At 42.0% G+C, this 117,435-nt stretch overlaps 3 protein-coding genes across 3 annotated transcripts; all 3 read right to left on the bottom strand.

Annotated features, from left to right (window-relative positions):
* Nucleotides 1-5,558: 5,558 nt before the first annotated feature.
* LOC131080242 (ovostatin-like) lies at nt 5,559-30,691 on the bottom strand. Its single transcript, XM_058018406.1, has 36 exons — nt 30,612-30,691; nt 29,923-30,106; nt 29,428-29,584; nt 28,234-28,286; nt 27,322-27,342; nt 26,107-26,275; nt 25,468-25,552; nt 24,540-24,651; nt 24,070-24,184; nt 23,757-23,866; nt 22,456-22,614; nt 21,857-22,084; nt 21,477-21,534; nt 20,862-21,007; nt 19,605-19,754; nt 18,870-19,040; nt 18,365-18,497; nt 17,648-17,744; nt 16,916-17,144; nt 16,225-16,348; nt 15,776-15,894; nt 15,279-15,330; nt 14,418-14,501; nt 13,380-13,556; nt 12,800-12,881; nt 12,228-12,384; nt 11,738-11,812; nt 10,585-10,750; nt 10,109-10,329; nt 9,324-9,539; nt 8,796-8,920; nt 8,529-8,619; nt 7,932-8,000; nt 6,893-6,998; nt 6,479-6,552; nt 5,559-5,756 (listed from the first exon to the last, which is right to left on the bottom strand). The coding sequence occupies exons 1-36, from the start codon at nt 30,674-30,676 to the stop codon at nt 5,739-5,741; spliced, it is 4,398 nt and encodes a 1,465-aa protein (XP_057874389.1). The 5' UTR covers nt 30,677-30,691; the 3' UTR covers nt 5,559-5,738.
* An 8,619-nt stretch (nt 30,692-39,310) lies between these two features.
* Nucleotides 39,311-68,416, bottom strand: LOC131080243 (ovostatin-like). Its single transcript, XM_058018407.1, has 36 exons — nt 68,352-68,416; nt 66,617-66,800; nt 65,797-65,953; nt 64,974-65,026; nt 64,480-64,500; nt 63,547-63,715; nt 62,816-62,900; nt 61,978-62,095; nt 61,245-61,365; nt 60,907-61,016; nt 59,895-60,053; nt 58,922-59,146; nt 58,652-58,709; nt 57,543-57,688; nt 57,016-57,159; nt 56,218-56,388; nt 55,542-55,662; nt 54,397-54,487; nt 53,514-53,742; nt 53,181-53,307; nt 52,437-52,558; nt 51,731-51,782; nt 51,282-51,365; nt 50,137-50,313; nt 49,564-49,645; nt 48,530-48,686; nt 47,996-48,070; nt 46,564-46,729; nt 45,741-45,961; nt 44,461-44,676; nt 44,208-44,332; nt 43,929-44,019; nt 41,459-41,530; nt 40,788-40,890; nt 39,928-40,002; nt 39,311-39,502 (listed from the first exon to the last, which is right to left on the bottom strand). The coding sequence occupies exons 1-35, from the start codon at nt 68,414-68,416 to the stop codon at nt 39,950-39,952; spliced, it is 4,350 nt and encodes a 1,449-aa protein (XP_057874390.1). The 3' UTR covers nt 39,311-39,502; nt 39,928-39,949.
* A 30,413-nt stretch (nt 68,417-98,829) lies between these two features.
* Nucleotides 98,830-109,062, bottom strand: LRRC32 (leucine rich repeat containing 32). The gene is made up of 3 exons (XM_058018421.1): nt 108,761-109,062; nt 105,315-105,405; nt 98,830-100,770 (listed from the first exon to the last, which is right to left on the bottom strand). The coding sequence occupies exons 2-3, from the start codon at nt 105,399-105,401 to the stop codon at nt 98,830-98,832; spliced, it is 2,028 nt and encodes a 675-aa protein (XP_057874404.1). The 5' UTR covers nt 105,402-105,405; nt 108,761-109,062.
* Nucleotides 109,063-117,435: the final 8,373 nt, after the last annotated feature.

The raw sequence follows: 117,435 nt of genomic DNA, 5'->3' as shown, positions 1-117,435 counted from the left end.
CCATAAAACAGCTTCATCAGCTAAACTTCAAATGAAACTGGAAATGTCAGAATGAATAAAGATTATCCACTTTAGTTGCTTGTTGAATAATTTAACCTGAGAGAAGGGCCTGACAGCAGATGAACTGCCTTTCCCAGACGTGGACAGCTGGGCTGTCAAATATAACTCATATTTCTGAGGTGTCATACGAACAAATGACTAAATTCAGGCATGGCAAAACCATCAATGAATTATTTTCATTTTAATGCACTTTGTAGATTAAATTGCAAACCAGATTGGTAGCTGAATTTTATAAATGGTCCTGTGACCATATTTTCCGTGATGTGAGGTGGCCATCTGTAGGGTAAGCCAAATACAAGGTATTTAGAGGTTTTCTGTCTTTCTCAGCTGTGTTATAACAAACATCCACAGTACATATAAATTTGGTCTTGCCTTAGAAGAAATTTATACTGTATGCTGTAAAAAAGGCTATAAACAAGGTTGTTTACCCTGAGGCATGAGAAATCCAGTGTGTGTCTGTTTGATACACAGCACACACAGAGTAGGATAAATTGCTGAAATCCCATTATAAAATCCATCTAAGGGAACTAGTGAACACTCTCTAATAATTTAAAAACCTGTAAACAGGAAACTGCTTGCATGTTAGCAGATATTTTTGGATATTGCAGAGAATTGAAGATAATCCCTGATGCAGTAACAAATGACAAGCTGTTTTAATTTATACTTTTGTACTACTCAGAATTTTGTCAAGGAGGGGAGTAGAAAAAGCCAAAACATTTACAAATGTGTCTCTGACCAGCACTCAGGTCAATCAATTATGCTTTTTTTTGAGTCATATGACTCTTCAGACAAAAATTTACCATATAAAAAGATATATTAAATGCATATAGACTTTCTGTTTAGCTTTGACTGTAAAGTTAGTGTCTGGACTACCTCTCTCCTCAGGTACAGGCATCTCATGAAGGTTCTTCTGCTGGCCCTGAGGTTATGTCCAAGTCAGGTTGAACAGTGTTTGAGCCAGGCTTTCCTCAGAGATGCACAGTGGCGGGAGCAAAGGTAAACAGGCCAAGATTCATACAGAGAAACAGTGAGCATGTGAAAGGAAAAAAATTGTTTCTCCCAAGGGCTATGTAACAACAGAACAGGTACCCACAGGTGCCATGAGACACCCATCCCCAGAGACCATCCACACTTCATAGCACAGGGCCATGAGCAGAAGTGCCAGTGAAGAGAAAACCCCTGATATTCATAATCACCATGGTGACATGATGCAAGGCCATTGAGCTCTCTCTGTGCTACAGCTAAGCCAGATGTTTGGTACCAACACATGAGTCCTTTCCCAGCGCAGACAGGAGCTGGGGCTCAGCTGGTGTGTCTGTGCAGGATTTTGAGATAGAGGATGCTGTAGGAAAACCAAATGAAGTCCTAGTGGAGCATGAGGCAAGGCAATCAGATATTGTCACGTTTAATCCTTTCCCCTGCACCTCTGCTTTGTTCTGTTCCAACTTGTTAGGCAGGGCAGAGCTGACATTTCAGTCAGAGGAAGGTGTGTGAGTAGTGTAACACAGCTGGAGAACAAACCATTTATCAGGGAACTTTTCAACACAGTGTCCGGCTACAGATCCTGTCCTGGGAACAGGACAAGACCTCTCCTAAGCAGCCATGGGCTCTGAAGGGAGAGCCAGCTGTGCATCCCACAGTCAGTGCACAGGACTTCCCAGATGTGCTTCACCTTGGCACACACCTTGGGGACACACCTTGCCTTGAGAGCAAGGATAGAAGGGGAACTGCTGAGACCTAGAGCTTTTCACTTCTAGAGAAGTGAATTAGAAAACATCTGGTACAGTTATGCAATTGCTTCCAGTAATAAACCAGCCTTAACCTCCCTATGGGCAGTGAGTCAAAGGGTAGGAGGCTGAAAAAATGTGTGAGGTTAGCACTTTAGCAGCATGCACAGAGCCCTGTCATAGCCAGTGGTGATTTTTATTCCCTTCACCTTTGACTGCCTTGTTCATCTGTCTCCCTTCCCTCTCAAACAGGACTTTTTAAATCTCCCAGCTGACAGGTTATATACACACAGTGTGACAACATGGGGTCCCGCTGAAATCATGTTCTTAAGGGAGATCCTGGTTTGCCCAGTAGGAACAGTGGTGTGCCAGAAAGGAGATCAGTGTGCTGAGCTGCAGGAGTATCAGAAAGGGAAGAGTGAGACATTCCCTAGTAAGAGGTTATTAGGTCCTGTATTCAATGTAATGCCTTGCTTTTAGGATTTTCTTGACCCTCAAAAAGTGATCCTTTACTAGGTCAAGCAGAAAGAAGCTTTCTCTTACTGTGAGCTATGGGACTAGCTTAGACTGAGTTGCTTTTCCACTCGAAAATCCTTGAGGAAACTTTTCATTGTTGCTCTGAATAAAAAAATTCAAATGTATGAGTGATGTGCCTCAGGAAGTCCTTCTCTGACATTTGGTGTTGCACAGCCAGTGGTGCCAGACGTGTGCCCACACTTCTGTGTCACCTGGCTGATGAATCAGATGGTGGGGGTCACATCAGTTCAGACAAAGCCCTACGTCCCTAAGTGTCCACCAGGCACAAATGAACTCAACAAAGAAATAATCAGAGAACAAAGCTGAGTTGCTTCCTCAGAGCAATTTGATATTGTCATTTGTTGGCTGAAGGGTGTTCTGACACATTTCTGGCCTTCTATGATCATTGAATTGGTTGGTCATTACTCATATTCCATATTTGACACAGGTGCTGAGAAGAAGATCTGAACATCTAAATCATACAGGTGAGATCTTGCTGTACCATTGTCTAATAGTTTGGCACTGTTGCTGTGACACTGTGGGGATCACAGAGGATTTGAGTCAAAAGATGGAGCAACCAAACTCCCAGAACTGAAGACTCCTTTGTCTGACCCTAGCTAAGCATTTGAGGGGCCTAAGCAAGAGAATGCTTCTACACCAGAGCTTATTTTTCTGGAGAGACCCATTTTTCCTCTAGATTTTGCATCCTGCTGCCTGCATTGTGGATGCCACTCATCTTCTACTGTAAAAGCATTTATGTTCACTTTTCAAAGAAGGTATGGTCGTTAGATTTCTTCTTCTTAACTAGGCTATAACATCAGCCTTTTGCAGATCCTTGAGTGTGGACTCCACATGGGCAGCAAATCAATTCCCACGGCAAAAATAAACTCTACAAAGAATTACTTAACACATAAAAGGGAAGTAAGCTTGACAGAGCACTTCAGTCAAAGACACTATGACGTGATTATACTTTGTCAATTCTTTTTATCAATAAAAATTGCATTTCAGAATAGCTTTTAGTGTACTTCTAGCAGAGCCATGCATGGACCCATAAGACATCCAGAGCAGGTGAAAGGACAGTGGCAGACACTCACAGTGAAGCTGGGAGTTTCCCACTTATTGTAGTGTTCCTGACCCAGTGCAATATCCTTCACAACAGTTTCACCTTTTTAAAATTGGTATGTGCGATACCAAGCACAGAAAGCCAGTGCATGTGCTTTGAGTTGGCAGCAGTATGGTACCTCGTAGCAGCTCTTGGGCCAGTGAGCCTGATTTTGTCACATTTGGGCAACACAGTTTGCTTAGTCTGTATGTCTAAAAAATTACAGTAATTCTACCCTCTGAGGCCTGGAACACTCCCCAGATCCCTGGCACCTCAGGATTATCAGATGAGAGAAGAAGAAGTGACATTCAGGCTGGTGGGTGTCCCTGGCTTGTTCAGCCCACAATTAATATACTTGCTTCAGTTTCAGGTGTGTGGCACAAAACCTAGAGCTGAAACATGACACCAAGGTTCCAGACATCTTGGAGGTGTTGGAATGTGTTTTAAAAATATTGCTGTTCCCTGTGGGAATGGAAGCCAGTGAGACATGATCTAGATGTAAAAATGTGGAGGCAGAGTATGAGCATGGGATATTTATTAGATCTGACTGCAATGAGCAATTATATGTTTGAGTTGAAGGATAAAATTGGGCAACAAACATTACATTTTCAGTATGCAAAGGAAGAGAGTGCAGTGGGAAATGAACATTTCATGTTTTAATAGGCAGGTTTGACCTAAGAGGAAGATAAGATTTCAAAAGTATGATAAAAATGCACTTTATTTTTTTTCCCCAGGACCTTGTTTCTTCCCAGGAAACTATGTTCAGCAGAACAGAATAACATATTTGGCCAGACCTGAAGGGATTTTTATGAGTTCCATGTGAAATGCTGAAGCCTTAACTTAATTGGCCTTACATTCCTCAGGAAGGTATACACCCTGTATCCACATCCACTCAGTCTGCTCTCCTTTTCAACCTTGTTACCATAACTATTGATTTCTCTTGCTTTAGTCCAGCCTGATGCTCATGTAAATCAAGTCAGTTGCTACAATCTGGGCTGTGTCAGGAATGCAAAATTCACAGCCTTTCTTGCTTTCCTCCTTTTCCTCCTACTGCCAGTGATGTTTTAATTTTGACATTCTGCATGCAGATCAGAAATGTACCCAAAGCTATTTCATGTCCCACAAATTTCTTGTCTGTGGAACTTAAGAAAGTGGCTTTTTATAACATCAGTATCATGCATATCCCGCATGGCAAGCCCTGTGGAGTACTAAAACTCAAATTTTTTAGTGCAGAGAGAAAAAAAAATGTTTTGGGGAGAGGAATATCCTCCATTGGCCTGATGATTAATTTTCACCGGAAAAAAAATGCTAGGCCGCACGCAGCCATTAGCAAATCTCTTGGTGGAATGGATCCTGTCGAAACACATCCTAGCACTGTTAGCCCTCGGCACCTGAGCAGTTTGCACTTAAATTCCTGCTGGGCCCTGTGGCAGTGGTTCCCGTTGTGCACCTGCTGCATCCCTGGTGCTGGGATGTGCGGAGCGGAGCGCGAACTGAGGCCCTGGAGGCCTGTGGGATGGGCGAGAGCACGGCTGCTGCCCCCCTGTTTCTTCCCCCAGCCCTCCCGATGCTGCTCTGCTAGTGTGTTAGCGTTTGCAGGAACCACCACGGCTCCAAGCTCGATGAAGGAGGGGATGAGCAGAGGGGCAGGAACACGGGGAGGGTCGCTGCTGGTGGCTCCTACCATGATGCATCCTGGATTGGTTTGGACAAGCTCTGGCCAGACTTGGAGGGCCCGGCAGGGTGAGATGGAGGATGTGGGTCCAGGCACTCACAGGTCTGGACTGCAAGCTGTTCCTTTCCTCACCTGTCTCTGGTGAGCACAATGCAGTCACTCCATGATGTTCTCACCTAAACCCTTACTCTTATGCCAGAGGGCAAAGGCAGTGCTGTCACAGGCCTGGGGAAAGGTGAGGGAGGGGCTGTCCAGCAGCCATGAGCAGTGGGTGCCATCTCTGCATATGGGGGGACTGAACACCCTGTGTATTGCAGGAGTGGCCAGGGGTTATCAGCTGTAGCTGAGGGACGAGGCAGAGTGCTGCACGCAAGACAAGTGTGTTCCTCTCCTCATCCTCCCCCAGCCAGCAGTCATGGCATGTGGGCTATCATCAAAATGCCTCCTCTGTGACACTGAAAAAAAGCCAATGCCCACTGTAAAAGGGAGGTTTATTGGTGGAAAGATATACATGATTATGCTACAGAGCTGGAGAGATGCGCTGTGAAAGGAAACAGAGTCAGACACTAGCTCAATCAACATCACGGAGTCCCACTGTGATGCAATGGCTTTTTCCAGGACTTCATGACAGAAGAAAATAAGATTCTTGACCACTTGTTCAACATTTATGATGCTCCTGCAGGTGAAAATCCAAAAGAAAATAACCTCAGTGAGAACCAAGAGTTGCAGGTTATGAAACACAGACATTTTTTTCAAGATACAGGGTAGTCAATTCTTTCTGTGTGAAACAGACAAAAGCTGGACCAAGGTCTTGCAGCAAGCTGTGCCTGGACTCCTGAGAAACTGCTCATGAGAGAGCAGCCAGCAGAACTGCTGTGCTGAGCAGGATGCAGACCTGACCTCCTCTACATCCCAGCAGCATCATCCTCTGACTAGTGAATACACTGCCTGCATGATTCATGCCACCTGGTGTTCTCCTCAGATAAATGTATTTACTGTCCCAGAAAATGTTTCTGTTAGTCCATGTGGAAAACCTTGCTTGGGTCTGGGAAGCATAGGCTCCAGAGGGAAGACTTTTGAGGATGGTCATAGGTAAATGGTTCTTTGGTACGTATCTGTGCTTTTGGGGAAGCTTTGAAGGTATTTCCCGGTCTTTCCATTATTCTGCACTTTGGCTTTCATTCTAGATGCTAAGCTCTTCCCATGAACAGCAGCGTGGTCCCCACTTAGATTCCACTGGTTCATGGGACAGGACCTGGCCACTGTCTCTGCTTTCTGAGAAGCCTTAAGGAGACTTCATTTATTTGAGAATGGTTCCTGTTCTACTCATTCTGCTGTTGCTGCTTTATAGTTCACTTTCTTATCTGCCTGTTGGGTTATTTTCTGGCTTTCACTTACCTTTTTGAATCCACAGTCCGTTTCTGCAACAACCTCTTTGCAAGGTGATGAGTATTGAGCAACAGCATACTCTCCTGGAGAAGAAGAATAGAAACATTCTTGTTACCCTGGAGAACCCTTCTTGTGCCTTTTCCTGGACATAACCTATGCATGCTTAAACTGGAGATCCTTGAAATATCCTTTATTCTGGTGCATGTATTTTCATAACTTTCTAGTCATGCCTACTGATCACCTTGGGCATGAGACCAAGGTGAATAAAGTGAAATGAGTCTCTCCCCTGGCCCCAGATTCAGGTGCTGATGGAGTCCAGAGGAGTGCTGTTTGCAGCAGGGCTGGTTCTGGCTGTCCCTTAAGGCACGCTGTTTCTGCTGTCCCTGTCCCCACTCTTCACGCTGGTTAAAATCAAAGCCATACCTGTTTCATAGTAGTCATAGATCTGCACATGTGCTGGCTTGGGGTGGGTCACTACAAAGTCCTGCTCAACCGAGAAAGTGATTTCCTTCCTTTTCTTCTGTGAGAGCTGGGATGGAAGGTCAGAGATCACATCAGTCTTTTTTTTTGTACAGCACCATCCAGAGCAGACAAGGGTGGTAACTGACAGGCTGCTTATTCCAAATCCCACTGATGCCACACCCACAGATATGGGACAGCCATTATCCAAACACGCTTGGAGAGTCCAAAGTGAAACTGAACTGAAAAGTTAATAGATTTTTCTGTGCTGCTTGTATCACCTGATTCTGTAATTATTGCATATCCTGTTGCCAGAGGTGGGAAAAATGTCCAAAAGGACTGAGTTTAATTTTCCAGGACCTCGCAACAGTCAGGATAATAAAATTTGGTATTCCAATTCCTCCCATTTCAGACATGGACATTATGTGCCACCAAGAAACTGGGAATCAATTTACAGAGTCCGTCACTGGGGTATTGGCTTCTGTTAGTTCTACAGTGCCCTGAGTAAATTATTTGCTAAGCAAATTCTGATTCAGGGATTAAATTACAAGCAGAATTTTGCAATGATCTAGTGTAAGAGAATCAAAGAAGATCTTTCCAGAGGAGAATGAAAGCAGTGTTTCACGTCCTGTTGGAAAGACCAAGGTTTATAAGAAGCCTACCAAAGAGGCATAAACACAAGAGAACTACTTTTCTGGTGTTTATCTGCTTTTTACTGAAATAAGAAAGAATTTTGTTTAATTTCAATGTGCTAATTTTTTTTTAAATGAACATTTTTGATTTTGTAGTTGCTGGCAGGACAGCTGTCAGTTTGAAGCTCTTTGGAAGGTTGGAAAGTTACATGCAGTTTGGGAAGTAAGCAGCTTAGTGATAACAGTAGAAGACTGTTGAGGAAGAGAACATGATAAATGCACCATATAGGGGATATCCATATTGTGGTTATACCTATTACATGCTGTTTCCATCCTTTGTGAAAATCAAATCAACAGTGACCAGAACTTACATTTTGCAGATAAAGGAGGACGTGATTTTTCTTGTTTTCTACTTGCATCACTGTTTGACTGCCAATGAGCTTTGAATCAAGAAAATGGAGATAAATATATTTGTAAAACATTACAAAACAAGTGCTGCCTCAGACCCTACTGCTGCATTGGTATTCATTCTTCTCCTAGTCAAGTTTCAAGGGTTGGTAGTTGACTTTTAGAGTCCAAATAGAGTCCAATAGATTGAAAGGATGGACAAAAACCTACCACTTGACTTAGCGGGGGGTATGAGCTCTTTCCAAATGCACAAGTCGCTGCAATTCACTTGTGGAATTCTGCCTGACTCTGGTGCGATCTGCATTTCAGAGCTAGTCTGAGAGGTTTCCCACCATTTCCCGACCTGGGCAGTGCCCAGTTGTGGCTGCCAGCTGCTCGGGCTTGACCTGAAACCCTTCCTAGTTTTAAATACAGGAGGGTCAGTGTGTTTGAAGCTCCCTGGAGGGCATTCCCTCCACCCAGGAATGAACAGTGCAGCCATGCAAACACCTCACAGCGTCTGTGGCTGAATGGCTCTTAACTATGCCTCTGGTAATTTAGCCTTACTTCTCTAAGTTTACCTTATCCAGGGATGACTTAACAGGAACAAAGCCAGAGAGCATCTTCACATCAATGATGAGCATGTTGGAGCTGCTGCGTTTCCCCGTGTAGCTGAAACAACAGAGGGCCCTGTCAGGGTCTTTGAGGACTCTGTGTCTAACAGGCTGATACCAGCAGCATATCGATCAGCCTGTGGTTCTTGACTTCATCAGCAGCAGTGAAAACACACGGCAATGTTCTCTGTGTGCCTTGTCATCTGTGCAGCTGGTTTGCTGGTGGCACATTACCTGCTTACGAGGACAATATCAAATTTTGCTGGTCTGTCCTGCGGGCAGGAAGCATTTGATGTCTGTACTGAAAGCAGAAATCCAGAGGACCCCTCTGGAAGGTGAATGTTGTATCTCAATGCTGTCTGGAAGAGGAAAAAACCCTTTTGTTCAAGAATGCCAAAGTTTTTTTTGCATTCCAAAAAAACAGACTTAGTGAAGTTATCTGGCAATGTTACACTTGGTTTTATATGGAAGATGCTTGCTTATATCAATGATGAACACGTGACTTCTGCTCTTTAACAATGAAGGTGCTTGTACCCAGAGTCACCTCCCAGAAAGAAGCCAGATATTGATCAGAAAGGACTCTTTTTCATGCCAGGACTCCCCAGGACTCAGAGATGTGGGATGGAAAAAAGAGTGTTTAAATGGTTTAGGGAAATCAAACAATTGGGAAAAATAAAGAGGAGTCAGATAGAAAATCATCAAAAGAATGATTATCTTGTATGCAAAATATGAGACACAATGAAGAAGAAAGCAGACATTTACTTGCATAAATACACATCCAGTGCCATTCATTGTCAGGCTGTATTTCCCAGGGACCTCTGGAAGGGGAGTCTGTTGCACCAGGAGCCTGTTCTGATTGTTGACAAAAAATACCTTCTCAAATGGCTTTTGGGAAGTGATCTTGACTCCATTTTGTGAAGCAGAACTGTAGGTGGCCTCTCCATAAGCAGCGAGTGCTTGAAGAGCAATGACTGTGTCCTGAAGAAAAAGAAATAATAAAAGACAATTGGCTACACAGTGTGACCAGTGCAGAGGAGATCAAAGTCACTGTTGCAATACCCATCACACTTGCTTCTTCCTGAATTAGTGTATAATTCCAGGGTTCCTGTACAAAAGGAGCCATTTCATTCTCTCATGTATGCTTTAGGGCAGGAGAATCTCTCTCCTGACACAAGGGTCTCAGAACATAAAATCTGAGAAGCAGAGTGCACTTCTAGAGTTTTTCATAGTGGGGAAGTCTGTGTTTTCTGGGGAGCTACACACAACTCATGGGTCATCTGACAGATGGGACTTGGTGTTTTCTAGGCTCATCCCCTACACAAATATCTATTTATTGCTAGTCAAATTACTCTTGTAGGGTTTCAAACTTTCTATAGTTAAGAAGAGGGGGGGAAAAAGTATTTTGGTCTCCTAATATGAAGGTTTGGTTTCTCTCAGACAGCAATTAGAAAAGAGAAACAGAACTAGGTAGTCAGAGCCCTGCTGGAACCCTAAAACAGTGCCCCAATTCCTAGGACTAGCTGTGGAGTGGAAGGTAGTTTTTGCACCTGGGTAGAAGAGAAACCTCCATAGGGATTCTGCTGCCTGATGATCCACTGCACAATCCCTGAGGCCTTGGTGAGATCCTCTTTATTCCGGTTGGGTTTGTAGAGCAATGCCAACAACACGTAACTGGTGATCTCAACATCAGCCGAAGGGGCATGGTCAAGGAAGGAGGGAGATTTGTCTGATGGAGGCCTCTGCTCCTGCTCCCAGTGCTGTGAGCCATCTGAATAAATGAAGAGAGGAACCGCAACTGATTACAGGTGCCACTGCTCTGTACTGCCTTGGAGTCTCACTGCGTCTGGGCCTCTTCCTCAGAAGGACTCCCTGCACATCAATGAATGCACTGCAGATTAAGTCCACAGATCATTCATGTGGTTTGGCTCATGTGCCCACTCTCTCAATATTGCCAAGGTTACACCATCAGTAAGATCTGTTCCATCTTCCCATTTCCCAAATTCCCCAAGTGACCGAAACTCACCAACTTCCTTTGCTGATTTCTGTAACTCTTCAAGGAATGATTCACATTTTTCTGACTTGCCAGCTAAGCAGAAAGCATAGGCCATGAGTGCCTGGGTGTAAACTTCACTGATATTCTTCTCAGATGCAGTCTCCAGACAAAAAAAGGCATTTCGGATTACAGGGTACTTAAAAACAAAAAAGCATATGAGTTTAATTCAGGATAGTAGTCTTCACCTGCTCAAAAATTTATTTTCTTTAAACTTGTTCCTCATCCTGTCACTATCACAGCAATGAGAGTGGGACTTGAGCTTGTATAATGACTTCAGGAAAGAGAATACAGAATTATTCAAGGAGAGATTTCACAGGAAGCATCAAACAAATCAAGTAGCTTTTAATGGTGTTCTTGACAAGGTTGGTCCATAGATTTCACAGATAATTCCTTCTGTTTACCTCCATGATAATTATTTGCTCTGAATTTCTATAGTCAAGAGTTTGTTGTCTTGAACAAATCTAACTTAGTGGTTTCTATCCTCACTGACTTTGGTGTAACTTTAATTCTGCAATGTTGTACTAGGTTTACACCCACAAAAAATTTACAGTTTGACTCCATGTCTCCAGAAAGGATATGAAAAATTGGAGGCTAACTCATGTATTGAAGTCTAACATCTCCTCTCTAGTCACCTTTGTACTGCAAAATTTTGAAAAGGACAGATCAGCTTTTGCTCTGATGGACATTTGTTTTTCCAGGATACCTTTTAGTTCCATTTGTAGATTTTATAGATTTACCTGCAACAACTTACTTTCTTGACTGGGCTGTCTTTGAAGCTAAGCCAAGGTGTGTGGATTACTACCTGTCATGTGTAGGTCTCTACCTATCAAGTCTTTTTATTGGAAACTAAAGGATGTCACTAAATGTTTTGTGACTGGCAAATAGAAGGTGTAATCCCACAGAGGTATGTACAGTTTCTGCTCAAAGACTGGTGGTTTAAGAGATGTAGAGATGGAGATTTTCTCTGTCACAGCAACCAGTGCAGATACAGAGCATGGTCCCCTACTCTGGGAGCTCTCTCCCTCACTTTCTCTCTCTTACTACCTAGACAATTTAGCAGGTGCTGGACCCAAGGCAACAGCTGGGGACCAGTTCCATCTGAGTATCAGATAAGTCTCCTTACCGAGCTGGAGTGCCCAGCTTCCAGCATGGCAATGGTGGTGTAGGCAGAAAGCGACAGCTCGTCATCTACTCCTCCCTGGAAACAACATGGAGAGAGGAATAATCTGTAAATGCCACAGATGAGAGCCTTTCAATATTAATTGCCATGTCCCAGCTGAGAGAGTATGGACAGTTCTACAGGCAGCCTGAAGGGAAAGAGAGCAGTCACATAGCTCTTGAATAGCTCACAAATCCAGGGAAGCCTTTTCTTATTAAGTCCAAAAACATCACTCCTTCAAGCTTACACTCCTGTAACCCTATCTCAGGTGCACATAACATGTAAAGCAGGTGTACAAAAGCTGACTGAGCTGAAAATACTCATTATAAGATGTGGAGAATTAGCCCTTGGAAGAAGACAGGTATTTCGAGCAATTTATAGTTTTTGGCAGTAATAGGAGAACATATTCTTAATGAAAAAGTATAAATTTGACCAAGTAGTAATTCTCTGCTACCTTCAAGGCATTGTTGAAGAGTGTGCCAGCACTCCGGAAACATCCATCTAGCTTCTGTTTGCTGGACAGCCACAGCAGGGTTTGAGACTGGACACGGTCATCAATGTAGATGAAGCGACCAGCTTGTGCAAATGATCTGTACACAAAGGCAGTGAGCCTGCAAGGGAAGGATGGAGATGTGAGATGAGCACTGGAAGAAACAGAAGAAATCAGCCCTCCTGTTCATGCTCCTGAGAGAGAGAATAGTTAGATGAGTGGTAGCTAGATGGGACATGGGGAGAATGTCCAGCACACTCTGTGGCTGCTCCTGTCTACAGAGCACCACAGTGCAATGGCTTTCATTGGAGACAGCAGGAGTGTGAATCAGAAAGTCAGCTGGGTCTTTAGGGATCAACTTCTTCTCATGCACCTGGCCTGGCAGAGGATGGAGAGACATTTCCTTTAGTACTTCCCAATGCCCAGTCCTAGACAGCTCTGTACATCTGATTCAGCCAGTAAAGCTGCCTCTTACCTGCACCATGATAATTGAATGTAAATTCATCTCTGAGCCAATTCTGCCCCCAGTCACTTACCAAGTGTTCCCTTCCCTATCTCTGGTGCCAAAGATGCTGTAGGACCCATCATGACGTTTGTATGACAGCTGCTTCTGGTAGCCTGCAAGAACATGGAAAAGGAAGTGATCTTGGATGTAAAATCAAAACCCTATTTTGTTTGCTGACATATTTGTCTGGGAAAGAATGGAAAGGCAATGTATATCTAACAAGCAGAAGGGGAGCTCTGAGGGAATGGAAGTATGGAACATCTTGTCTGGCAGAAACACTGAGAGAATAGGCAGGGCTCTATCAGCTCAATGCTCCAAATAAGCATACAGGATCAGGATACATGTTGTGCCTGAGTGGGAAAAGAGAAGGGGATTGGAAGACAAAACCTCAAAGGAAAAACATTGGCAGTTGAATGTCAGCAAAAAGACATAAGATAAGAAGATAAAGGAAAGTAAAAAACATCTTGTTCAGGGCAAATCCTTGGGTCTCTGGGCTGTGCTGCAGCTGTGATGCCACCTGCCAGGGTAGACATGCTGCTGCTGCTGCTGCTGCTCACAGGCCCTCAGCAGGAATCTCAGCACACGTTGTAAGGGAACCACAAAGCTCTCACCGCTCATTAAGTATCCAGTGGCCTTGGATCTGACGTCCCTGCTCAGCTGCCCTGTCCTGTTCAGATAGTCCAGGACATAGATGTTGGGGGCAAACAGGACCATGTTCTGCTCCCCACAGCCAAAGGGCATCTGGAGGAGCTGGTGCAGGTTCTGCATGGCAGTGCCCATGATGTCACCTGGGGAAGAGGAGATGAGAGAGGGGGATCAGCACAACTCGTGGTCACTCAAATTACCAGTAATTTCCATTTCATAGGCAGAGTCATAAAAATCTATCAGGGGTTGGGAGGCTTCCAAAGAGAACTTTGTTCTGCTTTGCAGTCAACAAAGAATCCTTTCCCTGCCTCTCCTTGCATAGTCTAAATTGCCCTTACCAGAAACACTCCTTGTTCAGGTGCCACTTCAAGCAGATACTTCTTGCTGGAAATTAAGGGAACTTACAGGAAACTTCTGTTACCAGAGGATGGAAGGGAATAGCCAGAGCTAATTATTGCAAGCATTTATTGCAAAATTAACAGCTAATGCTGCAAAGGGACATTGATAATGTAGATGTATCACAGACCACCTCTTAGTTGTTATTTCTAGGAAAGGTAGCACAGACCCAGCAAGGGATTTCTGGAAAGAGCTTCTAAAAGTCACTAAGCAAGGATTTTATGGCTAGGGAGTCGTGTAACCAAATCCATATTCTGAACAGACTGAATAGATTCTACTAGCATCTCTGATTTGTAGGTGAGTGTGTAGAAAAACACCATACTGGTATGAATCTGGCTGAGGTCATAAGTCAGAACTGTGCTGCTGCTTCAGAGAAAGACTTTCAAAGGCACTAAATTTAAACAGAATAGTGAAGAGTGATGCAACTGGTATTTAAACTTCATCTTGCTGATGCAAAGCATTGCTGGACAAGAAGAGAATCAGTCTCTTTTCTCAAAAGTTTCCCACACTAGAGTGGAAACTCACATTTTGAATCTTGAAAGAGCTTTCATGTTGTGTTGATATATATATATATTTTTATTTTTTTTTATTATTAAATATATATTTACCAACAATAGAAAAGGAGGCTCTGGCTGATCCTTCCAAAACATTTGTAGGTAGCTCTAGAGATATGTCTTGAATCACTGCATCATCTGTGGAGAAAAATATTTGTCATTTGTAGAGGAATACTAATTATAACAGTGAAACATTCCTGTTACAAATTGCACAGTACAAAATTGCACACAAGTGACAGCAATAAAGTGAAACTCACAGCATTCACCAAGAACACGAAGAGAGAAGGGGACATAGCAAAACTGAAATTGTGAATAAAAGATCAAGTGGCCAGGTCACTGTCATTGCTCAATAGAAACCAGTGAAACAGGGTAAGGTTGGTGATCACAGGTTGTGTTACCTGTGACCCTTGGGAATTCATTCAGTGACACTATTGGTAAAGCAGATTTTTTACCTCTTTTAGGCCAGTCAGGAAACCTTAGGAGCTGTTTGCCATCAGCACTGAGATGGTGTGGGAAGGAACATTACATTCCCTCTCCCATTCCCACCAGAGGTGGAAAGCTGTAAGATACAGGTATCCATGGAATAGAGGACAGCACTCAACATGAGTGAAAGAAACACTGGACATAATTTGCACAGAAAGGTCATCTCCCTTTGAGAGCTTCATAACAGCCTTTCTGCAACACCTGGGCACATCTGGGCAAGGCACAGATGCTGCCTCAGTGATATGCACCAGACCACACAAGAATTTGGTAGCAGGGAACATGTTTTTCACTCATATTACACTCATATTAGCTGTCATATGGACAGATCTGGGAAAAAGGAAAGGGAAACCATCAACAAACACTGCAGGAAAGAGTGCAGACTCCAAACTTCCTTTAAGTTCTTCTCATAACAGTGGTATATAAGACCCTTACCTTCTGTACAAATTAAGGAGTTTTGAGTCTTTTCCCTTCTGATTCCTTCAGGCTGCAAGGAGATGGAAAGAAAAGACACTTGCAGTGGATGAGACAAAAGCATGCAGAAGAGATTCAGGGTCAACATGCCACCCCCTTCCCCAACCTCCTATATCACAGAACAAGTGGATTGAAGCAACAGTTTACAAGTTCATGGATGATGTGGCTGCTCCTAAAAGGGAGATCACATCAGATGGAGCACCTCATTTCCAGTTTCTCCTCTGCATGAGGGAGACATGTCAACACCCACTGATCCTCAGGGAAGAGGACATCAGATAGGAGTGGACTTGGTCATAGATTGAACAGCCAGACCCTGTCCCAGACAAATGAAGGTGGAGCAATACCAGGAGTTCTTTAGAGAACCTGAAAAACTTTTCCTTGCTTTTGGTACTTCCAGTGTGTTTTAGTTTCCTTGGGAAAAGGAATGCAGGACAAACAGTAAGGGCTGCCGGCAGTACCTCAACCAGCAGTGTTCTGATCTGGGTGTCCCTGTAGGCAATACTGATGTTCCTGGGAGCTTTGTCTCCACAAGCTTCATCATCCTTGGTCTCTGCAGTAATGCTGAACACCACATTACCTTAAATAGCAGCAAAAAAAGGAAAGAAATGGACCTCTGCCATGCAGGATGATGAACAAAGTAAGACATTTCATCTGATTAATAAGATGAAGAAGTTCAACATAATGCATGGTCAGTCACTCTAGGTGAGACATATGGGAAGAGAACTGATCTCTAAAAATGGCAATGATAAAGACACTGAAGCTGTGGAGAAGCTTTTTAATCCAGAGAACTGGGAAGAACAGTGGTAGGCCAAGCTCTCTGGGTTGGAAAAGCATTAAGTTTTTTCAGGTAAGATATAAACTAGTATCAATCTTGGAACATAAAACTAAGTAGATTCAAAACACTTACCAATTTCTTTGGGGAAAATATTCCAGACATAGGTCCTTCTTTGCTTGGCACATACACATCCATCATCCTCTGGGGAGATGAGTTTGGCTTGATAATCAAGGGAATCTGACAGTGAGACATTAATCTGAGAACAGAAAGAGTAATGCAATGGGATTAAGGTTTTGTGCCATATTGCAAATGGTGCTTTATTGTCAGAGGAGGTGAGACACTCTCTGCTTATATATGGAGTTAAGTGTAGGGCAGATTTAAAGCCTTGGATGATGATGATGTTTGATTAATCATCCATCAGATGTAACCTGAACAGTTTTCCCTCTTGATTCTCTCAATAGTCTCACTGTTAACACAGGATGTTAAGCATCCTATGCACACCTGATTCTTAAGGAAAAGTCCCCAGTGAAACCATTGATGGCTTGCATATCTGTGGATGGTGAATGTGCAAAGCACTTGCTTCCTTTCTCTATGGATCTTGATATACAGCTGCCTTACAGATCTGGCCTAGTACAGCTCACAAGATCTCCCTTTGCTCTGTACTGTTTGTTCTGAGAGGGCAAATCCAGTCAGGATAATCTGTTGTCAGCTAGAATGAGCAGTACCTCAGTCAAGAGCAGGTCCAGCCACCTGCACCAATCATTTTGCTGCAGCTTCTTTTGGAGATGGGATAAGGTCTAGGAATGTGGGCAGAAGTACACACCTTGATGCAGTGGTCAAGGTAGTTGAAGACAGTGGCTCTAAGCAGGAAATCCTCTCCTCGTATGATAGAGTATGGCAAGGTCAAGTCAACAAAGAAAGGCTGCAAGGCTGTCAGGGTGGCAGGCACAGACATGCCAAATCCAGCCAACCCTTCCACACAGAAAGCACTGGCTTTCCATTTGGTGATGGTGTCAGGGATGGTGTATGAGATGCTGGCTTTTCCAGTAGAGCTGGTGGGAATGGAGAAAGGATGAAAGCTTCAGAAACAGTAAATTTCAGATAACTTGCTTCTCAGTATATGCAACAAGTTTTGAGGACCAGAACTACCCCTCTTCTGTCTGCAGAAATCCTACATACAATCCCTGGAATTTATCACTAAAATTTGAGAAATTTTTAACCATTTAAATGTTCCTCTGCCCATCATATCCTTGAGTTTGGAAGGACAACTCAGAATTTTTGTTCTGTAAATCTGTATTTTAAATAAACATGTCCTTCTGAGGAAGGGAATATGACTCATGGTATATACATTGTGGCAACAGATGTCTTTAGGGACATCTTTGGAATTAGACCGTGGAAAAGAGAAGGGCAGATGGGCAGCTGATGACTGAAAAATGAGGTCTTCTGGGCCAAAAAGGAAAAAGAGTTGGCAAGGGATTGACACCTTGCAGGACATCAGAGAACATAATTAGTAATTCCTAAAGCACGGCAAAGATATGAAAGAAGCAGTACTCACTTAATTGGAACTATATCCCAAATCCAAGCTTCAGGAAAGAATTCCCGAATAGTCTCAAGGATGAGTGCCCTCTCTCGTTCCTCCCTAGCAGCTTCAGCTGGTAAGAGATAATGAGAATTTAGTAAAGCCTGGTTCATATAATGGAGATGCCCAGAAAGGACAGGTTTGAATGTGCATGGGCCAGTATGAAGGACAGTAAGTGTTTTACCATTACCTTCTGACTGAGAATATATAATATTCTTATATACACATATAGCCACACCAATATTATTAAATGCTGCTAATATATCCCTCAGTTAGGTATAACCTGGCGTCAAAGGAAAAAGAAAACATTGCTTGAAGTGTTGTGGTCTCTCATGAGCATGAGACCTAGGGCTAGAACTCAGAACACTTGACTCTTAGCTCTGATTACTGTTCACATATTCTCACAGTCTTTTCCAACTAGCTCTGGTCAGAAGGGAATCGATGTCAAGTGTTAGTTTTGTGTGACACTGCCAATTGCCAACAATTCCCATGATGAAACTGGAGATGAATCAGAAGTGTAGACCTGAAAGACTCTTTTGGGCATAGGCCATTAGCTTTAGCTCTCTCATTCAATGCCAGGACTATATTTAATATAAAAACCAAAGTGGTTAATGAGTACTGTCCATGTGTGTGTAACAAGAATACCTCCTCCTTTAGGAGAAAGGTAAATCTCTTTCCTGTCCTCTGTGTTACCTGATGATTTGATGTGGTGTGCAGAAGCCACGTGCCCTGCATTCACTATGAATGGTTGACGCCTTACAGTCTCACCAGTGCACACAACTGGCTGTCGAACCTTTGAGTTCGTAAAAAATTTAATTCCCATATCCTGTAAAAAACACATTTTAGTGTTAGCCGTAACCACTTTGTAGCTGAGATTTGTTCCATTCTTCCCTCTTTCCCATTGCTGTGTTTCCAGCACAGAGGTGCCCAGAGACACATTGGGAGCTTTGTGTGTGCTGGAAAATCACAGCAGGCACCAGAATCAATTGAGAATAGAGATCTAAGAGGAGAGTTTGTTGTGTATGAGTTTTACTAATATTTTACTAATATAAAAATATATTTTACTAATAGTTTTTACTAATAATTTACTAATATAAAGATGTATTTTACTAATATAAAAATATTCTGTTTGCAGAATCTAACACTACATAAGCAGCAACTCACTAAAGCATATTTAAGTAATGTACAGGACATTTACCCTGAGGAATTGATACACATCTGGGCCTAATCCAGACATTACAGGTGTGTAATACAAGCCTTTGTGAAAGATGTGGTCAGATGAGACACAGGGCTCTTTGGAATCTTCTTCTAGATTGAACCCGTGGAAGACGTAGCCTTGAAAGTCTTGTAGGGGATGCAGGCTGTAAACCTGTGAGGTGTAAGGAAACAGGAACTGTGAGCATGTATACATCAACCTTACCTGCACCATCAAATACTGCAAATTGCCAAAACTGAGATGATAACCTGTGTGAAACCATGCCTGTTTCCTGGACTGAGAAACGGCTGAATGGCTGGGATCAGAGGGCAGGGATCAGTGGCACAAAGTCTAGCTGGAGGCCAGCAACCAGTGATGTACCACGGGGTACTCCAGTACTGGATCTAATCTTGCTCAACATCTTCCTTGATGATCTGGATGTTGCAGCAAGGGTCTACCCTCAGCAAGTTTGCTGATGGCACAGAACTGGGAGTAGTGGCAGATATGCTGGAGGGTTGTGCTGCCAGAGACCAGTCACGGGTTAAACTAAATCCCAGATGAAAGAGGACTTGCAGTCCACAGGAAACAAAATCTGATTATTGCCTACTAAAGATGGCTTATGACCAGCACGTACCAGAAGCTGTAAAACTCTAACTCAGTCTAATGATTTCAAGTGGAGAGACACTGTAATGGAGGAGGAAGAAGCAATGGGAAGAGACAAGGCATTTGGCAGCTTACCATTTCCATGGACAGCTCTTTCTCTGGCTTCAGGAGCAGCACACTCTGATCCACTGCCCTCACAGCACAGAAGGAGTTGGCAGCAGCTTCAATGACCAGGCTGACATTGGAAGCTGGGTGCAGATGCTTTTCAGAGAATTCCAAGTGGACCTGAAATTCATCAAACAGACATTGGCATGGCTGACCGATGCTGCTGGGGCTGCTCTGACTGTGTGTGTGAGTGGAGGGCAAGAAGGACTTTCTGTTAAAGTGGAAGGATTTTCTGTTAAAGCACAGAAGATCTGCCTGGAGAAGAATGTCTGGTCTCCGCTGTAGCTGTTGGCCAGGCCTCTGTTATAACAGGGACTTAAGCAATAAGTATATTTAGATTCTTGTGATATTAGGCAATAAGCATATTTAGATTCTTTAAATGAAGCCTACCTCAAGTGATTTAAAACAAAGTGTGATTCTTTTGCTGTCATTATCAAATCAAATGGAAAATTATTATGACTTGACTACATACACTAATCCCTACCTTGAGAAAATCATGTTTTTCTTAGGTCCATGGCCCATGTTAGCAATGTATAAAACAGATTTTGAATCTATTTGGAACAAAATCTGTTTCACATTTGTTTTAGATAAGTGGAAAAAAATAGGAGGGACAATTAGAAACATTTTGTTTCATTTCACTTGGTTTGTCCTGTTCTACAGTTTCATGCATTTTAGCTTTTAGGAGCTAAAGATTAGAAAAAATATTACTGGTGAAATCTGAGTTTATAATGATGAATAAAAATGTACCATAAAAAAAAAAAAGAGGAAGAAATACTTAAACCCCAGACTACTATTTTGGCTTTCTTTTCTGTGTGTATTTAGTTCTGCTGAACCTAAATTGAATTTTTCAAAAAAGAGTAAAAAATTAGATTGAATGATGAAGTGGGATTAGTCTAAAGTGTGTTCACTATGTTGAAGAATAGAAAGTCTAAAAACAGAACTGAACACTAGTAGAGTTAAGAGTGTCATGAATAATTTGGGATTTATGTGGGTCTCCTGAAAAGTTTTTAATGTTAAAGGAAGATATGTCTTCTGGCAATAAGCTCAGGAGGTAGTGGTAGAGGAAAGATATAAGGCCAAAGAGAAAAGAGAAAAATAAAAGGAGTAATGTAGAGAGAAGGAGAAGGAGACAAGAAACAAAACTGGAAATCTCTTGTGAATGTCTACACAAAGAATTTGTATTTATCTGGCAGCAGGTAAGGCTTGCTATATCTTAGTGCCTCTCACCTTGTGTTTGAAACACTTCTCAACTGGCAATGGAACACTGTCTGCCACCAGCTCCTTGTCAGGGTGTAAGGTGTACACCAGCAACCGAAGGACTGGAGCCATTTTCTCACTGACCACAAGGGGAATGGTGAATGTGCCATTCTGGCCTGTCAGAAGAAATAAAGGCATCAATAAGGAAGGAATATCAAAGATTTACTGTAATAGTAGCTAAACTCAACAGGTCTGTAACTTTACCAGTCAGTGGAGCAATCTGAATATGATAAACTGAACAATTTTCCAGGAGGTGATGGGCCTGGATTTAATCCAGGTGGTCTCAGATTTATTGCAGATTTGAACACCATATTCAGATAGGACCCTAGAGCAGACACTCTGCATTCCCTATGTCATCCTTTGGGAAGATCTTTGGAGAACACTATTTGACTAACATAAAATTCAGTAATTGCTGGACTAAACCTGACTTTATGGTGATCTTAGTGGTAGTGCTACTGTCATGCACACAAGCATGGGTGGAGAGAGATGCGGCCCTTCCTGTTGCTGCTGTATTCAACCATCTGGGTGTTTGGTTGTTTCTTTGTTTGTTTTAATGCAAAAATATAGATTGGCAACTTAACTTACCAGCTTGGACATTAACTTTAATTTCCCCTGTAAGGACAATCTTGCCTTTTGCCATGCCCTGTGCAGAGAATATCAAGACATGTATGGGTTGGCAGAAGTTGGAGGGAGAAAGCAGCAATCAGGTTCATTATGCGTGGACAGGACAATCTACAATGAGATGATCTCAAATACTTAAACATAAGCCTTAGGGCATGCTGAATATTCCCACTGCTGCTGCTGGGGACCTTGTTGCTGGTCACAAAGCAGAAGCAAAAGGAAGGGAAAAGGGGGACAGAGAATGCCATGAAGATGACTCACTGCTGTAATTTCCTGTGGATGGATCGCCAGAGAGCTGACCAGCAAAGCCCTTTCAGCAAACCAACCCACAACCTCATACTCACCACATAGTAGAAGTTCATGGTGCTGATTCTCTTGTATCCTTCTGTGTTTAAGACATAGTGCACAGTGATCACCCTCTTCTGCCCACATTTCAGGTCTTTCCACACGGGCTCAATCCTCACAAAACTGCCAGTCCAAGAGTAGAAGCGCTGGACGGAGAGAGACGCTTCTGGGTAGTAAGGCTCTATCCAGCCTTCATAGTGGCAGTGGTCACTGGTTTTATAAACTGCCTGAACAGGAGAGGGAGTGGGGAATAAAAGGAAAACAAACACATGTCACTAGGGAAGTTGTCATCACATTCTGACATCAGAATGATTAGTTCACATAATGCATATAGATAAGAACTGCATCTAAAGCAAAACTGGTGAGGAAAGAACAGCCTTGCAGCAAGCCATTGCATTCAAGCCATTGTATTGCAAGAACTCAGATGCTTTCCTCACTCCTCTTATAGTAGTTTTTGAGAGCTGTACACAATGAAGAAAGATGAAGAAAGCATATTTTTATTACCAGAATTAAAACCTAATTCCATCCTTTTTTTTTGGTTCAGTTTGAGAGCAGCCATCTCTCTCTTTGTCTTTATTTAGCCTTGTTTTGTACTCACTTTCAGACTGATCTCGGGATCAAGCATTTCGGATGTGTCAATGCTAAACTGAGCAACACCATTATGATCCGTGGTGAAGTTGTCTGTATTCCTGTTATTGACATATAGCTGAATGACCTCATTGGAAATTGGAGAGTTGTCTTTGTCAACCAGCTTGATCTGTAAAAGGGAATGTGAAACATGTTGAATGTTTTTCTGTATGTAGGTACTGATATTTTGCACTCCTTTGCTCTCCAAACAGCAGAATTACTTTTTTGTCTTCCTTCAAAGCCATACTTGATGACTGAAATTTCTGTCTTTGCTTTTTGGCAACTATCTGAGCTACCTTATGAGGTTTGGAGCAGGAGCTTCCTCAGCATCTGCCACACCACTGATAATGTCCTCTTGTGGAGCAAGAACTTTAATGAATCATCTCTTTCCTGATCAGTCCCTTCTGACTATACATTTCCAGTTTGAAATATATATTTTCATTTCTCCCTTTCTTTTTTTCCTTCCTTACTCTTGAGAGTCTGCTGCTGCTATTTGCAGTGTGTGAAAACCTTTTCTCCACATCTTTGCTTTAAACATTTTTCTGATTCTGTCTACACTGTCTCTGCTGTTTATGTGTTAAACAAGTAACAGATCACATTAAGTAAATTCTATGTTGCTAGAAGTGAGTATTAATTTTGATTTTTTTAAAGAAAAAGAACAGAGTGGGAATGCGAAGCAAATAAGAAAGTTATATAGACTTTACAGAGGGGAAAAGCCCCACCTTTGAAAGACAATTTCGTCTCCTTTCAGTGTTACTGGTCCCCTTTATTTTTTTCCTCATTGGCAAAAAATGAACCGAAGGAGAGAGATTTATCCCTATCCTTTAAACAACTGACAGAGTTATGTGGGTATTGTCATGAAACAAAATAATGAAAAACCTTTCTGAGACAGAAACTCTTGTTATTTCCTTGATTTTTTGTGTGCTTTAAATTCCTTTCCCTCTTTCTTCCCTCATCCACCAGTGCTTCTGTTCATGTCTGGCTGGCATGTGATGGTCAGATCTGAAGGGAGAGGCAGTGATTTATAGCAAGCTTAAAATGCAAGATAGAGAAATGCTAGCTAATGAATTGTTCTGATTTCAAGTGTTTCTGGCAGAATCAGACTCAGAATGAACTAATAGTCTTCATCATTCAGAATTACCAGTAGGGCATTGTATGTAAGGAAAAGGACTGGGGAGAACAAACAAACAGTCCCCTAGATGTTGCCATCATTGTTGTTATGTGATTGCCTCTCAATCATCTTCAGCACAAGCCCTCCAAGCTCTTGCTTACCTGTCCAAAGTAAGGAATTCCTCTTCTGAAGTGGCGATCCATGTTCTCAAACTGTATGGTGCTCACCACCCGAGTTATGGAAATAACCTGAGCAGCTGTAAATTGCAGGCCTGGAAGACATGCCCAGAGTCAGGAGAAGATGCACTTTGTCCTGCACAGAGCATCTGCAGAGTTTGCCTGGAGATGGTCACTGTGCTTGCAAAAACAACCCTCCTTAGGGGGACATTCTGGTACTCAGCAAGCAGAGGCTATCTCCTATTCTCCTTCTTGACCACACCACTTTTGCTGTTTCTGCCTGCCTGGAAGGGATTACCTGTTCCTTTCTCTGTCACAGTGGCTTTCACGTCAAGGTTCCTCATGTAACCAGTGCGATGTAACTCAAAGATGTTGGAGCTGAAGACATGAGAGAGGCAACCATCTGTCTCCAGCTGGACAGGGAAGAAAACAAATCCTGTTGTCAAGGATCATAGCTTGCAAAGGGTGTTGATAATATACAGGATCCTTCTTTAGTGAGTGAAGCCTTTCCCAGTACTTTCAACATGATTTATACATGTTTATGGGAAACTGAGTCATGAAAAAGAAGCATGTCAATCCTTCAGGCCTGCAGGAGGCCAAGAAGAGAAATGAGGTGCCCCGAACTCCTAGCTAGTCATACAACAGAGAGATGAGTAGGGTGAAGAGAAGCATGAAAGAGAGAAAGCAAAGCGTGATGAGCAAAGGGAGAGAAACAAGAACAGAGAAGAGAGGAAAAGCATGAAGAGGAATAATAATTATGTGTCATACATTTTTGGTAAATGATTGACAAACTGGGCTTTTCTTGCACCTCCCGTATGAATCAAAATCCCTGCACACACTGAGCTTGACTTTCCCTTCAATAGGCTGGCCATAGGTGTACCTAGGGGAAGAGGAAATATGATCTGATGAGGTCTGTGAGCTAATGCTTGAAAAACAATCTTAAGCTAATGTGTGCAGGAATAGATTCAGGACAGCAGTGAGCTGGGAAGCCAGAGCATGGAATAGTTTCACAGGTTTTTCCTAACTCTCCTGCTTTAACAAAATAGAAAATACAACTCAGAAATCAAAATTAGTTATTTTTCACACCTAAACCTATGAAACAAAGCTACACTTTGAATGCAAAAACAAAACATAATGAACAGATGTGGCTACTGACCAAATTAAGACTGTTGTCTCCAATCTTCAGCTTAAACTGGAGTTCCAGGCTCACTGAAATCAAAGCAAAAGTCCTCATATCTGCTAGAGGATCGGGATTTCAACTCTGGATTCCAAATTACAAGATCTTGGTGTTGGTGGAAGCAAGGTCCTTCTGAAGCACCAAGCTTGGAGGGGGAGTTAGACAGCGGGAGCCATAAGATCCCTGCTAGAATTTAATGCTACTCTGCTTTATGAAGGTTTCCCTCTGAAGTGGGTTATTGGGAGTGGACACATCCTACTTTACCAGGGAACACCTCAAAAGATTTACCTACCTTGTACAACACCATGTGGAACCAAACACTTATACAATAAAATGACATGAGCAGACAAATAAATGAAAGCTCCAAAGACCAAGTCAACCCTCAACGACCAAGTCAACCCTCTTCTGGGGCCCTACATATTTTGGCTTCTTCTCTAAGCCCTCTTGGGTCTTTACCCAGTCCTTGGGAATTTCTTCCACTTTGTCATATTTCCTGACAACTCTGCACTTGGTACTTACAACCCACAGACTTTCACCGTGAACTCCGAATCCAGGACTGTGAGGCTTTCTGGTGCCGTGACTGTGACATCAAACTTGGGCAGCACTAGGATAAAGACCAAAACCAAAAAACTCAACACTGGCATATTGTAGATTTGCAGACCCTCACAAGATGAAAGCTAAAACAAGGATATCTCTTCTTGTTAGAAATAGAGGGAATGGGATATCAGAACCCAGGTGGCAAAATTATTAAGAACTGGCCTGATCTGCAAAGGCTTACTGAAGCATTTCTGCAACAATTTGAAGAGAAGACAGGACTTCTGAAACAAATGCTGTGATGTCTAGATGCCTTGCAGAGTTTTGGCAAAGAAAGATCATGGATATAGCTGGGAAAAATTTAGTTTGTCTCATTGAAATTTGCAATCAATGTGCTGATTTCTTGTGCAGATTATTTTGCTGGCTAATTGTGTGACAAATTGTAAATTTTTCTTGGGGTTTTTTTACTGTTCTCTTTCTTTTTTAATCTCCCCAGTTCTTAATGACAATTGAAGCTGCATTTGCCAGGAAGCCGTTTGATGTTTTAGCAGTCGAGAAGGTTGCTGGATATGGGCTCATCTCTGATAATATTTCCTACTGAATAAAAAAAAGGATGGCATTTACCATATTCCTCCACATGGAATGAGTGGTTTGTTCTATCTCCTGACTTCTTTGATACAATAATTTTGTAGTTCCCCAGGATAGGCTCTTCAGTGAGTGGGAATTCCAGCTGAATAATGTTCATCTCTGACTTCACATTTTGCCACTGCAAGATCCTGTTGCCCCTTGGATCCTGAAGAAAAAAAGAATACAGACTCAGGGTTTTTTTCCTTGGAAATCTTTTGCTACTAGCTCACAAAACCAGCAGCAGAGAAGAAAACAGAGCAGGTTGCTTTAATGTACTGGAGAAGCTGCTTAGTGCACATGCATCGAGTTAAATTGAGTCTTTGTACTCTGATTATTCGTGTTATTATTAATGTTGTTAGAGTCTCATCTATTGTTCCCAATTTAGGCATTCTCTGCCAGCCTACTTATTAGTCTCAATCATCAGGGAAAGTTGCACAATACTGCTCTTTCCTGCTCTTTAGTATATGTTGCTCTAGATTTGTGTCAAGAGGGGAGAGAAAGAAAATCTTCTTTGTGCTTTCCCTTCAGCCAAGTTTATCCCACACAAATCTTGGCCTTTAGCAACCCCAGCTTTTTTTTTCAGCTGCCAGAAGAAGGAAGGAAACCTTTCTTCAGCATTCACTGGGGTGGCATTTTCCTCTCAGTATATGTTATGCTAGCTAGATTAAAGAAAACTCATTCACACCATTTCCTTGGCTCTTTACAGCCATGGCTGGAAGAAAAACATGTGGAGGGCTCAAAAGATGTATGTTCTCACTGCAAAGAAAATAAAGTCCCCTGACTTCACAGTGTAACACGAAAACTTGCAAGTATGCTGTCTAGACTTGAACTGCAATTCTTTTAAAAATCCCCAGAAAATGCCACGAAAGTACTGACATAGTTAGTAGCTGTATTCACAACATATATTTGTTCATAGTTTTTAGCAGCACTAGAGTTTTGAAAATACATACCCCAAAATAAGTTGAGCAAACTGGGGGAAGGGGAGAAGAATCAAAGGCAGACACAAGAACACTACAAATTTTGACTGCTGGAATGATTATAGGTGTGCTCTCCATGTCAAGCTCAGAGCATCCTTGTTTTAAGGAGTTTTTGTTAATTTCTGCTGTTGTACTGAGCAGCGAGGTTTGTCTGTGTATGGACACATTCAGTATAGGACATTCATATGAGGACATCTGCCCAGAGTAATCCAGTACAAAGACAAAAATTTCTTACCTGAATTGCAATCAAGGGGTACTGAAAGAAGAAAAAACAGAATGGAAGAAGATATTAGGTGGCTGATCAAACACAAATTGTTTTTCCTCAGGAAAAGAATATATACTTGTGAGAAGTATATAACAATATTCAGTATAACACCATTCATCAGAGGTCCTTATCTCCTATTTTAATCAGTTTAACAGCAATTTTACTTCAATAAGAAGCTTGCATAAAGGAGAGAGATGAAATGAGAATGGTAGGACAGTTTCTGATCATACTGGTTTTAGTGTAATCTCAGTGTGTATGAGTGAGCAGAGCTATAGAGCTGCACACAAACCATGATTTGGGCTTCTTATTAGCACCAGCTCTTTTGCTACCACTGTGCTGTCTCCTGCATTACAAGTGCAGGAAAGGAGGCCAGTGAAGACCCTTCCAGTAATTTCCTTATGATTATGAGCATGAAGAGGGACTGCTGGCAGTGGTAATAATGCCTCTGAGGAGATAAATAATTGTGGCAGCAATTTCTCTTTCATTTCCCTCATTTCTAAAACAGGCAAAATGCCAGGTGGATGATTTACTGATGCCTGCAAGCAACATTTGCTGAACTGTAAGAGCAGGAGACTGAACGGTGGCCTTTCTGGTCAGAGCTAAGATAATGTCTGTGGGAACAAAGTGGAGGGGGTTTGAGCCTCTTTCCCAGCGATAACAGAAGGTGTTGTGTCAGGAATTCAAACTGCTGCACACTTGCCTTCTTCCCTGTGACTCTAATGAAAGGCTGGATTACACCGTGTGCTCAGGAAATCAGGTTAATTCTTTGGCATTTAGTCTCTGCAACATCCCTTTTTATCCACAGCAATCCTCTATCTAAAATTTGAGAAGAAGTAGTCTCCCAGCAACTTTAAATACAGGGGAATATTACTGGTCACTCACCTTCTCCTGAACAGGTTTAAAATTTAAATCCAGGGCAACAACACGAAACCTCACTGGAAAAGCAAGAAACAGGGTGTTAGCATTGACCATAGTTTGTGTGGCTAAGCATGATGTTTTGCTTTCATTAGTACTCCCAGTTTCAAAGATCTTCCAACAGTCCTGCTTGCACAGGATGCACATAATAAAATGCATCTGAAGGTAGAAGAGCCCTACACAGACTTTGATTAAAGGTGTTTTCCCTAGCATCAAGTTCACGTACTCTTTCATAAAAGTTTCCTTTAATGTTAGTAATGAAAAGTTTACTTTCATGAAAGTTTAACCTCACAGAAAGGAATGACTGAACAAATAAGAACTGTATTACCTTTTCATAATTTGGTTTTGTCTGCTGCTTGCCCCAGCTCAACACCAAGCCATTTGACCAATAAACAACCCATATTGCACACCTTTGTGGCATGAAATTCCAACTGGTAAGCTTTTCTTCGATCTATGTAGATAGAACAGATCTGAATTAAAGCAAAACTAATCTAGTCTAATGGCTGCATGTGACTAATCTCTGGGAATAAGTCTTCTTCTCTGGTTTCCTATTGTGTGTGCTAGAAACCTTAAAGCCTAGAAATTGATACAGGAATGGATCTAGAATAATGCAGCTCTGCTTAATGGCTATGTGTGAAGCATGGATAGGGGGATAACATAAGTGCAGGAATGCAACTCTGCAAGAAAATAAAACTCTAATAAAAATCTAGAGTCCAAACATATCAGAGGCCAGAAGGTAAATAGCATGATTTTGTCTTTAACAACTTATAATTAATTTTAAAGTAACAGATTTCACTCTTGTTGTTTAGGCTATTTTGATGCTGACCAGCACCACAGAGGGAAGCATTGTTTTATGCCAGGTATTGATCTAATCACCTCTACCCACTCTCCTGGCCTGTCATCAGTAATGAAAGAGCAGCAGTGATAGTTTCTGTCACCTGGGAGGAAGGGACAAATGAAATAAAAGAGATGATGGGATGACAGTCTCCTGACATCCTGAAGATGACTCCCTAATCTCCACAGCAAATACTGTAATAGTTTTAACAGGAACTCTGAAGAAACTGCCCAGAATGTAGCTCAGCCTGGAAAACACCAGACAGAGAAATTCTGTCTGAGGAAATTGCCTCCTTAGGCCATGTTATATACAGAGTGGACATTCACCAGTCTGTCCTGGTTTGTAGATGGGTTTGTCTGTCTGCACAAAGACGATGCTGTCCGTGTTCCAGATCATCACTGACCGCCTTTCCTCTAGGCTGACAGTGCTGCCCTTGGCAGAGAAGGAAATGAAAGCCAGGGGTGCAGAGTGGGCAGGAGGAATCTGTGAAGAAAGAAGGAACATGGGGACGTCGTTAGTCTTGAAGTAATTTGCTCCAGAACCTGTTGAACAGCAATACTTGTGACCTCGGCTCCTACAACAAGACACAATCTCACTTCAACCAACTTCATCACCTTTATGGGCTTTTTCTTATTACTTATGTCTACAAAAAATGCTTCCTTTTCTGTTAGTATGATAATCTCCTATGCTTCCTTTTTCCTTTAACAAGTCTTATTTCTTTCCCTGTTTGTTCCTTTCTGCGCTCTCTGCCTCTCTGCTTGAATTTTCTTGTCCTGGTTTACATTATTTTCCCATGGGGACATAAATTAAAATTAACTTACCTTGAACTTGAAGCATTGTAGACCACTGCTGGCTGTCATGGTTTTCTTAAAAATAGTGGTATTAACAGAGCTGTATTCTAGGATTACTCTGACAGATACTGTCTCGTTGAGGTTATGGAACTGCAGGCAACCCTGTCCTGGAGAGTCATTTTGGAGGACAGCAGGCACCATCAGGACATACTGCCTGTGAAATCCCAACATCAGTGATCACATTCACATGTAAAGGAGAAGCAGCCTCATCCGGATAAAGCAAACACACAACACCGTTATTATTAAGTACCCACCAGTTACTTTAGATTAAATGGACACACTGCCAGTGCTCCTCACTCTGTCCTGCAGCTCTGAACTAGCCCAGTCCTGCTATTGCCCCCAGCTCTCGCCCTTTTGCTCTTTATCTGAGCCCTGGGCCCACCTGGTTTTAGCAAAGCACCCTGCTGTCACTACTGCTATTGCCTTTTCTGGGCACACATCAACTCCCATGGAAGTTCTGCAATTGGTGGAAGGTCTGAGCATATGAAATGAAAATGATTCACTTGCCATACCCATTCTGCTTTAGCTCTCCAGCTACAAAAGATTTAAGTTTTAAGTTTCAGAGTATTTAAGTTTCAGAGAAAAATCACTAGCACAGACTAGCACTGTCTTTAAAGCCTTTTCACAAACACTAATAGTAGTAAGAGGGTGGTTCTTACGGCTCAGGTTCCTTTGCAGCTGCTGCATGCCAGAGAAGAATAGCCAAAAGAAACTTCAGCCACATTTTTCTCACTGGGAGTCAGAAGAAAGAGATAAGTTCTCTTCCCATGAAACAAAACCTTGCCTACTAGTTTAATAGCTCTGCAGCATCCCTCATCCGGCGCTCCAGAGGAAAGGAGTTTGGTGTTCAACTCCTCCCTGGCTCCTTCCTTTGATGTTAGTGCCTTTATAACTGCAGCAGGGGGTGGAGATCCCAGTCTACCCTGCTCCTTGCAAGAACCTCCCCTAACCCTACTGCAACCAAAATCAACCCATCGTCTCCAGACTGCAACATTTCACTGCACTTCTCTGAATGTCTGCACACACCAGTGGCCTTGTTTTCAAGGAAAGGGGCTTTGGGTTTTACAGTAACTGAAAAGCACAAAGTGACCTAAACCCAAGTCTGTCATACCAGATTAACGTTTGAGGGTTTCCCCCATTGTTCTTGGAATTTACCGACTGGATTTACAGTCTGGTTGAAGCAGACCAATATTCTGTATATTTGTCACCAGATTCTGACTAAAATAATACATTGACCTCTCTTTTCCCTTGCTTCATAGGTGTTTTGAAAATTGATGAAATGGAAAAACAGAGAAGGTAGAAACAGAAAGAGATCTACAAGGTCTCAATTGCTTCTACCTTAGCCATTGAGCACTTGACAGTGAAGTTTGATTCATTTCAGCTCAGGATTAGCCAGTCACTGGGTCTATGGGAATTTGTTGGTCTCCCAAGTTTCCAGTTTTCACACCTGTGTGGAAGCTAATGGAGTTTTTTTATTAGGGAGAAGGAAGTTCTTTTGTTCTTTTGTACTCTGAAGAGAAAACAAAGCACTCAGGTGGGCTGCTCCCTACAAGAAAAACAATGCTGGAAAGCAGTTATTTGATAACTGTAAATAACTTTTTCCATTAATGTTGGCGCTGGGTCGGTCTGGCATGAGTTTATGAAGTCAGGTCTCTCCACAGCAGCCTACTGTGCTTTGCATTTGAGGCTAGAACAGTGCTCATAACTCACCAGTGTTTTGGCTCTTGCTGAAGGGTGCTTGCAGAGTGGCAGGGCTTTCTACCTCCCCCACCTCCCAGCCAAAAGCCAGGAGGGACTCTGAGGGGCCACAGCCTGGACAGGTGACCCAAACAGGCCAAAGGGATGTCCTGTACCTGCCATAGGACACCATGCTTAGCAATAACAGGTGGGGGAAAGGAGGAGGAGGGACAGCATTGCCTTTACTGAGGCCTCACTTCTCAGGGAGTGGCTGGACATCTGCCTGCCCATGGGAAGCAGTGAATAAGTCTCTCTTTTAGCTTCTGCTTTCATTTTTAAACTGTTATTTCAACTCACTAGTGTCTTTGACATCCTTCCTGGAAAATGGGAGTGAGTGAAAGATTGGTGACTGCCTTGCTGCCAGAGAGATATGGGTCCAAGGGTACTTCTATGGGAGCACGATTTCCTATAATATCCTGATGTGTTTTATGACTGTCTCTTCTAGTTTCTTGCTAGTCTGTGAAACTTTCTTCAATAGAGACATGGGGCACATAGGGTGGCTATGAATTGTTTTCCCTCATGCCTTCAAATTTTTCACAGAAGTATCAAACCATATGGAAATGGAACACAGCAGAAGTAGCAGGTGGGTCCCCAGAGATCTCTCTGTGGCACGGTGTGGGTGCTTAGAACACAGAACACAGACTGAGGTTCTGTTCTGAAAGCCCACCTCACTGTCATTTCTGTTGCAGAGAATCTCCACAGATTCTGCAGTTAAGGAGATTCCCAAAGGATAAGGCTTTATTTTCTCTGCAATGGGATACCCATACCAGGAGCTGCCAGGAACAGAAATTCACTGACAAGGGCTTGAACTTGAGCTGACATAGTGGAGAAAGGAGATGACCAGTACTGCAGGTTCTTGCTTTTCTTGGCTTTCTCAGGTAGTTATAAATTTATTGCAATGTAATAAAGTATTCATTCCAAGCAGGTCAATTTGATAATCATCACAGTCCAGAAGCTTTCTGAGTCTGCTTTTGAAGGTTTAATCAGAGGCTTGAGAGGCTTAGGTGACATTCAAAGGTTGTAGAGGTAGAGAAGGGTATAATTTACTGTTACAACAAGCAGATATTTTTGCCCCAAATCTAGGTTGGATTATGGCTTTGGTCAGAAAGTGCACTGTTGTCTCTCCAAGAACTAGCACTAGTCACAATGTGCACATGTACCTCCTGCACAATAACCAAATGAAGGACAAAGATTACCCATTCATCCTATATCCAGATAATTCACTGCACTAGTTTAAAACCTCCACTAATTACAATGAAAATGGTGAATCTGTTAAGGAAATAAACAAAGAAAAAATGCAATGATTTGTAATAGAGAAGTTATTGAATTAACAGGTTTGCAACCTGGGTAGAAAAAAGCCACTGTAACCTTATGATAACAAAGGAAAACAGAGGTCATCCCATCTTCTTGGCTATAACATATAATAACTTGTCTTTCACAGGAGAATCAAACAACATTCCACTGGATACAACAAAAAGGTTGTTTTCAGGGCAAATATTTATGAAACCATTGACATTTGCTTTTTTAAATTGTTTTTTATTGTTATTTGCCGACTGCATGTCTTTGCTTTTCAAATCTTACCCATTCTTTTAAACTCAGCTGCATATGTTCGAGAAGCTTGTGAAGATTGCTCTTTGGCAAAGTTAGAGAGATGGTATTTCATCACCAGGTCTGTATTTCATAGAATCATGGAATGGTTTGGGTTGAAAGGGACCTTAAAGATCATCCAGTTCCAAACCTTCTGCCATGGACAGGAGCACCTTCCACCAGACCAGCTTGCTCAAAGCCCCATCCAGCCTGGCCTTGAACGCTTCCAGGGATGGGGTGTCTGCAGCTTCTCTGGGCAACCTGTGCCAGTGCCTCACCAAGTTCCCAGTAAGGAATTTCTTGCTAACATCTATTCTGAACCTGCTCTCTTTCAGTTTGAGTCCATTCCCCCCTGTCCTGTCACTATATGGGCTTTTAAGTAGTCTCTCTCCATATTTCTTGTAGCTTCAGATACTGGAAGAGGTGCTTGGTTTTGGGCAATGTTGGAGAAATGTCTGTACACAGACAGATTATCTTGCATTCTTGACTCAAAAGGAGGTTTTTGCCGGCCTAACTTTGAGTGTTACCTGAGCCATAACTTCAGACCTCAGATACTTTTGCTGTAGCGCACACACCCACACCCACACCCACACCCACACACACACACACACACACACACACACACACACACAAACATCGGTGCGTTTGTAGATAGGGAGCAATGAGAGGGAGCCTTGGCAACAGTAGAATGAGCTGTTGGATTTAGTTAAATTTGATTTAGTTATCTTTGTTAAAAAATGTCCCACCAGCTTAGTACTGAGATCTTTCTGCCACTGAAACCGTTCTGCTGCAGCCACAGTTAGACACCAAAAATTGTGCCTTAATGGTTGTGGTTTGGTTTATTTAAGGCACTAATATGTTCAACCAGAACAAGATTATCTTTACAAATAAAATCTGTCTTGCTGTGAGAAACTAAAGTAATACTACTTGACTGCAACTAATGTTTTCATATAGGGCTGCTCAGTCACAGTAATTTCTGTGTCTTTCTGTGTGGTTTCCTGATCTCAAATTTCACTATTACTGAAAAGAGCTGTATTTCTTTCCTGTGGGAATCATCAAATGGCTTTAGGGAAATTACAAGAGTCTCTGAAGCTCCATGGTTTTTCCTGCTTTTGATGCTTTTGTGGCTGCTAACATTTCATATAATTCTAGTACCCCTTCTCACTCATGCAGTCTAAAGCCAGCTTGGATGTGTGTGCAAGACCTGTATCCATATATTTGTGGCGTAGGCACTCTCAGCTTTCTTGTGAAGGGGTTAATTGCTGCATTCAGAATAAGATCAATGCAAAGAACTTGGTCATTACAGCTACAAAAATTATCGAAAAACTCTGAGTTAATCTGTGATTTTGGCCATGACTGCTTCCTATAACACTGTCTTTTAGAAGATTAGTTTGTAACGATTTGTTTAGACATGGTAAAGGTTGAAATGCTTGGTTTGGCCCAGGTGTTTGGGGAACAATGCTGAAACATGGTAACTACAGATAAAGTTCTGCTTGGTCAATAGGGTCTCTAGTCAACCATGCAAGATTTCTTTCATTGTTCTAAGACGTGTGAACCTTGGCAAAGTCCTCTAGCAGCTGAAAGGATGATGAGGTCATAAAACAAATACGCATATCCTTAGTGGAATAGTCACAGCTTGCAGTGATTTTGATGAGTGATGGAATTTTTTTCAACAAAACGTGGTGGTGGGGAGAACTGCAGTTTATTTCAGTGGTCTATGATATCTGGAAAAGGCAGCCATACAAAAAACGGAGGTATTTGAAGGTCAGCCAGTTGCAAGGCTTCAGTGGCTCTGCTGAGTGTGGATGGGTCATCCATAACCTGTTTTCAAAACTGAGACCTTTCTCCACATATGTGTGGAGGATGAAATCTGAGCAGGAACAATTATGAACTGAAGTATTAAGCCTGTCTTTGCTAGTTTTGGTGCTAGTGCAGTTTTGGTGACAAATGCCAGTGAAAGGTGAGTGAAGCTGGAATCTGACTGCTCTCACTGCACCTGCACAAGCCTCAGAGTGGATACTAGTGGATATACAAATGAAATTATCTTTCTTAGTTGTACACAGATTCCCTGGCAGCTTTTAGGCTAAACTATGAATGCAGTGCTATAGTGAGGCTAGTAAGAGAGTCTGCATTTCTTTGGGAGTACTTTGCAGCTTTACTGTTCTTGCATGGACAGGAATTAGAGTTTTTCAGCCCTCCTTTCTTTGTGGTCTTTATAGGCAGCATCAAGGGTTCAGGTCAAATGTGAAGAGGTCACCAATAAAATATATGAATAAGCCCTCAAAAAATTTCTGGTACTTAATAAGTTCATTCTTCACACTTGCAAATAAAATTGGGTTTTAATTACAGTGGGAAAAGAAAATACCTAACAATGAGTATTAAGTGGGGAACATTTGACATGTAATCCATAAAATGTAACTAGTCAAAGTGGGACAACTAGTCTGGTTTCATGTTCCCCCTAAACCTCTATGCCAGCAATCAGCTCATGACTGGTACTGAGAAATTACCTTGTGTACCAAGAGCTGATGCAAGCTGCACATGATATTGTCATGTATTGGCTTTTCTGGCTACCAGAGAGGTGCCTGAGACCAGCCATCTCTAGCATGCTGAGGGAAGCCCAAATCATTCTCTGACTTTTTCACCTCTGATCAAACCCCTAACCCTTTGCTTCTATTCCACAGCTGTGCACAACTATCCTCTCTTTGTAGCTGCAACTTCTGCACTCTGAAGGTAGAAGCATTTGCTTTCATTTCAGGTGACAGCTTGTGACAGGCACGTGTAGAAAGATGTAGCTCTCTGAGGCTTTCATATTGCAATGGCTTTTCTCTGCTTTATGGAAAGCCTGTTTTTTATTTTCATTCTGCAGAAATGACTCATAAATGCATTGCAGTGACAGATTTGTAGGTGTTTGAAGCTCCATTAGTCCCTCTTATTTTCTTCTCTTTCCCTTCATCAGTTTGGAGCAGAACAGCCTAGCCCTGGCTGGTTGCCCTTCTTCTCTGGATTGACTTGAGAAGGGTCATACAGTTCTGCTTTCCCTTAGGAATTCAGCCACCAGCCTACAGATCCCACAAGAGTTTTACTGAGGCAATCATACCCCTAAAGTATTTTCCTGCAGTTTCAGGCACTGTTGATGTAAGAGACAAATAATCTGTCTGAACTGCAGGTTGGTCTGTGAGAAGAGCACTACAGAGGAGCAGTGTTTTTACTTGTGTCTTTGGATGCAGCTTTATGGGCCAAAGGAAATTTCTTGGACATTTTTTTGGGGGAAATGTTATATGTCTAATCCAAATGCTCTGAGAAAGGGTGGATCTCACTTCAAGCAGTAAAATGATTTTATATAACCAAGAGTTCATAGGAGTTGAGTGCAAGACATAAGACCTACATCTTTTAGAGCAGGGACTACCTCGTCTCATTTCTTTGAAGTCTGTCTTCAGTGTAGGCGTGATGCTGCTAGGACTTGAATGGGAAAGAGAGCTTGGGGTTAGGAGTCTCTCACAACTGGCTGATAACACTAAATGTTGGAGGCTCACTCTCTTTTTGAGTACTTTGATCTTTTTGCCATTGACCAACATCTTGCTTCTAAATCCATTTTTCTGTTGTTACAAAGAATTTTTCTTTCCGCTACGACATCCCAGAAATTGAACTTGTTCCAGACACATTATGGAAGGCGTGCAAATGCTATTCAGAGCCTGCAGCTTTCTCTCCCTTTATCTGTTATTATTATCTACTTGGCAGCAAAACAATACTCTTGTGTTACCTGATATATTAATTGCACTACTTTAAGGACGCCCCCCCAGGGAGAGCCTGTTTGTGCCTTCAACCCCTGACCTTAGGCCTGAAAAGATTTTTGATTCATTCCCCTCACATAAAGGCCATTTTTCCTTTGTCTCCAGTGAAAATATATTCTGCAGCTCTATATTGAACTGCTGAACACTGTACAGAACAAGCTGGAGGATGTGTCCTTGATGAAGACTTGCCTGTCTTTTTAAACTTTTATTATCTTCCTAAACAGCTGAGGTTTCCAAGTTGTCTCAGGGCAAACAAGCTGGCCTCAGGCAAATAGGGAATAAGAGAAAGTCCTGATTGTCCTCTTTTGAAGAACTAGTTTTTTTTTTGTTGTTATTGACCCATAAACAACCAGCACTGGGCAAAACTGTCTGCTGGAAAGCACTGTGTGGAAAGGAAGGAAGTGACTGGAGCATCATATCCATGCCTAGTGTCACTCATAGTTTCTCATAGCCCGAGTGCTTTGCTGTTACACAAAACAGTGTCAGAGTCCTGGCAGCTTGTAACTCTGGGAAAAACTTCCAGAGCCTGTCCTGGCACATTCCCATGGGCTACAGCAGATGGTCCCATAGGAACTGCACCTTTCTGCACACTGAAAGCCAAAGGGAAGATTGATTCATGGTCATTTCAGAGTTCTAGAGCATCTTTCTAACTATAGCAATTAAAGAAAACTGAGTGTAAATGTATTTGCCATTTTTGGAGATGGGATATGGGCCTTGCCATTTTCTGATTGATTCACATGGTCCTACAAGGTCAGTATCTAAAGCTCCTTTCAATTGTTACGTCTTTTCATCTGACTTGCACTGAGGTTAAGCAAACTGAATTTGTGAAGCAGCAGCGTCACATGATGCAAGCTCCATGAGAAAAAAAAATTGGGTCACTAGTTGCACTGCAGTTAAAAGTGTTAAAGAGGTAAAAGAAGGCTGTAAAATGCAGATTTTGCTATGTACTGCTGGCATTGTTCCATGCACTCCCTCTCAGCCTAGTGTTTTGGAAATTTGTAGTAAAATTTAAATGCTGTGCTTTTGAATGCATCTGCATTTCATATCAGTTTCCATCTGACCAGACTCGCAGTTGGCCATTCACTGGAATGGCATTAAACAAAGGCTTTTGTTTAGCAGCAGGCTGAGTTTACACAGCTGAGGAAGGTGGATTGAAGTAGCCTGACTGACCCCTCTTGAAGTTCACACAATCTTTTTTGCTGACAGGGATGGGAGAGCAAGGGGGAGTTGGGGGTCAGTTGGCCCCTTAACATCTTCAGAGTCATAACTTACTTCTCAGCATGTGTCTGTCTGTAGCAAAAGTCACCACAGGTCTCATGCAAACATGAAAACATTGCTTTCAGTGTGACTTTTTTGGGTCAAAGGTTGTGCCCAGGGGTGGCTTCTGATGGGAAGAGAAATGCTAGGGATAGAAACTCAATGTTTTGAGCAGAATTAAAAGACTTGAAAGCCACTCACCTCACAATATTTTTTTTCTCAAAATGTCATTATTTTTTTTCACAAGGTGGAAATTCCACCAGAATTGTCAGGGAAGAAAATAATCTTGTTTCTCAGTAAACCAAGCTTATATGCAACTTAAAAAAAAAAAAAAAACAAAACAACAAAAAAACTCAGCAGAGAACTCCATTCCCGTATTTCTGTATGTCCTAAGGAGAGATACAGATGGCATATGTGATCATAAATGTTATTTTATGCATTGAAGTGCTCCTTCAGGCTCACCTGCATGCACAGTGCTACCAGATGAAAAGCTGCTCTGTGCCTGATGCTTTCACATGCCAGGTGGAATTTAGAGAGCTGAGAGAATCAGGGCATGGGGCCAGGTTCCAAAGGGTGTTAAGGCACATAGCTCACATCAGCAAATTCACAAACAGCCTTACGTTCCTATGTCAAATCTCTCATATGTTAGAGCAACTCTCTAGCTGCTTCCCAAGGTTTCCTAGGTCCTGGTGTGGCTGAATTCTGCTTTTTTTGCTGGACCCCAGTGCCACTCTCAAGCTGAACACCCTTCTGCTGGTTAGTTTCTGTTGGGCAGTTCTTAGAACAGGAGGCTGCAGTTGGTGACCTCTCCAGGTCCTTCCAAACCAAGATTTATGGTCTCCCACAGCTTCCAAATTTATTTTGCATCTTTCTGGGATTACACTGAGCCTGAGGGTCTCTGTCATGGCTTCCCCCTGTCACAAAGGTTCCTGTGTTCATCCAGTTCTAGATAGACCAAGGAGTGGAGGCTGGGACAAATATCATTGCCAATCAGAATGTTTTATTACAAAGGGCAGTAAAATATGAGATGCTAATCTGAAGAAAACATTTCTTTCTAGATAGAGGCAAAACTTGCACAAAAGTTGTCCTCCTGTGATTAGACTTCTGTCATCTGTAGGTGATTCAGTTCAATTGCTGAAAAAGCTGAGGATCAAAGGAATTTCTTCAGGATTTTCCTTCTGGATAATGGAAAGACCAAAACAAGTAAAAACTATAGAAGCAGCAGCAGCACATTATTCTCCAGGATTAGGATTTCTTAAGAGGAACCTATGGCACAGAACACACATTTCAAATTAGTACCTTTACACAAATCTCCCACTGGAATTTGTCATAAGTTTCAAAACAAGATGGATGGTCAGGGCCAACAATTGCACAGTATCTCCCTTGTCAGGAAAAATATTTTATTTAAAGCAGTTTCTAATCCACACTGACCCCAATTCTTTTTGAAGTGTGGGCCAGAATGGGTCATTCTGATCTACAGCAATATGAGATTTGCATATTTCTCATTATTCTACATGTTTTTCATTGTGCTCCCAGAAAAAACCCAAGTCTCTTATCCTCTTCTTGTTCTACAGCTGCTTGCCTGACATTTTTGAATTATTACCTCTTCTGGCACACATCTGATTTCAGTTGGAATATGTGGAGCAGGGAGTATTGTACTCTGAAAGGCCATACTCATCTGGAAAGAAGGAAGGAAGAAAACATTTGTATAAGAGTGAGAAATCATTCTGACCCCAGACTATCTGCATCTGCCATTAACATGCTACAAAACAGAAGACATTTGATAAATTTTGTGGTAGACTCCCAGTTGTCAAGGCACCCAGTTGCAGGGCTGCATAGTGAGAGACCAGGGCACTCTGACCATGTTTGTCAGGACACATCATTGCTGTCACCATGCAAGTCGTGGATCAGGTGGCAGAAAATGCACTCCAGGGTCAATGCTCTGACTGCTGCTGCTGCTGCTGCTGCTAATCTGCTAGGATTCGGTTCAGGAAAGCTGGTCAAAGGCACTTATTTTTCTAGTTCTAGTTACTTAAACTCCTCTTTTGTTAAATGGGATTGTCATTCCTAATTAAGTATTTAAATTCCACTAAGGAAGATCTTTTTGATGCAGCCTACAATGATGATATTAGCAAAAAATTTAGCTAATGCAGTTCGGGGAAGTCAGGAACAGTGCTGCCTTTGAGTTATTGATTTTAACCATCATGTCCAAACTGTTGAGTGAAAGTGGAACCACATGTCTTTTTGTATGTGTTTTGTAAGAATGAAGCTCTCAAGTATCACTTTCTTATCTGCTTTACATTGAAATGAAACAAGAAATGTAAACACGGGAGGGCAGGAACTGTTTATGCTCTGCAAAACCTTTGCAGTCTAATAATCAAAACCAGCAGAATTGCTAAGTGGGTCTCTCTTTGTCCCTCCTTTGTCACAGGTTTTACTGAGGCCTGCTGGAGGGTGACCTACCTGTTTCATAGTAATCATATATATGCACAGGCACTGGTTTGATGTCTGAGACAGGCAGGCTTTGCTCCACACCGAAGGAGAAGCTGATTTCCTTCTGGGACACCTGGAAATGGCAAGACAAGAAGATGCATCAGAACCTTTTCATAACTATCCCTGAGGCTAAGGTTGAACAGATTAATTTCTGCATCAGACTGTGTGACAATGTGCTATTCTACGGGTCCCTCCAGTTTGTAAAGTTGATGTTAAATCAGACAATTGTTTAAAAGCTGTTGCTAAATATGTTTTGCTGCTAAAATTGTGTGCTCTTTTATTTTCTTTTCTCCTCCTCCTATTTCCATTGCCAATTATCCCAACTTAATTCCCTGTTTGTGTGGTTTTCAGCACATCAGCATTCATCCTGTAATAGAAAATGGCTGTTAGTTTCTTTCCTTGCTTTTTCCCAACTAAAATCACCTTCAGTACCCCTAAGAATGTTCTCCCTACTTTTCTCCCTTTAATTACTTTGATCACATATCTCCATTATCCCCTGTGATATTGGATTGAGTGAAGTACTTATACATCTTTAAGGCACTGGTATCGTTAATATGCTATTAATAAGATTTTTCTTTTATTTGGAAGCCTGTTTTAAACTTCCAGTTTTATTAAACTGAAGGGAAACCTCCCAAACTTACCTTCTGAAGGTAGAAGAGTATGTGGTTGTTCTTGATGTCTACACGATCCACAACGGAATTCTCGAACCGAAGCTTTAAATAAGGCAAAACACAGCAATGTTAGCACGGGAGACTTGCCAAGGAGACTTACAGATTCCGCAGCAAAATGCGTTTGAAGAGGCTGCTGTGCTCCTTTTATGCCACCCCGCCATCTAGTCGCCAAATAAAGAAATGCAGGTTGAGTGTTTTTACAACCTGATGCGTGCAGACCAGTCACAGTGGTGAACAGTTCCACCAGCCAGCTTTGGTACTTGTAACTTCCATCATCAACCTAAGAATTCTCTCATTTCAAAGCGAATTTACAATTAATTTCTGCAGCTCAAGCTGATTCACTTGCTAGTCCATTGTATGTTTTAAATAAATGTTTAAAAACATTTAGAAAAGAATGTGAACAAAATTATTTTAATATCAAAACATACACACCTAAAATATTCTAAACTTTAAAAACCAGCTTATTTTCTTGAAGTGTATATGAAGAGGAGTAGGATGCCAAACAGAATATCATCTCAACATAAAAAATCTTACAAATAAAATTTATTCATTTCATACAGTTCTAGCCAAAAAAAATCAGGCTTGAACACTGAATTATTATAAATACACAAGCATGAGCAGATTCTACCAAGAATTTAATTCTTCTTTTTATCTGCTTGAAAATTACAGGTCTTGACTTGAAGGTAACTCATCTATTGTGAACTTAAATTGTATTAAGAACCTAAACTAGTTGCTTATCAGTGTTGTCCCCAGAATTGTCATCATCATAATCAAATTTCTGGATAGTAAAGGACCTCCTTTTTTTGTTTTGTTTGTTAGACTGTACTGTAAAGGAAGAAATAACCCTTGTCAAAGGGATAGTAATGCAAAATGCCAATTGAAGCAATTTAACTATGGCAGAAGTGTTTCTCACATAGATTCTGTTAGGCTGTATAACTACAGACTCACGCACACAGACACTAAGAGCACAGGGAAATCCCATTATCCTGAGCAGAGCCACTGGAGCACTCTGACCCTCCCCCTTGGGGCTGCTATAGTCAGAGTGTGAGAGCCACAGGGTGAGTCAGCAGCAGAATATCCCCGGATCACCTTGCAGACTGAAGGGGAATGCTGCCTGCAGACCATGGTGCTGAATATAGGATGCTGGGACTCAAGAAAGAGTTTTCATGGGGTGTTTAGGGAAAAAAACAGAAGTAACAAAGAGAGGGATAAAATCCAGTTGGAAGGGAAAAGGGTGGAAAATGAGATAAAAGAGGCCAATTGCACATGAACAGGTTGGTGGTCAAACACACTTGTCTGCCCTGCACCTGGTTACCACAGCCCCTCCTGCCTTCTTACTAATCTCTGTTCCTGGCAATTTTCCAGGGTGAAAGGCTCTCAATTCCATGTGAATGTGTGTGCAGGGAGTGCAAGTTCCTGAAGAGAGGATCAGAGACCGTGTGCCTGGGGTGCCAGCATCCTGGGACACCAGACTGCAGGCTTGTAGTGACAGGAGTATGTGTGTCAGCATGTGCTCCCCAGTGACAAACTGGAACAGCAGCCAGCTCCTGAGTCAGGCAGAAACCTGACCCAAATGTTGGAGACACCAGAGCATCCAAGGCAGCTACCAAAGGCAGCAGAGTGTCCAAGCCTACTTCTGGAGAAACCACACAGTCTTGGAGATGCACATCTGGAGCAGCTAGTGGGGACTTATTTGCCTGTCTCTGCGTGTATGTGTCTGTCTGACATCACTGTGAAACCAGAGGACCCCAGCTCACCTACTGCATGTTAAGAATGCTTATAGAGGCCCTCAGTATGCATGCATGGGGATGGGGACCTCAGTTCCAGGCACTGAAGCAGGGCTCAGGCCTTGAAGGAGGCACATGTCCAGGCGTCACCAACTCAAGTGTCCAGGGGCAGCTGCTGGGCAGACTGAGTGCCTGAGGCCAGCTACCACGAGGAGCCACATTGTGTATTTGCATGTATCTATGTGCTTGCACATGTTTATGTATTTATTTATTTCTCTTTCCCACAAATGAGGTTTTAATCTGATGAGGCAGAAAAAGGGAAAAGGACAAAGCCATTTGTGCTATCTGTGTTTGTGGAAGTGCTGTCTTTCCTCTCTGCTGATCTGTGTGGCACATATATTGTGTATATATGGCTATATATGTGTAGTGTGTATGTCTGCTTATTGGGAATATAGACTGAACTTTGCTGTTGGTTGGACCTGGTGATATGAAGTCTTAGTTCTCCTGGGCTAATCTCCTGAATTTGGCAACCCCTAACAGATCTGTCTTCAACACATAAACAGCTACAAATTTGAAGTCCAGAGTATGTGAGAGGTGGCTATGCCCAGGGACTTTGCAGTAGTCCCATGGGCTCAAATTTGCTAATCAGAGACTGTGTTTATCAACTTCCTATGTTCTTAGGCTTTATCATTCACATTGGTCCCATTTTTTACCTTTTTCAGGGAAGATTCTTCAGGAACAAATCCTGAGAGCATTTTCACATCAATAATAGCCATGTTGGAGACGTTGCGGTTTCCTGTGTAACTAAAATGAGAGAAGTTCTGTTAGTCTGGTCTGCAAATGGAAAGGAGACCAGTGGATGACATTTTTAGCTCTCAGTAATCCTGTTTTTCTTCCTAAGCTGCAGAGCAGCAGTTAACTGCCTGTACTTCCTTTCTTGGATGCTTTACCAAACTGTGAATGCAGGGGGTAGGTCAGTAAAAGGAGGTTACCTGGCAGAGAGGACAAGGTCAAACTTTGGTGGATAGTTGCCTGTGCAAGACACATTTGCTGTCCTTACAGACAGAGAGAATCCTGCAGCTTTTTTTGGCAAATGGATGTTGTATCTCAGGGTGGTCTGAAAGAGATAGAAAGTGTGGGATGGTCACAGACCTAAGGGAGAGCATGACATATGGAGAGGAACAAAGCATGGAGAGCCCCCTGCTTAGTTCCCAGAGGGTGGTGCTGAGTTCCCAGCTTGCTTACCTGCAGATAGACACAGCTAGTGCCATTCACCTCCACGCTGTAACTCCCTGGAATAGTGGGTAAGGACGCCTGCTGCAGTAAGAAGCGGTTCTTGTCGTTCACCTGGAAAATCTTACTGGGGGTCTCCATGAAATGGACTTGGACTGTATTAAGGTTTTTTTTGGAGAAGGTGAGATATCCATACTGGGCTAAAGCTTGGAGAGCAACCACAGTGTCCTGAAAAGAATAACATGATCCCCAATTAGGTACTCAAGTGTAAGATGGTGTGTGAGTTTAGTGCAGATCCTATTTCCCTGATGCCTTGTCAGTACTCATGAATGCAGGGGGGCTTTCAAAGAGCCAAGAAAACATGACACAAGTTCTGGTAGAACTTGTCCTGGTGGACAGAAGGCTGTCCCTGAGCCACCAGTGTGCTCTGGTGACCAGTAGACCATCTGCGGTGCATTAGGAAGGGCTTTGGCAGCAGGTGGAGGGAGTTGATCCTGCCCCTCTACTCAGCCCTAGGGAGATGTATCTGGAGTGCTGTGTCCAGTCTGGGCTCCTCAGTACAGCAGAGACATGGAACTCCTGGAGCAGGTCCAGAGGAGCATCATGACAAGAATGATTAAAGGACTGGATCATCTCTTACAAAGGCTGACAGATCTGGGCCTGTTCAGCCTTGAAAAGAGACAACTGCGAGGAGATCTCAGAAATATCTGAAGGGAGGGTGTCCAACCTCTTCTTGATTGTGCTAAGTGATAGAAGAAGAGGCAATGGGCAGAAACTGATGCACAGGAAATTCCACCTGAACATGAGGAAGAACTTCTTCTCTGTGTGGGAGACTGAGCACTGGGACAGGCTGCCCTGAGAGGTTGTGGAGTTTCCCTCATTGGAGATGTTCAAGAGCTGTCTGGACACTATGTGCTCTAGGATGACCCTGCTTGAGCAGGGAGGTTGGACCAAATGACCCCTTGTGATCCCTTCCAGCCGGACACATCCTGGATTCTGTGATTCTGGAGCAACAGATTTTAATTATTGCACAAAACCTGGCATAATGTTGTGTCAGCAGTGACTGCTGTCCGTGGCCAACTTGGAATTCAGGTAAATTCTCACTGCTGAAAACCAAATTATGTGTAAAGCTATGCAGATCATGGTGTACCTTTGACAAGGTGACCCATGAAAGCACCAGTTATCCAGTATTACTCAAATCCACATGCAGTCAGAAAGATTTGTTATTTTTGAAGATTCAGTTTGCGGACTGTACTGCTCCAAGACACTTTCATTTTACCACACCCAGTTACCTGGCTGGAGGAAAAGCCACCATATGGGTTCTGTTGTTTGATAAGCCAGTACACAACACGGGAAATGTAAGATAAGTCTTCTGGAGTGAGTTTGGTTCTGTTGAGCAGAGCCAGGAGCACATAGCTGGTCATTTCAATCTCAGCAGAAGGGGCACGGGAATAGAAGTCAGAGAAACGTTCTGCTGGTGGCATGTTTTCTCTCTGCCAATAAACAGATCCACCTGAAAACAGAGAAGTGGGGTGTAAAAAGCATGGAAAAAACAAGTTTTATCAGATCTTGGTTGTCCTGAACTGGGCAAGTTTTACTACCAAGCTGAAAAAGAAAACAGGAAGGGATGGAAAGGGAATAATAAAAGCAGGCTGTATAAGACAAAGAGGGATTGAAGTGAAAGCAGTGCAGTAAAAGGATGCTAAGGCAGTTGCAAACAGGAGCACATGATGTAGCAAAGGGAAGTGGGTTTGTTCAGCATTATAAGAGGAAACTAATTGAAAAATTAGGTACAATCTTTCTATTGAAAGATTGGGCTTGAAAAGACCTTGGAAGACCTTGGGCTATTGAAAGACCTTGGGCTGAGACATTCAGGGGACTCTATCTCCCCCTAAATTATTTCAAAATTTCATAGATAGGCCACAGCTCAAACTTTCGTGACACTAAAAGAGACAGACAGAAAAACTCCTAGAAATAAATTCAGTAGCATAGTAGGCATGAAAGGCAAGGGAAGGGAGAGCATTCCTGACAAAATTGTGCATCAGAACAGCTCATAAGATCCAACAGGCCATTCCATCTGCTGCACTGCCTCTGCCATGGCCATGCTGCACTTACCAGCCCTGACAGCTGCCCCGTCCAGCTGCTCAAGGAAGAACTGGCGTCTTTCCTCTCTGCCGGCCAAGCCATAAACATAGGCAAGGAGGGCCTGGTTGTACAGGTTGTGGACCCCACTGTTAAATGCAGTCTCCAAACAGTTCATGCCGCTCCGAACAACGGGATGCTGGTAATGCAAAACACAGTGGGGTGTCAGGTACTTGGATTTGTGTCTCCACACAATACTTTCTAAATACCTCCATCATTGCTTTAGCTGCAATCTCTGACTCTTCATGCTAGAAATATACATGATCCATGGCATGTTTAATAGCCTACAGAGTGTATCCTGTAAAAAGTGCCCTTCCAGTCATGCTGCCTCCTTTCTAAATTTATTTAGAGGCAGCATGGTCAAAATAAGAGAGCACTGTTTCTTTTCCTGACTCATGAGATGAACCTGTTAAAGAGAAACCTTTGTCCCTTGGTTGCTTTAGCAATAAAATGTGGATCATTTCTACAGAACTATGTAAAGTGCATTGAGACCTCATGATTAAGCAGGCTCTCTCAAATGGACATTGCTTGTTTGCTAGGTACAGCTACCAAGGTAACTCTTCAGACCTTTTAGCCTTATTGAATATCTCAGAATCACCAGCACTTTACTAACCATGTCGTGTCTCTGCAGCTTCACTTAAATACATGACACTGGGTTTTGGAGCTGCTTACAAAGATATTGGAAACTAAATTCATGTTGCTCTAGAACTGTTTGATTCTGCACAATGCTTTCATCCTGTTGGTCTCATGTACCCTGATGATGGCTGATACTACCGTGCGTGAGGGATGTTCAAAAAATCAGCACATTTAGAACGTGTTTGTCAGATTTGGAACAATTCTCCTCCTCCCCATCATAACAAGAACAAAGTCGGCATAAAACAAGGTCACAAGGATATGAAGAAAATATATTACAGAGAACAGAACTTGGCTCTCATTTCCCAATGCCTAGTACTTTAACCAGCAGCTCATGGTTTCCTTCCATTATTAAGATTTCCATAGGGAAATGGGCATTGGAACTAAATGCACAAAGTGAGTTTGTAGACTGAAGATTTGGACAGCTTGAACTTTGGACTAGGGAAATTCAGAGAAAATTCCAAAGTGGATTTTGGATGGAGTGGGCAAATTCAGTCTGGATTTTGCACCTACTTAGACTACCATTGTCTAAAACAGCTGGACTCCTCAGGGGTGTTTCAAGTGAATCCACAAGCACTGGATATATAACTGAATTGGAACACTCATTAAATACTTGCAGGAGACTGCAGGGTTCTGAAAATAACTGTCTACAATCAACTGCTGTCCTACAAAGAGTATTTGAGTTCCTCATTGTAAAGGAAAGCTGATGTGAGGACTGTGACTTGAGCAGTTTGACAAATGTCTGACTGGGCTAACAGCACCAAAAACCTACTGCAGCAGAGTGTCCAGCCTCCAGCAATGATGCCACAACATAGGCTGTGAGGGAGTATTCAGCTTCTTCTCCACCCTGATGAAAAACAAGTAAAGAACTGGTTAGGATGAATGTCCTAGAAATAAACAACATATGAATTAATTCATAGTTCATATATCAGTTAGATTTGAGATCAGCAGTAATTTCTGTCTCCCTGTGTGCACAGGAACAAGAAAAATCAAGCTTACAGAGGATAAAGCCAAAGTAATTGACTGCATCTTCTTGGCTTTTGTACATGTGTAATAAAGCAGACAATAGCTTGTGGCTGAGCCCAAAATGCAGTGGTGGAAAATAAAACCTGAGACTTAGAAAGTTCTACTTGTTTTTACCTCATCATCAAGAGCACACATAAGAATCATGCCCTGCTTGTGTAGGAGAGACATGAGATAACACTATCAAGAAGAGTAAGGGTGTGCTGAAGAGTAAGTTTGTATCCTATCCAAATAAATCCAGACAGCAGGACTGGAATTTTGTGGCTATACTTATCTCAGTTACCTTCAAAGCATTGTTGAAATGTGATCCAGCATTTTCAAAGCAGCCATCTGACTTCTGCTTGCTTGCCAGCCAGATCAAAGTTTGGGACTGGACGTTGTCATCGATGTAGATGTAGCGCTTGGCCTGCTCCAGGGACTTGTACACGAAGGCAGTGAGCCTGCAGATGATCCAGAAACAGAAGGCAGGTGTGGTGTGAACAAGACCAAGGACATTTACCAGTGCACAGGATGTGCATAGAAAATGATGTAAAAAGAACTTTATAATGTTTGAGGTAAAAGAAGAAAGTGTTTTCTAAGTTTTAAGTAAATAAAATACATAAAATTCTCATACTAAAAATTGACCTGATATGTCTCCATTACTGTGCTGAAACCTTTCTTTTAGAGCAGTAGTAAAGTACAGACACATGTTGGTGACTGATGTTAGCAATTTCCAGTCTTAGTTAATTGAATTATGAACCAGGTTGGAAGGGACCTTGGAAGTCTCCTGTTCAACCACCTGCTTAAACTAAGGCCAGAGTTGTGTCAGCTGCTCAGTCTTTTGTCTAGTCATGTGAAAATCTCTAGGAATAGAGATATCCACATCCTCTCTGGGCATTTATCTCAGTGCTACGGCCTTCTCCTGGGGAAGATTTTTATTTTTTCTACCCACTTGGAGTTGTCTCTGTAGCAACTTGAGTAAGGACAAACTCTTGTCCTCACTCTGTGCAGCTCCAACAAGAGTCTGACTGTATTTCCACAGTCCCCACCTAGGCAGAAGAAAAGTTTACCCAGGTCTCCCATTATTTTCTTCTTCTACAGGCTAAACAAATCCAGATCCTTGAGTTTCCTGTTGAACATTATGTACTCCAGCTTCCCACCATCATACCACCCTTTGGTTGCCCACTTTCCAGTTATTAATTTCTCCTTTACTAGGAGATTCAAATTAACTGAACTATATTCATTTAGTCTATTAAAAATAAGAATCACGGAATACTTGGATCTTTTTTCAAAGCCTAAAGATCCTGTGCTAGGGAAATAGAAAATGTCATCACTTACCATACACTCCCTTCTCTATCTCGTAACCCAAAGGAGCTGTAGGATCCATCCCTGTGTTTGTATGATAGCTGTTTCTGGTAGCCTGAAAACACAATAAGGAAGGCACATTTACACATTTTCTAATCCGAGAAAAGGATTTGTTCGGCTGTTTGTTCAACTGAAGAAGTAAGACTTTTGGATTTAGTATCAGGTAATGGATGTCTGGTGAATAATGCCAACCACTGTGTGAATTCCAGCTGGTTTTACTCCTGGACCTGCTGTTTTTGGAGTGCTGTCATTGCCTGCTCCTGTGCAATTATTGTGGTACTGGAATTCAGAGAGATCAGCGCTCACCACGTTGAGTTGAAGTGTTCAAGGCAAACAATCACAATACTAGTTCACAGGATCACAGTTTATTCTGAGTTGGAAGGGACCAAAAATAGTCATCAACTCCACCTCTTAACCATGCAAAGAACCCCAAAAATCACACCATCTGCCTGATAGCATTGTCCAAATGCTTCTTAAACTCTGTCAGGCTTGGTCCTGTGAGCATTTTCCTGGGGAAGAAGATGGAAGAATCTGAAAACCTCTTACCTCTGGATAGATAACCAGTACCCCTGACTCTAATCTCTTCAGTCAGCTGCCCAGTCTTATTCAGATAATCCAGGGCACAGATGTTGGGTGTGAATAAGGCCATGTTCTGTTCTCCACAGCCATAAGGCATATGGAGGAGGTTATCTATGTTCCGCAAGGCTGTGCCCAAAATGTCTCCTGAAGGGTGAAAAATGTAAGAAGTCAGCCCAGTTCAGACATGGTTTTATTACATAGCATTATACATTGCTCTATACTTTCTTATTATGAAGCCAAGGGCAATGACTAATGTAGAGCAATCATAGTAACCAAAGACACATCATAGAAGAAAAGTGCCAAACCGTCCCCATTTTTTCATTTCTTATCTGGATGATGGACACCTGGGAGAAACTGAGAATTTGAGAGGAAAAAATGAGCACCAATAGTGGCTGGCACAGCTTCTGAGGAGCAGCTATGAATTCTTGGAAGGGTTGGATTTCCCTGCCCATTACAACCTGCTTCCTGTTTTGGCATGTACTTGTGAACATGCTGAGTGGGGTAGGATGCTGACAGGCTGCACAGCATCAGCACACCTCACACAGACATGGGCACCCAAACCAACTGTGTTTAGAAAACAATCTGAGTTCAGAACCTCAAAAAATTTTCACTGAAGAGAACCTTCAAGCCTTACAAATGACTTTCAGATTAGTAGAGTCAATTGGGGCCTCAAACTTTTATTCTATGGGAACTTATTGACTTACAAATGTTTTTCATCATGCAAAATGATAAATTTGAAATTATGCAGTCAGCAAAGTTCTGTAGATTTCTTTCCAAGAAATTAAGATATTTTTTTTCAAAGAAGTCTGCCTTATGCTACTTTTCATCTGAATCAGCTGTTTGACTACACTGAACTGGATATGCTAATGCAGTATAATCTGAAATGCAATATAAATGAAAATTATTGGACCACTTTGTCCCTTCTTGATATGAGAGAAATGTGAGCAAATTTTGCCTCCCATTGCCATTTTGCAAAATAGAAAACTTACCTTCTAAAATCAAGAATAATTATTTCTTCAACTTTACATAAGGCTTGTATGTGAATACAAGATGACACTTGGTGCAGCACGAGAGAAACACCATTTTGCATTCAGTTTAAGTACTAAACTTACCAATGACAGAAAAATAAGCTCTGGCTGATCCCTGCACTAGGTTTCTTGGCAAGCTGAGAGACACCTGTTCAGAAATCTTTGTGCCTGATGAGAAAATATGAAAAGAAAAATTGTTAAAATTATGGGGTGTTTTACAGAAGTCTTGACTGTTATAGTCCTCAGTCTGGGTAAGGAAAATGCCACAGAGTCTTGCTCAATGAGCCAAAGGTATATGAAAATTCTGAATTTCAGCCTAGCACCTTGACCCTGTGTCCTAAGAACCCTAGGACAACAAGAATGTATCTTTTCCTCCCCTGGAAGGGTCTCTGCCTTTGTAGGACAAGATCTACAAGACAGTGAAGCAGTTCCACTTGGAATGAATGTTCCCTGTGAAGCAGTTCCCTGGAATGAATGAATGAATGAATGAATGAATGAATGAATGAATGAATGAATGAATGAACTTGCCTTACCTTTTGCACAGATGAGGGAGCTCTGAGTCAACTCCTTTTTAATACCTTCAGGCTGTTTGATTGCAGTGAAGTGGTCAGGAAGAGAAAGAAAAGTGCAGAACATCACCATGAAACCATGACATTCAGCAGTGTAAGACAGTATGTGAATATGGCTTTTACCCAGACCCTGCACCTCTTGTAGCCCGTCCTACCCTAGCTCCACTAGAATATCTCTTGGTCCATGGCTCCCTCTCTTGCCCAAGATCCTTTCCAAACCACCTTCCTACTCAAAAAGCAGTTAAAAATAGGTATTTCTAGCCTCTGAGAGAGACTTTGTCCAATTAATCCTATGTAGCTGTTGCTTTATGATGATCAAGATAAACCCCTTTTCCTCTTATATCTTTCCTCCACCCTCCTCCCTAGTATTCAAGTCATGTGCTAAAGGTGCTTAAAAGCAAAGTATGGAATCTCCTCCCTTCTGGCACCATGGGCTGTCAGGACATGTGCTCAGGGTCCCAAAAGAAGCCAGTGGGAGGAGGACAGTGGATACTGTGGCCACCATGATTTTCACTCTTATTTTAATATGGAGAAGACTACTGTACACAGGTGCTGTTCTCCCTCCTCCCTGTACTGCATTCCCTCCCTCCCTCCTAACAGCTTCTAACCCTCAGCCACAGGAATTCCAGTTTCCACCAGGCAGAAAGCACCTGCCGATTTCCAACCCTACCTCAACAAGTAGGGTTTGAAACAAGGTGTCCCTGTAAATGGTGTTCTCCTCTGGAGAAGTGCTGTTTCCAGTACCTCCGGTGCTCAGTTTGGCCTCAGCAGTAATCACAAATTTCACCTCACCTGGAAAGACACCCACCAGCCAAGAAAAGGAAGTTATCTTCAATGTCTACAATGACCCCTGGCTTTGACTGCTGCTCCTAGGCTGATGAACTGCTGAGAAATGAATTTTCTCTAAAGACAGCTCAGTAAAACCAAATTGCATCAAGATTCCATACCAGTTTGTTAGTGGAAATGAGTGCTTGCCTGGGGCCCTGGTATGAGGAATGAAAGAGGGGTCATCCTGGCCAAAAACCAGATTCACTACCAATTTCCTCCTCTTCTTAGCCTTGTACTGAGTTTTCTCTGGCCTAGGGCAGTGTTGCAATAGTTTAATTATAGCTCTTCTGCCTTTATTCATATTTCAACTTTTGGAGCACTTACACATGCAAGTAATTAGCAACTGCTTTAAAAAAAAAAGACAATGTAGACTTGAAGGCAGTGTGCATTAACACAGCTATAAAACTGGGAAGGAGCAGTGTCTTTTTATTGCCCATGCATAATCCAGTCCAAAATTATTGGCAAATTTATTAGCAATGAATGGAGCTGTCCAGAAATGCCTGCTTGTGGATTACTGATGCTGCCCTAAAGGGGAGTAGAAAGATCAAACAGGGATATAATCAAGGTGATAGAAAGACAAACTTACCCAGTTTTCGGGGGCTAACAGCCCAAATATACGTTTTTCTTTCATTGGCACACACTGTTGCTGTTTTGCCCTCTGAGGAAAGGATCTCTGCCTCATAGTCACTTGACTGTGCCAGTATGGCACTGATCTGGGACAAAGAAAGAAGGAGCTAGATTACAAATGAAAGAGAATGACCTTAAAAATCAGGCTGCAGAGCAAAGGAGGCTGCTGCATTAGTATTTGTTTTGCACAGTACAGTACCCAAAGCCTTTGCATGATGTTCCTCCTTCAAGAGCAAAAAGATCCCTGGGAAATAAGCAAACCCCATAGGAAGTAAAAGGGAACTTGATATACCTGGACACACTTGTCGAGGTAGTTGAAGACATTAGCTATTAAGTTAAATTTTTCCCCTCGAGTGACAGAGTATGGCAGGGTGAGGTCCACAAAGAATGGCTGGAATGCTGTCATGGAAACAGGGGAGGAGATGCCAAACCCAGCATCATCCTGCACACAGAAAGCGCTGGCTTTCCATTCTGTGATGCTGTCAGGAATGGTGTAAGAGACATCCACCTCTCCTCTGGAACTGAAGAGAATAAGAAACACAGAATGAGAAATTATCTTAGGAATTTTTCAAGACAAATTATGAAACAGGCTTTCTGCTTGAGTCAGAACTTCTGTTTTCATCTTACTTTCTACAAGGTAGCTTTCCATATATTAAAAAATTGTTATAATGCTTGAAGTAAAGGTGCTGGTTAACTATGTGTTAAAGCACTCAAATGCTCAACTTTTAAATTTAGAAATACCAATTGTTGAAAAACCAGGATGCCCAACTACACAGATTAGAATCAATACATTTAGATTAATGTTCTAGAACAGCATCTGAAGGCATAGTTAATATGGAAATATTACAATTGAAGATGCTGTGATAGCCTGAAAGAAAAGATATAAACTGAGGTTTTTTGCTGCTGAATTAAAAATTGGATGAAAAATAACAAGCTCCTTCTCTCTCCTTAAAAAAATACTTTTATTTCACTCTTAGCCCCTATTTATTTCTCCCCACCAGAAAGACAGGGAACAGAGCACAGAGTATTTGCCTGCAATTGTCATTGATCAAGACAGGAAAAGTAGACCCACATCTACAAAGCAAACATGTGTTCCATGGTTCCTTCCCAGAGTCCATTTTAGCTAAATGAATCAACTCAAAAAGGAAGAAAGAAGTGAAGATAAACATACTTACTCAGTGTTAACCAGTTCCCAAATCCAGGTCTCGGGGAAATATTTCCGAACAGTGCTGAAACCACCACCAGCTCCACCCATAACCATTTCACCTAGAAGTGGGGATATGATTAAAGGACAGTATTAGACATCATGGGAGAAGAATATGAACTTCTGTCAGGCACACTTCACCACCACAAATGAACACCAAGTATCCTGTTTGAGCATTCTTGGACTTCCCACCTCCCATATAACAGTGAAAATTCCAAGAGATATGCAAAGAAACAATTTCTTACCTATTCTCTTTTCTCATGGGAAAATACTGGAAATATTAGCTATTTTACAAGACATTTAACTTCATTTCATACTGAAAGGTCTTGCTATTCAGTTAAAAAAGTGCATTCCCCATTCTCTACAACTTGGTCTCTTTGATTTGCAAATGGGCACCAGCAGCCAGTACTGTCATCAGGCTTAATAATGCTTTACAATGGCTTAGAATGACAGAATCGTTTTAAAAAATCTAGGTTGGGAGCAACCCCTGTAATTCTCTAGTCCAACTTCTTGAAGTAGGACTAACTTCAAAGTCAGACCAGGTTGCTTCTTGTGCAGCTCAGTTTTGAAAACTAGCAGTGATGGAGATTCAAAAACCTCTTGGAGATCCCCTTCCAGTGTAATTACAACTCTCATGAGGAAGATCTTTTTCCTAATGTTGAGTAACACCTTCTTTTGTGGCAACTTATGGCTGCTACTTTTGCTCTTTTGCTGAGCAATCTGACTCGATGGAGAGAATCATAACTTTTGCTGATCTATAAAAGCCTTGGAGACTACGTGCTAAGTGTGCCACATGCTGAGTGAAGTCTTGACTTTTAAATATTTAATTGAATTTTGATTTGATGAAAGATTCTGATCTGAAAACCCTCGAAAACCAAAATCAGTTTATAAAAGAAGCAGCACCACAGTATTCCCTGTTTTTTCTATATGCACCTGCACCTGAAACAAAATCGATTCTACTGCCAGGACTGCCAGAAGGAGACTATAGGATGCAAACTGGGACACACAGGCCTATTTCCCAAAAACGCACACTACACTGGCTGTTATTTTATACAGGCAACAGTTTTAAAGACCAGACAGACTAAGACTGGAGATACAGAATGAACCTTCTTTTACCTGAGGCCTTGAGATTAGCATCATAATAGTGAGAGGGGTAATTTTCCGTTTCTGATCTCTCTTCATTGCACAGAACTGGTTTCCGTAGCACAGAGTTGGTGAACACTTTCAGGCCCATATCCTAAATGTGAAAGAATCTATCAAATCACTCAGAGCATTCACTAGCTGCCAGTGCATATCACTGATCATCATTCCTCATTTCTCCCCTCCCTCATCCCAGTTCATCCTGTTCTTTCAGCCTTGAATGTCTCAGCTCTGTGTATTTCTTATGGAGCAGTGACACCTCGTGTTCTGCAAGAGCAGTGATGATGAGTCTGATGTTGATGTTATGTTTTAGGGTACAGGGCCAGTGGAGTCCAGTGTACAGCAGTCAAGTGGCCTGCATCACAGACACAGATCTCTACAAGAAATGCCTGGAGTCATGAGCCAAGGCCATGGTCCTGCTTAGGTATTGTCTACTGACCCATGGGCAGCAGCCCAGTGATTTTCAGAGCTCCTGAGTAAGTGACCAGGAAAACAAGGCAGAAATGGGGTGATTGCAGGCTTTTGGCAGTTTCAGACATCAGCTGCCTTCTCTCAGCAGTAAGAACCATCACCTGAGAAAGTTGAATGCTGACGCTGATGAATTCTTCTGGAATCCCTCCCACTTAAAGAGCCTCCCACACAGACCACATACCCTGAAAATCCTGTAGACATCTCCATCACGGCTGACATTCACAGGTTCAAAGTACAAGCCATCAGAAAAGATGGTTTTGGATGGAGTACACTCCTGTGGCCTGTCATCTTCCAGGTTGAGCCCATTGTAGTAATAGCCATATAAATCACCCCTATGAAGCTGATAGTATACCTGGAGGTGAGAATGAGTAGTTTAAGCACAAGGAAGGTATCAGGCAGGCAGAAAATCACAGATATTCAAAGCTTATGGTGGTTCCTGAGCAGTGCTGTAGACTTCAGTGGGTTTAACTAGTGATGCCTACCTAGAGATGAATAAGCAATTTGGACTGAACTGTACCCTCCTCCTTCTGAGCCACAATGGTTTTGTGGAGTGAACTTGAGCAGAAAGCATGGAAATGCAGTTTTGAGTTGAGCAAAGAGGAGATGAGTGTTACAAGACACTAGATGACATCTACAGCTTTTGTTCTGGACCCAAGGCCTATCTGAGCAATGTAAATTATGCAATTATGTAAAAATTAAGTAAAAATGCAATTTTGACACAATCACTCCACAGTGAGGAAATGTGCTGTCAAGGATTTACATAAGGCATATTTTTGGGATATATGTTACACTGCCATGCTTCCCAAAAGCAGTGCTGTGCTATCAGTTTCTGTTGTTAAATCATACAATTGCCTTAGATCTTCCTATAATCACAGATGTCCGTTTCCAAGGGAAAAATAAAAATACAGTCAGAGACATCACAGGTGGGAACTGGGTTGTTCCTAGCTCAAAAGAACACAGGGCTGGGGATGTGACTCACACTCTCAGCAGATAACTCCTGCCCAGACTGAAGAAGGACGCTCTGAATTGCTCGCAGGGCACAGAAGGAGTTGGCAGCAGCTTCCAGGTGGAGTCCAACTCTAGAGCCCGGTAGACCCTTCTTCTCAGAGAACTTGAGCTGGACCTGGAAATTAGCAAATCCAACACAACCCCACGGAGATTAGGTGAATCGGTTTGGCACAGAGATCTAAATCTCCCCTTTCATCAGCACTCACTGTTCTCGGTAGGACAAAGCTCCTACCGCTAGATGGCCCGTCTGGATCAGCTTGTAAAATTCACATAACCCCCGCCCCCAGGCACCTTTCTCTCTCCATCGTAGGGAGAGTTTTGTCGGAGCCTGAACCATAGGTGCCAATTCCAGGGACGACTTCTCATGATCCCAGACATACCTGCACCTTTTCCATCCCTAAATGCCATGCCTAGTGCAGGGCTCTTGATGAGATCGTTTCCTGACCATTTTTCAGCAAACCCCAAAATATCCCTTAGTAAGAAAGCAAAGGTTTCCACCTTGTTTTTGAAGCATATATCACTGTGTATCCTGGAGCTGTCAGCCACTATCTCTCCATGAGGATGCACTGTGTAGAGCAGCAACCTGGCACTGGGGGCCAGCTTCTCAGTGACAGTCAGTGTGATGGAGAATGTACCTCTGGAAGCTGTGGAAGGAACATGGATCAGAGAAGGACAAGCCAGCAAAAGAGCATATTATATTCATAATCTAGAAACACCTTAATAACCCAGGGAATTGGATATTGGAAGACTCATCTCTCAGTGGCTGAGGGACAGCTCCCATCAGCAATGTAACACATAAAAACTGGAGGATGCTGAGACCAGGGTGCTTTGCAGAGAGAGGGGTATGCTGGGAAGAAGTTAAACATGGAAACCTGTCACAATTGCTATGAGAAGGTCCCCTTCTCATTGCCTTTGGGTCTCAAAACTAGAACAATAGATAAATGCAGCAATATCCTGAGTTAAAGGAGAGTTCTCTTTACACTAAGAAATAAGAAATTCTTCTCTACATGGATGAAAACGGTCAGGGAATTAAGCTTAAGACTAAAGATGGTAAATATGAAACAAGTCCTATATAGGGAGAGAGGCTCACTTAAGCCACCTCCTGAAGTGTGCAAATGGACCAGGTTCTGCAAGAAAACAGATTTTTAACAATGAAAGAATAAAGGTCAGGATCACTGTTATTTGTTGGTATTTTGAGACTTCTGAAAGGGCAATGAATTTCAAGAGTTGACTGCTAAACATCTCTTTCAAATGGGATACCTATTATTCCAAACTTTAAAATGTTTTATTATTCTATTTGGTGAAGACTAGGATGTCACACAGAGACCATAAATACTCCTTGGCATTATAAAATACTACAATAAAACATATGAAGTTTGCATTCCATGTGTTTGATCACAACAAAATATGTTTCTACTAACAAGATAAAACTGATTATGATATGGGAGTTTGGCTAGATGCTGCAGCAAAAGAAAATGATTCTGTGAGCAGTAACAGGTCATGGGATTTAGGGACTAGTACTTGATTTAGCCACAGTTCTCTGCTTTCATCACTTGCAAAAGTTACTGTGATCTAAAGTACGAATAGTAATATGGTCTGGAACTTACCACCAGAAATGCTGACTTGCTTTTGGCCACTGAGAGTAATTTTTCCTTGTGTCATCACCTGGGCATAGAAAAGTCTCATGAAAGGGGATCAAAAGCACCTTCTCTCTTCCACCATGAAATCACTGATTTTGAGTATTGTCCTGAGAAGCCACGAAGGCCATCAGGTCGAGCCATGATCCATAACCACTGTCTGACCACAAGATTTCTGCCTTATAGGGTGTTTGAGAGAAGTTGAAAAAGAAGTGTTTTAGGGGTAACATTAGGACTTACTACATAGTAGAAGTTTGTGTGTGTGGCGTTGCTGTAGCCTTCTCTGTTCAGGACGTAGTGTACATTGATTGTTCTCTGCTGGCCACAGCTGAGCTCCTCTGTCACTGGCTCAATTTTCAGAAAGCTGTTGGTCCGTGAGTAGAAACGCCGGACAAGGAATGAGGCTTTGGGCTCATTATCAATCCCCCAGATAAAGTCTGCACATTCACCTGGTGCCTGTTTGACCTACAAAATGGAAAACCATGCATGTGGAATCAACAGTGTGGGAAAAAAAAAATTCAAGGCAGGTGAGGGGCAAAGGCTTCTTTTCTGTAAAATATTCTGTTGAGAAACTGATTTTGTGAGGCTATTTAAGCCACAAGCAAGAACTGGTGTGAAAAATTTGTGTTTCACCAGTGAAGAGTGAATGGCCTTCTGGACACCTTTAGGCGTCCAGATGCCTCTGGCACATTGCATTAAGGGCATTATTTTAGTTTTTTTTCAGGCTTGGGCCCAGTTGCATAAACTGCTGAGGCTTACACTGAATTAGAATGGCATTGTTCTAAATGACACTTTTACTCAGCCCTTTCCATCCCACCAGAATAAAGCCATGACAATACAAGAAGACCATGTGATGATAACAGACATGAGTTTGTGCCAGCAGAAATGCAGGGAAGCAGTCAGCAGCAGTGAAAGATGCTGGCACGCACCAAGGCTAGATGGGGAAGGCAGTGCAGTCTCTGAGCAAGGTCCTCTAACACACAGAAGAAAGAGAAGGAAGATGAATGCAGAAAGAACTTCTAAAGGGGAGAGAAAAGCAGGGAGGAACTGAAGATCACTACAACCCAAAACCACAAATGGGTTGCAGTGTGCCTCTTCTTAGGCAGTGGTGTTTGCTTATATGAGTCTCACAGAGTTTGCAGGTGTTCCTTCTAAACCCTCTCTCCCATGAAGTATTTACTCATGAATTAGATCGCAGCCTGTGTTTACTTACTGTCAGCTTCAAACTGGGATCGAAGAAGTTGGATGTGTCAAGGGAAAAAGCAGCAATGCCGTTTTTGTCTGTGGTATAGTTGGCCAGATAATCTCCATTGAGCTCCAGCACGACAGTGCTGCTGGCAACAGGCTCACCCTCCATGTTTGTCACAGTGATCTGAACACAACAAATACCCAAGGGATTCAGAATAAAACAAAGAACAACAACAACAAAAGAAAATCTCTGTTTACTGGAGGATGGTCACTTAAACACTGAGGACTGCTGCAGGGAGTAGAAATCAAGAGTGAAATGTATTGAAGAGGCACATGCTGCTCAATATTTTGAGGGAGCGGGAGTTCAGTGACAGGAAAATTCCCATCAGTGGGAAATTCCCATCAGTGCAGAATAAGCTATGTGTCACAAAGGGAGGAGGAATATTTATTGGAGACCATTGATTAACACACCTAAGAAAGAGATGACTTCATGGCCACAGGCAAACTGTGGAGCTCAGGAGCACCTGTTAACTCCTACATGTCTGTACACACCCACAGTCTCCACTGCCCGTCAGGATGATGCTGTACAGGTCATCATCCTTTTTGTGCCTGGTTTATCCTGCATGTGTAGGTTGCTAAGAAGTAGGAATGTGCTCCAACATCTATACTGCTGTAAGTAAACATCCCTGGGATTGCATGATGCAACACAGGGTGAATTCTACCTTTAGTTTAGGCATAACTGTGTCTGAAGAATTTTCTTGAAGACTCCTCTTCCCCATTCACATCACCTTCCACTTACTCACTTTTTAGGCATCCTCTGACTATGGCAGAAAAGAGACCCCGACCTGCCGGGTGTGATACAATTCTCTTTTTTTCTCTAGGAGTATCAGGACTATAACTATACAGACACTGTTATGCAGCATTATCTTGGGAAGCTGACAGCACATTCAGGCGACAGCCATAAATGGGACATCATGGAGATCACCATGCTGGACCTCAAGGAGTTTGGGTCTAAATGTATCCTCTCATGTACCTACCTCACCATGGTAAGGAATTCCCCTCTTGTAATAGGAATCCATATTCCTGAACAGCACTTGGTCATTGCCTTGGTTGACTGAAACATAGTCATAGGCCTTCATCTGGATACCTGTGAGACACACCCAGCACAAAGAAGAGGAAACAGAAATCAGACTCAGGCAGAAAGCTGGTCGTTTTGATAAGCTCTATGGAGTGGTGATGCTCTGGAGGGAGAGCCACACAAAGAAAACCATAATTGCTGCCTGTTTGCCACACGGATGGTGATCCAGGGGATTCCTCTCAGGAAGATCCATGCATTAGCTTAGATCAGTTACTCCCAATGCCCACTTGGTGTTACCTGTCCCATTTTCAGTGACAATGCTTTCTATGTTGAGGCTGGCATACATCATGGCATAGCTGCGGTACAGCCGGAATTTTTTGATGGAGATGACGGTGTTGAGGCAGCCATCCTTTCCCAGCTGAAATTGCAACACAAAGGGGAAAACCCATTTTTCTCAAGCCTTGCAAAATTGCTCCTCATTATGTTTTATTGCATCTCTGAAGAGCTCCCTGCCTACCTTACATTTCTTGCTCCCCAGCTCTCACCCCAGATGACTGTTTCAATATTATTTACTCTAGCACCTGGAAACTTCTCTCCTTATCCCCTCTAGTCTGCTCTATGCTCATGCTCCTTCTTAAACCCATCTTACATGATGCTTTTGCTCTGTGACCACAGCACATTAAGCCTGAGCTAGTGGACAAATTATTCATCCTTTTAACATTAAAAGTCCTCAAAGACTCCCAGCAGAGTTCTGCTGATTAGATTTGGTAAGAACACAGCCCCAGTGTTTCAGAAATTATTACAACTTTACAGTTTCATAAGCTTCCCTCCTTCCTACTGATTCTTTCTGAGGGAAAAATCAGTCTTTTAGTGAGGTTCTTTCAGCATTGCCTATAAGATAGTGAGAAAAATCACACCATTGAGACTGCCTCTCTGGTGTTCCCCTGGAAATTAATGAAGCCACTGCATACTGTGCTACATGCTTGGTAGTAAAGCTGACAGGGAAGAAAAGACTTGTTATGTATCATACCAGTCCAGTGACAGCTTCACAGGTTTTTTTCCAGTTTTGTACACACAGTGGACTATAAAAGCGCTGCTGACACACACTAATTTGGGCCTTCCCTTGCACTGGCTGGCCATAAGTGTACCTAGAAGAGGAAGGAACATGAGAATTCAATCATGTGGATTTAACATGAGACCTGCAAAAGTTGCAGAGCATTGCAGACTCTAAATCCCTCCACAGTATCCAGAGCACAGACAGAAGAGAAGTTGGGAATTAAAATCAGTCAGCCCTAGCAGAATTCCCTTCTACTATTTTTAGGCTATTTCTGCCATATTGTTAAAAAAACCCTGCTTCACCATAGTTTTGGTGCAATAATTCTTTATGGTCTGAAGCTGGAAGACAGTGCTAGACTCAAGGTATCATTCCCTGCACCTTTTTCTCCTTGGTACCTTCCTTACCCAAGGCAGAGCATACTGACCTATTCACCCTTTTAGCTCCTGGCACCCTGCACTTTGGCAGGACCACAGCCAGCAATTTCAATGATAGACTCTAATTTTTTGTAATAATAAAACACAACAGCTAGCAAGTAGGAAGTGCTTCATTTGGACACACACAAACTGTACTGGTTTTAATTCTGCTATGTAGCAAGAGAAGAATATCATAGACTCATAGGAGAAGAATATCATAGGAGAAGAATATAATAACATTCATTATATTTTATATCATGAAAGTCATAGCTAAAGGAATTGCCCTAAGCCACATTCTGAGCCAGCAGCAGGATCTTTGTTTTCCAGCAGAGCACACCATCCAATGCCTACACCCTTTGTTGTACAAAATTGTGTTGCCTTACAGCTCTGATACTTACGAAGCACAAACGTTCACCCTGACTTCTTCATCGAAGAAAGAAATTGTCTTTGGCCCAGTGGTTGTCACTTCAAATTTTGGCAGCACTGAGAATGTAATGTGAATATGACTGATCAGCAATTGCATTACATACATAGGTGTAGGTGTGTGTGTGTAAGACAGTAAAAATAAAAAAAAAAACAAAACAGTTGTCAAAGACATTTTCACCAACAAGGGAGAAGAAATGGATCAAGGATGAGCTAACTAGGAACTGGCTGTAGTATATGACAATAGAAAAAATAATCTTCTGTGGCAAGATGAGTAACTTCTGTAAAATCAAATAATATCATACTAATAACTATAACAGTCACAGCAAATCTCATGGTAAATCACTTTAATCTCCTTTCTTAAAGAAAAATGAGTAATGCCAATGTCTCAAATGAGTTAAGCCCTGGAGTACAAAAGTTATTACGCAATCCAGTTGCAGTGAAGGAGAAAGGCAACAGATTAAGTGAAACAACAAAATCAAATAGCTTGCTGACACCACCTCTCTCCAATTTATCTTTTATCCAAGGTTGTATAGCTGGGAAAGGCCTGTTTCTCATGTAGCAGTCCACCCAGCTCTCTCCACATCTTTCTTTTCCAGGCATGATGTGGAGAATTCAAAGGACTTAAACTCTGCATTAGTGGCTTTTATCTGACTTAGACAGATCCTCACTGCTAGCACAGGGTAGTTTATGAGCCTTTGCTTACCATACTCCTCCACTCTGAAGGACTGGTACTCTTTTCCACCTGACTTTGTCTCCACAGTAATTTGGTAGGACCCCAGAATAGGCTCTGGGATTAGTGGAAAGGAGAGCTGGACGATTCCGTGCTTCGATGTCACCTCCAGCCACTGAAAGATCTTGTTTTGCTCTGGATCCTGGAAGAAAGAGATGTAGCAAAACCTTTATCACCATTTCTTGCCTTCTTTTAAGGCCTGTCTTCAGACATATTGGCTAAATGAGTCACAGGCTAAGAGTGCTTTGGGGCTGATGACATGTGCTCTGACTTTCCATCTCTGCTTGTGGATTTAACAAAATTAAGTCTATGTTTAACTGGGAATTAGCTACACTGACAGATGGCCTCAGATCATTCAGAAACAGTTCCTGGTTGGGACATAGGTTGTGTATGGGACACAGGCTGCCTATCTAGAACACTCGTAGCATAAATCTTTCTGACTCAGCTGCCTTTGTAAAGCAGGAATATTATGCTGGCCTCTCTCAGAAAATGCTGGGAGATGTAGTGATGTGAAATGTGGTAGAAGATGATTTATTGTTAGCCCATCCCCATGAGAACATGGCATTTCAGAAAGTCACCATTGTTATGCCTATGTATGAGAAGGAGTCTATTTAACCAGTTATTTGCTGTACTCCTCCCAAGGTGAGCCTGGACAGAACACTCCTGTTTGAACTCTAATGAAGGGCAGAGCAGCAACCCCACGCTGCCTCTGACTAACAGCTCCAGTCGTGCTGATTTCTTCTCCTCTGGTGCTGGTAGAGGATATTGCCACTGTTCAACCTCAAATCCATTGGCTTTAAATGGTGTGCTCTGGATGAGTCTCCCTCAGCTGTTGACTCTATGGGAAATGGTGAAGCACAGTCTTCCCAAAGGAGTTTGTGTTTAATTCCATGTTATATCTCTTACCTCAATGACGATTCTGGGATACTGGAGGAGGAAATAAAGGGAGAGAAAAAAATTATTAAAACAATAATCTAACAGTGGAGGTTGATAAACACTAGAACACAAGGAAAACTGTGAATAGCTTTTTCTGGATAGAGAAGATTGCGCCAGGGAAGCAATTTTCAACTCATGTCTGTAATTAAAAAGATAATTTTAAGAGGATAATCTGTTTGTGAATTTTTTCTGCAAGAATATCCTTTTCTACACATTTGGAACTACAAAATCTGTGTGCTGTGAAAGATTTCCACAAGTGCTTTCAGAGCCTTGTCGTCTACAAAAGCAGGGAAACGATGGAGTGCGAAGATAAGGAGTTACAACAAATATACAAAATACAAAATATAAATAACATCAGGAAGCCTATCCCAGGCCCTTCTTATTTGATATCAAAGTGAGAGAGTCTCAGTAAAGAGGTACCTCAAGAGGGTACCTGAGAAGTTTTGCTTATCACTCACACTTACCGTCTCCTGAACAGGTCTGAACTGGGTGTCCAAAGTGACCACACGAAACATCACTTAAAAAAAAACAGGACAAAAAAGGATTACAGAATCATCAAGGTTGAAAGGAACTTCAAGGACTGCCTAGCCCAACCATCAACCTGGCACCAAGTGTCAGATCTCCAAGTGTCAAATGCAGATGCCTCTATCATTTATTTTATTAGCAGTGATAAATAATTTTCAATACTCAGCTTTGACCAGGCTTTTTTTGAAAACTAAAGAGTGCCCAGAGAACATTAAAGGATTATCTTAGCCAGTGAAAAAAGAAAATCAAAATAAATGTCAGCTGAAATGTCTTCAATTATTACCCACTCAGACTAAAATTATGTTAAAGAGGTTAAAGAGATAGCTAACTCCACCACAACTAGTACTGTCATTTAAGTATTGTGATGGAATTAGCACCTTGAAATAGATCAACAGTTAAGGAGAAGGAGTTGTTGACAGGAACTGAGGTGCTTGCTTCATTTTTATATTAACTTTATTAGCTCCAAATATAACCTATTATTTTCTGTATTTTTAATACTTTTATGTATTAAATAATTTTTATGTGACTCTGCTCAAGTAAACCTGACAGAACCTGAGATCCTCTAAATTCAATTAACTAAGTGCAAACACATGAATTCTACTATTTTGTTGCACTGTTTGTGAATTGGTTCTATTTTTCACTAACTTTGGTATTTCAAACAAAAATGAAATTCTTATTCCACAAGAGTATGTTTTTGTCATCCTTGACCCACCCTTTCACTCAATTTCTCACTATTCTAGCTGACTCAATCCCTTCATCCACCTGTTTGTCCTGGCTTGTAGAGGGGTTTGTCCGTCTGGACGAAGACAGCACCATCCACATTCTGAATTGCCACTGATCTTCTCTCAGCTAAGTCAACTGTGGCCCCTTTGGCTGAGAAGGAAATGAATGCCAGGGCATCAGAAGTAGCAGGAGGAACCTGGAGAGGAGCAAAACCCCAGAGGAAAAGTGGTAAATAAGACATGCTGAGGTTCCCTGATGCCCAGAGTTTTAGAGTAGGATACTGTCAGTTGGGTCATAAACAGCTTATGGAAAGTCATGAGAAGCCCCACCTTTGTCAGTGAGATAATTTCTGGGAATTTCTGCTGAGGAAGGCCCGTAATCTGTCATCAGGTAATAAAATTTGAAGCTGTGTTCTGTCTTCTGCATTTCCCTGCTTACATGCAGGTTGTCACAGCCAAATACCTTTAACTCTGAAGTATTTTCTCCTGATGCATTCTGGAAGACCTCACCTTGGGACACTTTTTCTTGTGTGTATAGATCTTTCAGAGTCAGGAAAGGGAATAACTGGGATCTATATGGGACCTATCATCTTGCTTGATACTTCAACAGTTCCATAAGGAGCATGCAACTGTGATAACAATCTAAAGCTTTGCTCTATTCTCTCTGAGAATGGAGATGGAAAGTCTTTCTCTAGCTCCCTTCTACAATCCACAGGTCTTTTTTCCTGTTTTGTCAGCCTTTTCAACAGTTTATCTTATTTTAAACACTTTGTCTTCTTTCCCTCACTGACAAGGAGAGTCGCAGTCAGAATTATTTCCAGCTACTACGCCCTCTTCAGTAGCTTCAAAAGAAAAAATACCTCGAACTCGCCGCACTTGAAGAAGTCATTCTCTGTCACGGGCTCCTCAAAGAGAGTCCTCTGGACAGTTCCATATTCCAGGACAACGCTCAGGGTCACGGGCTCGCTGAGGCTGTGCAGCTGCACACAAGCCGTCTGTGGAGCGTCGCTCCGCACGACCGACGGCACCAGCAGCACATACTGGCTGTAACACCAACAGAAAGCTCAGTCATGCAGGAAAGTCAGAGCAAACAGCAGAGGAAAATACCACACAAGTGCCATAGGTGTGAAGGAAGACATGATCCAAAGCTTGCTCAAACCAATGGAAGGATTTCAATTTCTTTCAATGGATTTTAAATAACAGGCTAAGGAAGTACAAATGTCAACTTTTTAATCTCTCACAATACTTTCTGAGCTGAGGGACTGGCACCATTCTGTGCAGTGTCTTACCCAGCATGATACTACACCTCTCCATTCCAGGTGTTTACACAGCTCCAATTACTGAAGTGGCTAAAGCATAGCTGCATTTGTCCTCCCATGACCTAGGTGTGCACTTAAACCTCTGCAGCCCCTCATATGGAGGAACAATATTTAGCTTCTTCTTGGGACCAACGACAAAAATACTAGTTAAGGGTTGCAACAATCTTTAAATTTCTCATTCTCTGGATCTCTCTTGGATAGGAACTGACATAAGTCAATCCACTTAATGCACAAGAAGTGATCTTTCTTTTCCATTTTAGCAGAAAATTCCAGGGAACCAATCTAATCTGCATGCTCAGTTCTGTTTTCATGCTCCTGTTTCCATGCTTCTCCCTGTCTTGTTTTGTTTGTTTCTTTCTTCCATTGAAGATTTTTATTTGTACTTTTTCTCTCTTCTCTCTACAATTAGTGCAGCCTTGCTTCCCTGAAATACTCCTCTGAAAAACATTCCTTCATATTTGCTATGTTTGTCTAAAACGCTGTTGCTGTCCAGCAGTTTGCTGTCCAAACTACTCTTTCCAAGTAACATATGACAGAGTTCATGAGCTGGTTTTGTAGCACAACATGAATCACACAATCTTTCTAATCTGATCCTTTCCCTTTTTTTCTCCCACAGCTTTGCCAGCTTATATTGCCTTTATTTTTATTTTCACTACCCCAGTTCAGGCTGCATGAAAAGACCAAAATTAAAAGAATTAACATTAACAGTGTATTGGAGGAAGCTAAGTTGTCTTTCTTAGTATTTTCCTTTAGAATTTTTGAGAAAATGGGTTTAAGCTATAATGTTGGTATATTTTTGAATACTGTGGCTGAAATCTTCTGTTTGTATAAAGCCATGGACACTGACAGTGCTAATATGAATATTATTGTTCTGGGTTTGCCATTCAGCATGGTTTCAGTCTCAGCCACGGCCTGGCCTCTGGCACCTCCCCATACACTGTGCTCTCTCTGTGCTGCTGATGCATATCAATCCTAATTATTAGTATTACTTGTTAGTCTAGTCCTGAGTCTCCTTGCCACTCTACCCACGCACAGCACACTTCAGCTACTCAAGTTCCAGTTTTCTCTCATTCACACTAGATTTTCACAGCAGTTTCATGATGGAAAGCACCATTCCAAACCATCCTTCAATGTCATCTACTTCCAAGTCAACACATTTAAGGATCTATGTCTCAAATATCCTGTTTATCATACAGCAGTGTCCCAGAAGAAATAAACTGGCGGTAAAAATAATAAAATATGTTATCATATAGACACAGAATGTGTGACCACTTACGTTTCAGAAGACACTACGGGAAGCCAGTTCAAGGAGAGAATACAGAGAAGAATCCTTGACCACATGTCTGTGCATGAAGAGAGACTGATCTCAAGCTGACAGCCTGTCCCTGGTTTTTAAATTGGCCTGAAATGGTGCTCCTCCTCCACGGCTTCAATTACAGTCTAACAAAAGATATTAACATAAAATTTGCATGTGTTCAATTTCCTCACTACTGTCAGTTCTCACACTCCTTGAACTCCCAAACAATGGCTTTGGAAAGCTCTCATATTTCACATACTTCTGTGAGGTATTGCAAGCCAAACCGGTTCCTGCCTATATGATTGTTTCATTGAAGCTCGCCTCTTTGATTATTGTGTCATTGCCTGAAGATTCCTTAACGTTTTAACTTGTCAGTACTTGCCGCTACTTAAGTATTTTCTTATCCTGCAAACGTGCCCTGTAGACACATCACACAACAGAAATAATCATAATACACGGCTTTTTCATGTCTGCATGGGAGCCAGGATGGGTAAAAATACACCAATAACAGCTACAGCTGCATTCAGAATGGCACTACAGCAAACTCTTAATGATAATCTGGATTTCTTACTGTAGACACTAAGAGCTGGCAAGGAATGATGCTGGCTAATGGTCTACCATTTTTGCCAGTGGTCAGGACAAGTATATTTCTAGGGAAAGGATTCTGATAGCATTACTGCATTTGTTCACTCATCTGTCTGTCAGTCTACTTTTTCCCCCTCATCCCTGCTCCCCCCATTAAATGACTTGTTAGTCTGTTGGTGAATTTCAGTAACTCTGAGAAGATGTTTCAGAGTAATTAATATATAGAATCACAAAATAAGTTAGATAGGAAGGAACTTCCTGACATTATGTGCTCAAATCTCTCATTTTAAGCAGGGCTAGCTTCAAAGAGGTCATGTTTTGAGTATCTGGAGGAATGGAGAGTCCACATCATCTCTGGATATCTGCTCCCATCTCTGGACATCTGCTCCCATGCTTAACTATCCATGCTGTGAACACTTCTTCTCCTTAAATCAGAATTTCCCAAATTATAGCCTGTGTCCATTTTTTCTTGCCCTTTCACTGTGCACCTCCAGGAGGAATCTGCCTCTTTCTTCTCTATAATCCCACTCTACATTGTGGAAGACTGAAATTATGTCCCCACGTAGCCTTTGTTTCTCCAGGCTGAATTAAATTTGACTGTTTCCTTCTGTAGGCTTGTCCCAGTCCCTGAGCATCACTGACCTTCCACTGGACTCCTTCAGTCTGTCAGTGCCTTTCTTGCATTGGATGCAGAGCTTCACTGTGGTCTCCCAACCACTGAACAGAGGGGAAGAACCAGTTTCCTTGATGTGTTGATTAAACTCTTGATAATGCTACCAAGGAAACAAAATAATCTTTAGTAATTGGGGATTGGATTCATACCTTTACATAGGAAATGGAAAAAAGAGCCAGTCTGAAACAAAATAAGGCAGGCCAAACCACAACAGTCTCTAACTGCAGCCCCGGGGAAGTAACAGGCCATTTCCTTTCTACTTTGTCTTCTTAACCAAGCAGATAATGAATGGGAAGAGGAAGCTGAGTAAACTCCAGGAGTAATTAGGAACACTGAAAAGAGCTGGGGGCACTGAAAAAGGTGTTGAGCAATGCAGAGAGGGCATGAAACTATTTCAGGTAAAGAATATGAGGAGGAAATGAGGACTGCTATAGTAAAGTGGTGTAGAAATTGATGTGTGCCTGTTAAAAGCCTGATTCTACCAATTTCAGCTTTAATGGTAAAATATGTAATTTCAACCTTCTAGCTAATGATTCAGCCACACTTATTTATTATTAAATAATAAATTTAATACGAAATTAAATTGTTCTTCCCATCAGCATAGCTGATGTTTAAAACTACCTGTGCCTAACCGGGTTACTTACTCATCATTCCTAAAACCCTTTTGATGAACAAGTTGGGACACAAAGGGAACTGCCCCAGATGCTTCTGGAGCTATGGGAGCTATTCCCACTGTGTTAGTAGTGAGAAATATGACACAAAGCTTCCCAGAATGATGTGGCCTCTCAGTGACAATGCTGAGTGGCAGGTGTGGGACGTGCAAAGAAGGCAGTCACGCTGCTGACAGAAGCTGCTTGCATTCGTTGAAATTATGTCAGAAGACAGTTAACATTATGTCATGGATATCTGCAGCTTTGAAGTGCCTCAGACCCCATCTCTTACTTTAAACAGATGCTAAGTAACAGGCAAAAAGAATTGAGGAGGGAGGAGGACATTTAAACAACCCCAGGATCCTGGTGTAAATTGCTTCAGAAGCTCACCCTTTATTTAAGTGCAGTGTGCCTTTAGCAGGACAGTAAGAGAGCTTTTTTGTTAACAACAAAACATGGAAAAGAAAAAGATAAAAGAGTTTGAAAAACAGAAACTCTGGAAGAATCTATGTTCAGAACAATTGAAAAGCACATGTTTCTCTGGAAACAAGCTATTGAATTCATTACTTTAGTGAAATTACTGATTCTAGAGGACTTTTTTGTATTGTAGCAATGTTGTGATAAGAGCACATCAGTACCAAGACAGGCATAATTCTTAAGACCGCAGTGCAAGAAGGAAACTAATCCAGGTATCTTTGGTAGGAAGGGAAAAAGAAGAAATTTTCAGTTTTAGGATTAAGAAACTAGGAACCAGAGAGGATTAATCTGGAAGTACAGAGATCAGGATTTAACATGGAGAGATAATGAACCTCACACTAAGCAGCAGTTACAAGACACACAGAAAGATCCTTGATACCAGAAATCTTAAACCAGTCTGCAGGCCTGCTTTGTATTGGCATAAGGAAAGATGTAACTGGATATCATAGTCTGGCTAGAAATTTGATTAAATGAGGAACAGTGTCAACTTCAAGACCAAAGAAATGCAAATACAGATGTATGCTTTACTTTCAAAGTAGAGTCGCGTCACATGCCTTTTGGGCAGCAGAAAATCAGCATGTCTTTAACTCACTCTGTCCAGACTTCAGAAAGTTACTGCATTAGGTCTCTGTTATTAAGCAATTTTATATACACATACTTCCCCCCCACTCCATTCTTTCTCTAGATGAGTCAAAGTGATGATTTGAGTTGCATTGAAAAAGTGTTTTTCACAATTTAATTTTCTTTCAAACAAAGTTTAATTTGCCAATCCATTTTTTCAGACTAAATGCACTTGCCTTCTTTTCTCTTTCCAGCTGGGCACACATAAGGCCAGAGCAATGTGACTTTTTTCATCCAAAGCTGAATCCACTCATTTTCTGTATTTCAGCGTTTAGCATGTATACTGCTCTAACAGAGCATTCTGTGAGGCTGTGACTAGTCACACACAATATCCCAATTAGCTTCTGTAGGCCATGTCAAATACCCCTACACTGTCCCAAAACACCCACCCTATCTGTATGTGCAGAATCTGGGCACTAGATACAGTCACAAATTAGAAAATAAAGCAGTTGAACAATATCCACCTGGCATGCAGAATGCTGCATAGTATGAATGTGGAGCTGAGACATTCAAATTCTTGGTCAATAGGGATCTAAGTCATGCCTGTTTTCTTTTTTGTCAGAGAATCAGCAGGAAGTTAATGAGAAATATGATCAGCTTTTAGCAGTGAGGCCTTGGATTTTCCAGAAGACTGAGTAATATATAATTACTTATTTCTGCTCTATGGCTTCACTTTATATTTGCATAACACTTCACAGCAAGGACTGTAAGTACTTTCTAAGTCATTACTTCACCTGAGATGACGTACAGACAATCCACCACGCCTCACACATTACAATACCTGTTTTATTGCTTGATTTCTTTACCTGAAAGAGGTGGATATGGGATCAGAGCCCCAGCTTCCATTTGACCTGGACAAACACTCTCACAACATGCTCACAATGCTACTTACTAGACTGTGGTTTTCTCAGGAAATTATAATCTGATATACAATTTCCCACAACACTTTCATCAAATGCTCTGTGATGAAACATGTTGTTTTAAAAAGCCAATATATCTCTGAAAAGTGTTGTGCATGTCCTAAGGTTTACATATTTTGGATAAATTTTCCCATACAGCCTCCTATTTTTTCAAGGCACATCCTTTTCTGCAAGCTTTTAGGTTTGCAAGTGAAAGTATTTCTCAGAATGTTTGTTGGCAAGAGGCCACAGTGTGGTTGGTAGAGTATTCTGTATAATTTCATGTTGAATTGGGTGGAACATTTTTCTAACACTGCTGATTTTCTGTAGTAGTAAAGATCAGGTAATTGTGACACTGTTCCATTGAGAAGGGCAAACCATAAACTATTGAGTACCTGAAAGGTGTTATTTACAGACAGACTGTTACAAAATAAACTGCTAAGCTTCCAACATCATATCTTTTTTAATTCTGCTTCTGAAAAATTAAGTATTACAGCCCCATATGTCATGAAATACCAATACCTGAAACAGCTTCCATTTTTCTTTACCTATGAAGTAATGTAATGTATACAGACATCCTTGAAAAACACTTGCTGCATCTAAATGATGAAAATAGGATAGTGTAAACATAGTAGGGCAGGCTAAGAAAAAGAAAGTTTAAAAAAGACCAGCAAAGACAATCAAAACCAGCCATCAGTATTTCTTCAGAAACAACAGAAATAGGAAGCCTGCCAGAGAATCCATGAGGCCATGAAATGGAAGAATAGATGAGGTTAAGCAGAGTGCAGGAACAGTGCAAACAGTCAGTACTGTTACTTTCTGGTTTAGTTAATCTAACTATTAATCAAAACAACTTGATATAAAAAATTCATTCATCATAAAACAGAATACACAACAATATATGAAGAAGGCAATTTTTACTCAGTAATTATGTTGCTGACATTCCAAATTAGCTCAAAATCTTGAAAAAATGACATATTCAACTCTAAGATTTGGTTGGTGCAGACTTTTGTCATAAGTAACCAGGAATATGTATTTTATTTGATCACAAAGGACAAAAATGTGTGACAGTGAGCCTTTTAAGGAGTAAAAGTAACTTTTACTTCAGTAGAAAAGCTTTCCTGTCTTCACTGCTTTCCTTGCTCCCTTATTCGTATTGTTCTGTGTGTTAGGTCAACATGGGCAGACTGACTCACCAGGCTTTAAAGCACATAGAGAGAAATGGAGTTAAAATAAAGGAGCCTATTTGAGACCTTCCTTTTTGAAATGTCATCATCTCAAATTTTGTGTTCTGATACAAAGAAAATTAATCAGTTCACTCCAGATTGAGGCTCTGTATAATCTCCCACTCCTTACAGTTAAAGGACCTCATCTGGGTTTTTGTGTTTTAAAGAGAGCAATACACGAGCCCCCACACTAGTCCACTCAAACCCCTCCCATTTCATGGAATACTCTTCTGGTTTTACCCTTTCAGAAATATCCAGATTCTACCTGTCAAAGCAAGAGTTTGCAATCTTAGGAAACTGAGACTGATATCCCAAAAACATTGCTCCTTTTACCTCTTTGAGTCGATCCAGTTCTGGGGCCCTCAGTTCAGGGAGGACATCAAGGTACTGAAGCGTGCCCAGAGAAGGGCAATGGAGCTGGTGAAGGGTCTACAGGGTCTACACGCCTGTAAGGAGTGCCCCAGAGCTGGGGTTGCTTCGCCTGGAGCAAACGAGGCTCTCAGGAGACCTCCTCACTCTCTAGAGCTGCCTGAGAGAAGGCCGTAGCCAGGTGGGGGTCCATCTCTTCTCCCAGGCAACCAGCAATGGATTGAGAGGAAATGGCCCCAAGTTGTGCCAGGGGAGATTCAGGTTGAACATCAGGAGGAATTTCTTTGTGGAAAGGGCTGTTAAACATTGGAATGAACTGCTCAGGAAAGTGGTGGAATCACCATCCCTGGAGGTGTTCCAGAAACAACTTGATGTGGCACTTGATGCCATGTTCTAGTTTACAAGGAAGCAGCCAGTCAGAGGTTGGACTAGATGATATCAGAAGTGTTTTCCAGCCTTAACGATCCTATGATCCTTGCCAATAGACATTTCACAAGGTCTGCTCAGGCTGAGGCTGTAGCTGCTCCATGAGCCAGGAAAGATCTGCTCACTCTAGAGCATCAGCTAGAATTGAGTTGGAACAAGAACCTGTGGGTAACCATTCCCCAGATGCAATGTCCAAAGAAACAAAAAAGACAAGGGCACTACGCCATGCAGGTAACCAGGCATCTTGATCATGAAACTTCAAACTGTAAACTCTGCAAAGACCAGATCATTTAATGGATAACCTGAGAACTAGCTAACATGGCCTTGTGTGCTGCCAGTTGTTGAGGAGAATTGGTAGGTCAAAGACAGAAGAGATCTGGTGTAGAGTGAGGTGATCCCTCTTTGTATGTTAAGACCTCATTTTTCCAGTCTTTTATACAATATATAAGAAATGGCTCCAAGACAGGCCTTTTAACTCCAAGATTTCTATTTAGCAAAAAACACTTTTCAGGGATGTTATTCAACCTAATGAAAGCTCATAGGCTTTATTCTGTTGATGTGAAACAACTGCCACGTGCAGCTTCAAGTCACATGCAGCTGCTGTGCTGTCTGCTGTAATTCTGCAAGGGCAGCACTTGATTTAACTAATCTGCAGGCAAAAGAATGCTGGAGAAGGCTTCAAGAGTGACTCTTCAGGCAGCACAAATAACTCTTTTGTATCCCCCCCTCATTTTTCTGAAGAGCCAGTCGTTCTTCCAGTGACCAGGGACCACAGACTCTGCAGACCATATCATTTTGTGTGTCCATCTCACTTTTTCCAACCAGTAAGATCACCCTGCAAGTCATTCCTCTGAGGACCCTGCATTTTCTAGGAGAATCCCTTTTGGTGCTACAAAGCTCTGACAGCTGTTGATGCCATTTGGGATCATGGGAGTGATGTGTGTGTCTGTGTAGAAGATCTGTGTGGTGGCCATGCATTTGTGTGTATCTGTGGTGTGTGTGTGTGTGCATGTCCCGACTAGGAATAGCAACCTCAACCTCATTACTAGTTGCACCAGGAATTTCACCTCTGTTGGCTGAAAAATTCTGCTCTCCCTAACACTCTTCTGCAATGTGTCCAATGTGACACATATTTAAGGAGTCAAGCACAAGAAAGGGGCTCTGTCTTCTCTCTGATTAGGGAAGGCATTTCATTAGAAGGGATGCTGAAGACATGATCAGAGCCTGAAAACATGTTACATTATTTGCAGATGTCTGTGTAAACTCATTATTCTGGCCTTCTCCTAGGAGGAAAAGGAAATGAGCAGAAGCACCAGTGTCCCAGTCTCTCTCAATTTATCCACATAAATCTTAGAAATTTGAAAGCACTCCTAGCTGATGAGTTCCTAAAAATAAGGCCACATGGCAAAAAAAAAAATCATAAATTAACAAAGGAATGCTTTGATATATAATTTGTATTCAGTGTTCCTAGAGATCCTTACATGTAACTGCATGACTGAGCATGGGGAGCCCTTACACAGAAAGACCTTGTCTCTGGAGGCAGCATAGAGTTTTACATTTTTGTAGCCAAGAATCATGTCAAACCTTTGCAGCAACAAGTGGAATAAGACAATAAGTCTAGGTGTGGCCCAAACCTGCATGTTTTTTTTTAATATATCTTTACATATAGTTAAAGTGCCTTTAATTGTATTATCAAGACCTATTCCCTTCACTTATGTTAGTAATTGCTCTGATTTTCTGTGTGCCTGAATCTGAGTCTGAAAATGATCTCTCTCTCAAAGCAGTGAATACAGTTCAATCAATGCTAAAAGCAAATGCTTTGAGACACTGATGCTTAAGGAAAAATTGAGTATACCAAGAAATGGCCTATGTCACCTTCCAGTCTACAATCAATTTTTCTGGGTACTGGTGCTGCTGCACAAGGAGGGTTTTTCTACACGCTCCTGTTAATGCCAGATGTATACTTATTAAAATCCTGGATCACACTGTTGTGTTGCAGCCTTCTGACCCTAGTTCAGGCTCCATAAAAGCTAATAAAAATAGCTGATCCTGAGTGAACACAAGAACAAGTCCATCTGCATAGCTCAGGACTTGCTTGAACAGGTGGGAATGAGGTGCTCCAACCACAGACCAAAGCAGAGCTGGTTTGGAGATGATTCTGCAGTAAAGTCTTCTCCAGGCCTAGGGAACCACACTAACAAGGTGCGCAGGAATAGTATCAGCTCGGGATTATAGTCTCTGGATGACTACCTAGTAATTAATGAGCAATCATGCACAGCCCTTGAAATGTCCCCAGCCATCCTGGGGCTGTCAGGAATTGGGAGTGGTGGCTATGGGTGTGGTGAAAATGCACAGACAAGCAAAGATAAACTAAATGCACAAAGAATTGACAAGGCCAAAAGCTGCTGTTAGGCCTCAGTTTTCCTTGTCATTCCCACCCAAAGCCACAAAACCAGAGTTCTCTCTCTGCTTTAACACCTAACCACCGAGGTGACCAGAATCAGCAAGAAAAAGGCCAGCTGCCAGCTGAGGCTTACACAAAAGACTTGGTCAGCCCTGAGAGCTATTGATATTGAAAGCCCATTTTCTGGTCCCAGCCAAACCAGAGCTCTGTCTTTAAGCCCCAGTCATCACTATCACCTGAGCCTGCTGAAAGGCTACAAAGTCAAGATGAAGAACTTAAATGCACCCTGACTCTCTGCAACTCTCCCCAAATACAGGTCCAAAATTGAAAACATCTGGGGAGTGCTCCCACAGAAGGGTGCCTGGAAGGTCTTACTGGCTTTTGCTTTTTCTCCTGTAGCATTTCAGCAGCAGCACAACAGTAAAGGCTCCATGCTTGCCTGGCTAACTAAGTGCACAGTCACAATCTCTGACTCTAACAGCTCCAAAACTGAAAATGCCTGGTGACTGCTCCAACACAAAAGGTGACAGAACAGCTGTTCCTGGCCATACCCATCACCATGTAGCCTTTCAACAGTGCATCCAGATGGGACATATGAACTTGCCTAGGCAGCAGCTAAATGCATCTCAACACCAAATAAGCTCAGATACTCAAAATACCTGGTGAGGACTCCAAAACAATAGGTGACAAATTAGAAAGGTGTTGCTGGCCTTTACCTTCCTGCTGTAGCCTGCTCTTTCCCTGTGCATCCTACAAACTGCAGCACCAACACTGGAGTTATGCACTTGCTCTCCTAATTTAAGTGTACAATCACATTTTTTTTCAGTTTCAGATGATTCATGGTACTGGGTGAGTTCACCTGGGATCTTAGCCTGTGCTGGGAGTGTGGTCTACCAATAATTATAGCAGTTTACAGGCTGCAATAGGAGAATGAAAGCCAGCAAAAATTTTCTGTCCTGGCACTTCTGTGTGGGAGCAACCCATGAATGTTTACCATTTTCAAGCTTAGTTGCAGGCTATTAAAAAATCAGGATTGCACATTTAAGTGAGAAGGAAAGCACATGGCCCCCACTCTTTCTGGTGTGGTTTACAGCTTTTCTGTGAGAGCACTCGCTGGACATTTTCAATTTTGGAGCCGGCATCTGGCACGAGTAAACAATGTTTATGTACGCTGAGGTGGGAAGGAGAGCGCACGGCCCGGAGCTGGCGGAGCGGGTTGCAGGCCGCAGCGGAAGGGTGAAGGGCGGCACCGCGTCCTGCCCGGGGGCTTTCTGCGGGAGCAAGGCGCCATGGGCTCGGTTTTGGGCTGCCCTCGGGTCCGTAAGGGAACATCGGGCACTCGGAGCTTGTGAGGCGGGTGCCTCGCCCCATCTGGTGGTTACACCGAGCAGCGCCGAGGGAAGGTGAAAGCCTGCAGCAGCTTTCGGTCCTGATGCATTTGCTGGGGCCGTGCTGCAGCTCCTCGACGTAACAGCAGCAGAGGCACTAGGGACGCCAAGAGCGCCTGCCAAAGCCAGGGTTTCCAGTCCCACTCTAGGACAGGTAGCTGTAGGAGACCCTAGAGTATCTTCCAGTACCTGAGAGGGACTTTCAAGAAGGCTGGAGAGAGATTTTCACAAGAGGAAATGGTTTTAAGCTGAAGGAAGGTTGGTTTGGACTACATTACATTCTTTGCCTGCCCTAAGCCTTCCCCCTGAAGCTTTTTGGAAAATTCTGCCAAAATCTAGTTTTTTGAACTTATCTAGGGATAAGTTCAAAGGTGAACAAAATTATTTTGTCTGGTGCTTAAAATTATTGATAGTAATAATTCCCACATTTCAGTTCCTGCAATACATAATCATAGAATCAGAATCACACAACAGTTTGGATTGGAAGGGGCACAAAAGATGATCTAGTTCCAAGCCCCTTGCCTTTGGTAGGCATGACACCTAGTAGACCAGGTTGCTCAAAACCCCATCCAACCTGGCCTTAAACACTTCCAGGGATGAAACAGACACAGCTTTTCTGAGGGACACATGCCAGGGCCTCACCATCCTCATAGGAAAGAGTTCCTTCCTAATATCTAATCTAAACCTTTCCTCTGCCATTCTGAAGCTGATGCTCCTTTTCCTATGACTCCATGTCCCTGTCAAAAACCCCACTCCAGCTGTCTTGGAGCCTCATTAGCTATTCAAAGGGGCTCCAGGGTCTCTCTGGAGCCTTTTGAACAATCTCAACTCTCTCAGCCTATCTCTATAGCAGAGGTGTTCCAGCCCTCCAATCATCTTCGTGTCCTCGTCTGAACTCACTCCAACACGTCCACATCCTTCTCATGATGGGCACACCAGAACTGAGCAGTCCAGTTTTATGTACTGGATCCTTCCCAGGACCTATGATGAGTATTTTGGAGGAGCCTCTCTTTTCAAATCTCCTTTGAAAAAGGCTTTGTCCTTTTTTTTTAAAGAGATATGTTATGAGATTGATGCTATCACAGACTGCTGTGTAATCCCTGATGGTGCCAAGAATTATTTTTTTGTTTCCTCTCTCTGAGTGCACCTCTGTGTTTCTAACAAATGAGCTATTGTAATTCACACATTTCAGGTTTATTCAGCACACTCTTAGACCTGAGTGCTGTCAAGTTTGTTTATTGTTTTATGTCCTTCCAGGCCTTTTGGAGGAAGGCACAAAGAACCTCTCTTTCAGCTTGCACACCTCTTGTATCAACAAAGCACTGAGTAACACTGTTGTCCTTCCTCTCAGTGATGGCTTGTTAAATAAAACTCATATTTTCCTTTTGTTTCTGAAAAATTGGTTTTGGCCCCATAGATGAAGAAGACCCAGACAAGCTGACACATTTCTATAACATGTTCAACACTGAAATACATACGTTTGCGTGGCATTTTCAAATTTGAGTCAGCAGAGACTCAACAAAAAGTCATTTGTAAAGAAAAAGTTTTTTATATAATCTTTTAAAATTTTTCCTGCTAGTCAAGGGTTCACTCTGTTTGAGTAAATGCTTCAGAGGAATTTCAGTAATCACTTCAGCTGTGCAAATCTTTTGAGTGTTGCTCTTTCTTAAAAGAGGCAGTGCTGAGATAAAATAAAGATTTATTTTTCAAGGGATCTACAGGTCCTTTCCCAAAGCCTACAGCAAGATTTGTGCAGATCCTTGAACTAAAATAGAAACACACTCCTCATCCCATGCACAAGTCCTCCCATCACTTGCAGCGGTGACCTTTGGAAAGTGGGTTTGAAGAAGGATGGTTCAGAGGGTTTGGCAGCACATCTCTGCTGACCTTTCCTGAGATGCTGCTTGCTGTTGAGCTGTCATCACTGTGCATGTTCCTGCTCTTGGTGTACAGAGCTGCCCTGGGAGATGCTCGTGCTTAAATCTCTTTTCCACTGCTCATGTCAAAGGGGAGTTGTGCTCTTGCACATTAAGGACATGCACAAGCCAAATACCAGAGCTCAGCTGACAAGCTGTGACTTCCTAACCACCCACTTGAATATATACAACTGTTGTCTAAGGGCTTTCATTTAGTTTTTGACCCCCTGTGCTAGTGATAGTATTCATGCACTTTGTGTGCGTCTGATGTCAATTGGCCCACTCTGATAAATGAAGTGTAGAACATAAGTAAATGCTTGCAGGAAGAAAGTTTAGATCCTGTTAATTAATTTCTTATCTCTGAAGGAAAATAAACTATTGTCTCATAAATCAGTCACCATGAAAAACTCATCATATAATTTTGCTATTGTGCAATGATATTGCTGCTGATGTGGCAAGAGGACACAGACGGAGGGCTTGAGCCAGTCAGTCCTAAGTAGGATTCATTCTACAACATTTAAAACTGGGTAAAAAATGTCCAGAGTAAGGAAAAAGTATCCAAAGTTCAGATATTGGGAAAAAGTTTGGTAACATTAAAATTAGAACTTCCTGATGCTGGAATTTTAGCACTGCATTTGGGTTTGAGCTTCTTAGAAAAATATATGTCAGGTTGCCAGCATGTAGTGTAAAGATAATATGCCATCAGATGTAGAAATGAGGTGGAATAAGGGTTGTATTTCTTCTTGAACTATGCTGAAGTGCTCTTTCCAGAAATGACTGGGATTTGTAAGCCAAGAGGCACCGTGCACCTGAAACTGTGGTCATCCCTTTTCTGATGAGACTGATCTATTTCATCCCTGCTCCTTTTCAAGAGGTCTATTTAGCATAATGTTGTGAAGGACAGAGACGGATGTAGTTTACTGTATTAATCCCTGATCTGGCATTTTGGTGAATGGGTCAGGGTTATAATTCTTTTTCCATACACACAGGAAGTAATCTTTGCCTTCTCCAAAGACTAATTCTATGAATCGCTATGACTTTTATGTATTGTACTCATTTATCCATTCAACTTCATTGTAAAAATATGTTAGAACTTGATCTTCAATAGATTTTTAAATTCATTCTGCCTTAAAATTCAAATAAAATTGCTTTCATTCCACTAGTAATTAAATACTGTCTGTCAAAGCCAGACGGTAACTATTTTCATTCTTAGAAATCTTCATTTTGACAGAGGGCATACATGGAATTTCTCTCCTGGTGCAGCTTGAAAAAGCCAGCTGATTTATAGTCACATAAGGTTCTGGAGAGTGTATAATCTGCAGTTCTACATTACCATCCTGTCCTGAAACCTTCCACCTACTCAGTGCTAATCATTTTGCTTAAACATCTGGTCTCTAGACAACCAGAAATTGCACTGAAATATAAACTGTGAGGTTGCTCTTCAGCCTCTCACATTATCACTCAATAACAGATATCAGAGAGATTTTACTTTGTGTAAATATTGTATGCATTGCAGTGCCTTTGGAAATCTTTGTCCTGTGCTAGAAAGCAGGAGATACCCAGCTGCAAGATCAAAAATGTAAATATTTGAGAGTAAATTGCACAAGATGTGCTTTCTATTTGAACTGCAATGGTGGGATTTGCCAGATTAAATATAAACATATTTGATGGTGATGTTTGTCACTGAGCTCCCATTTTTGCTGTTGGAGAGAACAAGGCACTTTTAGAGATGGATTTTAGAGGACACTGACATAGTAATTGATCCTTATTCCATACAGTATTATAGAGATACAGACTGGGAAGGTCTGGAAGAGGTTACCTGAGCCCCCATTCAGTCTCTTAGGGTGAATCAGGCACTCCTGGACCTTCCTTTGAAAAAGTTTATTACTAATGAAAGGAGCTGTGTTGACTTCAGTAGAAAAGACATGCACAGATGGCTTAACCCCTCAATAACGGATGATTCTTTGTATCTGACACTTCAGTTCAGCCTCTGAAAAGTTATGTACCTGCTTTAAGTTGTTCTACTATTGGCCATGGAGAGAGAAAAGAATCTCTGGAGAATGTAGTTTCTGCCCCAAAGTGGGTAAAATAATTTCTTAGTGATGTGACTCCACTGCAGGTACCTCTGTCTTTCTGTTGGTTATAGACCAACACCTCAAATTATCTGCCCAGCTTTAAGCATGATGGAGTGAGATGGAATTCATCTGACCATTATCTGGCCAGAACTCAGAGCCCATATCTGAAAAAAGAGATGACTCTGAAGGTGATCAGATTCAAGACTTAATTAGTTAAAACATTTATTTTAAAAAGTTAAAAAAAAAAAAAAGGAAAAAGAAAGTATCCTTTACCAAAATAAAGATTTAAATGTGTTTTGTGAACAATATGAGCCCATTGTAGCTTAGGTGGAAGAGATTATCTATATGTAAGGAAAAATACCTACCAGTGACAAACTAAGATCAGATCTCCTTAAATGGTTAATTTGATTTAAAAGTGTCATAAAAATTTTTGCAAGGTAGAGAGCAAATGGGAAGAGCTAAATGACCAGAAGATCATCTGTCTTCTCTCCCACCTGCTATTATTATTTTTCCATCAGAGCCTGATGGATAAAGTGCATCTTAAAAATCCAGCACTGCACTCTGATGACACCAGGAAGAGTTTTTCTGTCATTTGCTGTGTACACCAGGATATTATCTTGACTCTCAGGATTGTAAATACTGCTGCTGTCATATCACAGCTTTAATTGACACTTTAAGGGACTACTTGGGTAAGCTGAATTCTGTGTTTGAAAGGCTCTTCTGAGTTCTGGTTATGTCACTAACTACACAAAGTGCATAAGAAAGTAAATATTGGGGAAAGGAACAAGAAGACAACCATTGTGTAAATAAGGGAAATGCTTATGTGTCTAAAACAGAATTTCAGATGACTGATTTTTCAGCATTACATTATTATGCAATTTCTATATATCATTAACAGTCTCCCTTTGTAATCTGCATATTTTTCTAATATAAGAGTCCTTTGATGATAGTCCATTTTATTATGTTTGGTGATTTTTCTAATTACTAGAGTCAGTGCATCATTATTTTTGCTGTTATTACACTCATTAATTTCCCTGATAATTTCCCATTTTCTGTTGAAGCCCAGACACAAGTTTGTGATCTCCCTTGGTGTCAGACTGCTGTCTACATGTTCTGGAAATGCTGAGACTGAACACATTCTCCAATAGTAGTGGTGCAGTGATTTATTCTCGATCTTTTTAAGACTGACTCTTGGTGATTTTCATGTGCTCAGCCAGTTGTACTTGAGCTTAGGTGAATATCAGGTCTCCTTCAAATCTCAAACAATGCTTTAGAAGTAAACGAGATGCTTCAAGTGTAAAATGGCACATCTTGAGACTGGAATACCAAAACTAGAATGCAATAAACCTGAATTCATTTAGGAAAATATCTGCTAGGAGTCAAATCTGAGAACAGACATTCCCAAGCACAGACAATAAGAGAAAAGACAAGCACGTAAAAGGAACAATGAGTATGGGTTTTATATTATTTATAAGAAAACAAATCCAAATACAATGTTTGGATGTCTCCTTTATGAAAGAAGCACAAACCAAGTTTGGAAGCGCAGATCCACTCTCAATTCAGTCTTTGAAATATGAATCAAAGTTGTCTGCACCATGGAGGCATCAGTCAGCTCTGCTCTTCTTATGTTTCTTGAAGGCATCTGCTTTGTATCTCATTGGGACGACTGCAAAATTGTTTTCTGCTATAAATTTTGAGGGACTTTTTTCCCCCTGAAAATTAAAGACATAAGTGACATCTCTAAAGGGTGACTGCTTCTGTCTAGCTAGTAGAGCTGTGGTCAATAAAGATTAATCCTATCTGACATATTGCTGGTTCAATTACCAAACTAGAAACTCTGCAGATAAGTTATATCAACTTGAAATGAAATTTTAAGTAATTTTCTGTTGAGGCGGTCAAATAAAACAGTTGGGTTGAACTCTACAATTTGATTTATTTAGATCAGAAATCAGCAGAAACTAAGGTGAGGATTGTGTACCATTCATGAAATGGAAGTTTAGGAGCAGCTCAATACCAATTGTGGGGAAAAGGAATATCCCTAGAATAAAGAACAGTTGTTCAAATGCCCTATCCCAAAGTTTTGGGTGTTTCCTCAGTGCTCTGTGCCATTCACTGTGCTGAGCTGGATGGAGGACACAGGCACCATTACAGTCTCTTCCCCATCAGTTAACCATGGTTAAGATGTTCATGGGTTAAGTGCCTCTGGAGTGCAAGTACAGCTCCAAGGTTTAAATATTATTTGGGACAAAGAAACCTAGTTTTCCTTCATAAGCCTCCTTCAGAAAGCTTTTCTTCAGGATCATCCTTCTCCTCCTGCTGTGCACAGCAATCTGGATTCATGCTTGGAGATGAGAGATGGGCATTAAGATGCTGTGCCCTTCTACCTTCCTGTGCCCTTCTTTGGCATGAGATCTGGAGCCCTGTACCAGGCTGCTCCATGGCAGCATGTCCATCAGCAGCATCTGGAAAGCTGTCACATGAGTCATCATCAGTCATCAGTGATATCAGTACCTTCATGCTTGCTCCCTGTGGTTGTTCATGCAGATTTTCATGTTGAAATTTGGCAGGACGTACAGCCCAGGTGAAGCCATGATTTCAAGGCAACCTGATGCATTCTTTTAGAAAAAAAAATAAAAAATAAGCTCTCCTCAGTCTTGTTAGAGCCATGTATCTATGCAGTGAGGCTTCTCAAGTCCACAAGCTGTGTGATCAAAGCTCCATTCTACTTCCTCTTCTCCCAGCTGAGTGGGAGAATGCACAATGAACTTTCCCTCGATTTTGCTGAATGACACATATGTGAAGCCACATAAGGTGTTCTTGGATCATGTTGGCACATTGGGTTAAGTCAGTAGGACTGAGGCTGTAATTTCTCCTCATCTCCATGGTAACCTCTCACAAACTGATATTTTACCCACATGCAAGTGCTTAACGAAGAGCATATGCAATTCAATGGTACAGGAGGTTATATTATGTTGAAAAACCTATACAATAACCATGGTTGTTCCACTGTAAGCTATGCTCCACAGTTGGAGTTCAGGCTAAGCTTTTGAAGTCTTTTGAAACTGTTATTTTCTATCTCAGGTGAAATGGGCTAAAAATATCTGTTTCCCCTGGTTCTCATAACACCTTGTAATGTCACGCTGGAGGAAAGGGATGTCATCCAAAGGGACCTGGCCAGACTCACGTGGTGGACTTTTGTGAGCCTTGTGAAGCCCAGCAAGGCCATGTGCAAGGTCCTGGACTCAGGTAGGGACAATTCCATAGCACAAACAGAGGCTAGGTGGAGAATGGATTGAGAGCAGCCCTGAGCAGAAGAATTTGGTGGCACTGATGAACAGGAAGCATGCCATGAGCCAGCAATATTCAGTCACAGCCCAGAAAGCCAAGCACATCCTGGTCTGCATCCAAAGCAGTGTGGCCACCAAGGGAGGGGATTCTGCCCCTCTACTCTGCCCTTATGAAACCCCATCTGGAGAGCTGCATCCAGCTCTGGGGCTCCCAGCTCAAGGATGTGGACATACTGAAGCAAGGGCAGAGGACAGGAAGATATTCAGCGGGCTGGAACACCTCTGCTAGAAAGATAGGCTCAGAAAGCTGGAGTTTTTCAGCCTCAAGGAGGGGAGGGTCTGGGGAGACCTTAGAGCTCCTTCCAGTGCCTAAAGGGGCTGCAAGAGAGCTGGAGAGGGACTTTAGACGAAGGTGTGGAGTGACAGGACAAGGGGCAATGATTTCATATTGAAAGAGGGAAGGTTTAGATTCGAAATTAAGAAGAAATTCTTTCCTGTGAAGGTGGTGAGGCACTGGCATGCGTCTCTCAGAGAAGCTGTGTCTGGTCCATCCCTGGAAATGTTTAAGAACAGGTTGGATGAGGCTTTGAACAACCTGGTCTAGTGGAAGGTGTTGAAACTAGATTATCTGTAGGGTGTCCTTCAACCAAAAGCATTCTACAATGCATTTTTGTGCCTTGTCAACATGAGTGCCTTCAGAGATCTTAAGCAAGTACAGTGTGTGTACGACCACTGTTCTTCCCCCTTCTGCATCAATGGTGTTCTATTGTCTGGTTAGAATTTGGAGTTTCCTTTCTGCTCCTTTATCTTCCTCAGTGGGTTCTCAAATTTCCTCTATGACTTGGCATTGGTGCCCTGGCTGGACTCTTGCCACCCTCTGCCAACCAAAACCCCACACTGCCCTTTTTTGGTTATGCCATCAGTTAACCTTTTCATGAAAAACAACCTCTCCAACAATCAGAATGTTTCTGACCCAGGATGTCAGGTAACTGCTATATATATATATATATATATATATATATATATATATATATAGGTTAGTCTTTAGGGTCTTTGTTTCTCTGATGTTAATTATAGATTGCTGTTTATTTCTACTGGCCTGGCTAAAGCTGCCAGTTTTCAGAAACTGGAGGTCTGAAAACAGTACAAGCAATACAAACAATACAGGGAAATGAGAAATTTACTGTGACTCACAGCTTCTACTTTTAGTTTCCACCTACACTGCTACACTCAATTAACTCCTCCAAGGCTCAGTACTCGACAAGAGCCCAGTAGTGCCATAGGATTGTGATGGTTTGGACAACCTTAAAAGAAAGGAGCTGAGATATTCAGACACTGATAATTAATTTAAATACAGTAAATAAATGAAAAATGTTGATTTCTACTGTTACCTAGTGATAACAGCTACTTGCTCTCCTCTGGACCTCTGCCCTCCCAGCAATAAAATTCATGTGAACTGTGATTCAAGCCAGAATTTAAGGGAAAAATTAAGAACCGAGATCCTTCTGTCTCAGCAGTGAGATCCACCTGAGCAGGGAGTGAGGACACAGGAGAAGGAAGCCATGCCAGAGGGAAGGACACTTAGTTTGCCTTGCAATCACTGCCAATAAATGAGTAGAGAAAAAAATGGTGACAACAGGAAAAAGAACAAACAAAATGTCCTGTGCCCTATGTCCACATGCATGCCAGTCTGCACTGCCTGGAACTTTTCAAGTAGAGGCTGAAGACTGAAAACTACCCCAGGAAAAGAGAATCTCCTACTTTAGATGATCTTTGCCTGCACTCCAGCCAATTTCTCATGCCCATTTGAGCATTTTCCACAACACCCCAATAGGGACAATCCTCCCACTGTGAGAAAAATGTAGTATTTGTCTTGTTAAATTGACTATCACTTCTGAAGCTGATAATCAGGGAACTACTTGTTAATCATCCCAATCAGGGGCGGGCAGCTAAAGATTCTACTCGAGTTACATTGCTGAATCAGCCAAAAAAACCCTCCTTTGTGCTGCTCTATGCCACCTTTTCAGCCCTCCCAGCCTATCTTCCTTCTCCAGTACACAGAGAGCCAAGGGCTGAGGTCTGCACCAGGGGCTGCTCAAGCTTGTCCCATCTGTCTCTGTGCTTTGCTGGAGTGTAACCACAATATTGCAGAGAAAACAAAATCCTCTTGAGATCTGGGTCACTCTTCCCCAGTGGGAAGGAATGGACTGCACCTAACACAGTCCTTAGGCTGAAAAAATAATTCCATCCTTACTTGCTTCTTCATCCCCAGGCACCCAATATAGTTTCCTCTGGAGAACTGCTGTCCTGCAAGTATCACAGCTTTCTCCAGCACCCTAAAGGGAAATGGGGCTGTACATGGATGCTCCAAATGGAGTCACCTTTTGCAGTTTCTCTGTGTCCTTGGACACATTCATTCAGGTCCTCCCTATCTGTGATAGGAACCAGGTCGTGCTCTTCTCCAACCATTTTTGGTTGTGTTTGGAAGTTTTCAAACATGCTTTGATACACAGGACAGTCCTGATTCCTGCAGTCAGTGGGACTGTATTATGGACAGGTTCTCACTTGAAGGATGTAAAAAAAAAGTTCCTTTTTCTCTATCCAGGTTCAAAGAGCACACTCATTTAAAAGTGAATTTTATGTAAGTTCTGATTAAAAATCATCCTTAAAAGCAACTTCACAGGTTTATAAGTTATCATTGCTGCTTTGAAGTCCTTTACATTTGCTACAAATAACACACTCCATGATATGATGGATAAAAAAAAGCTTTCAGCTAGGCTCGGTGATCCAAACCCCTACATTGTAGAAATCAACAGGTTCAAGAACATATTACAAAAGGGAAAAAAATTCTTGTGAATATTTGACCTTCTACCTTTTGAATGAGACTGTGGTGGTGTTTTTATGCCTACACTATGAACAGTCAAGACTAGAAACCATTTTCCCCTGGTCAGAAGTTTTTGAGAACAGCTGCATTTTTGATACAGTGCCAGCCCACAATTCATGTTTGCCTGCACCCTTTACAGCACGGACTTGATTGGTACTCTAATATTTTGACACATTGAGAAGACTGTTCCAATTAGAATAGTTTTGTTTCTAGTCAATAATATTATTTCTAGAAATTTAAATGTTCTAGAAATAATAAACAAGGAAGAGGGGCCTCACTTTTTGATGAAATATGGGTGCATGAATTCCACTGACCTAATTTCCGGTACACTCAAATATAATACAGTTCAAAAGTTCAGCTTGGGTTTAAATTTTGTTGAGTTAATGTTCTGTTTGAGACAGATGGTCTGAAACAGATGGAAGAAGTCCAGTGAAGAGCAGAGGGAGAGGAAGTCAGTGTTCAGGGTAGAGTATACAGAACAGCTGGGGAAGAAATAGCAAGAAATGCGTTAAAAGAGTGAATATTTTGTACAAAATCTCACTTTTGATGAGGTTTTCCCCTTGGTGTCACCAGCTTTCACCTCGGTTGTCCTCTGAGGACAGTTCAAAACGTTGGTGGACGCATGGAACCTGATGAGCATCGCCTGATGTCATCAGCTGTCCCATACATGTTGTTGGTAAAACAATAAGTGAGCACCACTGGCAGCAGTGCCTTCACTGGTGTGACTGAAGCTGTCCTACCAAAGGGCTTCCCCCAGTCAGGAACCTGGATATGTTGGTTTGATTGTTCTGGGACAATTTTCATTCGTGGAACAAGAAGGATTTAGGTACTCAGGCTGGTATGAAAGCCACCCAAGACAGAATTGTCTTTGAAGTCCTGAATAATTCACATTTCAACATCTCTAAGTCCAAACTGGTGGGAAAGCATCCAGTCCTTTCCCCATGCAAAAAACCTCTTTGAGGAGGCAGATTCTGCTGCATTCCTCAGGTTCAGGGTGGATCCCAGCACACATTTACATCTGTGCCACCAGTGAGACTATAAAAATCCACCCAACGTTTGACTTAAATTTTCTGCATGTTTTTTCTGCTTCCCCTCTGATTCAGATTTTCCCTTTCTAAACTTTCACTCTCTCCCTTCCTCTGTGAACCAGTTCTCATAGCCTTTTAGTAAAGGTCCTGTTTTTTCACACCTTTCCCAGTTGCTCCGAGATCCTCTCTGAACTCTTTCACAGTGTCTGGCTGGAAAACTTTGCCAGGTTTTGTAACCTTAATCTTGAGACTGTGGTTCTTGAGGAGCAAACCTGAGAGCTCTGCAAAGCAAGGAAGCACAAAGCAGATAGGAGCAGACACCACAGAGTTGTGTCCTGATAAATTATCCCTACTCAAGATGTTAATGATACTGGAGATGGTCTTAGCCTGTCCCATTTGTCAAGTAAAACAAATGAAAAATTATTAAACTGCTTTACAAGCAAGGAGAGGTGTACAGAGCTGTGAGGTCTTGGCTGGTGAACAGATTGCAACTTGACCTCGTTCATTTACAATTGAGACATCTTCAAAAACTGCACTGGTTTAACCAGAAAAATAATTTTCATGACTTCCCAATGCAGATAGCATACTGTAGATTTATTTCTAACTTGTGGAATGTCTGAAACAGTGCAGTGGAAAAACAAGTGTGGTTTGGATGTTTGTACAGAAAATTTAACTATGTACTAGGCACATCTTTTAGGCTTTATTAATTGAAGAAAGCCTTTGTTATTATTATTGGAAGAGAAAAGATAAGAAAATTGCTCATTTTATTTAATCCAAACAAAGCAAGATCTTCCTTTGAGATAAGACTTCATTCCCATAACAACTCTTGCACAAGACCAAAATTGCAACAAGCAAGTTGTGAAAGAAGAAGCAGTAGGGCAAAAAGACCTTTGGTCGATGAGATGCTGAAAGCATTGCTCCACAGACAGACAGCAATTAGGGACTTGTTTAAATGTGCATCAGTTGGGTACTCTTCTAGGAAACATCTGAAAATGCTTTGTGTGGGTGAATCCAGAGGCCTACTGAAAAGCAGTTGGAAGTACATGATGCAAATCAAATGAAGTGACACATTGTCATGGGCACAAACATGTGATGTCATTGCACTTTTATTGGATCTACTGGAAAGCCTCCTTATGAGCAGTCTAAGGAAGCAGGAGGCGGGAAAAGTAAACAAAGAGGACAAGATGACATTGAGTGTTCACAGGCAGAGACCATGCAAAATCTCCTTTGATGAAATTTTATCCTGATTTCTAGTTTTGGTTACTTTTTAAGAGAGCAAACTGACATAAGACTTTGGAGATCAGTTTTAGCATATCAACCAGTTAAGGCAAAACACTTGGAGCCTCTGTTTATTGAACTAATTCTGACTTATCCAACAGTGAGCTTGACTGGATAAGCATAAACCAATGTTTGGTTGCCTTTCAGATACCCTGGGCTATGCTGATGTCATACTCCATGGTGGCACCTTCATTTTATCTTTCCTCAGTGACTTAAGTGCCTCAAAATCTGGGCAACAGAAGGAGACAAAGCTGACCTCTGGTGGTTCGCATCCATAGACCTTCCCCACGAATCACAGTGACTGAAAGTCATGGTGACTTTTCCTTCCCTTCCCTCATACAGCCTCATGTTCAGAGCACCATTTAGAGTATGGCACACCATGGCTCAGTGTTCCCTGCAGGAAGGAAATAGCTTTAAGGAATACATCAGGAAATATGGGAGAATGGTACTTCCCAACAGTCTTGTCCAGGCTCTTCCCCTCTGCTTCTGCAGTCCCAGGGGCCAATTTGTTGCGTTCATTTCTTCAGAGATTATTTAAATGCCCTGTAAGGGGCATAGCATTCTATAAATGGAGCCAAAAATGAGGATAAATCAGCAGGATCTAGATAGGTTTCCCAAGGACTGCCAAGGAAGGCACCAGCTGGGGAGTAGAAAATACCCATCAGGGTAGGGAAGAGAACTGGTTTGGTCATCTAGGCATGGAGTTATCATGGCAGGTCCACTTCCAGCTGCACTTTGTACAGAGCTTTTTCCTGCAGTGATGCTTTGGCAACGTTTACCCACTTAGTAGATGTGGTACAGGGATCCTCAACGAGACAGTCCTGTTGGGGCTTTCACAGATTTTTGTGCTCTTTGTGGCATTTCTGAATGCGCCAGTAAACAGACTGTGAATTTCACAGGTAATTTCAACATTAAACACAGTCCTCTGCAGATTTTAGGCACCAGATGGGAGAATCAGCAACTATAGAAGGACAATAAAGATTTATACTTTGGGCTTAGAATATCTAGAGAGGCAATTAAAGAACCTGGAACCTCACCTAACTGGGCATCATTCTCTCCAAACGGCTTGATTAAGGAGGGTTTGGTCCAGTTCAGAAATGCAATAACTTGCTTAATGTCTATGGTGAAACACAAGGGGCAGATTAGAGGAAACATATGGTCTTGAATCACATCTGTAAGGCAAGAAACATATGCTAAAGTCTGTTAAAAGGAGCTTCTTCCAAGAGTAAACAACAATTAATGGAGCTGGAGGTTTGAAATTCCTCCATCTACTACTCTTGCCAGAATTTTTTGTATAATTTTAAAGTGAAAGGCAGTGGAGTCATAAGACTTGTATCATTAATATTATTAAAAGCACAAATTACAGTATAAGTTCTCATGATGGAAGGAAGTTTTATAATAAAAAACATTTTTAAACTAAAATCTTACCTGATAGCTTTCTTCTGGAATTTCTTATGTTTACTACCCTTATTTTATTTTATGTTCTTCCTGTGTCCCAGCACTAACTAGAGTGTAAAAATATGAAAAAATGCACGCAGTTTCAACAGCCTAATATTCTTTTTTTCTTTGTTTTGTTTTATTTTGCTTTATTTTGTTTTAGTGATAGCAGGGAGGGATGCTATTTAGGATTAGCTGATAGAAACATTTCCTTATCTACTCTTGAACAAATATAGTAAAAACAAACAATGTTGCAATGATTATTTCATTCTATAAGAATGTGAATGCTGCAGTAGGAATATCTGAATTCAAAATGAGGATCCAGCCTTAAAAGGGACACATTTCCCAACCTCACATTTTTCAGAACTTTCATGGGAAATTTTGAAAAGACTAATTTTAATTTTTAGCTACAAAAAAATGAAATTAAAAAAAGAAGAAAAAATGAAAGATGACGTGAACTCAGGCTTCAATAATCTGAGCAGCTCTGCTCGCATGTGACATCATGAACCACTTTTGCCATCTCTCTGGACACTTCTACTGTCAAATCCCTTTCACTGCATCAGTACAGACATCAGTACATCAGATACTGCTTGCAGGCTCTGTTGCTCCAAAGTTTCTCTGCTGTCTGTTCCTCGTCTAAGTGCATGACCCATATCTGTTTTGCAAAGGTTTGGAGAATAATTCAAATTGGAAGGAGCCTCTGGAAAACCCAGTCCAGCTGCCTGATAAAAGCAGGGCCAACTTCACTGTCAGAATTTGTTGTTCAGGGCTTTACCCTGAGGAGTCTTGAAAGTCAACAAGTATTTTCCAGAGTTCAGCCTCTCTCACTATTAGGGATTTTTTTCTTATGTTTAATGGGCTCTTCTGCAGTTGCAACTTGCAGCTTGTCCTTCAACTGAATCCTCGTGGGAGGAGAGGATGCTGTCTTCCTTGCAACTGCCCATCCAGTCCCCTTCTCTGGAAATATTCTAGGTGAACCTGCTCCAGCAGGGCTCTTGGACAAGATGATCAGCAGAGGTTGCTTTCAGCCTGAACCATTCTGTTATTCTGTGATTTTTATTCCAAAATCCCGGAATTCAAGCTATTCTTCCTCTTCTTCTGCTTGCCTCATGCCACACCTCTTATCCTGTTGTCTGTTCCTGACTTTCTTCTCTTTGTTGGGTTTTCTTCCTGAAAATGGAGTCCTCTCCTTCTCTGGTCTTGTCTCCAACACCCTGGACTCCCTTCTCCCCTCCATTTTCTGGAGAGTTAGGAACAGCAGAGAGGAATCTCCTCTGTAGGCCCTTCCCAGAATGTTTCTTCACAAAGTACACTGCTTATGAACTGGAAAATCATAGAATTACAGGATGCTTTGGGCTGGAATAGATTTTAAAGATCATCTAGTTCCAATCCCCCTGACAGAGGCAGGGATGCCACCCACCAGGATCAGATTGCTCAAAGTCCTGTCCAATGGCTTTCATGGATGGGGCATCTACAGCTTCTTGGCAACTTGTACTTCACCCCCCCCCCCCCCCCACTGTAAAGAATTTCTTCCTCATGCCTAATCCAAATCTCCCCTCTTTTAGTTTAAAATTATTCCTCCATGTCCTGTTTAAAAAGCCCATTTAAAACGACGCTCTCCTTTTTTAATGTTTCTAAGTACTGAAAGGCTGCAATAAAGTGTCCCATGTGTCTCCCAAACGTGTCTTTGATGCTCTGACTGTTAGCCAATGACAGGAGGAGGAAATCTTTGGAGCTATCTTGGCTCTGCAGTGCAGCAGAACTGCCATGAACAATAGCTTGGGAGAAAGGTGACTCTCCCAGTGTTGCAAGACTGTTCCCTCATTTTTGCCAAAATTTTCATTAGTATCATGTTGCATCAGCCTCCAAATGTTTTTCCTTGTGAAAGAGTGTTGCACAGTCTCACAGACCCTCCTCAGAAAAGTCTCTTTTTCTTTCCATTTCAGCTTCATCCCATTTCCCTTATTGCTTTACACTTCTGTTTCCACCCTGCATGAATGGATGTGCTACTCTGTTTTCATTCTTCACAGACTTGTTGTCTAACCAAGGTACCTGTGTCCCCTCAGGCTCTGCACAGCTCATCTCTGACCACCTCTTTGCAAAATTATCCTGTTCCTCTCTCTTTGATGCTCTTCAGTTTCCAGTTGTGCTTCTCCATTCCCCTTCATGAAGACATAAATTGTACTAAAACTCTGTTCTCTATCCATTTCCCTTCCACTTTCACTTCTTCTATCATCCTTCATTTCTGTTCCATTATCTGTCTCCTAGGCTCTCTTCTCACCTTTCCTCTACAAGAGACTGGGTGAGGCTTCACTGATCTTCTCTAAACTCTTGGGGAGAGGTGGGTAAGTACCTACCACTGCCTGTTCCCCTAAAGCATCCCATCACTCCCTCCGAGGATTTTGATGGCTCCAAACTCCTCTCATTCCTCATTTCTCATTTCTCTTTTTTCTTAGTAAATCTATTTGGACTCTCACCAATCCAGGACCCATGGGACCAAAATCTGTTCTGGCTGCATAGCTGCAAAATTGGCAGGAAGCTGAAGACACTACATTTAATTTTTGTTCTTTTCTTATGCCTGTTTTTCCTTTTTTCACTCAAATTTACCCACAGTAACTGAGGATGGGAGTGATAGTGGGGGTATAGTTGGGTTAATATGGTCCTTCTGAGTGCAGACTACAGGGAGAGGAGGTGTTGACATTGCTCTTTTTCAGCTCTTCAGGTGCTCCAAACAACTCTGGCAGAGCAGAAACTATCATTAGAAGGCTCTAAGTGAAATAACTATATACATACATCTGGACAACCTCATTTTTTTCCTGGGGCTTGTATAAGACATACCACAGAGCCTTGGTTTTGAGAGAAAATGGACCCAGTTTTCTGGAAAATGTGACTTGTTTCAGGGTTGGCAAGACACAGCCTGCAAATTTAGGCATCTGAAATGAATCAGTGATCACTTTGAAAATCTTGATCAAAATGTTTCACATGGACAGGCATGAAATAGGAATCCACAAACAGCAGCAGCACAGGCTGTTTGTTATTACAGATGATCATTTAGCACAGGCTGTTCTAATCTAGGTCAAGTAAAGCTAATCCTGAAATGATCTATTTCTTAAAGTAGCCTTGTGTGTCTGTGCCTTCGTACATGTGTGCACAAACAGAATAGGTAATTTTTAATGGAAAATAATTTGGCTAGAAGCTACCTTGCCTAGTTTTCTTTCTCAGGGAGATGCAGGGGATCCAAGTTATTGTGTCAGTTTTTTCCTCCCCAGGAAAGTAGGAGGGTACTGAATGACATGGGGATTAGATAGAATAAGAAAGCACATGCTTTGAGCTCCCAAAATATCAGAAGGCACTTACTGTGTTAGATACTTACCTCCTGAGGTTAGTTTAGGGCTGAGTAGAGTCCCTGCAGGGAAGTCTGTAGATAGAGGCCCTGGTACTCTGTTAGGGTACAGAGTACTTTGCGAGTAAAAAAGGGTACTTTGGAGAAAAAAAAGCCAATACTTCTGGAAACTGAGACTTGTTTTCCATGGATGGCTAACATGAGTCATGACTTGCTAAGCATTTAAAGTCTCTCTCTGATTCTAGTTTTTCTAGCATTCCTAATGTTTCCAGTACTTATATCTACCTGATACCAGGCACGTTTAGATGTCATGTAGAAATACTTTACTGAGAGGGTGATGAAACGCTGGAACAGGTTGCCCCATTCCTGTAAGTGTTCAAGACCAGGTTCAAGTCTGTTGCAAGAACTTTATGAAAAAGCAGTAAATGAGGGTGTAAATTCTTGCTTGCAAAATTCCAAACAAATTCAAAACAGCAGTAAAAGAGGGTGTAAATTCTTGCTTGAAAAATTCCAAACAAATTCAAAACAGCCTGTACCATGCCTACTGTCCTGGTGTCAGCTGGGACAGGGTTAATTTTCTTCTTTATTAAACCATACCACCAACCTATTAGGAAAATGGAGCTGACTGGTGGGAAGATGTGTAATGTGTGAATAATGTCTACGTTTGATGCAGGGTCATCATTTGGCATTTGGGCTTCTTGAAGACACAGTAATAATCAGGAGAGGCAAGAGCTGGGGCTGTCAGCTACATGCCCCCTATTTTGATGCATAATATCATGCAGGGCTCACATTTCTCCCTGGTTTTCCTCTCTGTTATTTTATTCATAGTTTTTTCCCCCTCTTGCTCCTCACCCCATCCAGAATAATAGAATTGGCAGGAGCAGGGTCAGGTCACTTCTTGGTTGATTATACTGCTAACAGAAAAATCCAAACAAGCCACGCTGCATTTTATTCCTGAGGCTTATTCTTGAGAAAACTGTTTTTGCTCCTGGAGAAGTCAATGGAAATCTAATTAATCCCAGATGTTTTGTAATAACAAGCACTTCCTTTTGGGAGAGCTGAACAAAAGCAGTGTGAAAACTATTAATTAATCGGGTTTGACTCTGTCATCAGGTTTAATTCAAGCCATGCTAGTCAAGTTAATACTGGCTCTGGGAAGGAGATTGTCCTGCTTGACACAACAGCCATAAACTCGGTGTGTGGCAGATTAAACAGTGTCTGGGCACACAGCTCAGCTTGCCTTCACACCAAGGGAAAAGCACAGCAGCTTCAACATCAGACTTCCAGCTAGCTCCTGGGATTGCTGCTTGTGCAATCTACTAGACTAGGGACTAAAGACTAGACTTTATTTCCCTACTTGAATAAAGGCTAGAGCCAATGATGGGCTCAAGCATGGGCTTTTGTAGATATTAGATAAGGCCCCATTGCTGCTGAGGGTGTGTGCAAATTTGTAGAACCACAGAATCACAGAATGGTTTAGGTTGGAAAGGACTTGAAAGGCCATCTAGTTCCAGCCGCATTGCCATGGTCAGGGACACCTTCCACTAGACCAGGGTGATCAAAGCACCATCCAGCCTGGCCTTGGACACTTCCAGGGATGGGTTATCCACAAGTTCTCTCAAAAACCTATTCTGAATTTTCGCCTACATCTTTAGTAGGTCCTCTTGGTCTCCATTGGCTGTGCTCTAAGATATGGAACAGCTGTCCCTTCTTCAGGACTAGAACGTAAAGTTCAAAGGTGGAATCTGAACACCATAGGAAAAAATAGGAAGGCTTTTCTTTTCATCTGTGGAGCATTTCAAACTGATGATTTAATATATTCACAACCCTGTGCTTTTTACAAAATTCAAATATGTTTTTATTATACAAAATTCCACAGTGAAATCCACCAGCCAGTTTCTTACATAGCTGCTTTAAAAATAGAATTATACACCTTTTTGTAGTGTGTTAATTTTTATATTCACTAGCTTGAAGAAACAGAAGTGAAGCAGCAATTTGACTCTGAGTTATTTACCTGGACAGGTTTTGCTTTGACCTCTATTTCTGTTATATGCCTTAATGTACAGTTCATGGCATTAACAGAAGACCTGATGTAGTTACTTTTGAAGCCATTGCACCCCATTAGCAGGTCAAGCTCCAACTGTTGGTGAGCTTTTCTTCACTTCAAAAGGGTGAATTTTCTGTCAGGGTACAGAACAAAATACAAAATAAAGTCTGTGTTGACTTTTAGCAATGTAGCATGTAAGCTGTGTTAAACCCATCACAGAATGAGGATCTACATAACTTTTCTTACAGCCCATCCTCTAGACCTTTTAGGGTGACACAGTGAACATCTGATCTGAATAATGGCACAGGACTAGGTTCCCTGTGTATCATTTCACAATGGTATGTTTTTGCAGTCTAACCTTCCATGACCTTTAAAAATAGATATATTATTATTCTATATTGAAATGCAACTGTATGTTGTGAATTTCCCACAGTTTTCCATAAAAACGTAAGCATTTCAGTCCAATTCTAGCTGGTTGAAATTCATTCTCCAAGATTTTTCTTTTGCAAAGTATTCACCCCAGAAATTAATTTCTTCACATTATACCCAGTTAAATATGTATTGCACATGAGAGACAAGTTCCTTCTCCTTTAGTTAAACTGTGAACCTGTGGCCTTCTGAGCAGATCTGGGTAACATATCAGCAGTTGCTTCATGCTTGAGATTTCTTTTACATCCCTTGTGGATACTAAGTGCCAGAACTAATTGACCTCATCTACCTCTCATGTCTTGCCCCAGTGACTGGAGCAATATCCTAACACAAAAAGTGAGACATCCAAAGAGGTTCCTACCACACGATCTTTGGTTTCCATTGTGAGCTGTCTAAATGGTAGGCAGGAGCACAATGGACAGTACTTATGATTTCCATTTGGGTTTGGTTTTGTTTTAGCTAAATTCTCATTGTTTTGGAACTTGAGGGGAATTTGCAACCAACTTCACTGAGTGAAGATTGTGTTTTGACCCCTCTGGCCCATCATTGTATGATTTCAGTTTAAGAAGGGTTAGGAGCTAACCAGCTAGATAAAAGCAAAGCTCAGACCAAACTGAAACATCTTGTGGAGGCATATAACTTTGAGAAGGGATTTCCTAATTGGCTGATGGCATCATCTGAGCTTAGTGAAAAGTCTCAGGTCTCAAGACCTTACAGGCCTTTTTCTTTTGAGCTGTTTTAAATTACACATCCCTCAAACCAACAGCAGAACTTTACAGAGGCCTCTTCTAACACTGTGTAATCTTTTAAGCAGATCTGCATGTGAATGAAGCAAATGCAAAACAGAGTAAATCCTCCTTCCTGCAACCCAGACCAGTACAGTGGTGCAGTTCAGGGACACTTCAAAACCATCGTAAAATCCACAGTTAAAACTCAAAGATGAAAATTATATCCTTCATTTCCACAGTGTCAGGGTAGCACCTGATTTCTTCAGTTTTCAGGGTGTTTTGTGTTCCTATGCTTTAAACTGGTGGCTAAAGTTTTGCCTTCGGAAGCAAAAAAATGAACCCACACCAATGATGATGACAGATAAAACTAGTACAGATGTTAATATAATGAGGATGTTGATTTTCTTCAGATCTTCTTTTTCACAGTCTTCTGGTCTAATGTCCTCGACGTGCATTTCTTCCCAATACCCAAAGCTCCGAATGTACTGGCACGTTAAGTGCTCCACGTTGGGGATCTGGACATTTTTGTTCTGGATCATTGATGAAAGCCAGATGTTTCCACAGCAGTTGAGTGGGTTCCCAGAGAGATACAAGTTTTTAAGTGAATTTTCTAATGCTAAAATGTTGCTGTCCTCTAATGTACTGAACCTGTTGTTCCGTAGGTCTAGAACTTCCAGTGGAGTGTCACTACTCCACTTAGGCAGCCAGTTCAGCTGATTTTCAGAGAGGTTTAAATGTTTAAGGTGACTAAAACAAGGCAAGTCAATATTTAAATCTATCAGACTATTGCCATGTAAATGCAAGTATTCCAGAGACTTTTCCAGTCCTGCTAGTGCTTTAAGTTCTATTTTCAGTCCAGGGTTCATGGAGAGATCCAAGACAAGCAGTGGAGTCTTGTGGAAGGTGCGTGCTGGTAGGATGCTCAGCATGTTGTCAGCTAGGTACAGGTACTGGAGAGCAGGAGAATTGACAAACGACACACAACCACTGTCCTCTGCAGCAAGTCTTTGCTTAGCTAGTCCTGAGTACATGTGGCAAAGGCTGATGTTATTGCTCTGTAGCTTAAGAAGTCTGAGGCTAGGAAGACTGGAAAAGATGTCAAATTGCAGGGTCTGAAGGTTGTTGTTTTGAACATGAAACTCCCTCAAATTTGACAAAGCACCAGCATCGAGGAGAAGGTTCTGCAAAGCATTGTAGCTCAAGTCAAGGACAGTTAGGGAGAGCAATGCACTATCATAACCTACTGTAAATGCCTGAAGACAGTTTCTGCTGAGATTAAGGGTGTGAAGGGACAACATTGACTCAAAGAACCCATCTGGAATGGATTTGATTTTATTATAACTTAAGTCTAAGTATACAAGTTGGGATAAATAAAGAGAACTTGTATTTTTACTTCGCTTCTGATCAAGAAGATGAAAAGAAGCATCTAGCCATTCAGTATCCATGTAGTCCATTTTATTATAAGGGGATTCAGCAGTGAGCTTGATTAAATTATTTGATAAATTCAGAGTTACCAGTTTATTTACATGAGGGAAGACTGGAAAGTGAAGCAATTTGTTTTCACTTAGGTCCAGACATCTTAAATTATATTCATCATTTGACTTTGTGATGCTGAAGGTCTCAATGCTATTCCTGCTCAGGTCAAGAACCTCCAACTGCCTGAGGTTGAAATCAGAGATGCAAGTAATTGAATTTGTGGAGAGATTGAGTTTGGAAAGGTTTGCTACAGTCTCGAAAGCACCTTCTTCTATTTCCATGATGATATTTCTCTGAAGATCTATCTCCACAAGACTGGGAGATCCCTGAAACATCTTGTGTGATATCCTTACAATACTGTTATCTGCCAAGGAAAGATACTGCAGTGCTGGAGCTTGATTAATGAAATATTCGGCCATCCCACTGTAGAGATTGTTGTGGGACAAGTCCATTATTTCCACCTTGGGCAAAAGTCCAATCCCCTCTGTCCCATTCTGAGCAAGCTTATGTAAATGATTATTGGCTAAATTTATTTCTAGTAAACTCGTCATGTGTGCAAACACTCCAGACGTGATGAAGCTTATCTGGTTGAAGCTTAAATCCAGATACTGGAGGGAAGTGTAGAATGATAATGGTATTTCAGGGATGCTTTGAATCAGGTTTCCAGACAGATCTATTTTGTTTACATTCAGATGGAGCTCGTGAGGGATTTGGTGGAGGTCTTTGTTGTGGCAAAATGCCTGTGAATTTGCCTGCCAGAAAAGGAGAGAAAAGGGATTGTCATGTGACAAATTAAAAATATTTTTGCATTATATAAATATGGAAAATAACATTCAAGATCCAGGCAGAACCTCCTCCTGAAACACTGATCCCACCACTTTATCTCAGCAGGCAGACAGCAAGAGCAACAATCCTAACACCTTTCTGCAGCTAACAATGCTCTTTTCATTTTTGAGACATCACTGACTTACAATAGTAGAGTTTTATCTGTGTTTGAAACCTACTGAATGCTCTCCTTTTTGTACCTTTCTCCTGGACTTTTAAAAGTTCCAAGTGAAGGAATTTTGCCCCTTTTCCATTGCAATCAAGCACCATTTCTTCATTTTTTCTTCTGATGTTTACTTTTTTCACTTTCATCTCTGTATTAGATTTTTTGAACTCAACTTGCAAGAGTAAGCTGTACTTGAAAAAGCTTCATGCTGTTGAGAGTGTGGGTCCCAAAGCAAGGAGGTGGAAAAGCATATAAGTATCTTACATCACAAAACCTGTCTCTCCTTCATAGTCACACCCTCAGATATTAAACCATGTTTTCCTTTATCCATGGCTTTGTTTAGTAATGCACCTTTACCAAAATGGGTTATTCAATGACTGGAATATTTCTGATGCAAGTCTCCAAACTCTTCCTGCTTTCACTATCCATGTTTATCCTTTTGCCAAGGTAACAGTTCCCTTCTTCTTGCAGGGGGAGAGCGCCTTTTGAAAGTGTTCTGACAACACTCACGTGACACAACATGGAAAAGACAAATTCTGTAAAGCCAGCACTTGAGAGAGAAAAAAGCTGTGAGGTGCGGTGAGGGTCATACTTTTTCAGGCCAATTCTCAGCAGCCGATAGAGGGAAAAAAAACCAAATGTGACAATTGACTCCATCTTCCAGAAGCAAGTCTGTTTAATAGCAGCTAGGATTGAATTTGTGTCCAGGCCAAATTTGGAGTGTGTGTTCATAAGGAAGATTGGGAACATCAAGATGAGCATCCTTGCATAAATATCAAGCTATATTTTGTTAATAATGAGAACATACAGAAGTGTGAGGAAGTGAAAGGCTTAGGTGGCATTTAATTTACTGGAGAAAAACTCTTGTCATGAATGTGTTTGGATGTCTGGGCCATATAATATTTATAGAAAGAACAGAAAGGAAAGAAATAAAGAAAAAATGTGTTGAATCAATTTTTGTGGAGAAGCAGAATCCAGATTACATCACACAATGCTTTTCAGATATTAAAAAAAGATTAAAAGTGAAAACAATTAAAACCTATCTGTTTCATGTGAACTTTGAGGTGAATGTAATGGTATGTCTGCTTTTGGAGAAGTGTGGCACTAGTCAGTCTTTTGTGAATCTCTTTTGCATAAGCTAAATTTTGGAGGCAACACAAAAATGTGTCAGAGAAGTACAAGTGCTCATCTGAACTCTAGATGTAGTCAGAGTGCTCCACAGCCCTTCCTATAATACATATTTCCCAAAGATCCCAAGTAAATTGACTACAAAAACCTGAAACCCTTCATACCCCTCTCCAATTCACTTAAATCTCCCCCAGCTAAACATATTAGGAAGAAAAAAAGGAAATTTTCTGGCCTTTACTTGACATTATTTCTTTCCTGCAAAGCCATTGTAGAATTGCTCATTTTGAACTAAAATATGCCTGGATTTGGGCTTAGCTCCAAGGCATGAGAGCAAAGCTTTTTTTATTTGGTTTGTGGAAGAAGCAGAAGCCAGAAGGATAAAAAAATCCAGAGTGAAAAAGCAGCAGGTCCTTTGCAGCCTAAGGCAGATGCCAGGTTTCTCCAGACATTTTGAGCCAAATCTGAACAAGTGTAGAGCCCCCTTCACTCCTTCTGGGATAAAGTATCTTGGCAAAGTTCTGATTCAACTCCCATCAATGCCAGCCAGCCGGTGTTCACTGAAGTCAATGCTTGAGAGGTCAGTCCCAGATCACCATGTATCGTGCAGGATTTGGCCTTTTATCTGCATCCATGGAACTGTCCCAGGGGTAAAAGGGACAGATAAAATCTACACTTCCCACTGTCTGCCCTTTGCTCCTATAATAGCTCCCCTCTCGTATTTCTTTTAAAACTATCATTCTTTTCGCTATTTTGATCCTCACCATATTTCTTATCTTCTGCACCTCCTTTACTCCCCTGAGGCTCAAACTGCATGAATTTAATCCTCATCAGGAGTAGGAAGAAAAGATAAAGCACACCTCAGTGGGATGGAGCATCTCTTTGGTGTATCTTCCCTCCTCCCACCTCTTAGCTCAATGGGTTATGACTTCATCTTTTTTGCCAGTGTTTCCATCAGTTTATTTCAAGTCCATTGACAAGAAGTACTGCAGGGTGAGGAGCTTTTGGCCCCTTCTGGTCCCCCTTTTGTGCTGGGCAAAACAATGATCCAGTATCTCAAAAGCTAAGCATCATTTGGATTCCTGTTTCAGTTCTTCACTGCTCAGCGCTAGGAGGAAGCTGTCATCCATGTTCGTAAGGGCCCTACAAAAAAAGCAGCTGGATCCAAGCCTCCGCTCATGTTCTCCTTTGTCAACTCATGAACATCTGAACCAAAGAGTTTGGGCTGCAGGCACTTGGCACTGACCTGCACTTGTGTGGTGTCCATGGCCATTCCCAGAAGACTTGCCCAGGTGGAGTCTCAGATCAAACCTCAGCGGTTTGTCCAGGTATCCCGCATCAGCTGACCTGTGATAACTGATCGTGCACATGTTCTTGCACCACTCAATCCAAGGTAAAACAAAATTTCCTAAAATCCTTTCCCTTCTGTAAATTATTTCAAAGCTTATCCTTTGCCAGCAAACATGAATTAGCAGAAACATCTTACTTTGGGAGGTAGAACATGACCTCCTTGAAGCCTTTCCTGACCTTGGAAGGCTGCATAAGTTAGGAAGAAGCTCCTGCCATTAGGCTCTGCCTCATTTTGCAAACAAGTAGATATGCCACAACTTGTGTAATCAGTGCAGCTCACACCTGTGTCAAGGGTCTGGTAGGGATTGCTGACTTCCTAAAGCCTCTCCTAGGGTTCTTGTTCAATGACAGGAGTACTAGTGGTGAGTCAGAGACAGGCACAAGTTTCTGACTCATGCCTTTTCCAGGAGACTTGGTATGAAATATTAAATTCTGAGCTCTTGCTGTTCTAAAGGTGTCACCACAGGGAAAGTGCCTTGTGAAAGGGTGAGGCTGTAATGAAAAATAGTAATTCAGGATTTCAGCGAACCCAGCAGCTAATCCAGTAGCTCCTTCTTTCTTTAAATGGTGTTTGGATTTACATGCATCTTTTGGTGGAGCAAACATCCAGCAGAGGAAGATCATCAGCATTGACATCTGCAATGCTGAGCTGTTCATTTATTTGAGATGAACATCCCAGCCTTTGACTGCAGCTTTCTGTCAGAGCTAAATTTATCTAAGTTAACTGCTTAGAGCCTTGGATTGTTGGCTTGAAGAAACCAGTTTATGGTGGAGTGCTGGAAACAAGCACATGTTTACTTCACAACAGTCAGCCGGGTCTGTGACCCTTCCAAAAACTGGAATGGGACAAATCTGCTTGGGTTATTGTGTGTCTTGCCCAGCCTTCACTTTTCTGTGATACATGGGACCCAAGCTTCATCACACTTCCCTCTCCAGCCAATGAACTGAGCTACTCAGTCAAGCAGATTCCCAAGATTGTTCTATATAAACTAGGTTTTAATTTCTTTGGAATTCAGGAAGTGCAGCAACACAGCAGGTGGGCAGGAACGCAATGAGTCCCATAAGGGACTTGTGTATAACTAGTAAATAGGGTTTTTTTTACATATTTTGGAAATTCTTGAAGTTTTGTGCTAAGCAGCTTCAATATTCAGGGGAAAAAGGTATTTTTAAAGGCCTGTTACAGTCAGAAATACTTTGATAGGAAAGGTAGAAAGTTCAGGTCTGAATAACATTTTTAATATTGTACCAGGTGCTTGCCAAAGTCCAAGGAGAAAATTTTGTACTGCAGCAAGAGGCTTTGTCACTTCTTTTTCCTCCAGCAGAAGTCAGGTGCAACTTCCCTGGCAGCAATGCTGTGTCAGGGCAGAGGAGGTCACTCTCTCTGCTATTACAAAAGGGCTGGTATAGAGGTATTTCACAGAAGATTCTTTATTTAAAGCACAAAGAACTTAGGCCTGATAGAAAGGAGTTGATTTTAGGTCTAAGTCTTTTCTCTGTCTCAGTCCCAGAACCCCTCTACGGTCTTAGGAAAATCAGGTCAAATTTCTTTTAACCAGCTCCCCTTTAGAAAAAACCCAAACATAATGACGCTTCTTCCCACCTCACCTGTCCTCCACCCCTCTCATGTGCTGTCACTACAAAAAGGACATAGCCTGAGAAGTGCCTGCTACCCGTCCCCTAACCCTGGAAATCCCACCTCTGCCACCACAGAAAGTCTGGTGCTGGAGATTTTCCCTTTTCAGAGACTATGGCTGTTGCACAGTGCCTGCAATGGGGGTGTCCCAGCCTCACTGCAGATCCCAAAGGGCCTGAGGAGGAATCCCTCCTTACCATTTCACAGGGTGTCCCCTCTGTGGGATGATAGTTAAAGGTTCCTGTGTTCACCACTGCCAGCAAGAAGATGATGTTCAGTTTCATGGTTCTGAAGGCAAAAGTAATTATGGTTAGATTTCAAATGGAACACAGAGGTCAATACATGTGAAAGCTGGCAGATGATCATCTAATAAGGAGATGGACACAAGCAGTACAATAAATTAACCCACTCTGAGCCTACTACACTTGTGACCTACCTGTGTAGCTCTGCATTCCTTTGAGCCTGGTGGCCAAATGAAGATGCAAGGCTTTTAATGGGTTTGTGTGGTTCCAGATGCTGCCGAGCTAATATCCAGGCCACCCAATGAAGTTCAGATTCTCTTGCTGGGCAGTGTGTCTGGTGTCACATAGAAAGAACTCTCAAATGGAAATGGTTTCTGTTTAGATCCAACCAATTAAGCTGAAGATATTAGCCACAATAGGACACCATCCTGACAGACATTCTTCTGTCATGCAGAAGATGATTTCAGATGGTTTGTGAGTTCAGGTTTGTATTTATTACTTTGTGCTGCCCTCTAGGGCAGAAGGACCTGTCTAATTGCTGGTTTCCTCTCTTCCTTCTGCTAAGTACTTCTGCTGGAAAACCCACCTTTACACAGGTTTTCCCATTGCTTTCTCCCAGAGCCACAAGCCTGAACAGTTGCAATGCAATTTTCCCATGGTTGAAATAATATGCCAAAGATCTGGGCTCTTACATCTCATTTGCTTTGCAATGCACCCTAAAATGAGAGGCATAAATTACAGAACCATAGAATGACAGAATGCTGTGTGCTGGAAGGGCCCTTAAAGATCCTCTGGCTCCAACCCCTCTGCCATGGTTAGGGACACCTTCCTGCAGACCTGGTTGCTGGTCCAGCCATGAAAATGCCATGCAAAGACAACGAGGAAGGGCATGCTTAGGTGCAATGGATATAAAAATCCATGTTAAGCTCTCAAGAGAACAGTCCAACAGTGAGATCACAACCCCAGGCAGGTTCCCCTTGACTGGGCCAGCGTCAGACTCATTTTGACCACCTTTCCTCAAGCACCTTGTTTTGAGCTTCTCTTGTCCAGAGCTGGCTGCACTGCTGATTTTGGCATGCTTTCTGGACTCAAGCTCTCTATCTGCAACCCCCTTGGGGTGAGCAGGAACTTATGCTGAAGCTGGAGATGATGTGGTGTCCAGAGGTTTAAATTCCTTTCAGATGCTCTGTGTTTAGAGTTTGCCCTGTCAGCAGTGTGCAAAAACACTTGCAATGCACAGACACTTTTGCAAGACAAACCTCAAACTTTTAAGGCTTCCATGATAAAAAAGATAAATTTTTAAAAATAGGAGATTTTGATTTAATTTAGTGATGGACTACTAATGTCATGCCTGTAATGAAGAGCAAGAAGTGACCAGGATGACTGCAGCTTTGCATTTTCTACAGTGCATGTTCAGAGCACTTTGGGAAGTTTGGATTTGCAGGGATAAAAATAGCAGAGATTTTGTTGTTTGAGCTTTTTAAAAAGCCAGCTCAGTTCCTCAAGCTGTTTTACCAAGTGACCAAACAGTTGTGCCAGGTGAACTGTGAAGAAGAGCCTGGGCAGAAACAAATGCCAAACCAGGAGGGAAGGGCACGCACTGATTCTGCTGCTCAGGACTTTGCTTCATTAAAATCACAGCCAAGTCAAGTCTGCATACCAAAATAAGGACTCCTACATCTCCTCTAACCCCAGCATGGCTTTTCTCCTGTCTTTTGAAGCTGTTGCATTCCTCATTTCTCACTCTGTCCTCCCTCTACTTGCGCCTGTGTCAGGTGTTTAGCCAAAAGAACTTCCCTACCAGAAATTAACATTTTCAGTTAATTGGATACATGAGGTTTAGCTAGTTTCACTATTTTATTCACCTGGGTTTTTTTCTACTACTCCCTACAGGAAAGAAAAAAAATAAAACAACAATTGCATGAAATTCACCAGGCTGGAGACTTGCTGAGCGAGGGGCTGGGTGAAGGGACAGTAGGAGATGGGAAAATGAAAACAGTTTTATCAGCAGAAAGTGATTTGCAGATTAAACTATTTGACCCTGAAAACAAACTATCTCCCTGGAAACACAGTTCCCGGGAAAACTCAAGTTCAGGAGCTAAAACAGAGTAATTTCTCATATTATTTTAGTGCAGCAAAAAGAGAGAAAAAAAAAGCTTTTAATTCAGCAATTTGTTTTCATTGACAGTGGAATCAGTATCTGGGAAAAGACCTATTCAATTTATGTGATCCAACAGGAGGAAAAATGAGGTGAAGGTAGTTACTTCTGGTAGCTCTGATTGCATGATACTGATACCACCCCCTTGAATCCATCCATCATTATATTAGTAAAAGATAAAGTACTGATACAATCGCTGAAATAGAAATATCTGCTTTAAAAAGAGATTGCTTGTTTTGAATTTTTTTACTGAAAATTAAAGGATTTTAGCATTTTAGAGTAATAAATTGATTTTCAAGTTGAAATGATCTTAGTAAAAATAAAAACACAAACAAATTTCTTCTGTTGTGGAAAACCTAACTTTTGATTCTATTTAAGGAAACATATCTGCATTTTCATCAAAAATACTTTTATCAAAATACACCAGGGTTTATCTTTGTAAATGTGTATGTCACTTTTATATAAATAAAGATTTTCTAAAACTTCATCAGTTCCAAATACTGTCCAAGTATTAATTCCTGTGGTAACAATCTAGATGCAGCAAAACCCTCTCAGTAAGTCATTGTTCACCCAAGGTGACATTCAGGCTGTCAGGATCTTAAAGAGTAGCACAGTAATGCTGCTATCTCACACCTCCTGCTCCAACAGGGAGAGCTCAATGACAGTGCTGCTAGTAAGGAGAGCAGAGGAGCCAAACAGCCTTTTGCCCATTTTACCCGGGGCTGTGAGATTTGCCCAAGGCTGTGCTAGGATTCCGTGTGGGGAGCTGGGCGAGTGGCATTTAATCAGTGTACAAGGCTGATCTCTGCAGCGCTCCTGCTTCAGAGCACTATAATGCAGCAATTCCACAAACAGACTAAAGTCCTGTAAAGAAAGAAAAGATACCCAGACATGTCCCCATCTTTCACTACTGTAAGCACAGAGAATGATAACAAACCTGGCTTATGACAAATGCATTGTTGTAAACTAATCGGTGCCTCCTTAACATAAGGAAGCTGACTCTCTGCGGTGTAAGTCCCTGATGGGTTAAATATACAGCTGTGTGGAGAGAGCCATCTACACAGTGTGTTTAGCCAGTTCCTCAGCCTATCCATAAACACAGTATATTTTATTTATACAGTACCTTCCTTGTCCATGTTACTTTCAAAAGGCTGCAGCTCTAAGTCACCAGAGCCCCATCTCTCCTGCAGTCAAAAGCTCAACTTTCCAGCACACTCCCAGGTTTGCATGCATCTCCACATACCTGCTCTGTGGCTGGAGGAGGAGGAGGAGCAGGATTCACCTCTGCTTGCAGCCTTCTGTCTCACAGACTCTCCCAGCAGCTTTTCCAGGGCAAGTGGAGGAAGAGTTTACTTAGGGAAGTCGTACCTCTCTTGCATGCCAGCTGACTAAAACTCTGTGAGCTCTGAGAGAAGTTTGAAGTCACAGGGAAAAAAAATACTCCCCATAGACCAGTCCGTGAATTCATTCCTTTGCAGTCACGATCCCTTATGTATTCCCAGGCTCCCACAAGCGTGTGAATACATACCTCCGTAATTGTTTTAAAATGTGTGTGTCCTCTGCGCTTCTCTTTATTTTCCATTTCGTCCATTCAGTCTTGGCTTATTTCCTGCAGTTTCTCAGCTGGTAATTACGCTCCTCTCGTATTGACACATGAAACACTCAGTAAATTCCACAAAAAAGATCCCCTCTGCAGGCTTTGCAGACACGTGCTTGTCTCTGAAGTCATCCGTGCCTGTCCCACAGCTGTCAGCTTGCACATTCTCAGGGGATGGAGTGAATCAGAGGCACTGAGCTAGTTGCAAACCCAAAACTCCACATCCATGCAGAATGGGATGCACAGGAAAAGGGTATATGGGAGGGAAACTTCACAGTAGGGACAACACATATGTTTGGTTTCCCAACAGCTCAGTTGTGTCTCTGTGGCACAGCAGTGGGATGACCAAACGCACCCTTGGGGGAAAGGATAAATTCAATTTAATGCTTGAATGGGAAATAATGTAAATGCCTTCCAGAAAGGGCAGTGGGATGGATTTTTCTTTCTTTTCCTTGGATGTTAAGCTCTCTTTTATTTCAGGAGCAATGCTCTTGTCTAAACCTGTGGGATACCTGCACATTGCCCGTGTTCTCTTTTTCTGTTTAGATGTGCCCTTTGCACCAGGGCAGGGGTGCAAAGTCTGCATGATGGTTTTACAGCAGCACAAACCTCTGAGGGAGTTTGGCCAGCCCCCCAGTGGGTGTCTCAGGGCCAAACTGAGGGCTGGGCTCACCAGCCAAGGCACAACCCTGCCTGGGCCACCCTGCAGAGAGCTCCCACAAGCACCAGTGACCAAAGCAAGCCTCCCAGGGATCACTGCAAATCTTCTTCCCTGGATGCGTGAAGAGTATCTGAACTGAGTCACTTCCTGCCTGGAGGAGAGTTTTGCCTTCAGCATTGTGTGTTTTCCCCTCTTTGCACTGACATCTGCCATTATGGACAAGGAATTTGGGTGAACCAAAAAAAAATAGGGGGGTTGTGACTCCCTTCTACTGGACAGCATCAATTTCTGGATCTATTTATTAAATCAGATAAAACCCATGTCCTTTAACAGCACATGCCAAACAGCTTTGTGGATTCTGCTAAACATATACTGGCTCCTCTGCCACACGTTAGTGTTCATTCTCTTTGGCACATCACCTCCTGACAAGGTCACTTCAGATCTGCACCGTACTGGGAGATTCAAGACGAAAATGTCTAGAGATGTGAAAGATGTGGTTTGTTAAATGTTGCAATGGGTACATTTTGCACGTGTTACTCCAATAAGATTGTAACAAGGAGAATCAATTTAAAAGTAATGTGTCTATTATGAGAAAGAAGTAAACAATAGTGATACATGTTCTTAATTATATCATGTATGATAATGAACATGTATAGCTTACATGTATATTTTATTTATACAGTACCTTCCTTGTCCATGTTACTTTCAAAAGGCTGCAGCTCTAAGTCGCCAGAGCCCCATCTCTCCTGCAGTCAAAAGCTCAACTTTCCAGCACGCTCCCAGGTTTGCATGCATCTCCACATACCTGCTCTGTGGCTGGAGGAGGAGGAGGAGCAGGATTCACCTCTGCTTGCAGCCTTCTGTCTCACAGACTCTCCCAGCAGCTTTTCCAGGGCAAGTGGAGGAAGAGTTTACTTAGGGAAGTCGTACCTCTCTTGCATGCCAGCTGACTAAAACTCTGTGAGCTCTGAGAGAAGTTTGAAGTCACAGGGAAAAAAAATACTCCCCATAGACCAGTCCGTGAATTCATTCCTTTGCAGTATTATGTATTCCCAGGCTCCCACAAGTGTGTGGATACATACCTCTGTAATTGTTTTAAAATGTGTGTGTCCTCTGCGCTTCTCTTTATCTTCCATATTTTTTAATGGCCAACTGGTTTAACAATTAGTAGGAGAACTATTTCTCATTGAATTATTTTGGCAACAGAAGCATATCTGGAGGAGTTTTCTTGTGTGCAGCAGCTCCAAAACCTTATTGAGGACTTCAGAGTAGCACTTATATGGAGCAGAGGTGGTCCAAAAAAATACAGCACAGTGTCAGTGAGTGAGCATGTGGTCTGAAAGCCCCAATGATTCTGTGCTGGGCCTCAAGTAGAAGTCTGCTATAGCTGTATCTTGTGGCACCATGCCTTATCACTATGGTGGTGCTATTTGGTTTGGCATCAGCTCAACACTGATGGCTTGATGTCCATCTCTCACCCAAGCTGCACCTCCCCTCATGCTGTCCTATTTTGCTGGCACTGGCAGAAAGATATCACCACAGAGATATTATCACCCCTCCCGTAATCGCACCAGAGCAGCCTGATGACCCACTCGATGTCACAGCAGCCAAGCCTGGAGAATGGCTACATTTGTGCTGCTCAGAGATGTGGGGCCAGTTGCATTATCCAGAGGGTGCATGGCTAGCTAAAGGAAAATGTCCTGTCACAGAAAGGATAGGAAGTCTGCTGACAATGAGTTTCAGACTTAGGTGGAAGCAGAAGAAATTATTCACACAGATGCTGCTGTTGCTGTCATCTATCTCTGTTGAGTGGGCTGCAGAAACTTGGGTCAACAATGGTTGATACCCAGTGACACCTGAGTGCTGATGCTTCTCCAGTTTTATCTCCCCCAGTAAAGGTATCTCTCCCAGGTAGTGATCCCTGGCTGCATCCATAGAGACCTGTCCCTTCTGTAGAGCAAGTTGACTATTTCCCAGTGTCTAGCACTCAGATACCTGACTCCAGATGGTTCCCCTACAGCCCTGAAATTGTTTCACTGCTGGCTTTCTTTGAGAATACCTTGAATATTGTGGGGACAGTGCCCAGATCTGCTGTGGAGTAGTGTAGCAGGACTGTGTGGAGCAGAAGCAACCAAACCTGATGCAGGCCCTGAAGGAAACCCCAGAACTACACCCAGATTGAAGGGAACAAGCTGGTTTTGTGGGAAAGGGTGCCCTTGGGCAAGCTAACCCTCAGTGGTATTGACACAGGGAAACTGGCTTATCTGACAGCATCAATGAACCCAAGCAAACCCCCTGAAAAAACCTGAGGATACGAGGAGGGACACCACACCCTCAGAACTTGTAGGATCTTGCCACGAAAACTGCTTACAAGCACCAGTCCTGCGAGAATGCCTGCTGGTGTCTGCCGTGCACAAATCCTACACGCCTCCATACTGAGGCAGCAGGATGTGGCAACCAGCAAATCCCACTTGGGAAAAAAAAGCCACAGGTCAGTTCTGGTCACACAAAGTCAGCCCTGGGCCCTCTCCTTCCTTTCTGACTGTCACAGAATTCCCACTCTTCCATGGGAGAGGGTAACAGGCTGGGTTGGTGGGGCTGCCATGGAGACAAGTAGGAATGTATGAACAGAAAGAAAAATTCCCAGCTACTGAGATCCTCCAAGACATCTCAGCCAGTATAAGCATCTTTATCTTGAGCTGACGTTAGCCCAGTTGCTTTTTTAGAAATTATACTAAATAAAACCCCAAAAACCACAACAAAACAGCCGGGAAGAGAACTGGCTGGTTTTAATAACTTGCAAAAGATTAGAAGTTGACCATGTGCTCAGCTCACAGTTAAAATAAATCGTATCTTGTCAACAAGATGTCCATCTTTAATTATAAATTCTATTTTCCCAGCCTGAACAAAGTTTGATATTTATGCTCCATTTCCTCTGGGCCTGATTATAGCCTCTTCTTTTAAAAAAATACAGAAGGAACAAGGGTTCTAAGAGCTTTGCTCTAACCACTCTTTTTCTGTTTCTGCTGCTGTTGTTGAGGGAAGCTTTTTGCTGGGATGATGCTTCACACACCGGTGCCAGTACTGGTGGTGAACCAAACAGTGAAGTTGTCCTGGTCACCAGGTAAGCTGTGGTTCCTGTCCCATCTCAGCCCTCATCACACAGTGCCTGCAGATCTCAGGAGCTGTAATTTTGCCTGAACTTAAAGAAGATGTTGCTCTTGGCATTTTCCCAGACTAGATTTTTGTCAGTCCCCTTTGGTACCAACCCTAACCTTCCTCAGGTCCAGATGGCAGGGTAAAAATGCATGTCCAGTTCCCATGGGATGCTCCACACTTACCAAACCAGATGTGGCCAGCTGTGAAGGAGTTAGCTACAACCATGTTGTGATGCAGTGATTTGAAGGATGGACAAAGTCCTGGCCCATCTGATTCCTCTTGAGTGCCAGGGCCCTCAAACACTGCTGGAAGCCTAGACAGACAGTGCCAGAAAATTGAGAAAGAAAGCAAAACACACATAATGGTGCAGAAAGACATTCATGGAACTCTTGGGTGATGTTGTACATCACTTGGAGTGTCAGATATGGTGGAGACTCCCAGCATCACCACAGGTTTCACCACAGATATAGATGGGGTGACTTTGGTGGTTAGGGTCTTCTGCAGCATCTTCTGAGAGAAGACAACACAAATAACTTGGAAGAAAACAATGTCTGATGAGGGGGGCTGCTGGGGCTCATGGCAGTGAGGCAGTAAGAGAAAAAAGAGAGGAAAACCATGTGGGAAAAACTTCCAAACAAGTAAACTGATACGACAGGAGCTGCAGAGAGTGTCATAACTGGGGAGGGGGCAGGGGGGTGTGGGGAGGTGGTTTGAAATGGTGCAAATAGAATTTGTGTTTTTATTATGAGGGGCCAAAAAATCTCCAGGCTACTCTGGATTTATTTTCCAAACGCTGTGGTCCTCAGACATGCACCATCCTTCAGTGAGACTTTGAGCTATGGCTTGCAAGCAAAGTCAATATGTGAGCTTCTCAAGAAGACGCAAATAATGGCAGAGACTTTCTGCCTTGCACCTGCCCTGCTCCAATGGTTGAAGGGAGCCTGTGTCCTCCCCTGATTTTTGAACTGTCCCTGGGTGTTTCTCACCCTCTGCTAACTTCTCCACATCTTCTGGACCGTGCTTGAAACATCCCAAAGCTTTATTAACAGGTTCAGAGACTGTGCTACATGTGACAAATTTGATTTATCTTGAAATGCAAACCAAAGGAGATTGATGTGGTTTCTCTTGCAAATATTTCCTGCATTTCTCTGCTCTACCACTGCGACAGCAGAAGGATCAATGAATCAAGTGGTGTGGAACAAGCTGAAGAACAGTTTGCTCTGTCTTCTGTGCTAATGGGGCTAAAGATCATGGTTCTCTCTAACTCTCCTGCTTAATTTAAAGTGTGTAATAGCATCCATTCTTCCTCCTTCCTCTTGTTTTCTTTTGTTTGGTGGAATGAAGAAAGTTGGTCTTCCCAGCATTTTCACTCCCTACTATTGAATCAGACCTTACAAAAATTACTCTTATTTATCAACCACCATTTAAATAATTAGTTTTCCCTTTTTGCTGTCCCTTCTTTCTGCCTCTTTACTGTGTTTTCTTTGGATAGGTGGTGTTTGGCTGCAATGAAGCTATAGTGAATGGATTATTTGCATTATATCTATAAAGCCTTGGAGCTGATCATGATACAGGTAATTTTCAGCTCTTGCCAAGAAGTATTTCACAACAGTTAGTGGAGAGTGTGATCTACACTGTGCTTTGCCCCTTCTAGGCTGTTTTTTTAGTCAAATGCCAGAAAAAAGAAGGTTGGAATCATAGAGAGAGAAGAAATGAGCTAGAAATGCTCTATTTTTGTCATGTTCCTTACACCCTTTGATCCTTCCCACAGCCCTCTGATCCATCACTACGTCATGACTTACTGAAATCATGGGGTTTTTTATAGCCCACAGTGGGATTCTGGGTTATTTCCAAAACGTCTTTGCTTACTGCTCAGTGTGTTGGCTTTTCCTGAATAATCTATCTCCCACCCTCAATAATGTATTTTGGACTTTCTCTTTTTTTTCTTTTTTCTTTTTTTTCTTTTTTATATTGAATTTATTGAAACCCTTACTTAATTCCTTCAGGGTTCTTGCTGAGCTACAGCCATACATCATGAGAGTTCCTGTGCAAAGTGTTTTAGGTGGAACCTACGGCTGGAGGAGAAAGGTACCTGGACCATTTAACAACCCCTTTGAACAAAATGATGGAGGAAGAAGACACATGGGGATATTGAAGTCATTTCAGTGGAGACAGAAAGCAGACATAAGTCAACAATCTGAAGCAAAAAAATCCTGCTTATCTATTTGTGATCTTTCAAAACACTGTTAACATAATTTGCTTCTGAGCATCTCCTTCCAGATTTCAGAACAGGGCTGCACCTCAGATAAAACTTTTGATCCAGTGCGTGGGCTACATTTCCAGAAAATTTAATGCAGTGGATGGTGAAATATGGGCAACACAGAAGCACGATTATGCTCAAACATGTATCACCTGCCCCCTGCCAAGCCCAGGTGGAAGCAGTGATGGCATTGAAGAGCTGAGCAAAATCCTGGTCTCCTTCTTCTTATAAAAATTTGTAACTCCAGGATGATGTCACAGGTGAAAAAGATGAACAGCTGCAAGGTTGGGACCTATCAAATGATCCACTGATCTGAGATCCTCCAAAGCTCAAGGAGGGAAATGAAAGCCTGTTTTGCTCATGATTCATCTAATTGTCCAGCAGATGAGTCACCTCCACAAGCTCTGACTTTCTCTTGTGAAGATGAAGGGACTGGTGCGTGACTGCTGCAGACATAGATTCTGAATTAAGGGAAATGAATACCTCTTGTCATCAGGAAACAGAAAATTGGTTTATTCTGATGGTTGTGAGTATGCATCCTGCTGGTGTAAGTCACAACTTCCCGGCCCAGGCTGGACATAGCAATCCCTTGAAATACTTTCCAGGTTTCCTCGAGTGCAGCCGCTTGGGGATGGTATTATAGGATGTGCTACAGACATCATAAGTGATTCTGCCATTCTGTTGTTGTTTTGAGGGTCTGACATCACCAGCCCATGGAGCAAAGCCCTGGGCAGGATTCCTGCTCTGAGGGGCCCCTGTACCACCAGAAATTTTCATCTGCTTGTACGCAATTGTAAAGATCTTTGTTATGAAACTGAGATGATGCTTCTGGATAAGATAGTCTGCCCCTTTTTCTCCTCAGGTCAAAGACACTGGATTTTAGACAATGATCCTTATGGATCTCATGACCCATAATATCAAAGGTCTACCTATGCCATATCATAAGCATCTCCTGGTTAAAGGTACATGCATTTAAGACTAAGCTTTCTGGCTTCAAAACTTATGTAAATTGTCCTTTCCATAGCATGAGTGAAAAGAGAAGCTCTTCTTTGCTCATTGCACCTTTCCAAAAGCTCCTAGGACTCAGGACTCTGAGTGAGAGTGGACACACTGGTTCATATCAACTTTGCTAGATTTAGATCTCAGGCAAACAGAGAAAACAAAAACTAGCCATCAGACTGTGAAATACGAGGTAGTTGAAAGGGTTGAGATTCAGGACAAAAAAATTTACCAGGACCTGTTGGGGTAGAAAAAGGTGTAATGGTTTTAAACTAAAAGCGGTTGGTTTAAATAGTGGGAAGAGGCTTTTTACAGTGAGGGTGGTGAAGCATGGTCACTGAGAGGTGACAGATGCCCCATCCCAGGAAACATTCAAGGCCAGGCTGGACAGGGCTCTGAGCCACCAGATGCAGTTGAATGTATCCCTGCTCATTGCAGGAGGAGTGGATTTGATGATCTTGAATGATCCCTTCCAGCCCAAACTATTCTATGATTCCATGGTAAGAAAGTCATTGGAGATTTTCAATGAAAACGTTGGTGATATCCTTCTGCCCACAGAGCAATTTGTTCATTGACATGTGCAAGGAAGCACAAGACAATTAATTTTTATATTCTGTGCCTGCCCTCTGGTGGTGAATGGATGCTGCTTAGTTGAAAGCATACAAATACATTTATATGCTTTTAATACATTTATATACATACACATATGTATCTGTATATATACATGTAGGCACAAATGCATTGACATGTACAGCATAAAACGCTTCCATCTGAGTTGAACCTTGAATTTGAATGTTACAGATGTGAGCAGTATTCAACTGTACTCATTGACTATGGTTGGTCTTTTTAATGCTGAATATTTTCTTGTGATTGTGTTAAGATTTAGTTTAGTTAAAATATTTCAGAACGACAAAAATAGGAGTTACAGTGAAATATTTGCTCCAGCTTGAGACACCAGGAAGGTCTTTTCCTCTCTATAAATAAACTCTGCAGAAACTGGGTGAGCTGTACAAAAATCAAGAGCAAAAGGTTTTTCCAGGACCACTTCTTATAGCAAATAAGGGACAGCAAAAAAGATAGTTGCTGCAGCATGGATGTTCCTTTCCCTGCACAATGACAATCTGACATAGCAGGAGGCCACAGAGAGACTGGCGAAAACTTGGAAGACATATACTCACAGAGTCACGAAATATTCAGAGTTGGAAAGGATCCACAAAGTCCTTGAGTATGACTCAGGGATTA

Source organism: Melospiza georgiana, chromosome 2 (genome assembly GCF_028018845.1).
Source record: "Melospiza georgiana isolate bMelGeo1 chromosome 2, bMelGeo1.pri, whole genome shotgun sequence".
NCBI classification, from domain to species: Eukaryota; Metazoa; Chordata; class Aves; order Passeriformes; family Passerellidae; genus Melospiza; species Melospiza georgiana.
This window is presented reverse-complemented; position numbering and strand designations above follow the sequence as displayed.

What these genes read in the sequence shown, in the direction of transcription:
- LOC131080242 (XM_058018406.1), bottom strand. Translation starts at nt 30,676, where the DNA reads ATGTGGCTGAAGTTTCTTTTGGCTATTCTTCTCTGGCATGCAGCAGCT. An exon ending in CACTGGATACTTAATGAGCG is followed by an intron (nt 12,882 to 13,379) that starts GTGAGAGCTTTG and finishes ATGTTCTTGCAG; the next exon opens with GCTACCAGAAGCAGCTGTCA. An exon ending in GATAGGGAAGGGAACACTTG is followed by an intron (nt 12,385 to 12,799) that starts GTAAGTGACTGG and finishes CTTCCCTTGCAG; the next exon opens with GCTCACTGCCTTTGTGTACA.
- LOC131080243 (XM_058018407.1), bottom strand. Translation starts at nt 68,416, where the DNA reads ATGTGGTCAAGGATTCTTCTCTGTATTCTCTCCTTGAACTGGCTTCCC. An exon ending in AGGAGTTATCTGCTGAGAGT is followed by an intron (nt 56,389 to 57,015) that starts GTGAGTCACATC and finishes TCTCACCTCCAG; the next exon opens with GTATACTATCAGCTTCATAG. An exon ending in ATATGATTACTATGAAACAG is followed by an intron (nt 40,003 to 40,787) that starts GTAGGTCACCCT and finishes CCTTCTTTCCAG; the next exon opens with ATGAGTATGGCCTTTCAGAG.
- LRRC32 (XM_058018421.1), bottom strand. Translation starts at nt 105,401, where the DNA reads ATGAAACTGAACATCATCTTCTTGCTGGCAGTGGTGAACACAGGAACC. An exon ending in AGGGGACACCCTGTGAAATG is followed by an intron (nt 100,771 to 105,314) that starts GTAAGGAGGGAT and finishes CTTTTCTGGCAG; the next exon opens with GCAAATTCACAGGCATTTTG.